Below are 144,179 nucleotides of genomic sequence, written 5' to 3'. Positions count from 1 at the left end.
ATGATCCTTGGTATGACCTTCTTTAAACAATTCTGTATAGTTTAGTACAATTTCAAACAGCAAAATGATCCTTGGTATGACCTTCTTTAAACAATTCTGTATAGTTTAGTACAATTTCAAACAGCAAAATGATCCTTGGTATGACCTTCTTTATACAATTCTGTATAGTTTAGTACAATTTCAAACAGAAAAATGATCCTTGGTATGACCTTCTTTATACAATTCTGTATAGTTTAGTACAATTTCAAACAGCAAAATGATCCTTGGTATGACCTTCTTTAAACAATTCTGTAGAGTTTAGTACAATTGCAAACAGCAAAATGATCCTTGGTATGACCTTCTTTATACAATTCTGTATAGTTTAGTACAATTTCAAACAGCAAAATGATCCTTGGTATGACCTTCTTTAAACAATTCTGTATAGTTTAGTACAATTTCAAACAGCAAAATGATCCTTGGTATGACCTTCTTTAAACAATTCTGTATAGTTTAGTACAATTTCAAACAGCAAAATGATCCTTGGTATGACCTTCTTTATACAATGCTGTATAGTTTAGTACAATTTCAAACAGCAAAATGATCCTTGGTATGACCTTCTTTATACAATTATGTATAGTTTAGTACAATTTCAAACAGCAAAATGATCCTTGGTATGACCTTCTTTAAACAATTATGTATAGTTTAGTACAATTTCAAACAGCAAAATGATCCTTGGTATGACCTTCTTTAAACAATTCTGTATAGTTTAGTACAATTTCAAACAGCAAAATGATCCTTGGTATGACCTTCTTTAAACAATTCTGTATAGCTTAGTACAATTTCAAACAGCAAAATGATCCTTGGTATGACCTTCTTTATACAATTATGTATAGTTTAGTACAATTTCAAACAGCAAAATGATCCTTGGTGTGACCTTCTTTATACAATTCTGTATAGTTTAGTACAATATCAAACAGCAAAATGATCCTTGGTATGACCTTCTTTAAACAATTCTGTATAGTTTAGTACAATTTCAAACAGCAAAATGATCCTTGGTATGACCTTCTTTATACAATTCTGTATAGTTTAGTACAATTTCAAACAGCAAAATGATCCTTGGTATGACCTTCTTTAAACAATTCTGTATTGTTTAGCATAATTTCAAACAGCAAAATGATCCTTGGTATGACCTTCTTTATACAATTCTGTATAGTTTAGTACCATTTCAAACAGCAAAATGATCCTTGGTATGACCTTCTTTATACAATTCTGTATAGTTTAGTACAATTTCAAACAGCAAAATTATCCTTGGTATGACCTTCTTTATACAATTCTGTATAGTTTAGTACAATTTCAAACAGCAAAATGATCATTGGTATGACCTTCTTTATACAATTCTGTATAGTTTAGCACAATTTCAAACAGCAAAATGATCCTTGGTATGACCTTCTTTATACAATTCTGCATAGTTTAGTACAATTTCAAACAGCAAAATGATCCTTGGTATGACCTTCTTTAAACAATTCTGTATAGTTTAGTACAATTTCAAACATCAAAATGATCCTTGGTATGACCTTCTTTAAACAATTCTGTATAGTTTAGTACAATTTCAAACAGCAAAATGATCCTTGGTATGACCTTCTTTATACAATGCTGTATAGTTTAGTACAATTTCAAACATTAAAATGATCCTTGGTATGACCTTCTTTATACAATTATGTATAGTTTAGTACAATTTCAAACATTAAAATGATCCTTGGTATGACCTTCTTTATACAATTATGTATAGTTTAGTACAATTTCAAACAGCAAAATGATCCTTGGTATGACCTTCTTTATACAATTCTGTATAGTTTAGTACAATTTCAAACAGCAAAATGATCCTTGGTATGACCTTCTTTAAACAATTCTGTATAGTTTAGTACAATTTCAAACAGCAAAATGATCCTTGGTATGACCTTCTTTAAACAATTCTGTATAGTTTAGTACAATTTCAAACAGCAAAATGATCCTTGGTATGACCTTCTTTATACAATTATGTATAGTTTAGTACAATTTCAAACAGCAAAATGATCCTTGGTATGACCTTCTTTATACAATTCTGTATAGTTTAGTACCATTTCAAACAGCAAAATGATCCTTGGTATGACCTTCTTTATACAATTCTGTATAGTTTAGTACAATTTCAAACAGCAAAATTATCCTTGGTATGACCTTCTTTATACAATTCTGTATAGTTTAGTACAATTTCAAACAGCAAAATGATCATTGGTATGACCTTCTTTATACAATTCTGTATAGTTTAGCACAATTTCAAACAGCAAAATGATCCTTGGTATGACCTTCTTTATACAATTCTGCATAGTTTAGTACAATTTCAAACAGCAAAATGATCCTTGGTATGACCTTCTTTAAACAATTCTGTATAGTTTAGTACAATTTCAAACATCAAAATGATCCTTGGTATGACCTTCTTTAAACAATTCTGTATAGTTTAGTACAATTTCAAACAGCAAAATGATCCTTGGTATGACCTTCTTTATACAATGCTGTATAGTTTAGTACAATTTCAAACATTAAAATGATCCTTGGTATGACCTTCTTTATACAATTATGTATAGTTTAGTACAATTTCAAACAGCAAAATGATCCTTGGTATGACCTTCTTTATACAATTCTGTATAGTTTAGTACAATTTCAAACAGCAAAATGATCCTTGGTATGACCTTCTTTAAACAATTCTGTATAGTTTAGTACAATTTCAAACAGCAAAATGATCCTTGGTATGACCTTCTTTAAACAATTCTGTATAGCTTAGTACAATTTCAAACAGCAAAATGATCCTTGGTATGACCTTCTTTATACAATTATGTATAGTTTAGTACAATTTCAAACAGCAAAATGATCCTTGGTATGACCTTCTTTATACAATTCTGTATAGTTTAGTACAATTTCAAACAGCAAAATGATCCTTGGTATGACCTTCTTTAAACAATTCTGTGTAGTTTAGTACAATTTCAAACAGCAAAATTATCCTTGGTATGACCTTCTTTATACAATTCTGTATAGTTTAGTACAATTTCAAACAGCAAAATGATCCTTGGTATGACCTTCTTTAAACATTTCTGTATAGTTTAGTACAATTTCAAACTGCAAAATGATCCTTGGTATGACCTTCTTTATACAATTCTGTATAGTTTAGTACAATTTCAAACAGCAAAATGATCCTTGGTATGACCTTCTTTATACAATTCTGTATAGTTTAGTACAATTTCAAACAGCAAAATGATCCTTGGTATGACCTTCTTTAAACAATTCTGTATTGTTTAGTATAATTTCAAACAGCAAAATGATCCTTGGTATGACCTTCTTTAAACAATTCTGTGTAGTTTAGTACAATTTCAAACAGCAAAATGATCCTTGGTATGACCTTCTTTATACAATTCTGCATAGTTTAGTACAATTTCAAACAGCAAAATGATCCTTGGTATGACCTTCTTTAAACAATTCTGTATAGTTTAGTACAATTTCAAACATCAAAATGATCCTTGGTATGACCTTCTTTAAACAATTCTGTATAGTTTAGTACAATTTCAAACAGCAAAATGATCCTTGGTATGACCTTCTTTATACAATGCTGTATAGTTTAGTACAATTTCAAACATTAAAATGATCCTTGGTATGACCTTCTTTATACAATTATGTATAGTTTAGTACAATTTCAAACATTAAAATGATCCTTGGTATGACCTTCTTTATACAATTATGTATAGTTTAGTACAATTTCAAACAGCAAAATGATCCTTGGTATGACCTTCTTTATACAATTCTGTATAGTTTAGTACAATTTCAAACAGCAAAATGATCCTTGGTATGACCTTCTTTAAACAATTCTGTATAGTTTAGTACAATTTCAAACAGCAAAATGATCCTTGGTATGACCTTCTTTAAACAATTCTGTATAGTTTAGTACAATTTCAAACAGCAAAATGATCCTTGGTATGACCTTCTTTATACAATTATGTATAGTTTAGTACAATTTCAAACAGCAAAATGATCCTTGGTATGACCTTCTTTATACAATTCTGTATAGTTTAGTACCATTTCAAACAGCAAAATGATCCTTGGTATGACCTTCTTTATACAATTCTGTATAGTTTAGTACAATTTCAAACAGCAAAATTATCCTTGGTATGACCTTCTTTATACAATTCTGTATAGTTTAGTACAATTTCAAACAGCAAAATGATCATTGGTATGACCTTCTTTATACAATTCTGTATAGTTTAGCACAATTTCAAACAGCAAAATGATCCTTGGTATGACCTTCTTTATACAATTCTGCATAGTTTAGTACAATTTCAAACAGCAAAATGATCCTTGGTATGACCTTCTTTAAACAATTCTGTATAGTTTAGTACAATTTCAAACATCAAAATGATCCTTGGTATGACCTTCTTTAAACAATTCTGTATAGTTTAGTACAATTTCAAACAGCAAAATGATCCTTGGTATGACCTTCTTTATACAATGCTGTATAGTTTAGTACAATTTCAAACATTAAAATGATCCTTGGTATGACCTTCTTTATACAATTATGTATAGTTTAGTACAATTTCAAACAGCAAAATGATCCTTGGTATGACCTTCTTTATACAATTCTGTATAGTTTAGTACAATTTCAAACAGCAAAATGATCCTTGGTATGACCTTCTTTAAACAATTCTGTATAGTTTAGTACAATTTCAAACAGCAAAATGATCCTTGGTATGACCTTCTTTAAACAATTCTGTATAGCTTAGTACAATTTCAAACAGCAAAATGATCCTTGGTATGACCTTCTTTATACAATTATGTATAGTTTAGTACAATTTCAAACAGCAAAATGATCCTTGGTATGACCTTCTTTATACAATTCTGTATAGTTTAGTACAATTTCAAACAGCAAAATGATCCTTGGTATGACCTTCTTTAAACAATTCTGTGTAGTTTAGTACAATTTCAAACAGCAAAATTATCCTTGGTATGACCTTCTTTATACAATTCTGTATAGTTTAGTACAATTTCAAACAGCAAAATGATCCTTGGTATGACCTTCTTTAAACATTTCTGTATAGTTTAGTACAATTTCAAACTGCAAAATGATCCTTGGTATGACCTTCTTTATACAATTCTGTATAGTTTAGTACAATTTCAAACAGCAAAATGATCCTTGGTATGACCTTCTTTATACAATTCTGTATAGTTTAGTACAATTTCAAACAGCAAAATGATCCTTGGTATGACCTTCTTTAAACAATTCTGTATTGTTTAGTATAATTTCAAACAGCAAAATGATCCTTGGTATGACCTTCTTTAAACAATTCTGTGTAGTTTAGTACAATTTCAAACAGCAAAATTATCCTTGGTATGACCTTCTTTATACAATTCTGTATAGTTTAGTACAATTTCAAACAGCAAAATGATCCTTGGTATGACCTTCTTTATACAATTCTGTATAGTTTAGTACAATTTCAAACAGCAAAATGATCCTTGGTATGACCTTCTTTAAACAATTCTGTATAGTTTAGTACAATTTCAAACAGCAAAATGATCCTTGGTATGACCTTCTTTAAACAATTCTGTATAGTTTAGTACAATTTCAAACAGCAAAATGATCCTTGGTATGACCTTCTTTATACAATTATGTATAGTTTAGTACAATTTCAAACAGCAAAATGATCCTTGGTATGACCTTCTTTATACAATTCTGTATAGTTTAGTACAATTTCAAACAGCAAAATGATCCTTGGTATGACCTTCTTTAAACAATTCTGTATAGTTTAGTACAATTTCAAACAGCAAAATGATCCTTGGTATGACCTTCTTTATACAATTCTGTATAGTTTAGTACAATTTCAAACAGCAAAATGATCCTTGGTATGACCTTCTTTAAACAATTCTGTATTGTTTAGCATAATTTCAAACAGCAAAATGATCCTTGGTATGACCTTCTTTATACAATTCTGTATAGTTTAGTACCATTTCAAACAGCAAAATGATCCTTGGTATGACCTTCTTTATACAATTCTGTATAGTTTAGTACAATTTCAAACAGCAAAATTATCCTTGGTATGACCTTCTTTATACAATTCTGTATAGTTTAGTACAATTTCAAACAGCAAAATGATCATTGGTATGACCTTCTTTATACAATTCTGTATAGTTTAGCACAATTTCAAACAGCAAAATGATCCTTGGTATGACCTTCTTTATACAATTCTGCATAGTTTAGTACAATTTCAAACAGCAAAATGATCCTTGGTATGACCTTCTTTAAACAATTCTGTATAGTTTAGTACAATTTCAAACATCAAAATGATCCTTGGTATGACCTTCTTTAAACAATTCTGTATAGTTTAGTACAATTTCAAACAGCAAAATGATCCTTGGTATGACCTTCTTTATACAATGCTGTATAGTTTAGTACAATTTCAAACATTAAAATGATCCTTGGTATGACCTTCTTTATACAATTATGTATAGTTTAGTACAATTTCAAACATTAAAATGATCCTTGGTATGACCTTCTTTATACAATTATGTATAGTTTAGTACAATTTCAAACAGCAAAATGATCCTTGGTATGACCTTCTTTATACAATTCTGTATAGTTTAGTACAATTTCAAACAGCAAAATATCCTTGGTATGACCTTCTTTAAACAATTCTGTATAGTTTAGTACAATTTCAAACAGCAAAATGATCCTTGGTATGACCTTCTTTAAACAATTCTGTATAGTTTAGTACAATTTCAAACAGCAAAATGATCCTTGGTATGACCTTCTTTATACAATTATGTATAGTTTAGTACAATTTCAAACAGCAAAATGATCCTTGGTATGACCTTCTTTATACAATTCTGTATAGTTTAGTACCATTTCAAACAGCAAAATGATCCTTGGTATGACCTTCTTTATACAATTCTGTATAGTTTAGTACAATTTCAAACAGCAAAATTATCCTTGGTATGACCTTCTTTATACAATTCTGTATAGTTTAGTACAATTTCAAACAGCAAAATGATCATTGGTATGACCTTCTTTATACAATTCTGTATAGTTTAGCACAATTTCAAACAGCAAAATGATCCTTGGTATGACCTTCTTTATACAATTCTGCATAGTTTAGTACAATTTCAAACAGCAAAATGATCCTTGGTATGACCTTCTTTAAACAATTCTGTATAGTTTAGTACAATTTCAAACATCAAAATGATCCTTGGTATGACCTTCTTTAAACAATTCTGTATAGTTTAGTACAATTTCAAACAGCAAAATGATCCTTGGTATGACCTTCTTTATACAATTATGTATAGTTTAGTACAATTTCAAACAGCAAAATGATCCTTGGTATGACCTTCTTTATACAATTCTGTATAGTTTAGTACAATTTCAAACAGCAAAATGATCCTTGGTATGACCTTCTTTAAACAATTCTGTGTAGTTTAGTACAATTTCAAACAGCAAAATTATCCTTGGTATGACCTTCTTTATACAATTCTGTATAGTTTAGTACAATTTCAAACAGCAAAATGATCCTTGGTATGACCTTCTTTAAACATTTCTGTATAGTTTAGTACAATTTCAAACTGCAAAATGATCCTTGGTATGACCTTCTTTATACAATTCTGTATAGTTTAGTACAATTTCAAACAGCAAAATGATCCTTGGTATGACCTTCTTTATACAATTCTGTATAGTTTAGTACAATTTCAAACAGCAAAATGATCCTTGGTATGACCTTCTTTAAACAATTCTGTATTGTTTAGTATAATTTCAAACAGCAAAATGATCCTTGGTATGACCTTCTTTAAACAATTCTGTATAGTTTAGTACAATTTCAAACAGCAAAATGATCCTTGGTATGACCTTCTTTAAACAATTCTGTATAGTTTAGTACAATTTCAAACAGCAAAATGATCCTTGGTATGACCTTTCTTTATACAATTATGTATAGTTTAGTACAATTTCAAACAGCAAAATGATCCTTGGTATGACCTTCTTTATACAATTCTGTATAGTTTAGTACAATTTCAAACAGCAAAATGATCCTTGGTATGACCTTCTTTAAACAATTCTGTGTAGTTTAGTACAATTTCAAACAGCAAAATTATCCTTGGTATGACCTTCTTTATACAATTCTGTATAGTTTAGTACAATTTCAAACAGCAAAATGATCCTTGGTATGACCTTCTTTAAACATTTCTGTATAGTTTAGTACAATTTCAAACTGCAAAATGATCCTTGGTATGACCTTCTTTATACAATTCTGTATAGTTTAGTACAATTTCAAACAGCAAAATGATCCTTGGTATGACCTTCTTTATACAATTCTGTATAGTTTAGTACAATTTCAAACAGCAAAATGATCCTTGGTATGACCTTCTTTAAACAATTCTGTATTGTTTAGTATAATTTCAAACAGCAAAATGATCCTTGGTATGACCTTCTTTAAACAATTCTGTGTAGTTTAGTACAATTTCAAACAGCAAAATTATCCTTGGTATGACCTTCTTTATACAATTCTGTATAGTTTAGTACAATTTCAAACAGCAAAATGATCCTTGGTATGACCTTCTTTAAACATTTCTGTATAGTTTAGTACAATTTCAAACTGCAAAATGATCCTTGGTATGACCTTCTTTATACAATTCTGTATAGTTTAGTACAATTTCAAACAGCAAAATGATCCTTGGTATGACCTTCTTTATACAATTCTGTATAGTTTAGTACAATTTCAAACAGCAAAATGATCCTTGGTATGACCTTCTTTAAACAATTCTGTATTGTTTAGTATAATTTCAAACAGCAAAATGATCCTTGGTATGACCTTCTTTATACAATCCTGTATAGTTTAGTACCATTTCAAACAGCAAAATGATCCTTGGTATGACCTTCTTTATACAATTCTGTATAGTTTAGTACAATTTCAAACAGCAAAATGATCCTTGGTATGACCTTCTTTATACAATTCTGTATAGTTTAGTACAATTTCAAACAGCAAAATGATCATTGGTATGACCTTCTTCATACAATTCTGTATAGTTTAGTACAATTTCAAACAGCAAAATGATCCTTGGTATGACCTTCTTTATACAATTCTGCATAGTTTAGTACAATTTCAAACAGCAAAATGATCCTTGGTATGACCTTCTTTATACAATTCTGTATAGTTTAGTACAATTTCAAACATTAAAATGATCCTTGGTATGACCTTCTTTATACAATTATGTATAGTTTAGTACAATTTCAAACAGCAAAATGATCCTTGGTATGACCTTCTTTATACAATTATGTATAGTTTAGTACAATTTCAAACAGCAAAATGATCCTTGGTATGACCTTCTTTATACAATTCTGTATAGTTTAGTACAATTTCAAACAGCAAAATGATCCTTGGTATGACCTTCTTTAAACAATTCTGTGTAGTTTAGTACAATTTCAAACAGCAAAATTATCCTTGGTATGACCTTCTTTATACAATTCTGTATAGTTTAGTACAATTTCAAACAGCAAAATGATCCTTGGTATGACCTTCTTTAAACATTTCTGTATAGTTTAGTACAATTTCAAACTGCAAAATGATCCTTGGTATGACCTTCTTTATACAATTCTGTATAGTTTAGTACAATTTCAAACAGCAAAATGATCCTTGGTATGACCTTCTTTATACAATTCTGTATAGTTTAGTACAATTTCAAACAGCAAAATGATCCTTGGTATGACCTTCTTTAAACAATTCTGTATTGTTTAGTATAATTTCAAACAGCAAAATGATCCTTGGTATGACCTTCTTTAAACAATTCTGTGTAGTTTAGTACAATTTCAAACAGCAAAATTATCCTTGGTATGACCTTCTTTATACAATTCTGTATAGTTTAGTACAATTTCAAACAGCAAAATGATCCTTGGTATGACCTTCTTTAAACATTTCTGTATAGTTTAGTACAATTTCAAACTGCAAAATGATCCTTGGTATGACCTTCTTTATACAATTCTGTATAGTTTAGTACAATTTCAAACAGCAAAATGATCCTTGGTATGACCTTCTTTATACAATTCTGTATAGTTTAGTACAATTTCAAACAGCAAAATGATCCTTGGTATGACCTTCTTTAAACAATTCTGTATTGTTTAGTATAATTTCAAACAGCAAAATGATCCTTGGTATGACCTTCTTTATACAATCCTGTATAGTTTAGTACCATTTCAAACAGCAAAATGATCCTTGGTATGACCTTCTTTATACAATTCTGTATAGTTTAGTACAATTTCAAACAGCAAAATGATCCTTGGTATGACCTTCTTTATACAATTCTGTATAGTTTAGTACAATTTCAAACAGCAAAATGATCATTGGTATGACCTTCTTCATACAATTCTGTATAGTTTAGTACAATTTCAAACAGCAAAATGATCCTTGGTATGACCTTCTTTATACAATTCTGCATAGTTTAGTACAATTTCAAACAGCAAAATGATCCTTGGTATGACCTTCTTTATACAATTCTGTATAGTTTAGTACAATTTCAAACATTAAAATGATCCTTGGTATGACCTTCTTTATACAATTATGTATAGTTTAGTACAATTTCAAACAGCAAAATGATCCTTGGTATGACCTTCTTTATACAATTCTGTATAGTTTAGTACAATTCCAAACAGCAAAGTGATCCTTGGTATGACCTTCTTTAAACAATTCTGTATAGTTTAGTACAATTTCAAACAGCAAAATGATCCTTGGTATGACCTTCTTTATACAATTCTGTATAGTTTAGTACAATTTCAAACAGCAAAATTATCCTTGGTATGACCTTCTTTAAACAATTCTGTATTGTTTAGTATAATTTCAAACAGCAAAATGATCCTTGGTATGACCTTCTTTATACAATTCTGTATAGTTTAGTACCATTTCAAACAGCAAAATGATCCTTGGTATGACCTTCTTTATACAATTCTGTATAGTTTAGTACAATTTCAAACAGCAAAATTATCCTTGGTATGACCTTCTTTATACAATTCTGTATAGTTTAGTACAATTTCAAACAGCAAAATGATCATTGGTATGACCTTCTTTATACAATTCTGTATAGTTTAGCACAATTTCAAACAGCAAAATGATCCTTGGTATGACCTTCTTTATACAATTCTGCATAGTTTAGTACAATTTCAAACAGCAAAATGATCCTTGGTATGACCTTCTTTAAACAATTCTGTATAGTTTAGTACAATTTCAAACATCAAAATGATCCTTGGTATGACCTTCTTTAAACAATTCTGTATAGTTTAGTACAATTTCAAACAGCAAAATGATCCTTGGTATGACCTTCTTTATACAATGCTGTATAGTTTAGTACAATTTCAAACATTAAAATGATCCTTGGTATGACCTTCTTTATACAATTATGTATAGTTTAGTACAATTTCAAACAGCAAAATGATCCTTGCTATGACCTTCTTTATACAATTCTGTATAGTTTAGTACAATTTCAAACAGCAAAATGATCCTTGGTATGACCTTCTTTAAACAATTCTGTATAGTTTAGTACAATTTCAAACAGCAAAATGATCCTTGGTATGACCTTCTTTAAACAATTCTGTATAGTTTAGTACAATTTCAAACAGCAAAATGATCCTTGGTATGACCTTCTTTATACAATTATGTATAGTTTAGTACAATTTCAAACAGCAAAATGATCCTTGGTATGACCTTCTTTATACAATTATGTATAGTTTAGTACAATTTCAAACAGCAAAATGATCCTTGGGATGACCTTCTTTAAACAATTCTGTATAGTTTAGTACAATTTCAAACAGCAAAATGATCCTTGGTATGACCTTCTTTATACAATTCTGTATAGTTTAGTACAATTTCAAACAGCAAAATGATCCTTGGTATGACCTTCTTTAAACAATTCTGTATTGTTTAGTATAATTTCAAACAGCAAAATGATCCTTGGTATGACCTTCTTTATACAATTCTGTATAGTTTAGTACCATTTCAAACAGCAAAATGATCCTTGGTATGACCTTCTTTATACAATTCTGTATAGTTTAGTACAATTTCAAACAGCAAAATTATCCTTGGTATGACCTTCTTTATACAATTCTGTATAGTTTAGTACAATTTCAAACAGCAAAATGATCATTGGTATGACCTTCTTTATACAATTCTGTATAGTTTAGCACAATTTCAAACAGCAAAATGATCCTTGGTATGACCTTCTTTATACAATTCTGCATAGTTTAGTACAATTTCAAACAGCAAAATGATCCTTGGTATGACCTTCTTTAAACAATTCTGTATAGTTTAGTACAATTTCAAACATCAAAATGATCCTTGGTATGACCTTCTTTAAACAATTCTGTATAGTTTAGTACAATTTCAAACAGCAAAATGATCCTTGGTATGACCTTCTTTATACAATGCTGTATAGTTTAGTACAATTTCAAACATTAAAATGATCCTTGGTATGACCTTCTTTATACAATTATGTATAGTTTAGTACAATTTCAAACAGCAAAATGATCCTTGGTATGACCTTCTTTATACAATTCTGTATAGTTTAGTACAATTTCAAACAGCAAAATGATCCTTGGTATGACCTTCTTTAAACAATTCTGTATAGTTTAGTACAATTTCAAACAGCAAAATGATCCTTGGTATGACCTTCTTTAAACAATTCTGTATAGTTTAGTACAATTTCAAACAGCAAAATGATCCTTGGTATGACCTTCTTTATACAATTATGTATAGTTTAGTACAATTTCAAACAGCAAAATGATCCTTGGTATGACCTTCTTTATACAATTCTGTATAGTTTAGTACAATTTCAAACAGCAAAATGATCCTTGGTATGACCTTCTTTAAACAATTCTGTGTAGTTTAGTACAATTTCAAACAGCAAAATGATCCTTGGTATGACCTTCTTTATACAATTCTGTATAGTTTAGTACAATTTCAAACAGCAAAATGATCCTTGGTATGACCTTCTTTAAACATTTCTGTATAGTTTAGTACAATTTCAAACTGCAAAATGATCCTTGGTATGACCTTCTTTATACAATTCTGTATAGTTTAGTACAATTTCAAACAGCAAAATGATCCTTGGTATGACCTTCTTTATACAATTCTGTATAGTTTAGTACAATTTCAAACAGCAAAATGATCCTTGGTATGACCTTCTTTAAACAATTCCGTATAGTTTAGTACAATTTCAAACAGCAAAATGATCCTTGGTATGACCTTCTTTAAACAATTCTGTATAGTTTAGTACAATTTCAAACAGCAAAATGATCCTTGGAATGACCTTCTTTAAACAATTCTGTATAGTTTAGTACAATTTCAAACAGCAAAATGATCCTTGGTATGACCTTCTTTATACAATTCTGTATAGTTTAGTACAATTTCAAACAGCAAAATTATCCTTGGTATGACCTTCTTTAAACAATTCTGTATAGTTTAGTACAATTTCAAACAGCAAAATGATCCTTGGAATGACCTTCTTTAAACAATTCTGTATAGTTTAGTACAATTTCAAACAGCAAAATGATCCTTGGTATGACCTTCTTTATACAATTCTGTATAGTTTAGTACAATTTCAAACAGCAAAATTATCCTTGGTATGACCTTCTTTAAACAATTCTGTATAGTTTAGTACAATTTCAAACAGCAAAATGATCCTTGGTATGACCTTCTTTATACAATTCTGTATAGTTTAGTACAATTTCAAACAGCAAAATGATCCTTGGTATGACCTTCTTTATACAATTCTGTATAGTTTAGTACAATTTCAAACAGCAACATGATCCTTGGTATGACCTTCTTTATACAATTCTGTATAGTTTAGTACAATTTCAAACAGACAAAATGGTGGAAAGATAGGCTCACAATAACTAGTCCTCAGACTACAGTACTAACGCTTCTTCTTCACAGTTGATTTACCTCTGAGTGAGCATTATGAGTATGGAATTAGTAGCCTGCTGTCAGACACAGTCATGATTAATTGGGGAGCAGAAAAAATGAAATATGTTGCCAACCACAATAATGGCCCTGGTGTAGATTTTAAGCACAAATAGGCCGGTTTCCATGGCTTCCCTGGTCAGCATAACCGACTTTCATAAATAACCAAATTAGCACAGCTTCAGTGCTCAGCTTGAACCCAGGCACTGGCGATGCAGAGTAATCTGTTATTCTAACTCACCAAACAGAGAAAAACCTGTGAAGATATTCACTTCAACAAACAGAGACCATTTTAACAAGACTCAATGGTCCATGTCTGTTTCAAAGTCCCTAAGCGTTAAAACATTACCTTGCATTATCTTACACTGAGAAATACATTTAATTTGACTGAAGCAAGGGTAATTAATGAGGATGTTGGTTTACAAGGTGGTCCTTGGTATGTATGTCAGACTCCGTGTCTATTTTTGAGGGGTCAATGTTCATGGAGTTGTGAATGGATGTGTTTTTTAAGTGAACAGGAAAAGTGACAATTTCAACACCCTTATAATTACTTCCACAGTAACACGGAGGGTGACTTAGCAGCAGGGAAGTTAATTAGGCCAGTGTATTCACGCTGGGGCAGGTCCAATCCTGGTCCCTCTGGGCTGTGGGCTGGCTGTGTTTGGTTTGGCTCAGTGCTGCTGGGCTGGTGGAGGGTGCAGGTATCACACCTGATTAATGACTGGCTCCTCTGTCCTCAGGCACTTCCTGTTGTCCTTGGCTGAGCCTCCTCGATCTGCTCTCTTCTCTCACTTTATAACACACATTGACACACACGTGCACGGACGCATACACACACTAACTAACATGCAACTACACTTTAAACTTTACTAATGTGTTATTCATGTGTTGTAATACATTTCATGAACGTGTTGTACATATCATTGTGTGCATTTTTGACCTGCTGTGTGTCCTTTACATTCCTCTATGTGTGACCTCGGTGTCTAGTGTTATAGAGGTTAAATGGGTTAATGGAATCAGTGGAGCGCTCGCTTGGGAAACATTGAGGGAGGTTCTCATAACAGCCTCCAAACTCATTCCTCCATTCCCCATCTCAGCGCCTCGGTCTCATCTTTCTCCCAAAAGTCTCAGCCAGCCCTCGTGTTTTCCCTCACCAAGATTCCCACTATCAGCCTGAGAAAAAAAGAGAGAGAGAGAGAGGGTGAGAGAACAAAAGACGTGAGAGAAACTAGATAGAGAGTGAGAGAGAGAAAAATATTTTTTAAAAGAGAGAGAGAGAGAGAGAGAGAGAGCTGCCTAGTCATCTGTGTGGCCCACAAAAGGGACGGACCAGAGCACACACTAAATTCTTCTGTTTGTCGGCTTCCAGTGTCAAGAAGATAAATGGTTCATTATACCATTTATATGAGTGGGTGTGAGGACTGTATGAGAATATGTGAATTGCTGACAATGTTCAACTATATTTGTGTATGTTTTGAATCATGGCTGGGACAAGGTCTGGAGCTATGGCTGAAGTCTTGATGTGGATGGGGCTATGCCATTTGCAGAGGCAGGGTATAGCCTCTGGAGTGGGTTGAGACCAGATTATTATGAGATTTGTTTTAAAGAGGGATGGTTAACCACATAACGGCCCTGCTGACGGAGAGTTGAACGGCCTCCTGGGTTTGGGGAGGCTCAACGAGGCACTGGGTGATAAATCACAGACACTGCAGGAGGAGACCACAGGGCCAGCCTTCCTTTACCATGCATTTTAGCAGGCCTGCCTTAAAAAACACTGGGCTACACACGCACACACACACACACACACACACACACACACACACACACACACACACACACACACACACACACACACACACACACACACACACACAATAATTCAATTTCCAGCCACACTAATTCCATTTCCAGCACCTCAGCCTGTATTTGACATAACATCCATTCGATTTTAACGAGACAATCCAGGTTTACAGTAATGTGCTGAAGGACATATCAGCTAGTTTTCCAAACCAAAGGATTTTATTAATCGCTAATCTTCCTTCTATGCCTTACTGTGACACTCTGTCAGATCCATGGAACCATCCCACACTATAAACAGATATCCTTGTCTGTCTGTTGGATCAAACATCTCAGTGGTGAAGGACAAGGTGTTTTTTTAGAAGCATAATAATGACTTAGTGGACTGTAATTCAAAACTCCATGGATCACTTTCATCACAAGGATGACCTCTGTGATTACTATAATTAGAGACATTTATGTAATGTTTATGTACCATACTCATATGATTTTTCGTCTATAGAGCCAAGATCGGATCTGAAATACTGATATCAAATGTTGTGTAATTTGTTCATATCTACAGTGCATTGGGAAAGTATTCAGACCCCTTCACTTTTTCCACATTTTGTTACACTACAGCCTTATTCTAAAATGTATTAATATTTTTTTTCTGTCATCAATTTCCACACAATACCCCATACAGTGAAAACAGTTTTTTAGAAATGTTTGCTAATTTATTACAAATAAAAAACAGAAATACCTTATTTACATTGCTGCTGCTACTCTCTGTCGCTGCTGCTGCTCTCTGTTTATCATATATGCATAGTGACTTTAACTATACATTCATGTACATACTACCTCAATTGGTGCCGACCAACCAATGCCCCCAGACATTGGCTAACCGGGCTATTTGCATTGTGTCCCGCCACCCACCACCAACCACAACCCCTCTTTTACGCTACTGCTACTCTCTGTCCATCATATATGCATAGTCACGTTAACCATATCAACATGTACATACTATCTCAATCAGCCTGACTAACTGGTGTCTTAGAGCCTGTAAGTAAGCATTTCACTGTAAGGTCTACTACACCTGTTGTATTCGGGGGCACGTGACAAATAAACTAATCATTTGATTTGATTATTCAGACCCTTTGCTATGAGACTCGAAATTGAGCTCAGGTGCATCCTGTTTCCATTGACCGTCCTTGAGATGTTTATACAAATGTTTTGGAGTCCACCTGTGGTAAATTCAATTCATTGGACATGATTTGGAAAGGCACACACCTGTCTACATAAGGTCATACAATTGACAGTGCATGTCAGAGCAAAAACCAAGCAATGAGGTTGAAGGAATTGTCTGTAGAGCTCCAAGACAGGATTTTGTCGAAGCACAGATCTGGGGAAGGGTACCAAACACATCCAGCAGCATTGAAGGTCCCCAAGAACACGGTTACCTCCATCATTCTTCAATGGAAGAAGTTTGGAACCACCAAGACTCTTCCTAGAGCTAGCCACCTGGCCAAACTGAGCAATCGGGGGAGAAGGGCATTGGTCAGGGAGGTGACCAAGAACCCGATGGTCACTCTGACAGAGCTCCAGAATTCCTCTGTGGTGATCGGAAAACCTTGCAGAAGGACAACCAATCTATGCAGCACTCCACCAATCAGGCCTTTATAGTTGAGTGGCCATATGGAAATTCATCCTCAGTAAAATTCACATGACAGTCCGCTTGGAGTTTGCATAACAGGAACCTAAAGGACTCTCAGACCATGATAAACAAGATTCTCTGGTCTGATGAAACCAAGATTGAACTTTTTGGCCTGAATACCAAGTGTGACGTCTGGAAGAAATCCCACAGCATGATGCTGAGGGGATGTTTTTCAGTGGCAGGGACTGGGAGACTAATCAGGATTGAGGGAAAGATGAACGGAGCAAAGTACAGAGAGATCCTTGATAAAAAAACCTGCTCAAGAGCGCTCAGGACCTCAGACTGTGTCACGCCCTGGTCTTAGTATTTTGTGTTTTCTTTATTATTTTAGTCAGGCCAGGGTGTGACATGGGTTAATTATGTGGTGTGTTTTGTCTTGGTTTTTTTTGTAGGTATTGGGATTGTGGTATAGTGGGGTTATCTAGAAAAGTCTATGGTTGCCTGAAGTGGTTCTCAATCAGAGGCAGGTGTTTATCGTTGTCTCTGATTGGGAACCATATTTAGGCAGCCATATTCTTTGAGTGTTTTGTGGGTGATTGTTCCTGTCTCTGTGTTTGTTTGCACCAGATAAGTTTAGGTTTTCACGGTATGTTTATTGTTTTTGTATTGTTCGTGTTTATCTTTGATTAAAGATGTATCGAAATAACCACGCTGCATTTTGGTCCTCCTCTCCTTCATCGGAAGAAAACCTTAACAGACTGGGGCGAAGGTTCACCTTCCAACAGGACAATGACCCTAATCACACAGCCAAGACAAAACAGAAGTGGCTTCGGGACAAGTATCTAAATGTCCTTGAGTGGGCCAGCCAGAGCCCGGACTTGAACTCGATTGAACATTTCCAGAGAGACCTGAAAATAGCTGTGCAGCGACGCTCCCCATCCAACCTGACAGAGTTTGAGAGGATCTGCAGAGAAGAATGGCAGAAACTTCCTAAATACAGTTGTGCCAAGCTTGTAGCCTCATACCCAAGAAGGCTCGAGACTGCAATCGCTGCCAAAGGTGCTTCAACAATGTACTGAGTAAAGAGTGTGAATACCTATGTTAATGTGGTAATTTTTTTGCAAAAATTCCTAAAAATCTTTTTTTGCTTCGTCACTATGGGGTATTGTAAGTCGATTCATGAGGGGGGAAAACTATTTAATCAATTTTAGAATTAGGTCTGAATACTTTCCGAATGTATACTGAACAAAAATATGAACGCAACAAGCAACAATTTCAAAGATTTTACTGAGTTACAGTTCATATAAGGAAATCTGTCAATTGAAATAAATTAATCTATGGATTTGACATGACTCTAAAAAGACATTGGAGGCGGCTTATGGTAGAGAAATAACATTTAATTCTCTGGTAACATCTCTGCTGGACGTTCCTGAAGTCAGCATACCAATTGCACGCTCCCTCAAAACTTGAGACATTTGTGGCATTCTGTTGTGTGACATAACTGCACATTTTAAAGTGGCCTTTTATTGTCCCCAGCACAAGGTGCACCTGTGCAATGATCATGCTGTTTAATCAGCTTCTTGATTTGCCACACCTGTCAGGTGGATGGATTATCTTGGCAAAGGATAAATGCTCACTAACAGGGATGTAAACAAATTTGTGCTCAACATTTTTGAGAAATAAGCTTTTTGTGCGTATGAAACATTTCTGGGATTTTCATTTCAGCTCATGATAGATGGGACCAACCCTTTACATGTTATGTATATATTTATATAAAACAGCTATTTCAAAGCTTTCATATCGAAATCAGATACTTTCATATCTACTTGTCCTTCCTCAAAAAGCTCAATGCCGTCAGACAGTCAAAGACAGAAGCAGTCCTATTGTGCTCCACAACCTTAAGTTCAACTTCACACACAGTTTGCCTGACACCAGATCCAGTTCTCCTTCCTCAAACACCATCCTCTTTCTTTCAGACAGACACATAGCAATAGAGCAAGCCAAGACAAACAGGAACTCTGGAATTGTTGGCATTTTTTTTCTCTCCATCTTTTCCCCCTCTCTCTGGATGGTAACTGGTGGTTGGGCTCTGAAATGTTTCAACCAAACAGAGAATTCTCTGTCAGGGCTTAAAGGGGATTACATCTCACATTACAGACTGCGATTCATATAGACTTAGAATCCAGAGTCTTCTAAACAAAATGTGGACCTGTGGTGTGGACACAGGCTCCAGGCATAAGCGACAGTTTTGGGAACTCAGTCGGGTCTTATTTTACTGTTCAGAGTTAGAATAGTAGAATACACAATGTGCAATTTTGAAATTTGGTTGTGCATCACCAGTTTTTCTATTCTTATGTCAGACACTGACAGTCACTCAATTAGCCATGTCAGATAAACATGTTTAGATTGTTAAATTAGTCTTGCCAGCTTTCTAAACTTATCGACCGGGCACACAGGGCATGTGCCCAGGGGCCCTGACCCTCAGGGGGCCCCCACTGATTTTGATAGTCACTTTCACTCCGATATCATAAACAGTGCATACGAAACATTTTCTCTCTAACTCATGGCAAAATTAGTAGAACTGCATGACATTTTTTCTAAAATTGCTAAACTTCTCTCAGTCCCATGGCAAAATGTGTAGAATTGTAGAAAACTTTAAAACTGCAACATTTTCTCTACTACCCTAAATGTGAATTGCAGGAAATGTACTTTAAAACTATAAAAAGAGGTTTCCCACTAAAATATTTTGCCTGTGAGGTAAAGGGGGTACCCCCAACTAAATCTCGCTTAGGGCCCCCAAAAGGCTAGGGACAACCCTGTGTGGACATGAAATAACTGGAAATAACTGGAAATAAGAACCACATTTGTAAAGAATATCTCCTCCAATAATGCAGACGTCTTGAATTTATGTCTGTCTGTATGGAACATTGTGACATTTTCAAACATAAAGAGACTTGCATACTTCTGACAAAATGCATGACTGTCTCTGTCTTCAACCTTCGACTTCTCTTACTAATTTATGTTTTGGTGCTTTTACACATGACTTTGGTACTTGGAGGGCCTTGATGCAAACAAAGTGTGCCATTATTATCATTTAGATAAGCCATCTACCATTAATGTTGCATGTCCCGTCAACTAAATGATAATGTTCTTTAACCACTAATTGAGCAGGAATCATGTTTTCAAACATGGTGGTGTTATGATATGGTCTGTGTACACTGTGAGTGGGTATTGAATCACAGCCTGTGTCGCAGTGTTATCTGCCCCCACTGTCTATATATCTATGATCACATGCCTGTCAACCAGCCATGCCTCATTTAGACCCTGGAGATACATGATGAACTGAAAACTAACTGCTGACACCGGTCCTGACATGCCCAGTTGCCCACAATGGATTTAACACAAACACAATTCTCAGAGGTTTATAATGTGAGCTGGGTGGACTGAGAGAGAGAACAGTGACAGTTAGAACAGCAGGCCTTGTGATGGACCTTTATGGACTCCACACACCACTCACTGATGGACCTTTATGGACTCCACACACCACTCACTGATGGACCTTTATGGACTCCACACACCACTCACTGATGGACCTTTATGGACTCCACACACCACTCACTGATGGACCTTTATGGACTCCACACACCACTCACTGATGGACCTTTATGGACTCCACACACCACTCACTGATGGACCTTTATGGACTCCACACACCACTCACTGATGGACCTTTATGGACTCCACACACCACTCACTGACGGACCTTTATGGACTCCACACACCACTCACTGATGGACCTTTATGGACTCCACACACCACTCACTGATGGACCTTTATGGACTCCACACACCACTCACTGATGGACCTTTATGGACTCCACACACCACTCACTGATGGAGCAGAAATCCAATTCAGCTGGACAGCGGGCTGTGTATCACGGCGTGTGCCAGAAATTACTCATGAAATAATATTTGGACAGCTTCAATATGAAGACTGCAATATCAAAAAGTGACAGTCATCACTGAGCGTTTCCAGTGAGTGAGTGGCCGTAATATTGGAACCGATGTGATTTGGTCCCGTTCCTCGCCTCAGTAGGTTGTTCTGTGCTCAGCCCTCACTCATAAATCAAGTGGGCAACCTGTTGTGCGTGCTGCTGGGTTTTTAACCTCCCGGCGTGCAATATGTGTTTTAACACTCTGTGGTCCTTCCCTCACACCCACACCACTAAAACAAACCCTGTGTATACCTCAACATGTGGTCCAGCCTCCAACACACTCCACTCACAGCCCTCTCTACCTCTCCACAGCACTGCATTGAGCTGATGTGTGTCCATCGGGTGTCAGGGTAATGGATGAAGCTGGGCTCTGCTACCCACTGGAGCACATTCCTACTAATGGGATTCCCTGGTGGGGGTATTAACCTTCACACCATGCCTGCTGCCTGCTTGCTACCTGGGTCTGGGACTGACTATGCTTGGGGCGAGGAACATACCTGTGAAATCAGCAACAATTAATCTTCTATGAGGAGGGCAAGAGGCCTGGTGTGGACTAGAGGCTGTCAACATTAGTGTTGTTGATGTGCAGGCTGGAGGCACAAGGAACTGAGCTATAGAGCTGAACTCAGCTCTCTACCAGGTTGAGGAAGGATATAGTGTCCTTACCCAACACACTGTATTGCAGTACACAGTCTCAGCTTATAGCGCATATAGTGCAGGTAGATGAGAGGCATATTGTATACAGTATAAATACACACACACACACACACACACACATGAACACTCACACAGACACACACACACACACACACACACACACACACACACACACACACACACACACACACACACACACACACACACACACACGCACATGAACACACACACACACACACACACACACACACACACACACACACACACGCACATGAACACTCACACACACGCACAGATACACACACACACACGGCCAAAGAGACACAGTCACAACATCCTCCCAGAAGTACAAAAATGGATCCTGGCAGGACAATAAATAAATCAAAAATGAAAGGAGAGCGAGATGCATTTTATTTTCTTAGGCATAGAGAATATTACAGTATAAACCTTGACACATGTTTGAGATCAGCTGAAGAAGCAGAAGATTACTTCTACTCTTTTCCTGGAAGGCCTTTCTGTTTTGTACATGTGTGTATGTTGCAGTTCACTCACACAGGCCTGTTTCATGTGTTTCTGCTTTGTTTGGGAGAGGGGAGCTGAGGCGGCTTCCGGGCGGGCTCTGCTGACAGCACTTCTGCTCTAAGTCTAGCAGGAGAACAAGTCAAGTGTGAGTGAGGAGAGGCTGTAGAGACGCCCAGAGAGGCGTGCAGTCTGGACGAGGAAGCAGGCTGACTACACACATGAGGAGGGGTGGGGGAGAGCTTCACTGAGCTGACCTTTCTCCTTTCCGTCACCTTTCATCCCCATAGCAGAACCTTTTTTGGTTCCAGGTAGAACACTTTTGATACCTTTCCACAGAGGGTTCTACATGGAACCCAAAAGGTTTCTACCTGGAACGAAAAAGGGTTCTCCTATGGGGACTGCCAAATAACCCTTTTTTCTAAGAGTGTACAGTCCATCAGACCATCAGTGGTTTTAGTTCTGTCACTCAGTGGATTTACTACCATAACAAATGGAACAGGGTCTTCTGGGTTATGGGAGACCAATACAGAGTCTGTGCCACTCTGAGTGCCTCGCTTTGATCAAGGAATGGAAACCAAGACAACCAAGCAATGACCAGACCGAGATGACAGAGAGAGGGAACTGGAAAAATAAGGGGGAAGACCATAAAAATAAAAACTGAAAGGAAACAGAGAAGTAGCTCTGCATTACATTACATTCATAGTCAACATGCCCTTGAAAAGTGCCTTTCAAATGAAATTCCCTAGAAACCACTCAGTCCCTCTCTCTCCCACGGCCTCACGCTTCGTCCTGGCATTTCTCTAGACCTTATTAATCACTGAGATCTGAGGAGTGTTATCTCTGAAGCCTCCATGCTGCGCTATCAGTCAAGGCGTCAGGGTTAAAAAGTTCTCTCTCTCGCGCCAATATCTGTGTGGGTTGTGAGAGTTGGGGATCGTGTTACAGGCTGGAGGCATGTTGCTCCCTGCGCTGCAGCCCAGGAAGACCCAACAGAGCACAGTGTCGGCCATGTTGTACAGGCAGCACGACAGGATAGATGTCTTGATAGGATCTGAGGAATACCAGACCTCCTCCAGCATCTTATCATGTAATGACTGACTGACTGGGAACTACTGAAAGCCTTAACTAGGAGGTGTTCAGCAGCTGACAAAGAGGAGTTAGTTCTGGTCAAGTTAGATCATAAAGGCATGATTGATGTAAAATAGATGGGTAAGTATTCAGACTTGGGAGCGAACTCAATATCCTGAAGATTGAGCATTCCCAACATGCACAGACACACAACCATCCACTTATGAAGTCATATCCTGCATGATGTTATAAGGCACAGCGGCAGAACACAGTACCACCCCAGAGTTGGTGAGTTAGTCTGATGCTCATGACAAATACTAAATAAACTGTGGTTGAACGCAGCATAAACAAGGTTGAGGTTTCGGCCCTGATGAAAACGCTGGCATCCACACACACAGCTTGCTGCGGCTCCAACAGAGGACAGGCTTTATTTCTCTGGGCAGAGCACGGGCTCCTGTCCCTGGTCTGCTCACGCTACAGACAGAAGGAAGAAGTAGAGCACAAGAACTACACCCTATAACATGGGACGGACAGCTATATCTGAGTATCGTCTGTGAGCCCACAGAATCCATTTCTTTGGTTGCGATAATATCCTTGGCTGATATGCTTTCTGAATTCAATGCTGATCCCATTGTTGCAACACCTAGAAATGAAAGCTGCTTGCAATTTAATCTTTTTCAAAATAACTAAATGAAATGTTAATCTTCAAAGGAGGCTCACGTCTAGATCTCCATTCAATACAGTCTAAAGCAAACCGAGTCTAAAGAAAGACGGATCCTAAAAACAGTGGTGTCTGTGGACCAGTAGGACCTGGAATGACATCATGCTGCAAGGTGTTTATGTGTTTCTCTATGAGCCGTGGAGCCGTGGAGCCGGGGTTTGGGGCATTGGTATCACAATCACTCCAACCAGGATAAGCTGTCCGACCGACCAGAATAGCAAATGTGAAAGGATTGTTGACTGACAACAATCTCATACAACAGTGTCATATTATTTCCATAATATTATGATATCCACAGCATCCTTTGTATGGCTCTGAGCTCTACAGTCCTGTCACAATGGCTGCTGTAATCCTACATGATGACTGGAGACAGAGTTTTATTCTTCTTCTCTGATTCTTTTACAATGCAGATAGATTTACTTATCAGCAGGAAAAACTCCAGTCATTCCCCTCTTCTCCTGTATAGGGAGGGAAAAGGCTAACAGGGGCCCCTGAAAATACATCATACAATGAGTCCCATGGGCTGTGATCAATGGGAAGATGCAATGCATCATGGGATCAGAGGACGAGTGAGTGTGCCAGCCAGTCCTTTGATGTGAGTGCTCAATGTGCTTCAAAAGACAAACACAGGGGTCCATTTGTGTGTGTGTGTGTGTGTGTGTGTGTGTGTGTGTGTGTGTGTGTGTGTGTGTGTGTGTGTGTGTGTGTGTGTGCGTGCGTGCGTGCGAGAGAGAGAGAGAGAGAGAAAGAGAGAGAGAAAGTAAACATTACTCATTTTCAGTGGTGTAAAGTACTTAAGTAAAGATACTTTAAAGTACTACTCAAGTTGTTTTTTGGGGTATCTGTACTTTACTATTTATATTTTTGACAACTTTTCCTTTTACTTCACTACATTCCTAAAGAAAATAATGTACTTTATACTCCATACATTTTCACTGACACTCAAAAGTACTCGTGACATTTTGACAGGAAAATGGTCCAATTCACCTGCCTATCAAAAGGACATCCCTGGTCATCCATCCCTACTGCCTCTGATCTGGCGGACTCAATAAATACAAATGCTACGTTTGTAAATGAATGTCTGAGTGAGAAAATGTGCTGTCTGGTTTGCATAATATAAGGAATTTTTAAATTATTAATACTTTTACTTTTGATACTTAAGTGTATTTTAGCAATTCCATTTCCTTTTGATACACAAGTGTATTTAAAACCGAATACTTTAAGACTTTTACTCAAGTAGTATTTTAATGAGTGACTTTCACTTTTACTTTTTTGTTAAGGTATCTGTACTTTTGCTACAGTATGACATTTTCCACCACTGTTCCACAATGGAAACTTAGATTATTCTAATTGTTCACACTATCACATATAATCCAAAGAAAGGAGAGAACAAATTCCAAGCAGCAAAAAATCCCCTGACTGTCACACTATCCATCTCTCTCTCTCCAGTCTCTCCTGTCACACTATCCATCTCTCTCTCCAGTCTCTCCTGTCACCCTATCCATCTCTCTCTCCAGTCTCTCCTGTCACCCTATCCATCTCTCTCTCTCTCTCTCCAGTCTCTCCTGTCACACTATCCATCTCTCTCTCTCTCTCTCTCCAGTCTCTCCTGTCACACTATCCATCTCTCTCTCTCTCTCTCCAGTCTCTCCTGTCACACTATCCATCTCTCTCTCTCCAGTCTCTCCTGTCACCCTATCCATCTCTCTCTCTCCAGTCTCTCCTGTCACCCTATCCATCTCTCTCTCTCTCTCTCTCTCTCCAGTCTCTCCTGTCACCCTATCCATATCTCTCTCTCTCTCCAGTCTCTCCTGTCACCCTATCCATCTCTCTCTCTCTCTCTCTCTCTCTCTCTCTCTCTCCAGTCTCTCCTGTCACCCTATCCATTTATCTCTCTCCAGTCTCTCCTGTTACACTATCCATTCATCTCTCTCCAGTCTCTCCTGTCACACTATCATCTCTCTCTCTCCAGTCTCTCCTGTCACCCTATCCATTTATCTCTCTCCAGTCTCTCCTGTCACCCTATCCATCTCTCTCTCTCTAGTCTCCCTATCCATCTCTCTCTCTCTCTCCAGTCTCTCCTGTCACCCTATCTATTTATCTCTCTCCAGTCTCTCCTGTCACCCTATCCATCTCTCTCTCTCCAGTCTCCCTATCAATCTCTCTCTCTCTCTCTCCAGTCTCTCCTGTCACCCTATCCATCTCTCTCTCTCTCTCTCCAGTCTCTCCTGTCACCCTATCCATCTCTCTCTCCAGTCTCTCCTGTCACCCTATCCATCTCTCTCTCTCCAGTCTCTCCTGTCACCCTATCCATCTCTCTCTCTCTCTCTCCACTCTCCTGTCACCCTATCCATCTCTCTCTCTCTCTCTCTCTCCAGTCTCTCCTGTCACCCTATCCATCTCTCTCTCCAGTCTCTCCTGTCACCCTATCGATCTCTCTCTCTCCAGTCTCTCCTGTCACCCTATCCATCTCTTTCTCTCTCTCTCAAGTCTCTCCTGTCACCCTATCCATCTCTCTCTCTCCAGTCTCTCCTGTCACCCTATCCATATCTCTCTCTCTCTCTCTCTCTCTCTCTCTCTCTCTCTCTCTCTCTCTCTCTCTCTCTCTCCAGTCTCTCCTATCACCTTATCCATCTCTGTCTCTCTCTCTCTCCAGTGTCTCCTGTCACTCTATCCATCTCTCTCTCTCTCTCCAGTCTCTCCCTCCTCCTGATTGCTGAGAGATAGCCATCCACTGAATGTTATTACACGCAAGTGGGGTGATCTTACAGCAGAAACAGTGGAAAACACACACAACCCCAGAGCATCCTAACGTACAGTAGTCAACCTCCTAGTTTCGACTATGTTGTCCAAAACATTGTTTCAGCCTCTGTGTGCTCCACAAACACAGAATCAGTCATAGGAAAAACACGGAAGTTGAACACAGATCTAGCGGTAGATAGGATAACAGTCGGTTTCAACATACACTACTGTATCCCTCCTCCCCACCATCCATCCATCACTGCCTGGAGACCATGTTATATATGACGGAAAGTTCCTCTGGATCAACTGACCCCCTTATGACAGCCTTCCCCTCCCCCACTTCTCTCCCCCCTCCCCACTACTGCACAGACTCTTACCCCTCGCTACCTCCAGGACATCCGGAAAGTGAAACCACAATAAGAAAGAGTCAATATTATTCAAAGTACACAAAGCAGGAAGATCTTTCAGCAGGCTGAACATGGAGAGAGGAGAGGGGGAGACGGTGTCTAGTGTAGCTCAAGACAGTGTGTGGATGAAGGGGAAGGACGGACTGAAGCCCGAGCTCCACAGTCAATCACATTGTCAGCCTCTCCTGTGAAGTAAAGAAGCCTGAAGCAGTGTTGGGCCATTCTCTAGATACGTCAGCATCATCCATACTCACATTCTCTAGATACGTCATCATCATCCATACTCACATTCTCTGTGATGTTCTTTTTTTATCTACCAATCACTACATGTCAAAATCTGTCTCTGACTATTGTCAGACTACGTCTCTCTCACCCCTTGTCCTCTGCAAGCTACCGTAGAAAGTGTAGGTATCAACACACTTCTGTATTCCACCACTAGGGGTCCCTCTTCACATGATGAACACCATCATACATTGTGACACCATAAAACAGTTACAATGGACATGAATGTGTCCTCTTTTATACCAAATAGATGTGTAGACACAGAGAGAGACTGAGAGCTAATACCTCAGCTTTGGTCTTCTACAGAGCATCAGGCCGGCTGTCATGAAGCCACGTGGACATGTATACACAAGACCCATAGAGCTGTGGGCCTGCAGGTATTACCAGAGGACATTATCAGAGGACATTACCAGCATGCATTACCAGAGGACATTACCAGAGGACATTATCAGAGGACATTACCAGCAGGCATTACCAGAGGACATTATCAGAGTACATTACCAGCAGGCATTACCAGAGGACATTACCAGCAGGCATTACCAGAGGACATTATCAGAGGACATTACCAGCAGGCATTACCAGAAGACATTACCAGCAGGCATTACCAGAGGACATTACCAGAGGGCATTACCAGAAGACATTACCAGCAGGCATTACCAGAGGACATTACCAGAGGGCATTACCAGAGGGCATTATCAGAGGACATTACCAGCAGGGATTTCCAGCTGGCATTACCAGAGGACATTAACAGGGGGCATTACCAGCAGGCATTACCAGAGGACATTACCAGCAGGAATTATCAGAGGACATTACCAGCAGGCATTACCAGCAGGCATTACCAGGGGACATTACCAGAGGATATTACCAGGGCATTTGTTAGTGTTCTCTTTCCCTTTGTCCATGTGTATGTGTGCACTCACGCACATACATTTCTTATAAGCATATTATACCGTAGTGATCAATGTCCGAAAATTGACATTGAAAATGCGTGTCAATGACAGGTCCAATCATGGATGTATTGTACAAGTTTCCCCACTACCAAGATAACTGAACTGAAACAATGAGCACATGCACAGAATAAGAGCTCTGTCTAACTTACTGTCCCCCTCGTGCTATCTCTTTCTCCCTCTCTCTGTGCCTGTGTCTTGCTAACACGTCCCCAGACATCCATTTTCAGGATTGAGGGTTTTCTGTGGTTTGCAAACAGAACATTAACTTTAAAGTATTTTCTTATGCCGTCTGTCTCTGGTATATATATATGCTGTAAATCCTGGCCGTTGTCCAGGAATCTCCTGCATGCAGCAGCTCATAAGCCTCGTCTAACCAGCCAAGAATGTGAACCAGCCTCCTTCAAAGAGAAGCCTTTCACAAGGTGTGGTTAAAGCAGGTAACTGTGTCTGCAGGTGGTCACATTACAACAGAGGAGGCTGCAACTGAAATCACCTGTCTTGCACAAGAACTAACTGCAAGGGGAGTTGCAAGGGCAAATAGGTACATTCGGATTAGATTAGATATGAGTAGGCCAAGTCTAGGAGGTAGGTATTCTTATCCTGATGCATGAAAAAAGCTACTTTGAAAATGTTTTCATAACCAATACTGTGGGGTAGACATAAATCAAACCCTTAGTAGACTGATTTGGGATCAGTTCTTAGATGAAACGATCACAAGTCAGCTCATCAATGTGAATGTAGAGGGAGATAAAAGACACATAAAAGACAGCAACAACCCCAGAACAAACAGATCATTTGTTACATGTGTATCCAGAATCCAGTTGGAGAACCGTGAGGACAGTCAGAGTCAAACACAGACCAGGCGTCCAGAGATGATAGGAGAGGAGTGAGGAGAGAGAGTTAAAACAAGACAGAGGACAAAGAATGGCTTGTCCAGGGCCTTTCTGCCATCGCCCCAGAGGGGAGGCCCGGGTGGCACTTGTTTGAGGGCCTCCCATGATAAATGGCCCACTACTTGATTCTGTCACACTGTCTGCCATGTGGACAATAACATGGGTCATGGCATAGTTTTGACACTGTGGACTGAAGAGAGGGAAAACTTTGTCTCTCAACATGGCCATTCATCGGAACCATTCAGAATTACACAAGATGACCATATCTAAGAGGGCTATTATAAGATAAATAAATAAAAAAACTCTTCACATTTGTCTTTACTGAGATGTTTAATTGTAGGCATTAATCACTCATGACTTGGACACTGGGTCTAAGGGCCCATATTAAACTCTTGTGCAAAAACTGTCAAACAAGCAATGACAGTGATACATGTGAACCAAATGAAAATGAAACATATGACATGTTTAACATAACTTCAGATTTGTTGAAGGACTCCTGGCTTGAAAGGCACCAGACTGGCATTGCAACATTGTCTCACCTGCCCTTTCAGTGGTTGGCAACATGGCATTGCATTATTTTGATACGTGCAGGGTTTTAAGCACTGGAATTACAGATGACAGTTTGAATAACTCCATCTCCCATATCATCTCTCACTCACGCGCAAAGCTGTGCTCTCCCTTTCCCCTCAAAACCTACCTTCCCCTCCTCTTAAAATAAGCATTTGGGGAAAATATTCTAAGCGTACCACCTCCTCCACTCAACCAGCCAGGCTTCAAACTTCTAGAGCGCACTGCGAAAACTTTCCTCTGCAACTGCTGAAAAACCGACTGACACAGGACAGCGCCGAGTGAGAAGAGATAGGGAAAGTAGAACGCGTAGCCCGTTAATAGTTGCCTGGGGTTTGGGAATGGCGGAGAGTCGGAATGATCTATGTCCTCCTTCCGAATGGCACATGTGAGCCGAACCCTGTCTCCTACGGGTCTATTTTGTTACATGTTAGGAGGCGAAAGCCAGTAAACAGCGAGAAAGAGACAGGGGGAAGGTTGAAGTATCTACAACAGCCTGTCGACACCACTATCCTCTCATCTCGAGATGGTCTGTCCGCAAGGACTTCGATGGTTCCTGCTTACCGCTCTCTTGCACGCTGTCGCACCCCGGGACACCCGCGAGAGACCGAGGCAATGTGACCCACCGAAGTCGGTAAGTTGTGCGGAGTAATTACAGTTACTTACCTGTTTCAGTAATGTCATGAGGCAATGTCACACATGAAGATGCCCTTGAATGGATAGACTCAAGCCTTTTAGCTAAATATTTTGGGTTAATTGCAAATGTATGTGTCTAGTCTACAACTGCTGTAGGCTGTAGGCTACAACCAATTCTACAATTTAAATAAACGCAATTTGCTTACACAGTGTTCCTGAATAAGTTGTCTTATGTGCAGCGGATAGGCCAATATAAAAATAGTGAGATATTGTGTAGTTATTGAGTTTTGTGTAACAACCAAATTAACAATAACAACAACAAGTTTTGAGTTGTATTGTCATGGAAATATTGACATGCTATAATAACTACCTACACGTTAAATACAAGAGCAATAATTATGTTTATAGCAACTTTATTAGGCCACCGTATTATTATAGTATAATTATCACATGTGTTATTATTAATATTATTATTATGCCATCATATATTGTTAGGCTAATCCATTATTTCAAGGCTTCGTTAATAGGCCTGTAGCCTACAAGTTGAAGAGGGAAAGCCCATGGCCTATAATTGAAACAATTTCCAATCAGCATAATTGCTTCCAATGGCACCTCAAAAATACGTTATTTTACTTGACATAGCCTATTCTTGAGTTTCCTCACATAAGTCTGGGCCTGAAAAATGGAAGCAGTTGCCAAGCGAAATATGGTTCATGCGCGCCTACCATATGCCTGTTTATATGACAAAAGATAGTGGGGAACACAAACGGGTGACTTGACTTTACATACATTTATTTGGAAAAGTTTCAATTACCTTTAAATCCAAACGGATCAAGTTTCAATGAAACACGACCTATTAAAACAGTTATCGGGCATATTTGCAAAATTATGGAATGGGCTTGTTTTCACAAAGGGAGTCAGCCCATTCGAATTCATTTAATTGGAGTGTTATTTTATCTGGCCATGACCATGTTGCACATGCTCCCGTCTGTATGTCTCTCAGTGTGCATTTCTCATGGTTCTAATTCATTTTCTTCTGATTCTTCTCTTGTGCTGATGATAGAGACAATGCGTGTCGTACGCGTAGATTACATGACTGGTCTGGTCTACATGACTGGCAGAAATTCCCAGATAGAAACGCAATAGGCCTACATCATAACAGGAATTACATGACTGCAGTAATAACGTTCATTACAGTTCATTTTAACGGGGCATGATGTGATCTATTAATATAATACACATGTGTTATAATACATTATTGAAAATATTTCTCAGGGTTGACTTGATAGTATTGCTACAACATAGTCCACAAAATAATGAAATTGTTAGTATTTTTAACCTGCATTTTATAATGGCATTGTTGTCAGGGTCCAGGGATGAACTGTATATGTTGTTCCCCCTTCATGTGATTTGTAATACGTCAGTACAGAGGTATCTGTTTTGTGTTAAAAGTAATTACCCAATAAAATTGAGTTGTTCACATCAGTGCTCCGGAGCGAGCTACAACCAGCGGGCGATGAGCTCTCCTCAGGTCTGGGCTCGGCCAAGTCAAGTAAAACGGACTTCAACTATCCTTATTCGATCGTAAAGAAGTCTTCCTGTCTCGGTGAAGACGGACAGACGTTTGACGATTTAATGATTAACAAATGATATGTATAAAGTTACCAAAATATATAGCCAAAATATAGCTTAGTCAAAATATAATAGTCAGAGCTGTAGGCGTCACCCATGCATTTATTTTGTTGTACTTAGGCTATGCTAATGTGAAAATCCTTTCCAAAGAAACGTTTTGAAACGTCTTAATCACAAATTGCAAGTTTGAGAGGATGTGCAAGCATTTTAGTATAAAACATAGTTCAATGCAATAATTAGGCCTAAAATTATACAAATTACATTTATGCCAATAACAATCCCTTGCAAAAACAATAATATTTCCAAATATTTAATACCTTTTGACAGGGTTTTGAAATCCTTTAAAAAATGTAATTGAAAATGACAAATGTTAGCATGGCATTGGCATTACAATTGTTATTACAACTGGGGAAGTTTTCATTGAATTAGGGTATAAATAAACATTTAAAGGGGCTTGGCCTCCCAGATAGCATATGAACATATCATGAAAGTCATGAAATAAATGTTTAGAATTACAGGAACTGTGCTTTAAAACAGCAACATTTTCTCTCAGACTCATGGCAAAATGTGTAGAATGTCAGGAAATGAGTTCTAAAACAGCAACATTTTCTCTCAGCCTCATGGCAAAATGTGTAGAATGTCACGAAATGAGTTCTAAGACAGCAACATTTTTGGACCATGTTGGTGGACCCAGCGAAACTGCTAAGCTACTGATACAAATTTAAAAAATCCTCAATCCCAGCATCATACCAGCATCTCTATGGTTTGACTTATGTTTTGCAGAGCTATGATCTATGGATGTTTTTGTAAAGAAGGCATAAGGACCCTCATCAAATCCCTGGAATGTTAATGAACTGTAAGAAATAGACACATAAACAAAGCTTTTTCCATTTGATCAGACTTTTATAGTGTTCAGTAAACCAGATACAGTAGCCACGTTTGTCAAAATGTTCAGCAAAGGCCTATTTGTGTGCATTTTGTTGTTTGTGTAGGCTATCCAATGGCTTTTGCAAAAAAGTACTTCCTCAAGTAAAGGATATCCCAGTTAGGTGGGTTGCAGCAGTTTTATATGGTTCAGTATGTTTATACTGCCGTAGCAACCCTTGAAAAGCTTCCCAGCTTCACAGAGGCATTGGCAGCACAGCTATGCACCTCAACAATACACTGGGGTCTGTTTACAAGGAGAAAGCTTCACTATAAACTCATTGCCTCAGAACAGCAGACAGACAGAGAGCAGCACAGTGGAAGTTAGCTGACAAGGTTTCATTGAGTCCCTTGCCTTTATCTCCAGCTGACATTTCAACAGATTCTATTGCATTGACCTGTATCTCAACCAACTAAAAAGCCTGTTTTGAATCACTAAATCACAAAAAGTACTTTTGACTTAACTACTGTCAATGGCCTTTACTCAGAAGGTTAATTTACTCTATTCAAATACTGATTGTCATAAACTCTCTCTCCCATCTCCTCATCCCCATCCTACCCCTCAACCCCCCTGTGCCCCCATAGCAAACCGACATGAACTCTTTCCTCTGGACGGTGGAGCGCCCAGCTCCCTATCCCCCCTCCTATCTCTTTGGGACCATCCATGTGCCCTATACCCGTGTGTGGGACTTCATCCCAGATGTCTCCAAACGGGCCTTTCAGACCAGCGCCAACGTGTTCTTCGAGCTAGACCTGACTGACCCCCTGACCATCTCCAAGTTGACCAACTGCCAGTTGCTGCCCCACGGGGAAAACCTGCAGACCCTGCTGCCCCGGGACCTGTACCGCCGCCTCAAACGCCACCTGGACTATGTCAAGCACATGATGCCCTACTGGATGACGGCAGACCAGCGGGGCCGGGGGCTGTACGCTGACTACCTCTTCAATGCCATTGCAGGGAACTGGGAGAGGAAGAGGCCTGTGTGGGTGATGCTGATGGTTAACTCTCTGACGGAGTCAGACGTGAGGTCGCGGGGGACCCCCGTACTGGACCTGTTCCTGGCCCAGGAGGCCGACCGCATGGGGAAGAGGACAGGAGCGGTGGAGCGGGTGGAGGAGCAGTGTCACCCCCTCAACGGACTTAACTTCTCCCAGGTAAGAGAGGGGGCTGTGGAGGGGGTGGGTTTTGGACATGATCATTGGAGTTGGAGGATATGTGATTGTTGGATGCATTTGGTTGGCGGCTGGGGGCAGGGAGTTGGGAGATTTAATAGAAGGGAAGTCTTGGGAGGAGTTAGTGGAGAATGTAGAAGATGACAATGGGAGGAGAAAAATATGATTAGAAACAGTATTTTTCAAAGCTGTGTATGTGGTTTTAAAGTTATTATTGTGCCTGAGCCTTACAAAACAGACACGAGAGCTGAATCAGCTGACGAGGTGTGACGTTGACAGCTGTAAGTGTAACATAAGTTAGTGAAGGTGTGAGGTAAAAGACTGTGTGGGACGGGTAGTCCTCTTTTCACTGGGCTGACTGCCTGTCTTGGTGCTATGATACAACCACTGTTAGTATCTTGCTCTGTAACTTAACACTGAAAGATGGACAGAATAACCAAATGACTTGATGACAGAAACATGGGGAATATCCGTGTTTTATATCTCCTTGGAAGGGCTGTAGTGGAAGGGTAACATGGAGGTCTAAATAAAGGATGGCCCAGGAATGGTTAGGGGGAGGTCAACTCAAGTCAATTTTTTCAAACTCTGGGAGGTCCAAGCATGTCTTTGATGTGCTAGGACTGGGAGGCTATTCCCCTGCACACACACACACACACACACACACACACACACACACACACACACACACACACACACACACACACACACACACACACACACATACACACACACACACACACACACACACACACACACACACACACACACACACACACACACACACACACACACACACACACACACAAGCCCGGCATGCCTGGGCCTCCCGAGTGACAGGGTGCGGGGCTCCTGCGCTAATTTGAGAGGCACTGGGCCCACACAGCCTCTCCTCTTTCATCAGCACCTCCTAACTACGCTGTCAAAGAGCACACACACACACACACACACACACACAAACACACACACACTCACACACACACACACACACACACACACATACATACAGCTGCCCTGCACATGCATGGGAACCTGGAACACAACTGCCCTACAACGGAGCAATGTTGCAAGGCCAAGTCATGAACTTCTCAGTGTAGTAGTATACAGGATGCAGGGATAATATAAGTCTAATTTCTAATGACCACAGCCTGGAGCTAACACTCTATCATTAACTCTTGGTGTAATGCCTGTTATTTCCAATGAGAACATGAGTAAATCACCAATACAAAGTATTGGACGACTGCCTGCCTTTCTATTGTTCCAGGGAAGGGACATTTTTATAAGGCAGGTGTCACGTCCTGACCTTAGTTCCTTTGTTATGTTTCTTGTTTATGTTCGTCAGGGTGTGAGTTGGGGTGGGCATTCTACAGTGGGGCAAAAAATGTATTTAGTCAGCCACCAATTGTGCAAGTTCTCCCACTTAAAAAGATGAGAGAGCCCTGTAATTTTCATCACAGGTACACTTCAACTATGACAGACAAAATTAGAAAAAAAATCCAGAAAATCACATTGTAGGATTTTTAATTTATTTATTTGCAAATTATGGTGGAAAATAAATAACAAAAGTTTATCTCAATACTTTGTTATATACCCTTTGTTGGCAATGACAGAGGTCAAACATTTTCTGTAAGTCTTCACAATGTTTTCACACACTGTTGCTGGTATTTTGACCCATTCCTCCATGCAGCTCTCCTCTAGAGCAGTGATGTTTTGGGGCTGTTGCTGGGCAACACGGACTTTCAACTCCCTCCAAAGATTATCTATGGGGTTGAGATCTGGAGACTGGCTAGGCCACTCCAGGACCTTGAAATGCTTCTTACGAAGCCACTCCTTCGTTGCCCGGGCGGTGTATTTTGGATCATTGTCATGCTGAAAGACCCAGCCACGTTTCATCTTCAATGCCCTTGCTGATGGAAGGATCTCACTCAAAATCTCACAATACATGGCCCCATTCATTCTTTCCTTTACACGGATCAGTCGTCCTGGTCTCTTTGCAGAAAAACAGCCCCAAAGCATGATGTTTCCACCCCCGTACTTCACAGTAGGTATGGTGTTCTTTGGATGCAACTCAGCATTCTTTGTCCTCCAAACACAACGAGTTTTGTTTTTACCAAAAAGTTATATTTTGGTTTCATCTGACCATATGACATTCTCCCAAACTTCTTCTGGATCATCCAAATGCTCTCTAGCAAACTTCAGACGAGCCTGGACATGTACTGGCTTAAGCAGGGGGACACGTCTGGCACTGCAGGATTTGAGTCCCTGGCGGCGTAGTGTGTTACTGATGGTAGGCTTTGTTACTTTGGTCCCAGCTCTCTGCAGGTCATTCACTGTGTGGTTCTGGGATTTTTGCTCACCGTTCTTGTGATCATTTTGACCCCACGGGGTGAGATCTTGCGTGGAGCCCCAGATCGAGGGAGATTATCAGTGGTCTTGTATGTCTTCCATTTCCTAATAATTGCTCCCACAGTTGATTTCTTCAAACCAATCTGCTTACCTGTTGCAGGTCTACAATTTTGTTTCTGGTGTCCTTTGACAGCTCTTTGGTCTTGGCCATAGTGGAGTTTGTAGTGTGACTGTTTGAGGTTGTGGACAGGTGTCTTTTATACTGATAACAAGTGGAGCGAGTGGAGGACAGAGGAGCCTCTTAAAGAAGAAGTTGCAGGTCTGTGAGAGCCAGAAATCTTGCTTGTTTGTAGGTGACCAAATACTTATTTTCCACCATAATTTGCAAATAAATTCATAAAAAATCCTACAATGTGATTTTCTGGATTTATCTTCTCATTTTGTCTGTCATAGTTGAAGTGTACCTATGATGAAAATTACAGGCCTCTCTCATCTTTTTAAGTGGGAGAACTTGCACAATTGGTGGCTGACTAAATACATTTTTTGCCTCACTGTATGTGTTGTTCTAGTTTTGGTTTTCTATGTGTTTGGCCTGGTATGGTTCTCAATCAGAGGCAGCTGTCAATCATTGTCTCTGATTGAGAATCATACTTAGGTAGCCTGTTTTTCCCACTTGATTTGTGGGTAGTTGTTTTCTGTTTTGTGTTGTTGCACCTTAAAGGACTGTTTCGTTCACTCTCTTTGTTGTTTTGTTATTCAGTGTTTGGTTGATTTATTAAATATTAACATGGACAGATACCACGCTGCATTTTGGTCCGATCTTGACTACTCTTCCTCCGATGAGGAGGAGAACCGTTACAGCAGGTGTATTGTTGGATAACATTTGTGTTGTTGGAGGTTATTTTTCTAAAATCATAATGAATAACTTGAATAAACTCAGTAGCATAATGGACTTTTGGACTTTCGTGCAAGCAAATTATCAACCATCTCAAGTTGTATGAAAAGAGTTCAAAACCTGAAATGAAAGAGACGTGGAAACAATTATAGTCAATTATAATTTGCGATGTAATTTGAACACTATGGTTGATTGGATCTCTCTCTATGGTGATTGGATCTCTCTCTTTGGTGATTGGATCTCTCTCTATGGTGATTGGATCTCTCTCTATGGTTGATTGGAACAAAGATGAGGTCAGGCTGACAGACTGAAAAAAACGAGAGAGGAAAAGCGAGAGAGAAAGAGAGAGGGAGGGAGGGAGGGAGGGAGAGGGGGTAGAGAAAGATGAGAGAGGGAGGGAGGGAGGGAGGGAGGGAGGGAGGGAGGGAGGGAGGGAGGGAGGGAGGGAGGGAGGGAGGGAGGGAGGGAGGGAGGGGGAAAGAGAGCGTTCTCTCTAAACTTTAGAGGAGAAATCTGGGTAAACATTCTGATGCTTGTTGCTGTTGTTCTGGCAGAAAAGACCTATGTGCTGCCTTTACAACAAACATTGTGTGTGTGTGTTGTGTTTTTGGGTATGTGTGTGTTTTATGTACGCAGTTGTGTTGTGTCTTTATGTTATGTTAACTCACGTGGTTGTGGTCATGTCAGTGCGAACCCTAATCTGAAACATGAGCTCTACTTCTTCTGTGTTGGCTAGATCTGACAGCTCCAAACCCTACTATCCACATATCATTTGTTCCCAATAAACGTAGCTGATTACAATATCCTGTAACTTGCCGCTCCCGCGTCATCAAGAGGGTCTCCGATGGTGATTCTTCATCTGCCATAATTATTTTCATACTGTAGGCACCTGGCCCATGCACAGCCAGTGACCTGGAACTGTGCAGCTGGCCCTGGGGCATGGGCTAGCCCAGCTTCGCATCCCGTCCCCTCCCCTCAGCATGGGGACAGTGTGGTGGTGTCACTGAGGTCTCCTGACCTCACAGGAAGTGATCTGTCCAGATGAGAGGTATAACTGATAAACAGTTTCCCCCATGGTGAGAAGTGTACCCTGGCCTCCCGGGTGGCGCAGTGGTTAAGGGCGCTGTACTGCAGTGCCAGCTGTGCCACCAGACTCTGGGTTCGCGCCCAGGCTCTGTCGTAACCGGCCACGACCGGGAGGTCAGTGGGGCAACGCACAATTGGCCTAGCGTCGTCCGTGTTAGGGAGGGTTTGGCCGGTAGGGATATCCTTGTCTCATCGTGCACCAGCGACTCCTGTGGTGGGCCGGGCGAAGTGCACGCCAACCAGTGTTTTCGCTGACACATTGGTATGGCTGGCTTCCGGGTTGGATGCGCGCTGTGTTAAGAAGCAGTGTGGCTTGGTTGGGTTGTGTATCGGAGGACTTTCAACCTTCGTCTCTCCCGAGCCCATACGGGAGTTGCAGCGATGAGACAAGATAGTAGCTACTAAACAATTGGATACCACAACATTGGGGAGAAAAAGGGGTAAAATCTAAAGAAAAAGAGAAGTGGCCAAAAAGTTGGACCCGTTCTGAAATGGACATGGTGCTTTCCCATCCGGAACTGATGCATAAATAAAATGCATAATGCATAATGCATAAATACATTTTTTAAATATAGAGTTCCAAATGGACCCATTCCGTATAGACCTCGTCTGATCCAGAGGGAAGCAGCAGAAAAGTCCATTTTGAAGCTACTTTATTAATCGGATCTGATAAAGTGCGAGATAGAGGAGGTAGAGGTAGAGGTAGATGACACTCTAGCAGGGGCAGTGCTGTGTGTGTGTAGGCTACTGTGAGTGTGAGCGAGTGACACGTGGAATGGGGAGGAGGGAGAGATGAGAGACTGCAACCAACAAGCCGACTCGCGCAATAGTAGACTAATAACTGCCATAGCTAGGTTATTTATCTTCCAATATGATTACGTAGTACCTGTGTTGACAGCATCAAACCGGGAGAGGCTAGTTAAGCTAGGCTAATTGAGGCTGCATGCGCTTTCTCGTCCTACACAGTTACAAACAACAACTAATCTCCTAACTTTTGCCCCTCGTGGAGGCTCTATGACTGCAGACTATTGCCACTTTGATGACTTATGATTGGCCAACAAGCTACAGTATGTGTGCCACTCTCGTGAAAAGCAAAGAGCAGCAGCATAAATTAGGAAAAAAAATCCTCTCTATCTCTGTCTACTGCAGCGGTCAAGTTCTGCTCTATACTGAACAAAAATATAAACGCAACATGTAAAGATCCCAGAAATGTTCCATACACACAAAAAGCTTATTTCTCTAAAATGTTGTGCACAAATTTGTTTACATCTCTGTTAGATAATCCAGCCACCTGAGAGATGTGGCATATTAAGAAGCTGATTAAACAGCATGATAATTACACATGTACACCATGTGCTGGGGACAATAAAAGGCCACTCTAATGTGCATTTTGTCACACAACACAGTGCCACAGATGTCTCAAATGTTGAGGGAGCATGCAATTGGCATGTTCAATGAAGGAATGTCCACCAGAGCTGTTGCCAGATGATTTGTTAATTTCTCTACCATAAGCCGGCTCCAACGTTGTTTTAGAGAATTTGGCAGTACAATCGCAGACCATGTGTAACCACGCCAGCCCAGGACCTCCATATCCGGCTTCTTCACCTTCGGGATTGTCTGAGACCAGCCTCCCGGACAGCTGTTGAAACTGAGTTTGCACAAAATATTTCTGCACAAACTGTCAGAAACAGTCTTAGGAAAGCTCATCTCTGTGCTTGTCGTCCTCACCAGGGTCTTTCTTGACCTGACTGCCATTCGGCGTCATAACCGACTTCCGTGGGCAAATGCTCACCTTCGATGACCCCTGGCAGCTGGAGAAGTATGCTCTCAGACAGCGTGTATGGCATTGTGTGGGTGAGGGGTTTGCTGATGTCAGCATTGTGAACAGAGTACCCGATGGTGTTGGTGGGGTTATGGTATGGGAAGGCATAATCTACAGGCAACAAACACAATTGCATTTTATTGATGCCGATTTTGTCACGTTCTGACCTTTATTTCCTTTGTTTTGTCTTTATTTAGTATGGTCAGGGTGTGAGTTGGGGTGGGCAGTCTATGTTTTGTGTTTCTATGTTTGGTTTCTGTTTCGGCCTAGTTTGGTTCTCAATCAGAGGCAGGTGTCGTTAGTTGTCTCTGATTGAGAATCCTACTTTGGTAGCCTGGGTTTCACTGTTGGTTTGTGGGTGTTTGTCTGTGTTTGTCACCACACGGGACTGTTTCGGTTTTCGTTCATGTTCACATTAATTGTTTTGTAGTTCTTAGTGTTCAGTTTATGTTTTATAATAAACGATATGGACACTTACCACGCTGCGTTTTGGTCCGATCCCTGCTACACCTCCTCTTCAGACGAAGAGGAGGAAATCTGCCGTTACAGATTTGAATGCACAGGGATACCGTGACAAGATCCTGAGGACCATTGTGGTGCCATTCATCCGCCGCCATCACCTCATGTTTCAGCATGATAATGCACTGCCCCATGTCTCAAGGATCTGTACACAATTCCTGAAAGCTGAAAAAGTCCCAGTCTTCCATGGCCTGCATACTCACCAGAAAATGTTACCTGTTGAGCATGTTTGGGATGCTCTGGATTGATGGGTACGACAGGGTGTTCTAGTTCCTGCAAATATCTAGAAACTTTACACAGCCTTTGAAGAGGAGTGGGACAACATTCCACTGGCCACAATCAACAGCCTGATCAACTCTATGTGAAGGAGATGTGTCGTGCTGCATGAGGCAAATGGTGGTCACGCCTGATAGTGACTGGTTTTCTAATCCACGCCACATTTAAAAAAAAAATTATCCCTACAGATGGAGCTCTGGCGCACTTACAGACCTGATATAACTTTGGTTTCTGTTTGCAGTAGCAGTGAGGCAGCAGTGAGGCTGTGGAAACAAAGGCTTGGGGAGAGCATGTTTCTCCAGAGCTGTGGAGGGCGATACAGGCCGACAGATGGGTGGGCCAGCCAGCACCAACCACTCTCCAAAGGCACGCTATCCACAGCGAGGGGGAACCTGCAGGAAGCTAGGACTTCTAGAGGGGTGCAAGCTGGTCACCGTCCAGCAGACGCTTTCTGAAAAAGTCAACAACAACCACAGGCACCTCTCTCCCACTCCCCCGTCTCAGTGCACTACATCTATATCTACATGTAGACCTGAGCCTCTGCTGCCTGCGTCTCTCCGTCTCTGGCCTGGTGTATAAATACCCCTATTTATTTACTCTGGTTCACTTTGCAGCCGAAGCACAGCCCTTGTCAGCGGGAGATGACATCACAGCTGTGCCCCCCTTCTCTGTGTTGAGGCCAGAGGTGGCGACTGGGCTGGCAGAGCAGTGAGGAGACTCTTGAGTTCTGAGTTAGGAGCTGAACGTTCAGGGGCCCCAGAAGAGAAAAGGCTAAGTTACTGGGCTGTTTTCCAGGCAGGTCACCGTGATATAAGTCAGTATTGGACGTCCATCCATGTCTGAGGACATCAGGAGATGACGTGGAAACCGGCCACTAGGGGCAACAGTGAGTGCTGTCGGTTTTGCTAGGGCGTTCTGGATGGGGATGGCGGATGGGTGTAAGCATCTACCTGTGGTTCGAAAGGTTGCATGTTCGAATCCAGCGATAGAAAGTTGTTTTTGATATTTTTGTTTTAAGCCTATCCCAAACCTTAACCCTTACTTTAATTATTCAGAGTTAATGCCTAAGTTTAAGAATTTGGACTTAATGCCTAACTCAACCTGAAACACTTTGAAATGTAACATTTGAGAAACATGGATGAACGCCTAATTCTGACGTGAGACAGTGAGGGCTTGTTGCGATTTACACTGTGACCTGGAGAGGGAGTCTCCTCAGCATGGACAGATCTGGTTTCTCCTCAGCAGGAGCTTGGGGTGCCCTGTGGTGCACTGTGACAGAGACGTCTATTTCAATCAGCCCTGCCCCCGACACAGCTCAGTAGTCCTTCTCTGCTCTAGCAAAGACTTTAGGTTGAGACTTTCTGCTGTGCTGACATAGCATACAATATCGGCCTCTCACATATTGTGGTTAGGTTGGTAAAAATACCCCGTGGGCATTGCCTTCCTATGCATGCACAGAATTTTGTTTCTCTAATTTAATACGTGTTAAACTGAAGAACATACACGAGTCTGAGATGATACGCTGAGCCTGAGATGATACGCTGAGCCTGAGATGATACGCTGAGACTGAGATGGTACGCCGAGCCTGAGATGATACGCTGAGCCTGAGATGATACGCTGAGCCTGAGATGATACGCTGAGTCTGAGATGATACGCTGAGTCTGAGATGATACGTCGAGTCTGAGATGATACGCCGAGTCTGAGATGATACGCCGAGCCTGAGATGATACGCCGAGCCTGAGATGATACGCTGAGTCTGAGATGATACGCTGAGTCTGAGATGATACTCTGAGTGACCAGAGAAATAAAGATCTCCCTTGTCTCGACAGGGTCACGGAGAGCACTGATGAAGACAAGCTGTGTTCAAAACACACATCTCCCGGGTATCATATCAAATCATGACAGAACACTTTTCAGTGTATTCATTGGATGGCTCTCGTATAAATAATGCATATTTAAAGGGAGGAATTAGGTAACATATAACCTGGTCTTTAGTCAAATATTTACATTCCATGGCTGATGTGTTAGTATGGGTCTGAAGCGCTCCTCTGGCCACAGGGCCTGGAGACAAGTGATGGAAAAAACAGTTGTCTCCTCTGCTCCCTAACCTGGCTCCTTCTGGCTCCATGCTCCCTCCCTCCCTCTCTCTCACTCCATGTCTTGGGGCTCTCGCTGTCCCACTGCTCAACTGTACACACCTGGATCTGAACACACAGAACAGAAGAGTAGGAGAGTATAGTTCAAACACCGGGCCTCTCCTACTATGTGTCTACCATGGTTAGTACTACGACTCTGCTACTACATTGATTGTTACAATGTTGGAAAGAAACCCCAAAGGAAACACGGGTAGATATTCACTCTTTACGAGTGACGTTAGAGGATGATGTCAAGCCTCGTATGACTCCTAGTACAAATATGTGGAAAACTGCCGGGCAACACGTATCAGACAGGATATTTCCTGGCTCCGTTGGCAGGCGGAGGGCCAACCACCGCTCTAATGACTTAATTGGCTTCTTAATGACTAAATTGCCCTTCTGCTACCCAGAACCACTTAGGCTATTATACACTGGCCAGAACAGTGGCTTACGGTGGAACCCAGTGAGGAAGAGAGGCCAGATGTGGATGTAGAGTGAGTGGTGGGAGTGATGACTGTAGCTACAGGACATCAAAGAGATGGGGTGAATACAGGTCATATACTATTGGTTCAGTTAGACACAAGTTGGACAGTTTCTTGCCGGTCAAGGATAATACTTGGTATCTCTATTCTATTCCATTCTATGGTTACTCCATACAGCCATATCTCTGTGGTCTTGAGAAACACCATGTCCCTCTCCCACCTCTGAATACCTGGCCAGAGGAGAGGACCTACTGTAGATAAGTAATGGATTCACCACATTGTCACTGAGGTAGCCACTATAGTGAGACAGTGGGCTAGAGAGAGCTCTATCCCATACCGTTGGGTTCCCAGTGCTGAAACCATCCCTTTCCTGTTTCAAACGGAACATGGGTACCTATCTTTGTTTTAATGGCCGCACGTCACTCAATGGATCATTATCCTCCTATGCCTGCTCTTTCTCTCATGATACTGTCTCTCTTTCTCACATACACTCACCACAGTGACCCATGCAGTGAAATACACACACGCACACACACAGACAATGAGAACATGGGTAACAAACGCCAAGCAGATCAGTCTAGGGGCAACAAAACAATGGAAACAAAACAGTGGATTTGGAGGTGGTCTCACTGTGCCTCTGGGCAGGGGCATGTTTTTTCCTGGCAGGGTAGGTTGGATTGGGTTGTCTGAGGTAGCGGCTGATTGATCGCAGACAGGAATGTGACTCAGTGATTTCCTGAGCAACCACAGTTTCCCTGCCTGGAACCCTGTTGTCTGTCAGAGCGTGATAACCATCTCAGATCTGAATCACATACATTACAACCACCTTAACATTGCCGCTCCATGACTTGGTGTTGGTGTGTTGTTGTCTGTGCACAAATGCTAACAGTCACAGATCACTAGCCTTGAGAAATTAAGTGTTTGTGTGTGTGTGTGTGTGTGTGTGTGTGTGTGTGTGTGTGTGTGTGTGTGTGTGTGTGTGTGCAGGCTCATGTTTGTGCGTGTGTCACCCTCATAGGCAGGCTTGTCAAGGGCTCTTGGGTGTGCATTAGTGTAGGCCTCTGACTGAACCCTGCTTTAATGTGACCCATGCGTTTCCTCTGCCCTCTGTTCCCTGTCCCCAGTTATACACACCCCAGTGAAGCACTTCACTTCACTTCTGCTCAGCCCCACCTCACCCCAGTCTCACCCCTGCCCCACCTCAGCCCCACCTCAGCTCCGCTCAGCCCCACCTCACCCCAGTCTCAACCCTGCCCCACCTCAGCCCCACCTCAGCCCCACCTCAGCTCCACTCAGCCCCACCTCACCCCACCTCACCCCTTTAACGCTCTCAATGCTCTCAAAGCGTGCTCGACTCCGCACCTCTGTACCAATCATGTGTATTATTAAAGAGGAAGTGAAACTCAGTTCTGAGTCTTTAAGGAAGGAGTCCATAACTGTTTGAGGCTGATTGGTTAAGCAGGGATGCTCTTAGACTGTCTATTTTCTTTGTTGAATCAGTCCTGATTGAGGTCACACCCCAGACTATTCCTCTACTGCCACTGACAGAGTCAGAGTGGTGATGACTCAGGTCGTCCATCCACCCCAGCCCACAGACTGATGTGAAACCCGCCAGTTGGAGCTCTTGAAATGGAGCTCCTCTCATAAACTTTTACTGGGGTGCACATAAATCCACTGATTCCCGCTGTTCCCCCGCGCAACCGTGTGGATCGACGCCCGCCCCCCCCCCCAGTCCCCTTGTCCCTCCCCAGGCCAGCAAGGAGGGAGGGCAGGACGCAGGCTCCACTGACATTAACAAGGCCTCAAACACACAGGCACTGGTACCAACTCAATGAGCTCTGTGGGGAGAAATGACAGCAGAGCAGTTAGTCCAAATCCCATTCATCCATGTTTAAAAGCACTCGGCTCAGTCAAAGTTATTTTTGTTGATGGATAGTTTCATGAGAACACGTTGATCCCTGGGTCCAGCTTGGCTCTGGGCTGACCCAGTGATGGAGTAGTAAGGTCAGGGCTGGAAGGGATAGCTGCAGTGCCCACCAGTGTTAACACATTGTTATCAGCAAGGAAGAGATCCTTCACAGTGTTCTGATAGGAAGGTCATGTTTCACTCCACGTCCCCGTCTCTGATGGATCGGCAAGGGTGTAACTGGAATACATGACTTCATAGTGTGTCTGGAGGTGGGAGTGTGTGTTGGTTTGCATGTACGTCAGTGGAGGCTGGTGAAAAATTGAGGAGGATGGGAGACCCACAGCATAAGCACAGACTGCACGGAGACGACAAAGAGTGTTAAAAAATCTAATTATTTTAACCTAAAGCATTTCATAGAGACATTTATAGTACAATATTATGGGGAATGGGAATGAGAGGGCTACTTACACAGTGTTGGGAAGGGATCACAGCAGTGGTTGAATGAGGGTATGAGTCATGAGTTGAGGTTTTCAAAGGTTTGACTTCAGTGCAGGACAGGGGTTGAGGTGTTCAGAGGCTTCAGTGTAGGACAGGGGTTGAGGTGTTCAGAGGCTTCAGTGCAGGACAGGGGTTGAGGTGTTCAGAGGCTTCAGTGCAGGACAGGGGTTGAGGTGTTCAGAGGCTTCAGTGCAGGACAGGGGTTGAGGTGTTCAGAGGCTTCAGTGCAGGACAGGGGTTGAGGTGTTCAGAGGCTTCAGTGCAGGACAGGGGTTGAGGTGTTCAGAGGCTTCAGTGTAGGACAGGGGTTGAGGTGTTCAGAGGCTTCAGTGCAGGACAGGGGTTGAGGTGTTCAGAGGCTTCAGTGTAGGACAGTGGTTGAGGTGTTCAGAGGCTTCAGTGTAGGACAGGCTCACCATGAATGGAACGTGTTGGAGAAGAGCTCAATTCTTCCACTGAGGGCAGGACAGGATTTGACTGTGAAGACAAAAAACACAAAAAAACACACTACTCTACATAGAAAATTGGCAGGTCTACTCACATTGCTTGGAGAGGAGAGGACACATGAGACGTGGCTTCAGTCAGGAGAGTTGACAACGGTAGTGGTCATCACCTCTTAATCAGGGAACAGGAGGGGACTTAACTGTAAATACAAATAGTATATACATTCCATTACAGCAGCACCACCATAGGTTTGGTCAACAATTTTCTCCATGAAGTTAAGCTCAGACATCTCAGAGTTCACAAAGTCAAACACAGACTGTGCATCTCTCCCACTTGACACATCAAAATAGCTCAAGAAATGTTCCTGCATAAAGCCCTTATCATCCACATACCTGACAACTGATGACCGCGAGCAGACTGGTGGCACAATAGGACCCAGAGTGATGGGGCAATTCTATCCCACTTGGGCCCAGAGTTTTTCCGTATCTGGTAACCTAACCAGGAAAACTCCGGACCCTACCCTATGACAGTGAATAATCAGTTTTAAAAAGGTTTTATACTGGCTATGATGGGATCCGTTTTTCTAACCAGGTCCGTTTTTCATCTCCTGGAAAAAACTCCTGGCCATGGGGAGGATGACAACCCTGTCAAACTGCAGCAAATTAATTATATTTAGACTAGACTAACAGGGGGGTTTCCTCTACCCAGACACAGAGACAACAACTGATGGACAACAGAACTCACAGGGCTGAGCTTCCTTTATGCATGTTTGTATAGCGCAGGCCTATGCAACTGTAGGCCTAATAAAACATTTACACACATGTCTGTCTATGACATCACTATTATGTTGACTGATTCATTCCAGGTAATAATTTGGGATTTAAAAAGGTCTAGGCAACCAGGCCTGCCCAAATTTGCATATAACCCAAATTTGATCACATTCACATTTTCTCCTGACAAACAAATGGACTATAAATACGTAACGCTACCAATTTGTTTACCCTGACCAGATGGACAGGATGGATAGGCTGCATGCAGATGTTATTATTAGTAGCCTACAGTTGATCATACTGAATAATCGTCTCGTTTTCATTCCATACAGCATGTCAGATCTCTAATGTTTAGGTGTGCCTATAATGAAACATTTATGTAAAGAGTTATTTATTGTGTCTGTCCAGAGTGATGATGTGTTATCACCTTTGCTAAATAAATACCAGAGGAAAGTGGAAAGCCTACTCTTTATAATCTTTCATTTAATGGATGATGCTTTGGAAGCAATCAAATCATTCTGAATTGATTTCGACGTCCCAGAGAAGGCAGTACAAACTTACATATGCTCAGCAAGTAAAGCGTCTTAACGTTCAATTACATCTGCAAGCTCCTTGTAGTTGACCTTGTTAGCAGAACTTTCCCACTCGTCCACTCCATTGTTGCGAGCATTAACTAGCCATTCTGGTGGAGAAAACTGCACTCTGGTAGCTAGCTACTTGCTACTAAAGTTAGCAAGGCAAATTTAAATAAATTGAAATAACTAAACACAAAAAATAAAGTTCTAAAACCAAGAAAACAATATATAATCTACCTCCTCCGTCTCCTGTAGTTTGAAGAAACATATTTGAATGTAATAATATCATAAAAAGGCTCAACTATCACCATTCACTCTTATCTTTATCCAATATGCCTCCAACTCACACCCTCAAACATGTAGATCCCCTGAACGCAGCTCACTTTCCAGCTCCCACCCTCAAACATGTAGATCCCCTGAACGCAGCTCACTTTCCAGCTCCCACTCTCAAACACGTAGATCCCCTGAACGCAGCTCACTTTCCAGCTCCCACCCTCAAACACGTAGATCCCCTGAACGCAGCTCACTTTCCAGCTCCCACCCTCAAACACGTAGATCCCCTGAACGCAGCTCACTTTCCAGCTCCCACCCTCAAACACGTAGATCCCCTGAACGCAGCTCACTTTCCAGCTCCCACTCTCAAACACGTAGATCCCCTGAACGCAGCTCACTTTCCAGCTCCCACTCTCAAACACGTAGATCCCCTGAACGCAGCTCACTTTCCAGCTCCCACCCTCAAACACGTAGATCCCCTGAACGCAGCTCACTTTCCAGCTCCCACTCTCAAACACGTAGATCCCCTGAACGCAGCTCACTTTCCAGCTCCCACTCTCTAACACGTAGATCCCCTGAACGCAGCTCACTTTCCAGCTCCCACTCTCAAACACGTAGATCCCCTGAACGCAGCTCACTTTCCAGCTCCCACCCTCAAACACCTAGATCCCCTGAACGCAGCTCACTCTCCAGATCCCAATCACCTGAATTCTAATCACCTGTTCACACACTATGTCACTATCACACACTATTTAGTTCAGGTCTCTGCACCCCATCACTGTGAGGTATTGTTTGTTTTGAGACACACGTCTTTCTGAGCTCTGGATTTCCCGTGAGTTACTCCTCCTGTGTATGATAGTTTTTGCCTGCCTCGCTAACGATGCCTTTTGCCTATTCCCTGCCTGTACTTTAGTCGGATTTCCTGTTATCAACCTATTGCCTGATCTCCCAGACTACATTACTAGCCTTTTCCCTGCCTGTACTGTTGCTCTTTTGGACCCCCTGTGTATGACCTTCTGCCTGCCCCTGGACCTCCCTCCTCCTGTACTCCTTTGCAATAAACACCAGCGCTTGAAACCAGCTCTCTGTCTCCCCTCGTGTTCATTACAGGAATAGCTGTCCGGCTACACCATGGTGCTAGCCTAGAGTGTGTTGTTGAAACTACTGTAGACCTTCATTGCAAAATAGTGAGTTTTAATCAGGTATTTGGTGACGTGAATATATTTAGTTTTATCTAAAAAGGATAACTTTTTAAATGTTTAATTTAAATAAAATAATGTTTAATTCACTGAGTAGGATGGTCCTCCCCTTCTTCCTCTGAGGAGCCTCCACTGGTGTGCGTGTTTGCATGTGTATGTCTGTACCTAATGATGTGTGTGCGTGCATGCATGTTTGGTGCATTTGAAATATGATTAAACACAGTTGAGCGTGGGGTTAGCGTTCTGAAATCCCATGCAAAAACAACAGCTCAGGCCCTCAATGGGGAGGCTTAATAACAAAGAAAGAATGCTGCGACCATGAAAATGTTTCACTTTGTTAAAACCCCAACTGCTAATCTCTGGGCGACAAACACATTCTACGTCCATGTTCCCTCCACTGCCGGAAGAGTTCAGGAATTTGCTGAATTCAGGCCTCGGGTTCACCTTTCAAAGTTTTATTCCCAGGCACTTCTTAGAGCCAGAGGGAGTAGGATGCTCTCTCCTTAGCTTACTAAACTCAACTCCAAGTTTCTGATAATCTCCACCATTGGAGTTGAGCAGAGACCAGGCTTTGTGAAATGAATTTCTGACTACATCGATTTGCCTAAGGTCAACATATATAAAAAAAAATATTATTACATAACTTACATTGCACCTATGTTTGTCCTCTGTAGTTACTTGACTTTCTTTGTTTGCTGAAATCCATACTTTTTCGATAAATGTTAATCAGATGTGCCAATTAAATCTCAACAAGGGAACTGTCTGTGGTTGTTGTATTGGATGAAGTGTTTATTAAAACATTTGGATTTTAGCAAACAAAGGCACGCATCTACAGAGGACAAACATACTGTAGGTTCAAGGTAAGCGACACGTTTTATAATTGACATTTTTTGAAGTATTGACCTTGGGCGAATCGATGTAGTCGGAGCTGAAATCCACAAAGCCTGGTCTCTGCTCTACTTCGTTGGTGGAATTCATCAGAAACATCCTTCTCCATGGAGTTGAGTTTAGTCAGCTACCCTCTTCTCTGCCCCTCAAATGACCCTCATCCCCCAATCCCTCCACCCTCCCTCCCTACCTTCTCTGCTGTCGTACATGATTCCCTGTGACTGGCTCAATGGTGGAGCGCAGGTTAGTGGTTGTGCTCTATTGTTCAGGTCAGTTGTAGAGCTGGGATTTGGGATTATGGAATGTTGGCTCCCCTTCTGCTGACGTGTGACCTCTATAGGCCTTACCTTGAGAGCAAGGAAACAGGGAGAGGAGAGAGAGAATGGAGGGAGGGAGGGAGGGAGCGCAAAGGAGAATAGGGGTGAGGGAGAGAGAAAAGTAGATATAGAGAAATAGGAGATAGAAACATAATAGGGGAGGGGCATGAGAAAAGAGGTAGATTCAGCAGACCCACGCCACTCAGAGTCAGAGCAAGAGGAAAAAGAAACGAAAATAAATGACTCAATTTGGATGTGGAAAAGAGAGGTAGAGAAAGGGCAAAAAACACAGGAAACCTTTTACCTTCTTCACTGGGCAGGTTTTACCAAAACAAAATAGATGTGAGATTTCTCTCTCTTTTCTCCTCTCTCTCTCCTCTGTCTCTCCACTCAATTTCACCTGTCATTCACCAGTGGAGTTTTTCCCCCCTCTCCCAAAGGCAAATGTTCTCTACCTCTCTTTTGTGCTCGCTGGAACAGTTTAAATACAGTACCAGTCAAAAGTTTGGACACACCTACTCATTCCAGGGTTTTTCTTTATTTTTACTATTTTCTACATTGTAGAATAATAATAAAGACATCAGAACTATGAAATAACAAATATGGAATCATGTAGTAACCAACAAAGTGTGAAACAAATCTAAATATATTTTGTATTTGAGATTCTTCAAAGTAGCCACCCTTTGCCTTGATGACAGCTTTGCGCACTCTTGGCATTCTCTCCACCAGCTACACCTGGAATGTTTTTCCAACAGTCTTGAAGGAGTTGGCTGCTTTTCCTTCACTCTGTGGTCCAACTCATCCCAAACCAACTCAATTGGGTTGAGGGCGGGTGATTGTGGAGGCCAGGTCACCTGATGCAGCACTCCTTCACTCTCCTTCTTGGTCACATAGCCCTTACACAGCCTGGAGGTGTGTTGGGCCATTGTCCTGTTGAAAAACAAATGATAGTCCAATTAAACGCAAACCAAATGGGATGGCGTATCATTACAGAATGCTGTGGTAGCCATGCTGGTTAAGTGTGCCTTGAATTCTAAATAAATCACTGACAGTGTCACCAGCAAAGCACCCCCACACCATCTCATCTCCTCCTCTATGCTTCACGGTGGGAACTACACATGCGGAGATCATCCGTTCACCTACTCTGCTCTCACAAAGACATGGCGGTTGGAACCAAAAGTCTCAAATTTGGACTCATCAGAGCAAAGGACAGATTTCCATCGGTCTAATGTCCATTGCTCGTGTTTCTTGGCCCAAGCAAGTCTCTTCTTCTTATTGGTGTCTTTTAGTAGAGTTTTTTTTGCAGCAATCAACCATGAAGGTCTGATTCACACAGTCTCCTCTGAAGAGTTGATGTTGAGATGTGTCTGGTATTTGAACTCTGTGAAGCATTTATTTGGGCTGCAATTTCTGAGGCTGGCATCTCTAATGAACGTATCCTCTGCAGCAGAGGTAACTCTGGGTCTTCCTTTCCTGTGTCGGTCCTCATGAGAGACAGTTTCACCATACCACTTGATGGTTTTTGCGACTGCACTCAAAGTTCTTGAAATTTTCCAAATTGACTGACCTTAATTTCTTAAAGTAATGATGGACTGTCGTTTCTCTTTGCTTATTTAAACTGTTCTTGCCATAATATGGACTTGGTCTTTTACAAAATAGGGCTATCTTCTGTATACCACCCCTACCTTGTCACAACACAACTGACTGGCTCAAACGCATTTAGAAGGAAAGAAATTGCGCAAATTAACTTTTAACAAGGCACACCTGTTAATTGAAATGCATTCCAGGTGACTACCTCATGAAGCTGGTTGAGAGAATGCCAAGGGTGTGCAAACTCTCATCAAGGCAAAGAGTGGCTACTTTGAAGAATCTCAAATATAAAATATATTTTGATTTAGTTAACACTTTTTTGGTTGCTACATGATTCAGGTGAAATAAAAAATTCCATATGTGTTATTTCATAGTTTTGTTTTCTTCACTATTATTCTACAATGTTGAAAACAGTAAAAATAAAGAAAAACCCTGGAATGAGTAGGTGTGTCCAAACTTTTGACTAATACAGTGTTTATAGAAGGCAAATGAGTTGAGACATCACATTTACCAAATAAATGCTGCAGCCGTAGTCCCTGAGGACAGTGGTTGCTCAGGGATTATATATGTCCTGATCTCCCCAAACAGGGAGAGGACAGCAGACAGGAGGAGATAGTGTGGGAGAGATTGAGAGAAAAGGAGAGAGCAGGGGGAGGAGCCAGAGATAGGAGGGTAGAGAAGGAGAGAGCAGGAGAGTGCTGGCCCGAAAAGGAGAGACCAGAAAAGAGAGTAGAAAAGAGAGAGCAGGGCAGAGAAGAGAAGGAGAGTGTGCAAGACAGAGAAGGGAGAAAACATGAAGGAGAGAGAGAAGAGATCAGTAGAGCGAGGGGTTTTATGTATCCCTACTAAGATACTGTAAACTGGGTCCATGGCTCTCTCACCTCTCTCTGACAGGCCTGCCTCTCTGAAGCTGCCTCTGTGGTGTGCATCATGTGATGGGTAATTGGCCTGTGGTTCCACCACAGTTGTGCAAACAGATTAGCAGTGAAACGTGTCGGCTTGCAGGGATCTCGCAGGGCTCGGAGGTGAATGTGTGTTCTGTGCTGTCTGAATCACAGATGTGGGTCTGTGTGGGAAAGAGTTTGATGGACTAATGGATTAATGGTGATCGGGTGGAGCAATTGGCTTATACAGTACATGCATTCCCAAGAACACACACACACACACACACACACACACACACACACACACACACACACACACACACACACACACACACACACACACACACACACACACACAGTACATGCAAATAGCAGAGACGCTGTATAGATACCCTAGTATAGTGTTAATTGTCCAGTCGTCCTTGTACCATAGCCTAAATGATTATCCTGTGAACAAAGACACTTTTCGAGAGAAAGGAGCTCAGTTTTGTGAGTAGACTCTACACACCATCAGCATTCCGGCAGCAAAGCTAAGGCGACAGAGACAGAGAGTGAGGGAGAGAGAGAGGGAGAGTAATTAAGAAAGCGTCTGAACACGCAGGGCCATTCAGATATGTGAGTTTAGCTTGGCTCAGAAAAGTCAGTGTGTAAGCAGCCGGGGTAATTGGTTTCTGATGCCCCATGTCAGCCATGTGCCAGACCACCTGCCTGGGGTGGGAGGAGGAGGGAGAGGGGAGGAGAGGAGGGGGAGGAAGAGGGTGAGTAACAGCATCTCTCCATTTGCCACCCAAGGTGAATGCCCAACTCAGCTCACCCGATCCCAAGCTATCCATAACCAACCCTCTCACCTCAGCTCTGGCTGTGCCCCCATGGCTCAGGGCTGTAGCAGGCTTTACAGTATGTGGCCTATGTCCCTGATTGGCTCAGGCTTTATTATGATGGTCAGTCAGCCAATTGGGGGGGGGGGGGGGGGGGGGGGGGGGGGGGGTGGAGACCTGTCCTCGTTGTTGGATGCCAGCGGATGTGGCCACAGGCTCTTATGTCACAAAGCAACTTTACAGATCTCTTAATATGAAAAATATGGGGCCTAGACCGAGAATGCCAGAACCGTTTAAAGAGCTCAAGCCCTGTTATTTTACAGAGAAGCATTAGCAAATCCCCTCTTTTGATATATGTACGTACTGTTGATTCTCGCAGGTAATACCCTCAAACACAGCTCACTGAATCCTAAAGACAATACATGTGTATATGTCATTGTCAGGCAAAACTCTCTGAGCAGAGTTCATGGATGGGGAGTGAGAGTTGGAATGGAAACACGCCTTTTTTTATTGCCTTGAAAAAAGCCCAGGAAGAAAGAGAGAGAGGAATGGAAAGCGAGAAAGAGAACTTGAGTGGAGCAGACCCCCACAAAGCCTATGCTCAGCTGTGGTGGCAGCCAACTCAAGCACTTGCGCCGGTGGTGTGAATGGCCTTTTAATGCCTGCTAACAGCCTGGGTGTTTAGCAGGATGGAGATAGGATGGGGGTGACGACAGACAGCGTGTGGACTCCCTGCTCTGCTGACTTCCTGCTTTGTCCCAGGGGCCCGGGACCCTCTTCACCTGCAGCTTCCCCTCTTACACACTGACACATAACTACTACATTCTGCCACCTTTATTACACCCACTGTGTACACTCTCTGTACCTTGATTACACACTATTAACACACTGTGTACAGTCATAGGGTTAGTTACACCATACAAAAAGCTCCTCAAGTACATAAATCATCACATTGATACTGTATGCTCTTGTTCTCACAAGACTGTCTCTGTTTCAAAGTTCCAATTAATGTTCAGACAGTCATTAATGACTTTTTAACTGCAGTTAGTGTATGTGGTGCTTGTGAATGTCCTGTAACCGATTCTACTGTACCATAGGGGAGTCAGGGGAGTTAGGGGAGTCAGGGGAGTTAGGGGAGTCAGGGGAGTCAGGGGAGTTAGGGGAGTCAGGGGAGTCAGGGGAGTTAGGGGAGTCAGGGGAGTTAGGGGAGTCAGGGGAGTCAGGGGAGTCAGCTGAGTTAGGGGAGTCAGGGGAGTCAGGGGAGTTAGGGGAGTCAGGGGAGTTAGGGGAGTCAGGGGAGTCAGGGGAGTCAGTGGAGTTAGGGTGCAGAAATGGGGAGGCTCTGACACCTCTGACATTATCATCCAGGTGTGTGTGTGTGCGTGCGTGCATGCATGTGTCTACTTTTCCTAATGTCTTACCGGGCCAATCCCAACCAGATCCTTACCCTCACAGGCAATCTTACATGAAAGAAGAAGAGTAGCCCCACTAAGAACCATTCATTCACTGCCCCAACAACCTGGTAGGCCAACCTTCACACAGCTGACACATGTTAGCTAAAGACCATGACGTCTCTGCGCTTTCCAAACAAACTGTTTAAAGAGGTGTAGAGAACCAAAGGGAAATGGACAGAAAGAGAGAGGTGGGAGGATGAAGTGTAAGAGAATAAACAGCTGAGTGTGTTTTTATTGAGGCTCTCCGCTGTAGGACACGTTGTAGGCTGGTGCCAACATGGAGGAGCTGAGCTGCTGAGCGCCACTCTGTTCAAGGGGCTGTTTAAGCTTTAACACTTCTCCTCCTCCTCCCTCGACGTTCCAACCACACTCATCTGGGACACCCTGATTATGTGTTAAAACCTCAGCAGTTTGAAAGGAGGGGAAAAGAGTTAGAAGTCTGTTAGATATTCAAAGAATTCCATCAGTCCTCACTGTGGTGGTGAGCTTGGGGTTGCTGAGGAAGGGGGTTCTAAAGTAGGGGCACACGGTTTGGGAGATGTTTTTGTCACAGGTTGAACCTTATTCATTGAATGGATACTAGCGTACCTATCGCTCTCTCATCTCTTTTATGGTGTGCGTTCTTGCAAGTGAGGCTTGCTTCTTCTGTATGTTGTCTTGGGTGGGTCAAAACCATTGCTCTTGGATCACTTTCAGTCATTAGTTCTCCCTCATCTGGGTTGAAACCCAGTGAATGGCGACAGACCCCGGATCAGTGTTTGAGGGCCAGTGCCTACTGTTTTGGCAGTTGAAATGCAGTCTGATGCTTAGTCTCAGAACTCAATTTTCTCCTCGAAAGGGAAACACAAATAAATTCCTTTCAATCAGCCAAGGGTTACTTTGAGGCTCATTTGGAAGGAATGTTATTGAAACTTAAAGTAACATTATTCAAAAGGCGAAATGTGCTTTCCTAAGCTTGATTTTCTCTCCGCTTTCCTTTGATATACTCTGGGGTAATCCAGGCGGAGTTTTGATGAAGACACATTTTCCAACATTCTACTTTAGAAGTACAGAATAGATTCTCTGTTCAAGTATACTAATGATTTTCTTTTTGACTACGTAAGATACTGAGGTAGGCTACTGGATGTGTCAGCCATGATTTCTAGGCTTGAGTTAGCTTGTCTCAGACAAGTTGTCTGTGTTGGATGAGAGTACAGAGAGAGTCTGAACCTAGGCAGTAGAGTTCTGGTGAGAGGCTGATGATACTTAGAGGAGTATCGCCCAATTGTTAAGATGCCTTTCTCTCTCCATCTCTTCTGGCTCCCTCTCTCTCCCTCTCTTCTATCTTTCTCTGGAAGTGCTCTGGGGAAAAGGTCCTGAGTTCAGCTCCTCTGAAAGGGGATCCAAACCGTCTGCTAATGAGAACGCCAAGCCTAACAGGGACTGACAGCTCTTGTGACTGACGACTGTATGTGCATGTTTATGAGTGTGTGTGTGTGTGTGTGTGTGTGTGTGTGTGTGTGTGTGTGTGTGTGTGTGTGTGTGTGTGTGTGTGTGTGTGTGTGTGTTGTGTGTGTGTATGTGTTTGGGGAGGGTTGGGATGGGTGGGGGTGCTGGGGTTGGGGGGATGGCGTCCAGCCGTGGCAAGTATCTGTGTGCATTTCTTTGGGGAGGCAAAGAGCCGTTGTTCACTTATTTTGACACGCAGTACAGTACACACATGTGTATACACACGGACTGCTAACATCTTCAACTCAGACAGGAATGAATGAGATATAGCAGCTTAATAAGAAGGGTTTGAATAATTCTGGCCAATAGTTTTGTAAGTGGTGCTCCCGAGTCAAAATGGCTGCCCATTTTTTGTGTACTACATCATCCAATTTGTGTGATATGATACAAATACAATTTGTGCAATATGTTATGAATTTGTTATGCTTAAGATCCCGGAGTGCACCTTTTATAGCCAACCTCCACCCAATCCTAGTTCCAACATTGCTCCAACCACTGTCATCCCACTCCACCCTGTCTATCTACCCAGAGATCAAAAGCAGATGGGTGAGAGTGGAACGGGGGAGAGAGAAAGTGAGGGAGGGAGGGTAGGGAGTGAGGGAGGGTAGGGAGGGAGGGAGGGTAGGGAGGGAGGGAGGGAGATAAAGGCAGAAAGGTCAGGCAGGGAGTGAGGGAACAGTCAGTCTCAGATGAAAGGAATCCCCCCAATCCTCTCAATGATAAACATGTGTCTCTGTCACCGTCCGTCCTCCAGTCTGATGATGCACGCCTCACAGGCGCTGTGTGTCCGACACACTGATGCTCCACACCAACACCTCTCCCTATCCACTTGGCCCCAGGAGTCACCACAGCACTAACCAAGGCATCTAACAACTCAACTCATCCCTCGATTTCCCTTCACCGCTAGACACCATGCCTCCTCTCCTCCTCTCCTCCACTATTTACTGCTCTCAGGCATGGTGTCATACTGAGTACCAGAGGTTTAGGGATCTCTCTCTGCAGCCCTGTGTGTGTAACAGCAAATTAGGATCTCTGGTTGAAGGGGAGCAAGGGCTTTAAATACAAGGCTGGTGGTTTAGAGTGGGGCTCTATGGTAGTCTGTTGACTCATGGCCGTTCCTGGCCTCTCTCCATCGGCAACTGGCGGGCCTAAAATGAAGCAGGAGAAGTGGAGGGGGGAGAGGGGGTAGAGAAAGATGAGAGAGGGAGGGAGGGAGGGAGGGAGGGAGGGAGGGAGGGAGGGGGGGTAGAGAAAGATGAGAGAGGGAGGGAGGGAGGGAGGGAGGGAGGGAGGGGGGAAAGAGAGCGTTCTCTCTAAACTTTAGAGGAGAAATCTGGGTAAACATTCTGATGCTTGTTGCTGTTGTTCTGGCAGAAAATACCTCTGTGCTGCCTTTACAACAAACATTGTGTGTGTGTGTTGTGTTTTTGGGTATGTGTGTGTTTTATGTACGCAGTTGTGTTGTGTCTTTATGTTATGTTAACTCACGTGGTTGTGGTGATGAGGATACTTATTTGTGGGAGGATACAGCAGTGTTGGAGCGCAGATTCCCCCCTCTGCCCCCCTCCCCTCCTGGCCCGGCGTTGTAAAAGGACCCAGCATTTTATGTGAGCTCCAGCAAACATGGTTGTTTAACAGCTGTGGTCAACACGGCTGTGTGTACGCGACACGGCTGTGTGTACGGGGCATGGCTGTGTGTACGGGGCATGGCTGTGTGTACGGGGCATGGCTGTGTGTACGGGGCATGGCTGTGTGTACGGGACACGGCTGTGTGTACGGGACACGGCTGTGTGTACGGCTGTGTGTATGTGGCATGGCTGTGTGTACGGGACACGGCTGTGTGTACGGGGCATGGCTGTGTGTACGGGGCACGGCTGTGTGCATGGCTGTGTCAGTAATGCTCTGCAGACCGCCGACGTGGAGCCACGACAACCACCGCCACTCACCCACACTGAGCCTGGCACACACACACACAAAGAAACACACACACACACATGCACACACAGACACATGCACAGTAAAGACAGTCACACACATTCATAGTCTCACAGACTCTGGGTTATGGTTAAGGTTAGGGTTAGGAGTTAGGCTAAAGGGTTAAGGTTAGGGTTAGGAGTTAGGTTAAAGGGTTAAGGTTAGGGTTAGGAGTTAGGTTAAAGGGTTAAGGTTAGGGTTAGGAGTTAGGTTAAATGGTTGAGGTTAGGGTTAGGAGTTAGGTTAAAGAGTTAAGGTTAGGGTTATGAGTTAGGTTAAAGGGTCAAGGTTAGGGTTAGGGGAAGGGTTAGGTAGCATGCAAATAGTTGCAAAGTAGTTCAAAAGTAGTAAGTAGTTGCTAATTAGCTCAAATGCTAAAGTTCTCTGTAATGAGATTCTCACACACTCAACGTTTGGGTTGCTAGACTTTCGTGTTATTTATGTTTCTACCTGTTAAATGTAACTAAATGTAATCTAAATAATCCCCAAAAGTAATTATTGATCATGAGAGTGCAACAAACAGTAACTAGTAATGCTGCATACTCCAAGAAAGGATAACATCTCACCTTTCTGGTAAAAATAGTTATGAATTACAAAGGTGTAGTGACATTTGAGGACACAAGCTCAAGTACACAGTACAATTATGAAAAATAATATGAAATATTTTATATAATGTATTTCCTATTCAACAAAACTGTATAAATAAGACTTGAAATAACTTATATATTTTTCTAAATATAGCATAATACATTTATAAAACTTCTAACTATAAGATTTCAACTTCCTTATTACTGTAAAATACATACTTGTATATTTAGTGTTAGAGAAAATGTACATATTTTCTAAAGTTCTCGCTTGATCAAAACTTCTGCCCCCACCGCTGTGAACATCTCACAGAGCTCATGCTTGGCTTCCTCAACTTGTTAGTAACTAGCCTTTCATCTATATTAATATTGTCCATATTTGACAAACAAAAAGGGTTTTTTGTTTAAAATCGCTGAATTATTTTATAATATATATATATATCTCTGAATGCGCTACAGCGACGAAACCACACTCTCCTGCTGCGTTACGATGTAAGTATTCCAGCAGTGGCGTGTATACCATGGATGCCAAGGGAAGCCAGACTTCCCCAGAAAATTTACCAAGAAAATAACTATACAAAATAATTTATCTTTCGTCTCTGTGTTTCACACATTTCCTTCAATTCGTAAGAGGCTGAATATATCTCCCTGGAGAAAGTATCAGAGCGAATGAAACAGCGCCCCTCTGTCTCAGTATGTGTATCTATCTGGTGCTGTCTGGTCAGAAAGAGTATGACATTGTTGCCGCCCGTAGCCTTGAATACAAGGGAAGCCAGCGAGCATTTGGACTCCCTTGATTTAAAAAATGATAATAATAGCCAATCAGCGTTGAGCTAAACTGAGTGAGCTCAGCTGCGAATGGTCCTGGCGCACCATAAAGTGTCAAGGGAAGACAGTTTAGATTTGGCTTCAGGCCAATCACATCACAAGCCAAACATCATTATTGACAGAAGAAAACTTGAATTGTTGCATCTTGTTGTGTTGATGTCATCTAGTGGTTAGCTAGCTAGCTAAAATCGTCCCTTTCCTAAATTTGCCACGGATGGAGATTGAGATTTGGACTTGTGGTTTAACTTATTAATTCTCCATACTGGCCAATGATTATAATGGCGATTCTGATTCAACCATAAATTCATTCATAGTTGTGCCCCTGGCCTGAGATGAAGGAAGTTCAATATGAAGCTAGATGTAATATGCTAACGTTAACTAGCTGGCCTGGTGCATCATTGTTCATAAAAGCAAGTTAGGCTAGCAAGCAAGTATTTTATCCAGGTAGCCTAGGACAACAAAAACTAAAAGCATGTACTGTATGACAGAGTCATTGACCGTTTAGGCAACATGAAAGAGGAGGATGGCATTAGTGTTTCTCTACAAGTAGGGTGAGTCAACATGTTTTTCTACTTGCACGAATGCGCATAGAAATCAGTACCATGGACAGCCACATCATATTTAGCTTACATTGATTGGACTAAATCCTTTTTGGTATATTTGAGTTGTTACTGTATTAGACTAAGAAGGTGATTAGATGATGTTGAAATGGTGCTGGAATAGTGGAGGCAGCTCCAGTTTTCTTTGCTACTTGCGGTAACTCTCTTTGGTTCAAAATCAATAGTTGTTTAGTCCGAAAATGTCGGGAACATTACCTTGCTTGACCATGCTGTTGGTCGTGTAATTGTTTGTAATATACCATATGTTTGGTCGACTTCACCAGACTGTTGATGCTCTCCGGTTTTGTAATGAAACAAATGGGTGGTTGAATTTGTTCTGCCACTGTGTCTTCTTATTGTCTCAGGGTGAGGCCTATATATCACGGTGTCAAGGCATACAGTCTGAACTAACAGGTTATAAAGCAAACAACACAATTATCACAACACAGGTTGTAATATGGATGTTTTTCTGCATTGGCTTCCCATGTCATTTTACCCACGCTACTGGATTCCAGGCAGTGGCTGTGATGTAGGGATCAGCCAGGAGTTGATGGACAGTCGGAAGAGCGAATAAAATGGTTGATGGGACATCCCAGCTTCAAGTGCTGTTAGATGTCACATCCGGCTTCACACAGGCAGAAGAGACATACTCCTGTGTCTGTGAGAATCAGGGCTACCACTCAATGCAAGCCATATGTTGGTCGGAATCATGCATGTCCCCAAAACAGGGGAATTTACATCTTTAAAGGAATACTTTGGGATTTTGGCAATGAGCAGGGGTGTAGTGACATTATTTAAGGCGAAGGAGCGTTTTGTTTTTACATAACATAATAATGTCCTCAATCAATGTTTGTACCGACAGATGTGGCCAGTTGAATAGCCTGTAATGATAGAATATGCATAAAATGCATCTTCCAATTGCAACATCAGCCTATGCCCACACATACAGTGAGTGGCTTGCGAATGTATTCACCCCCCTTGGCATTTTTCCTATTTTGTTGCCTTACAACCTGGAATTAAACTAGATGTTTTGGGGGTTTGTATCATTTGATTTACACAACATGTCTACTACCACTTTGAAGATGCGAAATATGTTTTATTGTGAAACAAACAAGAAATAACACAAAAAAACTGAAAACTTGCATAGCATGCATAACTATTCACCCCCCCGAAGTCAATACTTTGTAGAGCCACCTTCTGCAGCAATTACAGCTGCAAGTCTCTTGGGGTATGTTTCTATAAGCTTGGCACATCTAGCCACTGGGATTTATGCCCATTCTTCAAGGCAAAACTGCTCCAGCTCCTTTAAGTCGGATGGGTTCCACTGGTGTACAAATCATACCACAGATTCTCAATAGGATTGAGGTCTGGGCTTTGATTAGGCCATTCCAAGACATTTAAATGTTTCCCCTTAAACCACTCGAGTATTGATTTAGCAGTATGCTTAGGGTCATTGTCCTGCTGGAAGGGGAACCTCCGTCCCAGTCTCAAATCTCTGGAAGACAGAAACAGGTTTCCCTCAAGAATTTCCCTCTATTTAGCTCCATCCATCATTCCTTCAATTCTGATCAGTTTCCCAGTCCCTGCCGATGAAAAACATTCCCACAGCATGATGCTGCCACCACCATGCTTCACTGTGGGGATGGTGTTCTCGGGATGATGAGAGGTGTTGTGTTTGTGCCAGACATAACGTTTTCCTTGATGGCCAAAAAGCTCAATTTTAGTCTCATCTGACCAGAATGCCTTCTTCCATATGTTTGGGGAGGGGAGTCCCCCACATGCCTTTTGGCGAACACTCTTTCGTAAAGCCCGGCTCTGTGGAGTGTACGGCTTGAAGTGGTCCTATGGACAGATACTCCAATCTCCGCTGAGGAGCTTTGCAGCTCCTTCAGGGTTATCTTTGGTCTTTTTGTTGCCTCTCTGATTAATGCCCTCCTTGACTGGTCTGTGAGTCTTGTTGGGCTGCCCTCTCTTGGCATGTTTGTTGTGGTGCCAAATTCTTTCAATTTTTTAATATTGGATATAATGGTGCTCAGTGGGATGTTCAAAGTCTCAGATATTTTTTTATAACCCAACCCTGATCTGTACTTCTCCACAACTTTGTACCTGTTTGGAGAGGTCATTGGTTTTCATGGTGCCACTTGCTTGGTGGTGTTGCAGACTCTGGGGCCTTTCAGAACAGGTGTATATATACTGAGATCATGTGACACTTATATTGCACACAGGTGGACTTTATTTAACTAATAATGTGACTTCTGAAGGTAATTGGTTGCACCAGATCATATTTAGGGGCTTCATATCAAAGAGGGTGAATACATATGTACACACCCCTTTTCTGTTTTTTATTTTTTAGACATTTTTGAAGCAAGTTATTTTTTTCCTTGAGTGGCCCAACCAGAGCCCAGACTAGAACCCAATCGAACATCTCAGGAGAGACCTGAAAATAGCTGTGCATCGACGCTCCCCATCCAACCTGACAGAGCTTGAGAGGATCTGCAGAGAAGAATGGGAGAAACTCTCCAAATACAGGTGTAGCTTCATACCCAAGAACACTCAAGGTTGTAATTGCTGCCAATGGGGCTTCAACAAACTACTTAGTAAAGGGTCTGAATACTTATGTAAATGTGATATTTACATTTTTTATTTTTAACAAATTTGCAAACATTTCTAAAAACATGTTTTTGCTATGTCATTATGGGGTATTGTGTGTAGATGTATGAGGGGGAAAACTATTGAATCCATTTCAGAATAAGGCTGTACTTTCCAAATGCACTGTACATCCTGCCTAGTGATGCGCTCTGTTGAGTTTTGCCTAATTATAATTTTTGGGGGACTATTCAGCTTTAGCTAACCATCCTAACGTCTCATTAGAAATGAGGAGGTGTTTTTTGTGTAACAGTAACTTTATAGGCCTACTATGCTATGGTATTATATTTGCTTCTGTTATGTGAAATGCAGAAGAATCATTATGTAATGTTGCGAGACACTGATTCAGCTTTGATCTTTACTAAAAAAGCACCATTGTGAGAAGTGATCATCTTCTATTTGTAATAATAATGATGTGATGGTTATGACCATTAGGCAACAGATCCTAATGAGATTTTAAGCGATTGGAGGGCCCTTTGTGGTGCTGAAAGGACAGCGCCACTGTGCCAGGATTTCACAGTGATATTAAAGAACTTGTGGTGTTGAAGAATAGCTGAAAGATGGCTCTGCCATTCACAAATGAACAACAGTCATTTGCAGTAGGCCTATAGCCTAATAAGCCCTATGACTACGTGTTATACCGTACCTTGAGAAAGTACTCACACCCCTTGACTTTTTCCACATTGTGTTGTGTTACGGTCGCCTGAATTGAAAATGGATTACATTGAGATATTGTATCACTGGCCTTCACACAATACCCCATAATGTCAAAGTGGAATTATGTTTTTAAGACATTTTTATAAATGATTTAAAACTGAAAAGCTGAAATGTCTTGAGTCATTAAGTATTCAACATCTTTGTTATGGCAAGCCTAAATAAGTTTGGGGTATAAATAAACAAGTCATACACTACACAACCAAAAGTATGTGCTCGTCGCACATCTCTTTCCAAAATCATGGGCTTTAATATGGAGTTGGTCCCCCCTTTGCTGCTATAACAGCCTCCACTTTTCTGGGAAGGCTTTACACTAGATGTTGGAACATTGCTGCGGGGACTTGCTTCCATTCAGCCACAAGAGCATTAGTGAGGTCTGGCACTGATGTTGGGCGATCAGGCTTGGCTCGCAGTCGGCGTTCCTATTCATCCCAAAGGTGTTCAATGGGGTTGAGGTCAGGGCTCTGTGCAGGCCAGTCAAACTCTTCCACACTGATCTCAACAAACCATTTTTGTCTGGACCTCAGTTTGTGCACTGGGCATTGTCATGCTGAAACAGGAAAGGGCCTTCCCCAAATCTGTTGCCACAAAGTTAGAAGCACAGCATTGTCTAGAATGTCATTGTATGCTGTAGCTTTAAGATTTCCCTTTACTGGAACTAAAGGGCCTAGTCTGAACCATGAAAAACAGCCCCATACCATTATTCCTCCTCCACCAAACTTTACAGTTGGCACTATGCATTCAGGCAGGTAGCTTGATTCATCACTCCAGAGAATGTGTTTCCACTACTCCAGAGTCCAATGGCGGCAAGCTTTACACCACCAGCCAATGCTTGGACTTACGCATGGTGATCTTAGGCTTGTGTGCAGCTGTTCGGCCATGGAAACCCATTTCATGAAGCTCCCTTACGAACAGTTCTTGTGCTGACTTTGCTTCCAGAGGCAGTTTGGAACTCGGTAGTGAGTGTTGCAACCGAGGACAGAACATTTTTGCGCACTACGCGCTTCAGCACTTGGAGGTCCCGTACTGTGAGCTTTGTTGCTCCTAGACGTTTCCACTTCACAATACCAACACTTAGAGTTGACCGGGGCAGCTCTAGCAGGAAAGAAATTTGATGAACTGACTTGTGGGAAAGGTGGAATCCCGTGACGGTGCCACAATGAACGTCACTGAACAAAATGAAGATTTTGCCTTCATTGATTGTGACAGATATTGTTTTCCGTGACCATGTGTGCTGGACACTGTATATGGTACAGACAGCTGATTTCTGATTCCACTGTGACACCTCACTCTCTCTTGTGTAATACAGGAGCCTAGCCTAGAGTTTGTTAAGTGCTTTGAAAGAAAATGGGTTCCCGGTATTAAAACAACAACTACCAAATAATAGTAAATATTAATTAAGAGGGGCTTGGGCCCAGCAGGGAATGTGGTGAGATAGAGACGAAGAGGAAGATTGGTAAAATGACAAGGCCACCGTCAACTCCACAACAACAGTACATTACACACATCACACACAGCCATGTATTCTATACCCTAGATCAGAGGAGGGATCTCTTCCTTTACAACAACACTGAAATAAACAGCTTTAGAAACTGAGCGCGGCCGATGGGAAATTGCTTCCTCTGTGGTGAGACCCTGGCCATGGGGCAAGAGCTCAGGCCCCATGGTCAGCCCAGGCAGAGAGTAGGGCTGCAGTCTCAGCTCTCAGGCGCAGATCTGAGGAGAGATAGCATCACGGTCAGGACAGGGTCAGAGTGGAGTGAGGTGAGGGTGAGAGGAGGGGGTGTAGGAGGAGGGTATGTGTGTAGGGAGTGTATGGAGGGTGTTTGTGCCTTAATAGCTCCCTTTCCTCACCAGCTCCCCCCACAGACCCAGAGGTGACACAGCAGCCAGATGCACCATGGGGACCAGACTGAGTCCCTTCTCAGGACCCACAATGCAATAGTAAAGAACAGTAAAGAATAGGATATACTGTGGTAGTACACGCTGATTCACATGATCCTAGCAGCAAGGGGTCATTGCTTCTCTATAGCTAACTGTTTGTTAAACAAGAACAAGAGGTCCACTGTAGCTTCAGTATGGTGAAATAGGAAACCACACTACATATGTGCATCATCAAACCTACTCATGTAGGCACACTTGAAAGCTTGTGTGTCCCTACTCCATGGGTACAACCCTGTGTGGTGCAGAAACACAATACCAATTTTCCACTGACCGTTGAGTCTCATGACTCAATCCCTAAAGGACACCTCCCTCCCTACCGTGAGTAATTGCCTCGTTTGTTAAAGTATCGGTTTCCTTACACTCCCTCCAGCCAATCTATAGCTCCCACATTTAGAGGCATCCTGCCTGGAAATGTGTGGACCACCTATCAGAAAAAAACCTATATGCTGTGATGCTGCCCAGTGCAGGGTCTGTGTCTGGGTGACTGACTCTGCCTGCCCCGGCCTATGGAGGCTTCTCTGTTTTAGGGACAGAAGGAGGAACAGGACTCCCCGTTCGAAGCAGGAAGGGAACGACTCATTGGATGCAATCAGCAGAAACCAGACAGCCCAACTTTACTCATAGGTTTACTATTGTACACACAGAAGGTCTGGGTCCAGAACAGGTAACCCTACCCCAGAATCCCCAGAACACTACCCTACAATTACCACTCTGCCATGTTTATATTGTTAAGGAGAACAGTTATGACACTTTGTTTTGTCCACTTAACCGACAACAGGAATGGATGTGGTTGAATTCTGTAGTTCGAAAATACAAGGGAGATACTAGTCCAGCCTCTACTGTTGTCTGTGCATCCATCTTCACTGTACTGTACTCTTCAATGAATGGTTTCAGAACGGAGAACTCTGCCCTACTACAGAGGAGTTCCAATCTTGCTTACATCGCCTGTCTTTCTCTGCTTTTCCCCTCATTTGTAGACTTGGGGGATGATTAGTGGGCCATTGAAAACCACAATCCTGTGATTTGTTGGTCACCATGACCACAGCTCCTCAGCTCTACACCGCGTCTGCCCTTGAGCCCAGCATGCTTTGTGTTTAAGCTGCAACTCTTACACGGGCCGTTCCCATGCACCAATTCTCCCTGTCAAGAGCTCCGCTCAGCTGTGGTCCAAACCAAATGTTTTTCCAAATAGAAGGGGAGTGCTAAAACTATTACTAATCTCAATCATAGTCATCATCATATTTCTGCATAGTGAGCAGTTTCTTCCCCGTGGCCGTGATGGCTGGCTTTCAGGCTGTGAGGTTATGGAAGCGGGGAGGGAGGGAGTGTTTGGCTGATGCAGGGGCAGCATTGATGGAGAGAGGCAGCAGGGGGAAGTAGGGGTGGTGGGGGCAGTGCTGGTGACAACATTTACCGAACTGTGCTTCTGTTGTGGGGAGCCAGACAGACAACAGAGCTGCTTTAGCTCATGTCTCAAGAAGGGAAGAAAGGGACAGAGCAGAGAGGGACAGAGCAGAGAGTATCAGAGCAGAGAGGGACAGAGCAGTGAGGGACAGAGCAGTGAGGGACAGAGCAGTGATGGACAGAGCAGAGAGGGACAGAGCAGAGAGTATCAGAGCAGAGAGGGACAGACCAGAGCAGAGAGTATCAGAGCAGAGAGGGACAGAGCAGTGAGGGACAGAGCAGTGAGGGACAGAGCAGAGAGGGACAGAGCAGAGAGGGACAGAGCAGAGAGGGACAGACCAGAGCAGAGAGGGACAGAGCAGAGAGGGACAGAGCAGAGCAGAGAGGGACAGAGCAGAGAGGGACAGACCAGAGCAGAGCAGAGAGGGACAGAGCAGAGAGGGACAGAGCAGAGCAGAGAGGGACAGAGCAGAGAGGGACAGACCAGAGCAGAGAGGGACAGAGCAGAGACGGACAGAGCAGAGAGGGACAGAGCAGAGCATAGAGGGACAGACCAGAGCAGAGCAGAGAGGGACAGAGCAGAGAGGGACAGAGCAGAGAGGGACAGACCAGAGCAGAGAGGGACAGAGCAGAGAGGGACAGAGCAGAGAGGGACAGAGCAGAGCAGAGAGGGACAGACCAGAGCAGAGCAGAGAGGGACAGAGCAGAGAGGGACAGAGCAGAGCAGTGGAGAGCAGGGTACTGTTTACGCCTCTCTGTTATCATCCCTTTTCCAAAGCCTGCATGCACCACCTCACCCAGATGCATGTACTCAGCGAGCCAGACAAAACAACAAACAAACAAAACAGAACATGAGGTTCACACACCCTCTCCCCGCGTCCACACAAAACATGAGAAGGAATAAACCTTCTCGTAAATAAATGAGAGAGATTACATAAACATTCTAAATCTTGGACAACGCTCAAATCAACACAACCCAGAGCCTAACTAAAGAGTCATGAAATAATTATAGGCTTATGAGAGTAGTAAAAGGCCCCAGCTCTGATATGACATCCAGCTCTGTTCTCACCAATGGCCAGCACTGTCTTTACCCATTTTACCCCCCAGCAGCCACCATGACCACCAGCAACATACAGTACAGTAACCCTTACTGTTAATCACTATTATTATTCATCTACTACAGTATGCCCATAGGACACTTCCTGTCCTGATAAGTGTTAATGCACCAATCAGACCCATGGAGTTATGACTGTGTTATTGTCATGAATGGGAGAGCCATCAGTGGTCGCTGCCCAATATGACTGACTCTACTCCCATTGTTTCCTTTTCAAACAGGCATTAAGGGATCTGGGATACACTTCAAGTGTCTCTCTTATAGTGGATCCTTTTGGAGAGCTTTGTGTTAAGGTTTGGTCTAAGGGGCTAGGGCTCTGTGTATTGTCAGGGTGTGAAGGTTATATATGGTGAGAACTATATCTAGGCTAGGTGTAACAGAGGGTAGAGGATTAGAAGAGCTGTTGATTCTACAGTACTGTAGGTTTAGGGTTTGGGCATGGGGGACGAGTTGTGGACTAATTAGGACCAGCAGTAAACAGGGAGCCTCTCTCATTGCCAGCCTGTTGGATATCTCATCTCTCTCTCTCTCTCAATTCTCATTCTCCCTCTCTTTCTTCCTGTCATCTCTGTCTTTCTGTCTGTTTCTCTCTCCCTCTGATCGTTCTCCATCGCTCCCTCAGTTTTTTTCACTTTTTCTGTCCATCATGCAGGTTGGGTTGGCTTGGCTCCCTGTCATGGATTGGCCAGTGGTGAAGGTGGGGTTATTGGGGGGGCGGGGGGGGGGGGGGTTGTAGAGGTGTTGGCAGAGAATGTTGGGGGGGAAAGGGGTAGTCAGGAAGTGGAAAGAGAAGGCTCAAGTGTAGCCTTGTTAATGTAGATTAAAGAATAAAAGGCTTCAGACTGGCTGTTACTTCATCTGCTTTCAATTCACACTCTCTGCTTCCAAGGTACTTTTGGACAGTCCTCTGGAGAGACCGAGAGAGAAAGGGAGAGAGGGTTGGAGAGACAGAGAGAGGGAGAGGGGATGCCAGGGGCTAACATGACGTATCATCTGACCACTGGAGGAGGGGGGGGGGGGGGGGGGGGGCTGGTACTGTGTGTGTATACTCTCTGTGTCTGTGTATACTCTGTGTGTGTTTGTGTGTGTGTTAGGTTTGTGCCTAATCATGAATTGAATTTTGAATTGATTTGGATACACCCCACAGGATGTACACTCTTAGAAAAATAGGCGCTACAGTATCTAGAACCGAAAAAGGTTATTCGGTTGTCCCCATAGGAGAACCATTTGAATAACCTATTTTGGTTCCTGGTAGAACCCTTTCCACGGAAGATTCTACATGGAACCCAAAAGAGTTTTACCAGTAACCAAAAAGGTTACTATCCTATGGGGATAGCCGCAGAACCTTTTTGGAACCCTTTTTTCTAAGAGTGTAGAATTGGAGTTTGAGTGACAGGAAGTAGAACTTCCAATTCAAAGAAATTTCACTCAGTCATAGAACATGAGAATTTCATTGAATCTGACAGGTCACACTTCCAGATACCAAAGAATATATCACATTTCTCTGGAAACAATATTTATATACTCTTTTAACCAGAGTGCTTACGCTCTCAGAAAAAAGGTCCTATCTAGAATCTAAACGAGTTCTTCGGCTGTCCCTATAGGAGTACCCTTTGAAGAACACTTTTTGGTTCCAGGTAGAACCCTTTTGGTTCCAGATAGAACCCTTTAGGGTTCCATGTCGAACCCTTTCCACAGAGGGTTCTACATGGATCCTAAAAGGGATCTATCTTGAACCAAAAAGGGTTCTCATATGGGGACAGCCGAAGAACCCTTTTGGAACCCTTTTTTCTAAGAGTGTAGAATAGCAAATTATATTTCCACCAACCATTCCATTTGTTTGGCTTCTTTTTGAAGGCTTTAGGGTCAACTTGAGGGTTAGACTAAATGTAAGTGATTCGTGAAATATAGTAACTTGGAATATTCATATATATTTGTTTTCCTTATCATTCATTTCTTTTCAGTTGGTTCATCAATATTTTATATGCATGTATATAGTGACATGTTTAATGTTTTATGTACAATATGTATATTTGTATAGACTACACCTAATATAGAATAGAAGAGGCACTGAATTCCATTATATTTCCTTTAATTCAAATTCTAATTACAATTCTGTATCAATTCAAGAATTGAACTGGAATTTATGAGACATTCTCAGTTCAACTCGGAATTGGGCACAACCCTTGTGTGTGTGAGAGTGAGAGGACATGGCTGAACAGCAGGGTTCTCTGACAGGCTGTCCAGTGAGGGGGAATCCACAAATATCCACAAATCATTTTCACCAAGAAAAAAACAGTTGTGTTTTTTTGAAGGACATATTGTCAAGTGTCAGTGTGCAGCGGTGAGGATGGAGTCAGGCGCAGGACACAGAACTGAGGTAAATAACGTACTTTACTCAAAAAGCAACAACCATAAAATTCCACGCAGGGAAACTACACAATGAGACAGCAGTCCAATAACACTCACCAAGGAACAAACACGCACAAAACATAATGAGAACCACGGGGTTAAATAGGGGAAATAATTATAACGCAATGGGAACCAGGTGTGTACAATCAAGATAAAACAAATATAAAAAGAAACGTAGGTCGGTGGCAGCTAGAAACCGCTGACCGCCGAAAGCCGCCAGAACAAGGAGAGGCACCACCAACTTCGGCTGAAGTCGTGACACATATGTAGGATCTTAATTTGAGCCAGTTTGCTACAGCAGAAAAATTATCCTGCAGCAACAGGAAATGTGAATTATTAAGTGGATTATAATTAATGGACATTTTTTTGTAGGGGTTGATACATTTTTCGTTATTGCAAATCAAGTGTGACATTTTTAAGTGGAAATTACAAACTTTAGAAGACTTTTTAAACCTCAAATACACTACAAGTTTTCATTGGAAAATTCCTGCAGAAACAGGATGATAAAATGAAGATACGGCATCTGAATTGGTGTTCTTCCCAGCGCTCAGTGCGTGCTGTCGGGCCTGCAGTGGAGAGCTGAGCGGGGTTTGTGCCTCTCTTACACACTCTTTCTCAGACAGCTTGTTCTCATTGGGGAGATGATTTCTGATCTGTCTTCAACGGATGTGCTGACAGAAGTTTTTAAAAAATATAATAAAATACATTGAAAATGACAGGGCAGCATGACCCTCAGGCACCTTGTGATTCCCCATAACTACCCCCCCCCCCCCCCCCCCCCCCCACACACACACATATTATCTCTGTGTATTTTTCACTGCCCTCAAGGTACAGCCTCTCCAGATTGACTGTGCTCCGTAAAATTTGACATTTCTCCCTCTGATTTGCCGTGAAATGGTGTGTTTGTCTGGGATTACGCTGCGTTAGTGTTTGGTGTCTGGAGGAGCCGTGACTGAGGGGAGTAAAGCCTGCCCTCTTCCCTTTGGCTGCTGCTGCTCGGTCAGACAGACACTGCACTGTACACTCAGCACGCACACTGACTGCACCATAACACACAAACACACACACACATACACACAAACACACACTGACCGCCAATAACACTCAAACATACATACACACATACACACAAACACACACTGACCGCCAATAACACTCAAACATACATACACACATACACATAAACACACACTGACCGCCAATAACACTCATAACATACATACACACATACATACAAATACACACTGAACGCACCATAACACATAAACACACACACACACACACACACACACACACACACACAAATACACACTGACCGCACGATAACATACATGCGTGGCACACACACACACACACACATAAATACACACTGACCGCACCCTAACACACAAACACACACTGAACGCACCATAACACACAAACACACACACAAATACACACTGACCGCACTATAACATAAATGCGTGGCACACACACACACACACATATACACACACATAGACACAAGTAATGTAGAAAGGAGTGGGAGCAGAATGCAGGAAGGAGGAAGAGAAGATGAAAGCAAAATAAACAGGGTTCAGACAGACGGTGGTGGGAGGGAGAAGGCAACCAATCAGAGGAAGAAGAAGGAGAGGAGAGGGGAATGAAGAGAGAGGGTGTGTGATGTTGTTGATAACTGTGTGGAGGATCGAGGTCTGTCTGGATGGAAGAGTGAGGAGAGGAGAGGTGGGCTGGTGGAGGGCAATGCTGGGCCAGCTGTGCTCCAGACCTGATCGAAGAGGGGGATGGAGGGATGGGGTGGGCAGGGGAAGAGCACAGAGGCTTTCTCTCCTGCTCTCCTGCTAACTATAAACACATGGCTTTCGCTCTCTCTATCCCCCCTCTCTCAGTTTCACTCTTACCCCCCTTCACAAATGGACACACATGCACTACACACAGACATTAACTCATACATAATAGCCTTTCAATCATGCTCCTTTTATATGGAAATGCTGTAGTTATTTAAATGCTATACCATTCCATAGTTCTGTACACTACCCAGGCAATATGGAGCAAATTGAGAGAGCCGCTTATCAATCAGTGCAGGCTCCAGTAACGTCAGTCTGAACTGACACAGGCCCAAGATCAGATGTATGAGGCATGAGGACTTCACGTCATACTTCATCTGAGCTGTGTGTGAGAGATGGGCTGTACCTGGCACTGCCTTCACACACACACAGCTCTGGTGACAGGAACCACTCAGCACAACCTCGGAGGAATTAAGTCTTGCAAAGGGACTGGTCCTACCCCCACACTGCTGCTCATATCCCCTGAATCTGCATTCGTTTTCTGGCCATGGCACAATTTATCTTCAATCACACACCAGATGATGTGCTACTCTCATGTTTCAGCAGGACCTAAGAACGGAACGTTGCAGAAATACAAATCATTCTTAGGGAATTACACTGTCTAAAGCTATTAAATGAACCAAAGCAGACTGCAAGATAAGAGAAAAGTGGCCCCTTGGTTGGAGCTGTATGTTTTATACATGCAGGAGTCTCCCTGGTCTTTCTGACTAAGGAATGAGTCCACTCATCTGGTTCTGATAGCATCACACATCATAATGGAGGCCGATGAAGCCCATGGGATTCAATAAGATCATTCCCTGGGAAAAGAGGAGCTATATGCAGAATGTGTTGGTGCTCACAGTACAGGCCTGTCTGTAGGCTGTGGGCTGCTGGCTTACACAGGTCAGGTCTTTCTGTGACCTAACAACGGTACTGCTATGTTCCTCTGCTCCTTTCTCTACACCCCCACCCCTTACCTCAACACCCAGCAGTGCTGAAAGACAGTAAGATTGAGCACTATTTCACCCCTTCTTTCTTATTTAATTCCTCCCACTCTGTCTTTCTCTTTTTCTCACACCATTCCTGGGTATTCACGGTGAAGAGGCAGCTGTTCTCCAGCTCAAACGATACTTTATTGTTTTCAAAATGTTCAGGCGGGAAGGAATGGATGAATGGTGTTGTATTTGGGCTGCGTGTAAAGAGAGCCGGGTCGATCCCCCCACATGTTCTTATTTACTGGGCTGGGGGCTAGGGAGAGGGGCTTTGGAGCCAAGGCCCGGGTTTGGACTGAGAGAGATGGGGACTGAAGGAGAGCAAAGAGTGGAGGCTAGGAGACGGAGAGATTGACCAAGGGAGAAGGTCAGAAAGGACGGATAAGAGAAAAGGATGAGGAGATTTGTCCCCCCGCCAGGCTGAGATGGTCCTGCAGAGTCCATCACCGGAGCCCCTGGGTTGGGAGAGAGAGGGGAGGGAAGAGAGAAGAGAGGGAGGAGGAAGTGGGCGGGAGAGGGGAGGAAAGAGAGAAGAGGGAGGCTTTCTGCAGAAGCTGGGAGCACCAGGCTACTGCCACTGGGATTGTCCCCAGGTAATCCCTGGGTTTCCTGGGCTGAGAGAGACAGAAGGGTGAGAGAGAGAGAGAGCAGGAGGGATAGAGTGGGAAGAAGAAAGATAGAGAGATAGGGAAAGTCAAAACCAGAAAGGATGTCTTCAAGGGACAATAGTTTTATCTGGCTGTGTGTGTGTGTGTGTGTGTGTGTGTGTGTGTGTGTGTGTGTGTGTGTGTGTGCGTGCGTGCGTGCGTGCGGCGTGCGTGCGTGTGTGTGTGCGCGCGTGCACGTGCATGTGTGCGTGCGTGTGTGTGCTTGCATGTCTAGAGTGGGTATTAACCAGGGTAAAGACTGTGTAAGGGACCCGGCTGTTGCTATTGCCAGATGTGATCAGCTGAAGGCATTGCTTACCTTCGAATAAGCGAAAGTTACACAAAAGAGGCGCCAAGGGGTTGTAAAAATATTTAGGCAATTCTTGGAAGTTGGAAATCACATTTGAAAGCATTGTTATGCTTTATAGCACTGACAGGTTACCGGGTTACCTAGAAAAAATATCATGTATGAGGGATAGCTGATAAAACTGTTGGAGACTATGGTGAAGCTACTACCAGCAGAGATTGTACAGACAACTTTGAAGTGTTCTTGTGCGTCACGATCTCCATTTCCTACAGTAATGTATTCAAGGTGTGTTTTAGACTGGATGTAAAAGATCAGACGACGTTGCTTTTGAAAGAGCAATAATGACATGGTCAGTATGACATTCAAACAGGCATCAAGCAGACACTATAAAGATATTAGGTGAAAAGAGGAAATGTATACTTTTCAGACTTCTGTGATCAGACAGTAGACGGTGGGAGTTTAAGGGAGTTTAGAGGATTGTGACTTGGTGTCTTTTCATAGGCAGCGATGCACAGGTTCTCTCAGGCACGCACAAGCATGAACGCACACACATAGCCGCAGGAAGTAGGGGCGCTGAGGGTGCTGTAGCACCCCCTGACAAATCAGAATGAAAGAAAAATATGAATACATAAGTTATTTCACAAAAGCAGTGGCCTGGGCATTTAATAGTCCTGTATTAGCTGACTGATATAGCCGTCTGTACCGCGGGCCAAAAACAACATCTGCACCCTCACCCCCAAACATTTTCCCGCGGCTATGTGCACACACACACAGACACGCACACACGCTTGCACGCTTCAACGAGATCACACAGTCACAAAACCTATAGTATCCCCCGTAGCGGAGCCACTCAGCAGAGTGTGTGTATGATGATTATCCCAACCCTAGTTAACTCTGGATGTTATTACAGCCACGTTCACCCCCGTGTTCCAAGGCCACTATGAATCCCATTCCCTTTGGGCTAAGCCCCGTGCCTTCCCTGCGGAGCCCAGCCGAGCGTGTCCCTGGGTTAGGGGTCCGGGGTCTGCTGATGAAACACAACCACCGCTAGGAGCTCCCAGGGGGAGGCAGGCAGTGGAGAGGAACAATACCTTAAGCTGTTTTCTATGTATCTTGATCAGTGGTGATTAAATATCTGTGAGTAGACTTCTTCAAATACTTCTCAGATCTCTTGCCTGATGCTGGCAGACCTCTCCATGCTTCTCATGCCGCTCATGCACCTGTGCCTATCCAACATTAGACCCAGTGCCCACCTCCAATAATGATGCCTCCCTACCCTGACCACTCCTACAGAGAAAATACCCCCCCCCCCCCCCATCTGCATAACACATGTTTCATTAGAACCTGCCCTTATTTGTTTAACATTCTCTACCTCTCTCTTTCTCTCTTTATTTCACTCTTCATTTATTTTGTTCTGTCAATGTACTTTGAGAGGGTAGAAGGGTGCCCCATTCCTCAGTCTCAGTGGAGAAAAAGAGAGAGAAAGAGAGTGTGTGAGAGAGAGAGAGAGAGAGAGAGAGAGAGAGAGAGAGAGAGAGAGAGAGAGAGAGAGAGCGTAGGAAAAAGAGTTTGAATTTTAACACCTATTTTCAAAGAGTGAATGCGAGACAAAGAGAGAGAAAGAAAGAAAGAGAGTGAGAGGAGTGAGGTAGTTGACATGAGCGAGCTGTCCAACACCTTGTCAACAGCACCTACTCGTTACATGTTATAACAGCATAAAAGTCTCAGAGGGAAAACCAGGAACACTAATGCTAACAAACAGCCAGAGTCTAATACACTTCAAGGTCAATTGCTTCTATGCACACACGTGTTGATAAATGTGGGGGTTTTCTGCTCCTTCTCCTTTTTGGAAAAGAATGTTAACGTTCTCTCGTTTTTTTCTAGCTCTCTTTCTTTCCACAGACCACTAATGAAATTTTGGAATGCTGACGTTCCAAGACTGTCAGCGTGGAGCACTTTCCAGCTTGGATCTTTATGCAATCTTTCCTAAATGATAATTTGAGGTTCTCACGAAGGCGTTGTGATGAGTAACCTGTGTGAAGTGACGTGTGTTGATAAATCACATGCAATAATCACCACCCATTTCTGCAAGGTACTGTGATGTCAGGGGTCTAACCTGTGACAACCTGTCCCTTAGGCAGAGAGAGAAATCAAATCTAATTAAATCAGATTGTATTTGTCACATACACATGGTTAGCAGATGTTAATGCGAGTGTAGGGAAATGCTTGTGCTTCTAGTTCCGACAGTGCAGTAATATCTAACAAGTAATCGAACAAATTCACAACAACTACCTTATACACACAAAAGTAAAGGGATGAATATGAATATATACATATAAATATATGGATGAGCCATGGCCGTGCGGCATAGGCAAGATGCAGTAGATGGTATAGAATACAGTATATACATATGAGATGAGTAATGTAGGATATGTAGGAATTATTAAAGTGACGTTTTTTAAGTGACGAGTGACACCTTTATTGAATCCATTTATTACATTTATTAAAGTGGCCAGAGATTTGAGTCTGTATGTTGGCAGCAGCCACTCTATGTTAGTGATGTCTGTTTAACAGTCTGATGGCCTTGAGATAGAAGCTGTTTTTCAGTCTCTCTGTCCCAGCTTTGATGCACCTGCACTGACCTCACCTTCTGGATGATAGCGGGGTGAACAGGCAGTGGCTCGGGTGGTTGTTGTCCTTGATGATCTTTCTGGCCTTTCTGTGACATAGAGTGGTGTAGGTGTCCTGGAGGGCAGGTAGTTTGCCCCCGGTGATGCATTGTGCAGACCGCACTACCCTCTGGAAAGCCTTGCGGTTGTGGACGGATCATTTTCCATACCAGGATGCTCTCAATTGTGCATCTGTAAAAGTTAGTGAGTGTTTCAGGTGGCAAATTTCATCAGCCTCCTGAGGTTAAAGAGGCACTGTTGCGCCTTCTTCACCACGCTGTCTGTGTTGGTGGACTATTTCAGTTTGTCCGTGATGTGTACGCCGAGGAACTTAAAACTTTCCACCTTCTCCACTACTGTCCCGTTGATGTGGATGGGGGGGTACTCCCTCTGCTGTTTCCTGAAGTTCACAATCATCTCCTTTGTTTTGTTGATGTTGAGTGAGAGGTTATTTGTCCTGACACCACATTCTGAGAGCCCTCACCTCCTCCCTGTAGGCTGTCTCGTCATTGTTGTTTATCAAGCTTACCACTGTAGTGTCATCTGCAAACTTGATGATGGAGTTGGAAGCGTGCATGGCCACACAGTTATGGGTGAACAGGGAGTACAGGACAGGGCTGAGAACGCACCCTTGTGGGGCCTCAGTGTTGAGGATCAGCTTGGTGGAGATGTTGTTTCCTACCCTCACCCCCTGGGGGCGGCCCGTCAGAAAGTCCAGGACCCAGTTGCACAGGGTGGGGTCGAGACCCAGGGTCTCAAGCTTAATGACTAGTTTAGAGGGCACTATGGTGTTAAATGCTGAGCTGTAGTCAATGAACAGCATTCTTACACAGGTATTCCTCTTGTCCTCTTGGGACAGGGCAGTGTGCAGTCTGACGGCGATTGTATCGTCTGTGGACCTATTGGGGCGGTAAGCAATTTGGAGTGGGTCTAGGGTATCAGGTAGGGTGAAGGTGATATGATTCTTGATTAGTCTCTCAAAGCACTTCTTGATGACAAAAGTGAGTGCTACAGGGCGATAATCATTTAGTTCAGTTACCTTTACTTTCTTGGGAATAGGAACAACGGTGGCCACCTTGAAGCATGTGAGCACAGCAGACTGGGATAGGGATTGATTGAATATGTCCGTAAACACACCAGCCAGCTGGTCTGCACATGCTCTGAGGACGCAGCTAGGGATGCAGTCTGGGCCGGCAACCTTGTGAGGGTTAACACGTTTAAATGTTTTACTCACGTTGGCCACGGAGAAGGAGAGCCCACAGGCTTTTTTCATCTGAAGGACAGCCACTCTGTCTGTCAACACTCACACACACACTACACACACACACACACACACACACACACACACACACACACACACACACACACACACACACACCAGTGGGGATCGATTCCGTTTAAGACTAGGGAGGACAATTCTTTTTTTTTATGAGCACGGCCTTAATTCTTTTGGAACATATTGGATGACTGTCATTCCTATTCCATTCACCCAGCACAATGTATCATTGATAGGTTTAGGCTCTACATGATACTCAAATTTTTCCTATACCCATCATGAGGTTGCTACAACCTAGCCTGTGAAATAGATTTGACGACATACACTACACGACAAAAGTATGTGGATACCCATTCAAATCAGTGGATTCGGCTATTTCAGCCACACCGTTGCTGACAGGTGTATAAAATTGAGCACAAGGCCATGCAATCTCCGTAGATAACCTTTGGCAGGAGAATGGCCCATACTAAAGAGCTCAGTGACGTTCAACGTGGCACCGTCATAGGATGCCACCTTTCCAACAAGTCAGTTCGTCAAATGTATGCCCTGCTAGAGCTGGTCAACTGTGCTGTTATTGTGAAGTGGAAACGTCTAGTAGCATTACAGCCTCATTTTAAAATGGATTAAATTGTTTTTTTCTTCTTCTCATCAATCTACACACAATACCCCATAATGACAAAGCAAAAACAGGTTTTTAGAAATGTTTGCTAATTTATAAAAAAATATTACATTTACATAAGTATTCAGACCCTTTACTCAGTACTTTGTGGAAGCACCTTTGGCAGCGATTACAGCATAGTGTCTGCTTGGGTATAATGCTACAAGCTTGGCACACTTGTATTTGGGGAGTTCCTCCCATTCTTCTCTGCAGATCCTCTCAAGCTCTGTCAGGTTGGATGGGGAGCGTTGCTGCACAGCTATTTTCAGGTCTATCCAGAGATGTTCGATCGGGTTCAAGTCAGGGCTCTGTCTGGGCCACTCAAGGACATTCAGAGACTTGTCCCGAAGCCACTTCTGCATTGGCTTGGCTGTGTGCTTAGGGTCGTTGTCCTGTTGGAAGGTGAACCTTCACCCCAGTCTGAGGTCCTGAGCGCTCTGGAGCAGGTTTTCATGAAAGATCTCTCTGTACTTTGCTCCTTTCATCTTTGCCTCGATCCTGACTAGTCTCTGAGTCCCTGCCCCTGAAAAACTTCCCCACAGCAATGCTTCACCGTAGGGATGGTGACAGTTTTCCTCCAGGCGTGTCGCTTGGCATTCAGGCCAAACAGTTAATTATTGGTTTTATCAGACCAGAGAATCTTGATTCTCATGGTCTGAGAGTCTTTCGGTGCTTTTGGCAAACTCCAAGTAGGCTGTCATGTGTCGTTTACTGAGGAGTGGCTTCTGTCTGGCCACTACCATAAAGGCCTGATTGGTGGAGTGTGGCAGAGATGGTTGTCCTTCTGGAAGGTTCTCCCATCTCCACAGAGGAGCTCTGTCAGAGTGACCATCAGGTTCTTGTTCACCTCCCTGACCAAGGCCCTTCTCCCCTGACTGCTCAGTTTGGCTGGGCGGCCAGCTCTAGGAAGAGTCTTGGTGGTTCCAAACTTCTTCCATTTAAGTATGATGGAGGCCACTGTGTTCTTGGGGACCTTCAATGCTGCAGAAATGTTTTGGTAAACTTCCCCAGATCTGTGCTTCGACACAATCCTGTCTCAGAACTCTACGGACAATTCCTTTGACCTCATGGCTTGGTGTTTGCTCTGACATGCACTGTCAACTGTGGGACCTTATAAAGACAGGTGTGTGCCTTTCCAAGTCATGTCCAATCGGTTGAATTTGCCACAGGTGGACTCCAATCAAGTTGTATAAACATCTCAAGGATGATCAATGGTAAATGTATTTCTGTTTTTTATTTTTAATACATTTGCTGAAATGTAAAAATAATAATAATAATTCACCTTGTCAATATGGGGTATTGCGTGTAGATTGCTGAAGTTTTTATTTTTTTATTTCATCAATTTTAGAATAAGGCTGTAATGTAACAAAATGTGGAAAAAGTCAAGGGGTCTAAATAATTTATGAAGCTCTCTCTTGCTCTCTCTCTTGCTTCTCCTTCATTTAAAAATAAATCATTTGTTAAAAACTGTTCAACTATTGTCTTTCTCTCTCTTTGAGTCAACTACTCACCACATTTTATGCACTGCAGTGCTAGCTAGCTGTAGCTTATGCTTTCAGTACTAGATTATTTCTCTGATCCTGTCACGTTCTGACCTTTATTTCCTTTGTTTTGTCATTATTTAGTATGGTCAGGGCGTGAGTTGGGGTGGGCAGTCTATGTTTGTTTTTCTATGATTTTGGTATTTCTATGTTTCGGCCTAGTATGGTTCTCAATCAGAGGCAGGTGTCATTAGTTGTCTCTGATTGAGAATCATACTTAGGTAGCCTGGGGTTCACTGTGTTTTTGTGGGTGATTGTTCCTGTCTCTGTGTTTGCACCAGATAGGACTGTTTTGAGTTTTCACATTTCTTGTTTTTGTTAGTTTGTTCATGTGAAGTGATTGATTAAAACATGAATCAAAACAACCACGCTGCACTTTGGTCCGCCTCTCGTTCAGATGAAGAAAACCATTACAGATCCTTTGATTGGGTGGACAACATGTCAGATCATGCTGCAAGAGCTCTGATAGGTTGGAGGTCATCCACTGGATGTTGTCATAATTACTGTGTAAGTCCATGAAAGGGGATGAGAACCATGAGCCTCCTAGGTTTTGTATTGAAGTCAATGTACCCAGAGGAGGACGGAAGCTAGCTGTCCTCTGCCTACACTACACTATGGTTATCACGCCCTGACCTTGGAGAGCCTTTTTATTTCTCTATTTGGTTTGGTCAGGGTGTGATTTGGGTGGGCATTCTAGTTTGTCTGTTTCTTTGTTGGCCGGGTATGGTTCCCAATCAGAGGCTATCGTTGTCTATGATTGGGAATCATACTTAGGCAGCCTTTTGTGGGTAACTATTTATTTTCTGTGCGCCACGGTTGCGTCACGTTTGGTTTCTGTTTACCTGTTTTTTGTGAAGGTTTCACTCCGATTAAAGATGTGGAATTACATGCACGCTGTGTCTTGGCTCATTTATGACAGGGAGTTTGAAGACAGTGAACGTGACAATGGTACAACCCTATAGAGTGCTGTTGAGGCTACTGTAGACAATCATTGCAAAACAGTGTTAAAATAAATTATTTGGTGACATTAATATATTTAGTATTGTTTTATCTAAAAAAAAAAGTTTTATGTTTAACATTTACATTTTTTTTTAAATTCATTGAGGACAATGGAGCCTCCACACACAATGGAGCCTCCACACACACACACACACACGCATGCACGCACGCACACACACACACACACACACACACTCATTCAACACATCACAGCGAAGGCGCTATGGCAACAGCACAGAGATGTGCAGTCTCCGCAGTGTGAGAACAATATTGACTTACCACACCTCACCACTCACAGCCCCCTTTCCAAAACTCCCTCCACCCCCTTCCTCACTCCCTCACTCCTTCCCTCTTCCTCCACCAGGTCCAGAGTGTCTGGTGCAGTTTTCTGTATTTAAGGAAAGTCCCAGCACTGGCAGCAGTACAGAGGGGCTGGTGCTCCCTACCTCAGCCCGAACCTCAGCGCTCTTTCTACCCAGGGCCTGCTCTGGCATTGCTCTTGGCAGCAGTACAAAGCCCTGGGCAGGCATAGAACCGTGTAGGTCAAGGGCTTGGGCAACGCCAACGCACATATGTGCCTGAGCTCGCCAGGCATCACCCTCCAATGTGACCTGGCGTGGGGGGAAGGAAATTAAGACAATAAAGCAAGCAGACGTGAGATAGGAATAAATATATGAGGTATTGTCATTATGGAGCCGGCAGGGGGTCCTGGAGTGGGAATGAAAGCATATTTGCCGTTATGGCCACAGGTTTGATCAAGGCCCATTTTGGGATTACCGCTTTGGCAGGAGGACAGCACGCCGCTGCGCTCTCAGCTGAAAATAGATTCTGTGAAATACGTCTAATAAAATAAATAAGATTACTCACCTCTCTCCTTACAGTGTGAGAGGCTGAGTGAGGTCCTGGGGTAGGTTGCGTGCGATTGGGAAAGATGAGAAGAAGTTAGAGAGTGGACTGAGGGAGGGAGGAAGGGAGGAACGAAGAGGGAATGGGAGAGAGAGGCATCCCTGCTGTCAGCTCTCCAGTGTTTTCTCCCCTCGTTAGAACAGAGGCACCCTATTAAGGCACTGCCTGGAAGACTGGTTAGCAAATACAATGACCTCAGACTACACCAACTAGAGAAAGAGAGAGAGAGAGAGAGAGAGAGAGAGAGAGAGAGAGAGAGAGAGAGAGAGAGGGGATTAGGGTGTACTGAGCTCATTGTTAAGGTTACTAACAGTTTAAGCAACATTCAATAAGGCAATACAATAAGGCATTTATCAGTTCAAGAAGTGATTGCAAAAACATGACATAATTGTGTGAATTATTACATATAACTCAGAGTGCGTTGAATTCGGGATAGATCAGTTGCACAGCTGTATGCCTTAAGCCTACACACAAATCATGCGGATGGGCTGTCGACCATCAGTATTTACCATAGCCATCACTTTTCTTTACTGACCCGGCTGGAGGCAATTAGGAATAAAGGGCTGGATGGAGAAGTAAATAGCGGTGATATACAGTATACATGCATACTGTACATACGTACGTCATCAAGGGTGCAAATCAACTGACCGCACCATCATAGGATATGAATGTGTCAGTGGGCGGAATCTGAGATAGCCTGAAACTCAACCCTCTGTACTCTGAGTAAACCACTCTCTCCCTCGTACCCTCCACCTAGCGCTCCTGTCAGAACACTTATCCCTGATTGACAGCTGGCTGGGGGCTGCCAGGCCAGTCAGAGGTGGGTGTGGGAGTGAGGGGGCGGGAGCTGGGAGGGTTAACCCCTGGTGTCTGGTACAGCTGCAGTGTCGCTGGGCCCGCTGGCTGCTGCACGCCATAAATTATCTCTGAAGAGGGTTTACTTTTTATTTTAATGGGGGCTGTAAATTTACGTTGTTGAGGCCCTGAGAGAGCTATTTTTAAAGGGGCACTCTCTGTCTTTTCAGCTCTCCCTTCTATTTCCCTGAGAGGGCTGGAGACACTGGAGCTCTGCCATCCGTCTTGTGGTCTTTTTTACCTGCAGCCAGTTTGCACTTGATGGGCAACATTAGGAAACTAATAGAAATAAGCTTCTGTAAACTATACATCATACAGTACAGTACAGTGCAGTATGTGTATGCTTGTATGCTTGTGTTAGTGTGAGTCATAATACAGGAAGACTTCCAAGTAGTGCTGTTATGCTCTCATTGTTCCACACGGTAAAGTCCCTAACAGGTACTCCCTCCACCCTCTGCAGGTGGTGTTTGCTCTGAACCAGACCCTGCTGCAGCATGAGAGTGTGAGAGCAGGCAGTCTGCAGGGCTCCTTCACCACAGAGGACCTCATCACACACTATAACTGTGGAGACCTCAGCTCCATCATCTTCAACCATGACACTTCACAGGTACGTCCACCAGGGCTAGAAGACCCAGTGGGGCTAAAGCCGTGTTATTCCATCGTGGTCCTGAAGATACAGGCTTTTGGTCACACCTTACCATCAAGTTCTGACCTACTGTGACCACACACTATGGTTTTGGGGCGGCAGGTAGCCTAGTGGTTAGAGCGTTGGGCCAGTAACCAAAAGGTTGCTAGATTGAATCCCAAAGCTGACAAGGTAAAAATCTGTCGTTCTGCCCCTGAACAAGGCAGTTAATATGAATTTGTTCTTAACTGACCTAGTTAAATAAAAAAATACAAAAATGGTTGTCACACACCATGTATAAATCCTCTATGGTCATACCAGCTACAGTATGATCATATTTCAACAGTCAAAAATACTGTATGTATATATATATATATATATATTTTTTTTTTAACCTTTATTTAACCAGGCAAGTCAGTTAAGAACAAATTCTTATTTTCAATGACGGCCTGGGAACAGTGGGTTGGTTAACTGCCTGTTCAGGGGCAGAACGACAGATTTGTACCTTGTCAGCTCGGGGGTTTGAACTCGCAACCTTCCAGTTACTAGTCCAACACTCTAACCACTAGGCTACCCTGGTATATGTTGTCACATGACTACACACATGATTATCACTGGCTGGGGGATAATATAAGCACTGTTTAGGAGTCTGAACTAGGGTCAATTCAGCATATTACAATCACTTTACCTTCACGGGTGTATTATTTGGTCCAGACAAATGATGCAATAAGACATTATCTTCTATATCCCTGGCCCCTAAAGACCATGCCTCCTACAGTTGTCTGCATCGTCCCTCCACTAAATCAGTCCAGTTAGCCTTGGTTCTTTATATAATAATAACACAGAATTAACATTCCATACCACATGCTATAACCATCTAATGGTTGATGGCGGTGCCTGGCCGAGCTGATCTATGGCAGGCCTTATGAACTCTTCCGGAGTAGCAGGTGTTCCCTGATAAATGGATGGTAATCCCCTGCTCGTATGCTCTCCCAGCTCCATCTTCATCTACTTGGGGCCTGATGGGCCGCAGGGGGGAGAGGTTAATGCAGACGGCCTCCTCAGTCCTAGCCTCAGCCTATCCACCAGAGAGTGTAGCGCAACTAGGAGGTTCAAAGGGAGCAGGCTTGAGGAGGCCTCGGCCAGGGCCGCGACCAGAAGTGAGGAAGGGAGGAAATATTTCCCTGTCATTTCTCATTTCCTGAGCAGCCAGTATAGAGTGCAGCTAATAGGCCTTCCTGTGATAGGTTATCTGCATGTGGTTACCCCCCCCCCTCTTAACCCCCTCCCTTTGACCATTATTAAACGCTCAAGCGGTCCTCATTCATCAGAGAACCGCTGAGGCCTCCCCCTCACTCTCTTTACTTTACTTTTCTCTGATTCTCCTTCTCTAGCCCAGTCACTCCCATAGGCCTCACTAGTGCTAACCAGAGCAGAGAGAGAGAGAGAGAGAGAGAGAGAGAGAGAGAGAGAGAGAGAGAGAGAGAGAGAGAGAGAGAGAGAGAGAGAGAGAGAGAGAGAGAGACAGGGCAAGAAAGAGACAGGGCAAGAAAGAGGCAGGAGAAAATAAGAGAGAGGGAGGATTTGAGGGAAAGGGTATTTAGAAAGAGGAAGGAGAAAAGTTTTGTATTTTTTTCATTGGGGGGTGGTTACAGGCACAATATTTACACTTAAATAATTTCATAATCCATATATCTTCAATTCATTATTTACCTGTGGACTGCCACTCAGAAGAAGAAAAATGTAATAAAAAATAGAACATTACAGTAAGTGCATAACTGCAAAGTCTTTACTTACTTCAGTATAAACAGGAAGATAAAGCTAAATAAAAGTTGAGCCTCCACCCCCGACACCCCATCCCATTCCACCAACCTGTCTCCACCCCCAACCCCCCATCCCATTCCCCCAACCTGTCTCCACCCCCAACCCTGATCCCATTCCCCCAACCTGTCTCCACCCCCGACCCCCATCCCATTCCCCCAACCTGTCTCCACCCCCAACCCTCATCCCATTCCCCCAACCTGTCTCTACCCCCAACCCCCCATCCCATTTCCCCAACCTGTCTCCACCCCCAACCCTCATCCCATTCCCCTAACCTGTCTCCACCCCCAACCCCCAATCCCGTTCCCCTAACCTGTCTCCACCCCCAACCCCCATCCCATTCCCCCAACCTGTCTCCACCCCCAACCCCCCCATCCCATTCCCCCAACCTGTCTCCACCCCCAACCCTCATCCCATTCCCCTAACCTGTCTCCACCCCCAACCCCCAATCCCGTTCCCCTAACCTGTCTCCACCCCCAACCCCCTATTCAATTCCCCCAACCTGTCTCCACCCCCAACCCCCAATCCCATTCCCCTAACCTGTCTCCACCCACAACCCCCATCAGAATCCCCAAACTTGTCTCAACCACCAAGCCCCAATCCCATGCCCCTGCCCTGTCTCCACCCCCAACCCCCCATCCCATTCCCCAAACCTGTCTCCCCTGCCAACCCCTCATCCTATTCCCCTAACCTGTCTCCACCCTCAACCCCCATCCCATTCCCATAACCTGTCTCCAACCCCCATCCCATTCCCCCAACCTGTCTCCATCCAACCCCCATCCCATTCCCCTAACTTTCTTTACCCCCAAACCCCCTATTCCATTCCCCCAACCTGTCTACACCCCAAACCCCTCATCCCGTTCCCCTTACCTGTCTCCACCCTCAAAATCAAATCAAATCAAATGTATTTATATAGCCCTTCGTACATTAGCTGATATCTCAAAGTGCTGTACAGAAACCCAGCCTAAAACCCCAAACAGCAAGCAATGCAGGTGTAGAAACACGGTGGCTAGGAAAAACTCCCTAGAAAAGCCAAAACCTAGGAAGAAACCTAGAGAGAAACCAGGCTATGAGGGGTGGCCAGTCCTCTTCTGGCTGTGCCGGGTGGAGATTATAATAGAACATGGCCAAGATGTTCAAATGTTCATAAATGACCAGCATGGTCAAATAATAATAATCACAGTTGTTGTCGAGGGTGCAGCAAGTCAGCACCTCAGGAGTAAATGTCAGTTGGCTTTTCATAGCCGATCATTAAGAGTATCTCTACCACTCCTGCTGTCTCTAGAGAGTTGAAAACAGCATGTCTGGGTCAGGTAGCACGTCCGGTGAACAGGTCAGGATTCCATAGCCGCAGGCAGAACAGTTGAAACTGGAGCAGCAGCACGGCCAGGTGGACTGGGGACAGCAAGGAGTGCTTATGCCAGGTAGTCCTGAGGCATGGTCCTAGGGCTCAGGTCCTCTGAGAGAGAGAAAGAAAGAGAGAAATAGAGAATTAGAGAGAGCGTACTTAGATTCACACAGGACACCGGATAAGACAGGTGAAGTACTCCAGATATAACAAACTGACCCTAGCCCCCCGACACATAAACTACTGCAGCATAAATACTGGAGACTGAGACAGGAGGGGTCAGGAGACACATTGGCCCCATCCGAAGATACCCCGGGACAGGGCCAAACAGGAAGGATATAACCCCACCCACTGTGCCAAAGCACAGCCCCCACACCACTTGAGGGATATCTTCAACCACCAACTTACCATCCTGAGACAAGGCCGAGTATAGCCCACAAAGTCTAGGCGCCAACCCAGACAGGAAGATCACATCAGTGACTCAACCCACTCAAGTGACGCACCCCTCCTAGGGAAGGCAAGAAAGAGCACCAGTAAGCCAGTGACTCAGCCCCTGTAATAGGGTTAGAGGCAGAGAATCCCTGTCATCCCATTCCCCTAACCTGTCTCAACCCCCGACCCCCCATTACATCCCCTTAACCTGTCTCCACCCCCAACCCCCATCCCATTCCCCCAACCTGTCTCCATCCAATCCCCCATCCCATTCCCCCAACCTGTTTATATCCAACCTCCCATCCATTACCCCAATCTTTCTCTACACCCAACCCCCCCATCACATTCCCCTAACCTGTCTCCACCACCAACCCCATCCCATTTCCCTAACCTGTCTCCACCCTCAACCCCCATCCCATTCCACTAACCTGTCTCAACCCCCGACCCCCCATCCCATTCCCCCAACCTGTCTCCACCCCAAACCCCTCATCCCATTCCCCTAACCTGTCTCCACCCCAAACCCCTCCTCCCATTCCCCTAACTTGTCTCCATACAACCCCTCATCCCATTCCCCTAACCTTTCTCTACCCCCAACCCCCTATTCCATTCCCCCAACATCCTCAAGAGGTAAAATATATAGTGAAAACAATAGTGGTCCTAAAGCGGAACCTTGAGGAACACCAACATTTACAGTTGATTTGTCAGAGTACAAACCATTCACAGAGACAAACTGATATCTTTCCGACAGATAAGATCACCCCCCATCCCATTCCCCTTACCTGTCTCCACCCTCAACCCCATCCCATTTCCCCAACCTGTCTCCACCCCCAACCTTCCAACCCATTCCCCCAACCTGTCTCCACCCCAAACCCCTCATCCCATTCCCCTAACCTGTCTCCACCCCAAACCCCTCATCCCATTCCCCTAACCTGTCTCCACCCCAAACCCTTCATCCCATTCCCCTAACCTGTCTCCACCCCAACCTCCCAACCCATTCACCTTACCTGTCTTCACCCCCAACCCCCATCTCATTCCCCCAACCTGTCTCCATCCCCAACCCCTATCCCATTCCCCAAACTTGTCTCCACCGCCACCGCCAACCCCATCCCATTCCCCTAACCTGTTTCCACCCTCAACTCCCCATCCCGTTCCCCTAACCTGTCTCAACCCCCGACCCCCATCCCTTTCCCCTAACCTGTCTCCACCCATCAACCCCCCATCCCATTGCCCCAACCTGTCTCCGTCCCAAACCCCCATCCCATTCCCCAAACCTGTCTCCACCCCCAACCCCTCATCCAATTCCCCATAACCTGTCTTCACCCCCAACCCATTCCCCTAACCTGTCTCCACCGCCAACCCCATCCCATTCCCCTAACCTGTCTCTACCCTCAACACCCCATCCGTTTCCCCTAACCTGTCTCAACCCCCGACCCCACATCCCATTCCCCTAACCTGTCTCCACCCCCAACCCCCATCCCATTCCCCCAAACTGTCTCCATCCAACCCCCATCCCATTCTTCCAACCTGTCTCCACCCCCAACTCCCCATCCCCGTTCCCCCTCATCCCATTCCCCTAACCTGTCTTTACCCCAACCTCCCAACCCATTCCCCTAACCTGTCTCCACCCCAACCCCCCATCCCATTCTTCCAACCTGTCTCCACCCCCAACTCCCCATCCCATTCCCCCTCATCCCATTCCCCTAACCTGTCTTTACCCCAACCTCCCAACCCATTCCCCTAACCTGTCTCCACCCCAACTCCCCATCCCATTCCCCTTACCTGTCTCCACCCCCAACCACACCCCCATGCCATTCCCCTAACCTGTCTCAACCCCCCATCCCATTCTTATATCAAGTGTATTAAATACTGATTGGCTGACAGCCGTGGTATATCAGACAGTATACCACGGGTATGACAAAACACTTATTTTTACTGCTCTAATTACGTTGGTAACCTGTTTATATTAGCAATAAGGCACCTCAGGGGTTTGTGATATATGGACTTATAACAGTTCCACCCAAAATAAGCTGCCATGTATGGTATAAAAAAATTCTCTGCAAAAAAGACTGAGGCCACCATGGCATTAGCTATCGCTGAACATTGTTCCATGCTGACATGTGATCACATTGGAGAAGCATGTAGAGCTGCTTTCTCAGACTCCACTGCTGCTACCCACTTCAAAATGCACAGGACAAAGTGCACAGAAATGATTAATGGTTTTATAGCACCATAATACTTTATGAAAAGGTTGGTCGCAGATGTGGGTGACCAGCGTTTCAGCCTCCTCTTCAATGAGTCCACGGATGTAAGTATTTCTAAGTACCTAGGGGTTGTGATAAAGTACTTTAGTGACACCAAGCAGACAATTGTATCAACATTTCTGAGGCTTGTTGAGTTGGATGGTGGAGATGCCAAATCTATAGCCCGTGCTGTTGTGGCTTTCCTCGAGAAGTGTTGTCTTAAAAAAGAGAAACTCCTGGGGATAGGGACTGACAATGCCTCTTATGACGGGGATTAACAATAGGGTCCATAAAGTACTGAAGGAGGAGTATGGCCTCAAATATCTGGTTCTTATTCGCTGTGTGTGCCACTCTCTGCAGCTTGCTCATTTGTAGTTCTAAACATATTTAGGGTGTTTTTTACTCACTTTTTGTCACTCCCACGACATTATTCCTTTCTCCTACAGCATCCATCACAATTACATGCACATGGCCAATTATGCAAATTAGGTGACATCATCATAGCGACTTTTATGACAGCCAATAGCTACTTTCCTTACTGAGGAGTTGGTAACACTGACAGGACACTAGCGCCCCACCTCGACAACATCTGGTGAAATTGCAGAGCGCGAAATTCAAAATACAAAAATCGTAATATTAAACATTCACGGACATAGAAGTGTCTTACATCCTTTAAAAGCATAACTTCTTGTTAATCCAATCGCATTGTCAGATTTCAAAAAGACTTTAGGTCAAAAGCATACCATGCGATTATCTGAGGACAGCGCCCCACACACAAAAGCATGAAACATTTTCCAAACCAGCAGAGGCATCACAAAAGTCAGAAATAGCGATCAAATAAATCACTTACCTTTAAAGACCTTCCTCTGTTTGCAATCCCAAGGGTCCCAGCTACACAACAAATGGTAATTTTGTTCGATAAAGTCCTTCTTTATATCCCTACAACGTCTGTTTAGTTGGCACGTTTGATTCAGTAATCCACCCATTCCACTCGTGCAACGTGCATACAAAGGAATCCCAAAAGTTACCAATAAACTTCGTCCAAACAAGTCAAACAACGTTTCTAATCAATCCTCAGGTACCCTAATATGTAAATAAATGATACAATTTAAGACAGAATGTAGTATGTTCAATACCGGAGATAAATAACGAGGTGCGCGCCACAAGATTACGTTCAAAATGAGAGCCACCTTGAAAAACTACAATTACTAAGTCATTTTTCAAAAAATAAGCCTGAAACCCTTTCTGAAGACTGTTGATATCTAGTGGAAGCCATAGGAACTGCAATCTGGGAGGTATTCCTTTGAATCTCCCATAAACAAGCATTTAAATTAATAATTCAGGATGGATTCTCCTCTGGTTTTTGGCTGCCATATCAGTTCTGTTATACTCACAGCCATTATTTTAACAGTTTTAGAAACTTCAGAGTGTTTTCTAATCTATCTAATTATATGCATATCCTTGCTTCTGGGCCTGAGGAACAGGCAGTTTACTTTGGGCACGTCATTCATCCGAATTTCCGAATACTGCCCCCTATCCCTAAAAAGTTAAAGAGTAACTGTATCCACTGGTGAATTGGGGGAGAGTGAGGTGATTGCCATCTAAGATAACATATTTTTTTGCATCAGTGCTGCCTGCCAAAAAATTTAATGAAAAATCGAAATCAAATCAAATTTTATTTGTCACATTCGCTGAATACAACAACCTTACAGTGAAATGCTTACTTACAAGCCCTTAACCAAAAAAGTAATTTTAAGAAAAAATATGTTTTAAGAAAGTATTTACTAAATAAACTGAAGTAAACAATAAATAAATACAAATAAAAATGAAAAAAATAAGAAAAAACTAAAATAACAAAGAATTAAAGAGCAACATAAAATAACAGTAGCAAGGTTATATATATATAGAGGGTACTGGTCAGAGTCAATGTGCGGGTTGTCGAGGTAATTGAGGTAATATGTACATGTAGGTAGAGGTTAAGTGACTATGCATAGATAATAAACAGAGAGTACCAGCAGTGTAAAAATGGGGGCGGGGGTCAATGCAAATAGTCCGGTGGCCATTTGATTAGCTGTTCAGGAGTATTATGGCTTGGGAGTAGAAGCTGTTAAGAAGCCTTTTGGACCTAGACTTGGTGTTCCGGTACTGCTTGCCGTGTGGTAGCAAGGGGAACAGTCTATGACTAGGGTGGCTGGAGTCAATTTTTAGAGCCTTCCTCTGACACCGCCTGATATAGAGGTCCTGGATGGCACGAAGCTTGGCCCCAGTGTTGTACTGGGCCGTATGCACTACCCTCTGTAGTGCCTTGTGGTCAGAGGCTGAGCAGTTGCCATACCAGGTGGTGATGCAACCAGTCAGGATGCTCTCGATGGTACAGAGGTAAAACTTTTTGAGTATCTGAGGACCCATGCCAAGTCTTTTTAGTCTCCTGAGGGGGAATAGGTGTTGTCGTGCCCTCTTCATTAATGTTTTGGTGTGTTTGGAATAGTCGTTGTCGTGCCCTCTTCATGACTGTCTTGGTGTGTTTGGACCATGACAGTTCGTTGGTGATGTGGATACCAAGGAACTTGAAGCTCTCAACCTGCTCCACTACAGCCCCGTCGACGAGAATGGGGGCGTGCTCGGCCCTACTTTTCCTGTGGTCCACGATCATCTTTGTCTTGATCACATTGAGGAAGAGGTTGTTATCCTGTCATCACACGGCCAGGTCTCTGACCTCCTCCCTATAGACTGTCTCATTGTTGTCGGTGATCAGGCCTACCACTGTTGTGTCGTCGGCAAACTTGATGATGGTGTTGGAATCGTGCTTGGCCATGCAGTCATGGGTGAACAGGGAGAACAGAAGGGGACTGAGCACGCACCCCTGAGTGGCCCCAGTGTTGAGGATCAGCATGGCAGATGTTTTGTTACCTACCCTTACCACCTGTGGGCGGCCCGTCAGGAAGTCAAGGATCCAGTTGCAGAGGAAGGTGTTGAGTCCCAGGATCCTTAGCTTAGTGATGAGCTGCGTGGACACTATGGTGTGGAACGTTGAGCTGTAGTCAATGAACAGCATTCACACGTACAGTAGGTGTTCTTTTTGTCCAGGTGGGAAAGGGCAGTGTGGAGTGCAATAGACATTGTGTCATCTGTGAATCTATTGGGGCGGTATGCGAATAAGGACGGGTCTAGGGTTTCTGGGATAATAGTGTTGATGTGTGCCATTCAAAGCACTTCATGACTACAGATGTGAGTGCTACAGGTCAGTAGTCATTTAGACAGGTTATGTTGGTGTTCTTGGCCACATGAACTATGGTGGTTTCCTTGAAACATGTTGGTATTACAGACTCGGTCAGGGACAGGTTGATGATGTCAGTGAAGACACTTGCCAGTTGGTCAGCGCATGCTCGGAGTACACGTCCTGGTAATCTGTCTGTGAATGTTAAAGGTCTTACTCACATCAGCTACGGAGAGCGATTGATTGATGGAGAGATTCAAGGAGCTATCATCTTTCAGTAACATAATAGATGCAAAGCATTGAATATTTATATTCAACCACTTCAAAATGGTTGATGTAACTTTGCCCCAGACGCATTTCCATTCAGGGCACTCCTCCCACATCATATACAGTGGGGCAAAAAAAGTATTTAGTAAGCCACTAATTGTGCAAGTTCTCCCACTTAAAAAGATGAGAGAGGCCTGTAATTTTCATCATAGGTACACTTCAACTATGACAGATAAAATGAGAAAAAAAATCCAGAAAATCACATTGTAGGATTTTTTATGAATTTATTAGCAAATTATGGTGGAAAATAAGTATTTGGTCAATAACAAACAAGCAAGATTTCTGGCTCTCACAGACCTGAAACTTCTTCTTTAAGAGGCTCCTCTGTCCTCCACTTGTTACCTGTATTAATGGCACCTGTTTGAACTTGTTACCAGTATAAAAGACACCTATCCACAACCTCAAACAGTCACACTCCAAACTCCACTATGGCCAAGAGCAAAGATGTCACAAATATTACCGAAGGTGACTCCCCTTCTTGTTCGGGTGGAGCTCGGTGGTCGTCGTCGCCGGTCTACAAGCTGCCACCGATCCTTTGTTCTGTGTTCGTTTGGTTTTGTCTAATTGGTTTCACCTGTTTCTTGTTTGGTTATTAGGGTGGTATATAAGTTCGTTCAGCCCGCTTCTGTTTGTGCGGGCTTGTTCGTATGTATGTGTTAGAGTGGTTTGTGTTTGCATTTCGGGTTTCTCGCTGTCCTTTATTTTTTCACATTATTGTTTTCAATTTTTGTTCCTGTGATTTATTCTGGGCATTAAAGCGTGTTTTTCCCGCATCCTTTTGCTCTCTGCGCCTGACTCCACACCTTTACACTCAGAAGCACGCACCAAGATATGGAGTCAGCAGGAGCAGCAACCACCCCTCTTCCCACGATGGAGGAGAGAGTCCTTCATCACACGTCCATCCTCCATCGCATCGGATCAGCGATGGATCAAATGATGGAGAGGATGGATTGTTGGGAGAGGAGTGGTCTCCCTACTACCCCACCTACCCTCCCACCAGCAACTCTACCATCTCCCCCAGCGGGATCTGGTTCCAGCGCTCTGCGCATTACGCCTCCAAGGGAGTACGATGGAGCAGCGGCGGGGTGCCAGGGATTCCTGCTTCAACTAGACCTCTACCTGGCCACCGTTCGGCCGGCTCCCTCGGACGAGGAGAGCGTGAGTGTCCTCGTCACTTGCCTTACGGGTAGAGCCCTGGAGTGGGCCAATGCTGTCTGGAACGGGCCCGACTAAGCGAGGGGCAACTACCCGGAGTTCACCCGCCGTTTCCGGGCCATGTTCGATCACCCTCCGGAGGGCTGAGCGGCGGGTGAGAGGTTGTTCCATCTTAGGCAGGGGACGAGGAGCGCGCAGGACTTCGCGCTAGATTTCCGGACCTTGGCCGCTGGAGCAGGGTGGAACGACAGGGCCCTGATAGACCATTACAGGTGTAGCCTGAGAGAGGACGTCCGCAGGGAGCTGGCTTGTCGGGACACTACGCTTAGCCTGGATGAACTGATAGACCTGTCGATCCGGTTAGACCATCTGCTAGCTGCTCGCGGACGTTCTGAAAGGGTCCTGTTAGTTCCACCTCCTGACCCTCCCGCTCCTATCCCAATGGAGCTAGGAGGGGCCGCGTCCTCCTGTACCAGTTGTGGCCGGAGAGGGCACACTTCAGGTCGGTGCTGGAGGAGTTCATCTGGGAATCGAGAAGGCAGGCAGAACACTCCTCGGTCACCCCAGGTGAGTAAGCACCACACTCTCCCAGAGTTTCCTGTTGGTCACATGTTTTTATTAATTTGTTTCCTTAAATTTTTTCCCTCTCTCCAGCATAAGGCGCTAGTAGATTCAGGCGCAGCTGGGAACTTTATAGATCGCGGACTCGCTCAGAGGTTGAGGATTCCGTTAGTAAAAGTAGACCCCCCTTTTCCCGTGCACTCTTTAGATAGTCGACCATTAGGGTCAAGGCTGGTCAGGGAGGCCACAATTCCTTTGGAGATGATTACGCAGGGGAATCATAGGGAGCGAATTAGTCTGTTCCTTATCGATTCACCTGCGTTTCCGGTGGTGCTGGGGATTCCCTGGCAAGCTATTCACAATCCAACGATTTCGTGGAAACAGGGAACTCTCCAGGGGTGGTCTGATGAGTGTTCAGGCAGGTGTGTAGAGGTTTCCATCGGTGCGACAATGGTGGAGAGTCCAGACCAGGTTTCCACCGTGCGCATTCCCGCTGAGTATGCCGATTTGGCTATCGCTTTCAGTAAAAAGAAGGCGACCCAATTACCACCCCATCGACAGGGGGATTGCATGATAAACCTCCAGGTAAACGCTGCACTCCCCAGGAGTGGAACCATTTCCTTGTTTGACAGCTAGGTTTTATGGGAATTATGACTCATACTGTGGTACTCTATTTCTCTCATGCAGCCTGATCCAATCAGACTGAAATGATTACTGTCCAGCCAATCATAATAAAGGTGACTGTGGTGTGTAAACCAAGATCCATTTGTATCCTTTATCACAGGAGGAGACGTTGGCTATGGAGACATATGTCACCGAGGCTCTGGGACAGGGGTACATTCGGCCCTCCATGTCACCCGTCTCCTCGAGTTTCTTTTTTGTGAAGAAAAAGGATGGTGGTTTGCGTCCGTGTATTGATTATCGAGGTCTAAATTCCATCACAGTGGGTTTTAGTCACGGTGGGTTTTAGTTATTCTCAGAGACCTGCACGGACAGGGTGTGGTAGTGTACATTGACAATATTTTGATCTACTCCGCTACACATACTGCGCATGTGTCTCTGGTGCGCAAGGTTCTTGGACGACTGCTGGAGCATGACCTGTACGTGAAGGCGGAGAAATGTGAGTTTTCCAAACGAGCCGTTTCCTTCCTGGGTTATCGCATTTCCAGCTCGGGGGTGGTAATGGAGGGTGACCGCGCCAAGGCCGTGCGTAATTGGCCGACTCCGACCACGGTAAAGGAGGTGCAGCAGTTCTTAGGGTTTGCCAATTACTACCGGAGGTTTATCCGGGGTTTTGGTCAAGTAGCAGCTCCTATTACCTCACTGCTGAAGGGGGGGCCGGTGCGTTTGCAGTGGTCAGCAGAGGCGGACGGAGCTTTCCGTAGGTTGAAGGCGCAGTTCACTGAGGCGCCAGTGTTGGCGCATCCGGACCCTTCTTTGGTGTTCATAGTAGAGGTGGACGCATCCGAGGCTGGGGTTGGAGCGGTGCTATCACAGCGCAAGGGTGCGCCACCGAAGCTCCGCCCCTGTGCCTTTTTTTAGAAGAAGCTCAGGCCGGCGGAGCGGAATTATGATGTGGGGGACAGGGAATTGTTGGCTATGGTTAAGGCCCTGAAGGTGTGGAGACACTGGCTTGAGGGGGCTAAGCACCCTTTCCTTATCTGGACTGACCACCGTAACCTGGAGTATATCCGATCAGCTAGGAGACTGAATCCTCGTCAGGCAAGGTGGGCCATGTATTTCACTAGATTTAGTTTTACTATATCGTATCGACCAGGTTCCCTCAACACTAAGGCCGACGCGCTGTCCCGACTCTATGACACCGAGGACCGGTCCATTGATCCTACTCCCATCATTCCGGCGGCTAAGCTGGTAGCGCCAGTAGTATGGGAGGTGGACGCGGACATCGAGCGGGCGCTAAGGGAGGAACCTGCGCTAAGGGAGGAACCTGCGCCTCCACAGTGTCCGGATCGCTGTTCGTGATCAATTGATTCGATGGGCTCATAGTCTACCCTCGTCGGGGCACCCAGGTATTTCTAGGACAGTGCGAGGTCTTAGGAGGAAGTACTGGTGGCCCACCTTGGTGAGGGATGTGCGATTCTATGTCTCCTCTTGTTCGGTGTGCGCCCAGAGTAAGGCTCCTAGGCACCTGCCACGAGGGAAATTACAACCCCTCCCCGTTCCACAACGGCCGTGGACCCATCTATCGGTGGATTTTCTTACTGACCTTCCCCCCTCTCAGGGGAACACAACGATCAATGTCCATCCTCATTGTGGATCGGTTCTCTAAGTCCTGCCCTCTTATCCCATTGCCCGGTCTCCCTACGGCCCTGCAGACTGCGGAAGCCCTTTTCACCCATGTCTTCCGGCACTACGGGGTGCCCGAGGATATAGTTTCTGATCGGGGTCCCCAGTTTACCTCCCGGGTGTGGAGGGCATTCATGGAACGTCTGGGGGTCTCGGTCAGTCTGACCTCAGGTTATCACCCGGAGAGTAATAGGCAGGTGGAGAGAGTGAACCAGGAGGTGGGTAGGTTTCTGCGGTCGTATTGCCAGGACCGGCCAGGGGAGTGGGCGAGATACATCCCCTGGGCAGAAATGGCCCAGAACTCACTAAGCCACTCCTCTGCCAACATGTCACCATTTGAGTGTGCGTTGGGGTACCAGCCGGTCCTGGCACCATGGCATCAGAGCCAGACTGAGGCTCCTGCGGTGGAGGAGTGGGTGCAGCGCTCTAAGGAGACCTGAAGGGCCGTCCAGGAGTCATTACGCCAAGCGAGTGGACGGCAGAAGAGGAGTGCTGACCGTCACCGCAGTGAGGCCCCCGTGTTTGCACCAGGGGACAGAGTCTGGCTCTCGACCCGAAACCTGCCCCTCCGCTTGCCCTGCCGGAAGCTGGGTCCACAGTGTGTAGGGCCATTTAAAGTCCCGAGGAGAATAAACAAGGTTTGTTATCGATTATTACTTCCTTCGTATTATCGCATTAACCCCTCGTTTCATGTGTCTCATCTCAGGCCGGTGGTAGCTGGTCCCATGCAGGAAGGTGAGGTTCCGGAGGTCCCTCCGCCCCCTCTGGACATCGAAGGGTCCCCAGCGTACACGATATGAGCTATTCTGGACTCGAGACGCCGGGTGAGGGGCTTGCAGTACCTCGTTGACTGGGAGGGGTACTGCCCGGAGGAGAGGTGCTGGGTCCCGGTGGGGGATATTCTGGATCCATCTATGTTGAGAGAGTTCCATCGCCTCCATCCGGATTGCCCGGCGCCTCGGCCCCCGGGTCGGCCCCGAGGCCGGCGTCGTCGCGCTGCTGTCACGAATATTACCGGAGGTGACTCCCCTTCTTGTTTCTGGTGGCGCTCGGTGGTCGTCGTCGCCGGTCTACTAGCTGCCACCGATCCTGTTCTGTGTTCGTTTGGTTTTGTCTAATTGGTTTCACCTGTTTCTTGTTTGGTAATTAGGGTGGGGTTATATAAGTTTGTTCAGCCCGCTTGTGCGGGCTTGTTCGTATGTATGTGTTAGAGTGGTTTGTGTTTGCATTTCGGGTTTCTCGCTGTCCTTTATTTTTTCACATTATTGTTTTCTATTTTTGTTCCTGTGATTTATTCTGGACATTAAAGCGTGTTTTCCCCGCATCCTTTTGCTCTCTGCGCCTGACTCCACACCTTTACACTCATTGAGCGTTACAGAAGAGCTGTCAAAGGACACCAGAAACAAAATTGTAGACCTGCACCAGGCTGGGAAGACTGAATCTGCAATAGGTAAGCAGCTTGGTTTGAAGAAATCAACTGTGGGAGCAAATATTAGGAAATGAAAGACATACAAGACCACTGATAATCTCCCTCGATCTGGGGCTCCACGCAAGATCTCACCCCGTGGGGTCAAAATGATCACAAGAACGGTGAGCAAAAATCCCAGAACCACACGGGGGGACCTAGTGAATGACCTGCAGAGAGCTGGGACCAAAGTAACAAAGCCTACCATCAGTAACACACTATGCCGCCAGGGACACAAATCCTGCAGTGCCAGACGTGTCCCCCTGCTTAACCTTTCTGATCTCCCCATCCCGGATCCGGGATCGTGAATACAGACTCAAGCTCATTACCATAACGCAACGTTAACTATTCATGAAAATCGCAAATGAAATGAAATAAATATGCTAGCTCTCAAGCTTAGCCTTTTGTTAACAACACTGTCATCTCAGATTTTCAAAATATGCTTCTCAACCATTGCAAAACAAGCATTTGTGTAACAGTATTGATGGCTAACGTAGCATTTAGCATTAGCATTCAGCTGGCAACATTTACACAAAAAAACAGAAAAGCATTCAAATAAAATCATTTACCTTTGAAGAACTTCAGATGTTTTCAATGAGGAGACTCTCAGATAGCAAATGTTCAGTTTTTCCTGAAAGATTATTTGTTTAGGACAAATCGCTCCGTTTTCTGCGTCACGTTTAGCTATGAAAAAACCCCTGTATCCAGGATTGTGTAAATCTATCAGCAAGCTCATTAGCATAACACAACGTTAACTATTTATGAAAATCGCAAATGAAATGAAATAAATATGCCATCTCTCAAGCTTAGCCTTTTGTAAACAACACTGTCATCTCAGATTTTCAAAATATGCTTCTCAACCATAGGAAAACAATCATTTGTGTAAAAGTAGCTAGCTAGCGTTAGCATTTAGCGTTAGCCATTAGCGTTAGCATCCAGCACGCAACATTAACAAAAACATAAAAGCCTTCAAATAAAATCATTTACCTTTGAAGAACTTCTGATGTTTTCAATGAGGATACTCTCAGTTAGATAGCAGATGCTCAGTTTTTCCAAAAAGATTCCTTGTGTATTAGAAATAGCTCCGTTTTACACATCACATTTGGCTACCAAAAAAAATCCGAAAATTCAGTCCTCAAAACGCGAACTTTTTTCCAAATTAACTCCATAATATCGACTGAAAACATGGCAAACGTTGTTTAGAATCAATCATCAAGGTGTTTTTCACATATCTCTTCATTGATACATTGTTCTTGGACACATGCTTTCTCCCCTGAATCAAATGGTAAAGTAGAAGCAGCTGGCAATTGCGCACCGAATTCGACGCAGGACACCAGGCGGACACTTGGAAAATGTAGTCTCTTATGGTCAATCTTCCAATGATATGCCTACAAATACGTCACAATGCTGCTAAGACCTTGGGCGAACGACAGAAAATGTAGGCTCATTCGTTGCGCAATCACAGCCATATAAGGAGACAATGGAAAACAGAGCTTCAGAAATTCTGCTAATTCCTGGTTGATGCATCATCTTGGTTTCGCCTGTAGAATGAGTTCTGGGGCACTTACAGACAAAATCTTTGCAGATTCTGAAACTTCAGAGTGTTTTCTTTCCAAAACTGTCAAGAATATGCATAGTCGAGCATCTTTTCGTGACAAAATATCGCGCTTAAAACGGGAACGTTTTTTATCCAAAAATGAAATAGCGCCCCTAGAGCTCTAACAGGTTAAGCCAGTACATGTCCAGGTCCGTCTGAAGTTTGCTAGAGAGCATTTGGATGATCCAGAAGAAGATTGGGAGAATGTCATATGGTCAGATGAAACCAAAATATAACTTTTTGGTAAAAACTCAACTCGTCGTGTTTGGAGGACAAAGAATGCTGAGTTGCATCCAAAGAACACCATACCTACTGTGAAGTATGGGGGTGGAAACATCATGCTTTGGGGCTGTTTTTCTGCAAAGGGACCAGGACGACTGATCCGTGTAAAGGAAAGAATGAATGGGGCCATGTATCATGAGATTTTGAGTGAAAACCTCCTTCCATCAGCAAGGGCATTGAAGATGAAACGTGTCTGGGTCTTTCAGCATGACAATGATCCCAAACACACCTCCCGGGCAACGAAGGAGTGGCTTCGTAAGAAGCATTTCAAGGTCCTGGAGTGGCCTAGCCAGTCTCCAGATCTCAACCCCATAGAACATCTTTGGAGGGAGTTGAAAGTCCGTGTTGCCCAGCAACAGCCCCAAAACATCACTGCTCTAGAGGAGATCTGCATGGAGGAATGGTCCAAAATACCAGCAACAGTGTGTGAAAACCTTGTGAAGACTTACAAAAAACGTTTGACCTCTGTCATTGCCAACAAAGGGTATATAACAAAGTATTGAGATAAACTTTTGTTATTGACCAAATACTTATTTTCCACAATAATTTGCCAATAAATTCATTAAAAATCCTACAATGTGATTTTCTGGATTTGTTTTCTCATTTTGTCTGTCATATTTGAAGTGTACCTATGATGAAAATTACAGGCATCTCTCATCTTTTTAAGTGGGAGAACTTGCACAATTGGTGGCTGACTAAATACTTTTTTGCTCCACTGTAAAGGAATGTGCCTACCTGATTTAGGGGACACAGTGAACACTTAGGAGTTGAGGCCAATTTCATCGTAAAATGTTTCCTTTGTGTTAAATACAGTCTGTGAACAAACCTAAAGTGTATAAATTGATGGTTCAGATTATGGGATGCCAAGGTCATATTTTTCCATATTCTATTACAGTTAAAGGGTTGTTCAGATTCAATTAGATTTGTGGACCATCAGTTTTTAATGGCTAGAGACTATTGACGCTAACAGCGCAGCTCATCACTCACACATACCTATGTAATTAGATGCTTTTCATGCAGCTGTCCAGTCCTTTTCATCATATTTAGTGCTGCAGCTCAATCAGCAGCCAAGTCACCCGTGATACAAGTCAGTATTCAACATCCATCTTATTTTACAATGAAGGCTTACCCCTCCCCTAACCCGAACAACGCTGGGCCAATTGTGCACCGCCCTATGGAACTCCCGATCACAGCTGGTTGTGATACAGCCCAGTATCAAACCAGGGTCTATGTGATGCCTCTATCACTGAGATGCAGTGCCTTAGACCGCTGCGCCACTTGGGAGCCTTAAAATGTTTGAGGACGTTGGAAGATGATGTAGAAAATTGGCCACTAGGGGCAGCAGTGAGCGCTGTGAACCTTCAAGTAGGTTTGGGTTTTGCTAGGGTGTTGTTGACGGGGATGCAGATGGGAGTAAGCATCTGCCTCTGAAGGTTCCAAAGGTTGCAATTTTGAATCCAGCTTTTTAAGCCTATCCCAAACCTTAACCCTTACCTTAACTATTCAGAGTTAATGCATGAACTTAACCCTAAACTTAAAAATACAGAGTTAATGCAGTTTGAAATGTGACGTTTGCAACAACTTCGAAATTTGACAAACATGGATGAATGTCTAATTCTGACTTGAGACTGAGAGAGCTAGTTGCAATCAGACTCAGGCTGTGATCAGCAGCTACAGGTGTCCACATCATACAGTACAGTTCAGGGCCCTCCAAGAGACAAAGCCCCAAGAGACAATACAACCACACACACACACACACACACACACACACACACGCACACACACACACACACACACACACACACACACACACACACACACACACACACACACCCCTGTACCCTCTGAACTCTTTTCCTGATAACCCCTTCCTGTCTTTCTCCATCTCTCTCTTCTTTTCCCCTCTCCCTTCGCTCCCTCCATCTCCACTGGGGAGAGTAGCCCTGGTCAGGAAGTGGAGAGGAACTTGTTCCTAACAAACACTTTGACCCCAGAGCTGTAGGAAACTGAACAGGATACTCCCTGAGAGCAGTATAGTGGGGCTCAGGTGCAGTCTGCAGCCTGGCCCTGGTGTGTATGTGTGTGTGCAGCTGTATAATAGAGCAGAGCAGGATCCTCAGACTACCCCTGTAAAGGTGGCCCTTGAGGCCCCCCTCTAAACGCCAGACTCCCTCCCACTCCACTCCGATTCCCCCAGGACCTCTAATCATCCCTGCAGATTAACGGCCTGCCTAGCCCTCTGAGCCGGCCAAGCGCTGACTACAGCCAGGACGCTGTCGGCTGTAAATCAATCAAACCGCAATTAAACACACATTCTCACACATTCTCACACACACACACACACACACACACACACACAACCTTGTGGGGACACACAATTCAGTCCCATTCAAAATCCTATTTTCCCTAACCCTAACCCTCAACCTATACATATACACACATCAGTAGAATCAGTCCTCTCTCTCTCTCTCTCTCTCTCTCTCTCTCTCTCTGTAGCAGGTAGTCATTTTCCATCAGGCTGTCATGCTACACACACTGGCAGAAATGTCAGGAACACTTTCTCCTGCCAGGTTGCACACTCACACGGGCACACGTGTGCCAGGACATCACTAACACCCTCCTTCTCTCACTCTGTCCTTCTCTCTTTCCCTGTTCTCTCACTCTGTCCCTCTCGCTTTCCTTTTCTATCCCCTTCCCCTCCCTCTCCCGCTCTCTCTTCCCCCTTCCTTCCCTCTTTCTTTCTTTCTTTCTTTCTTTCTTTCTTCTTTCTTTCTTTCTTTCTTTCTTTCTTTCTTTCTGTCTTTCTATCTCTCTCTCTCTCTCTCTCTCTCTCTCTCTCTCTCTCTCTTTCTCTCACTCTCTATCGCGCTCTCTCAGCTCCCTCACTTCATCAACAGTTCCCTACCGGCCCATGAGAGGACCACGGCGCTGCAGATTGACAGCTACTTCCGTCAGGAGCTCATCTACAAACGCAATGAGCGAATGGCACGCCGCATCTCCGCCCTCATCCAGCGAAACCCCTCCCAGACCTTCTTCTTTGCTTTTGGTGCAGGTGAGTGGGGAGGTTTGGGAGGTCATGAGTCCAGGAAACCCTGATCTATGGTCACCTCTACAGATTAAGGGGAGGATTTAGGGATGGTAATCTGAACCTCGATCTGTGCCTATGGGCACTTCAATGGGACCCCATCTCTGGTGCTTACAGAAACTCTGTGTGTCTGTTTTTCAGCAGCACTGAAGCTTAGTGATGTGACAGAGGGAGCTGGAAGTGGCGGCAGGGTGGATGGGGGGACAGTAGTAAATGGTAGATGATCTTTCTTTATGGCCCAGTCAGAGGTGGGTTTTGTCAGCCAGAGCAGAGGAGACAGATGAAGTCAGGAGGCCATGTTCACAGTGCTCCCCTGCACCTCAGCCCTCCTTCAGCTGCCTCCAGCCACCAGTAAAGACTAATGGAGCGTAGAGCTGAGGAGAGGAACTTACAGTGATACACACCCCACATCTCAGTGGATGCAAGGAATGCTCACGGTTACAGTTGCGAGCGTGCATGTTTGTGTGTGTGTGTGTGTGTGCGCGTGTGCGTGTGTGTGTGTGTGTGTGTGTGATAGCACGTGAGAAAGAGATATCAGTTTTGTGTCTAGTGAGTGTTTGTAAGAATGTTAATGTGTGTTTATGGTGAACAATTGGTGAACAATTTTATCTAATTCACATGTTTGAAAGCAAAACTGGAGAAAGAGCAGGACAATAATAGTCTTCAATGGTTCCCAGATCTCTGGCATGAAGAAACATATGTAAAATACACTCACACACGCACACACACCCACACAAACGCAAAAGTACGTGCATGCACACACACACACACAGCTATAGTGCCAATTACCAGCAGTTCCTCCCAAATCCAGAAATAAAGGAACCATGAGCTGTTTGTTTCAATTAGAATTCCATGCTGATGCTGCTAATGTTTCCTGAATGGTGCATTGTGTCCTGTAGGAGAGGGGAGTGTGTGTGTGTGTGTGTGTGTGTGTGTGTGTGTGTGTGTGTGTGTGTGTGTGTGTGTGTGTGTGTTTGCATGCGAGCCTGTGTGTGTGTGCGTGCGTGTGTGTGTGTGCGTGCATGTGTGCGTGTTTGTGTGTGTGTGGTTGTGTGTGCATGGGCATACTCTGTATGTGTATTAGGAGTAACTAGTTAATTTTCATCTAATTAATCCATGACCAGCATTCCAGTGAACCGGCAGAGGAAATAAGGCTTGATGAATCTGAAGATACATTCTTCCTTTATTAAAAAGTGTTTTCATTGGGAACACAGAAACCCATGTGAACCACAGATAACAAGTGAACCAAAACCAGTCATCCCAGCCAGAGCTAAGGAATGAGAGAGAGAGAGAGAGAGAGAGAGAGAGAGCAGTTTGGAGGAGTAGGGGGTTTAGTGGGGGAGTAGGGGGTTTAGTGGAGGAGTAGGGGTTCAGTGGGGGAGTAGGGGGTTTAGTGGAGGAGTAGGGGGTTTAGTGGAGGAGTAGGGGGTTTAGTGGGGGAGTAGGGGGTTTAGTGGAGGAGTAGGGGTTCAGTGGGGGAGTAGGGGGTTTAGTGGAGGAGTAGGGGGTTTAGTGGAGGAGTAGGGGGTTTAGTGGAGGAGTAGGGGTTCAGTGGGGGAGTAGGGGGTTTCGTGGAGGAGTAGGGGGTTCAGTGGGGGAGTAGGGGGTTTAGAGGGGGAGTAGGGGGTTTAGTGGGGGAGTAGGGGGTTTAGTGGGGGAGTAGGGGGTTCAGTGGGGGAGTAGGGGGTTTAGAGGGGGAGTAGGGGTTTAGTGGGGGAGTATGGAGTTTAGTGGGGGAATAAGGCGTTTAGTGGAGGAGTAGGGGGTTCAGTGGGGGAGTAGGGGGTTTAGAGGTGGAGTAGGGGTTAGTGGGAGAGTAGAGATTTAGTGGGGGAGTAGGGAGTTTAGTGGGGAAGTAGGGAGTTTAGTGGAGGAGTAGGGGGTTCAGTGGGGGAGTAGGGGGTTTAGAGGGGGAGTAGGGGTTTAGTGGGGGAGTAGGGAGTTTAGTGGGGGAGTAGGGGGGTTAGTGGGGAGTAGGGGGTTCAGTGGGGGAGTAGGGGGTTTAGAGGGGGAGTAGGGGCTGTAGTGGGGGAGTATGGGGTTTATTTGGGGAGTAGGGGGTTTAGTGGAGGAGTAGGGGGTTTAGTGGAGGTGTAGGGGGTTTAGTGGGGGAGTAGGGGGTTTAGAGGGGGAGTAGGGGGTTTATTTGGGGAGTAGGGGGTTTAGTGGGGGAGTAGGGCGTTTAGTGGAGGAGTAGGGGGTTTAGTGGAGGAGTAGGGGGTTTAGTGGGGGAGTAGGGGGTTTAGAGGGGGAGTAGGGGGTTTAGTGGGGGAGTAGGGGGTTTAGTGGGGGAGTAGGGGGTTCAGTGGGGGAGTAGGGGGTTTAGAGGGGGAGTAGGGGTTTAGTGGGGGAGTATGGAGTTTAGTGGGGGAATAGGGTGTTTAGTGGAGGAGTAGGGGGTTCAGTGGGGGAGTAGGGGGTTTAGAGGTGGAGTAGGGGTTAGTGGGAGAGTAGAGATTTAGTGGGGGAGTAGGGAGTTTAGTGGGGAAGTAGGGAGTTTAGTGGAGGAGTAGGGGGTTCAGTGGGGGAGTAGGGGGTTTAGAGGGGGAGTAGGGGTTTAGTGGGGGAGTAGGGAGTTTAGTGGGGGAGTAGGGGGGTTAGTGGGGGAGTAGGGGGTTCAGTGGGGGAGTAGGGGGTTTAGAGGGGGAGTAGGGGGTTCAGTGGAGGAGTAGGGGGTTCAGTGGAGGAGTAGGGGGTTTAGTGGAGGAGTAGGGGATTAGAGGGGGAGTAGGGGGTTTAGTGGAGGAGTAGGGGGTTCAGTGGAGGAGTAGGGGGTTTAGTGGGGGAGTAGGGGGTTTAATGGAGGAGTAGGGGGTTCAGTGGAGGAGTAGGGGGTTTAGTGGAGGAGTAGGGGATTAGAGGGGGAGTAGGGGGTTTAGTTGGGGAGTAGGGGTGCTTTTGGGTTTGTAGGCACGGGACCATATAGAACATTTACTGCTTCAATATGTCCGATAAGAACACTCATTTTCATTTTCCCATTTTGGGAATACTCTACACGACCCTGATGAAGAGCTGGTATGGGGTGGACTGGGAGGTATAGACTCTGATGTAGGGCTAGTATAGGGTGGACTAGGAGGTATAGACTCTGATGTAGGACTGGTGTAGGGTGGACAAGGAGGTATAGACTCTGATGTAGGGCTGGTATAGGGTGGACTAGGAGGTATAGACTCTGATGTATTGCTTGAATAGGGTGGACTAGGAGGTATAGACTCTGATGTAGGACTGGTGTTGGGTGAACAAGGAGGTATAGACTCTGATGTAGGGCTGGTATAGGGTGGACAAGGAAGTATAGACTCGGAGGTATAGACTCTGATGTATTGCTGGTGTAGGGTGGACTAGGAGGTATAGACTCTGATGTAGGGCTGGTATAGGGTGGACTAGGAGGTATAGACTCTGATGTATTGCTGGTATAGGGTGGACTAGCAGGTATAGACTCTGATGTATTGCTGGTGTAGGGTGGACTGGGAGGTATAGACTCTGATGTAGTACTGGTGTAGGGTGGACTGGGAGGTATAGATTCTGATGTAGGGCTGGTATAGGGTGGACTAGGAGGTATAGACTCTGATGTATTGCTGGTGTAGGGTGGACTGGGAGGTATAGATTCTGATGTAGGGCTGGTATAGGGTGGACTAGGAGGTATAGACTCTGATGTATTGCTGGTGTAGGGTGGACTAGGAGGTAAAGACTCTGATGTAGGACTGGTGTAGGGTGGACAAGGAGGTATAGACTCTGATGTAGGGCTGGTATAGGGTGGACTAGGAGGTATAGACTCTGATGTATTGCTTGAATAGGGTGGACTAGGAGGTATAGACTCTGATGTAGGACTGGTGTTGGGTGAACAAGGAGGTATAGACTCTGATGTAGGGCTGGTATAGGGTGGACAAGGAGGTATAGACTCGGAGGTATAGACTCTGATGTATTGCTGGTGTAGGGTGGACTAGGAGGTATAGACTCTGATGTAGGGCTGGTATAGGGTGGACTAGGAGGTATAGACTCTGATGTATTGCTGATATAGGGTGGACTAGCAGGTATAGACTCTGATGTATTGCTGGTGTAGGGTGGACTGGGAGGTATAGACTCTGATGTAGTACTGGTGTAGGGTGGACTGGGAGGTATAGATTCTGATGTAGGGCTGGTATAGGGTGGACTAGGAGGTATAGACTCTGATGTAGTACTGGTGTAGGGTGGACTGGGAGGTATAGATTCTGATGTAGGGCTGGTATAGGGTGGACTAGGAGGTATAGACTCTGATGTATTGCTGGTGTAGGGTGGACTAGGAGGTAAAGACTCTGATGTAGGACTGGTGTAGGGTGGACAAGGAGGTATAGACTCTGATGTAGGGCTGGTATAGGGTGGACTAGGAGGTATAGACTCTGATGTATTGCTGGTATAGGGTGGACTAGCAGGTATAGACTCTGATGTATTGCTGGTGTAGGGTGGACTGGGAGGTATAGACTCTGATGTAGTACTGGTGTAGGGTGGACTGGGAGGTATAGATTCTGATGTAGGGCTGGTATAGGGTGGACTAGGAGGTATAGACTCTGATGTATTGCTGGTGTAGGGTGGACTAGGAGGTAAAGACTCTGATGTAGGACTGGTGTAGGGTGGACAAGGAGGTATAGACTCTGATGTAGGGCTGGTATAGGGTGGACTAGGAGGTATAGACTCTGATGTATTGCTTGAATAGGGTGGACTAGGAGGTATAGACTCTGATGTAGGACTGGTGTTGGGTGAACAAGGAGGTATAGACTCTGATGTAGGGCTGGTATAGGGTGGACAAGGAGGTATAGACTCGGAGGTATAGACTCTGATGTATTGCTGGTGTAGGGTGGACTAGGAGGTATAGACTCTGATGTAGGGCTGGTATAGGGTGGACTAGGAGGTATAGACTCTGATGTATTGCTGGTATAGGGTGGACTAGCAGGTATAGACTCTGATGTATTGCTGGTGTAGGGTGGACTGGGAGGTATAGACTCTGATGTAGTACTGGTGTAGGGTGGACTGGGAGGTATAGATTCTGATGTAGGGCTGGTATAGGGTGGACTAGGAGGTATAGACTCTGATGTATTGCTGGTGTAGGGTGGACTAGGAGGTAAAGACTCTGATGTAGGGCTAGTATAGGGTGGACTGGGAGGTATAGACTCTGATGTAGTACTGATGTAGGGTGGACTAGGAGGTATAGACTCTGATGTAGGGCTGGTATAGGGTAGACTAGGAGGTATAGACTCTGATGTAGTAATGGTGTAGGGTAGACTGGGAGGTATAGGGTTGGTGTAGACGGTTTGGTGTATGGTGAATGGCCTGTGATGACCTCTCCTGGGTGCCTGAGAGGTGAACAGGAGAGTGCCAAGTCACCTGTGAGTGGGCCATCTGTCTGTCTGTTCATCTGCGTTCCTTCAGCTGAAAGGCCGGTATGTATGTATGTATGTATGTATGTATGTATGTATGTATGTATGTATGTATGTGTGTGTGTGTGTGTGTGCGTGCGTGCGTGTGTGTGTGTGTGTGTGTGTGTGTGTGTGTGTGTGTGTGTGTGTGTGTGTGTGTGTGTGTGTGTGTGTGTGTGTGTGTGTGTGTGTGTGTGTGTGTGTGTGTGTGTGTGTGTGTGTGTGTGTGAGGGCTGACAGGTAGTGTGAGCTGATGGGAAACGGCTGCAGCGCGGCCATAACCGGGTGATAACCCAGGGAGTACATACACGTGAGCACCAGGCCGTGGAGACCTACGTTTCCTCTAGGTTTCTGCCTGAAGCAGCCCTCAGAAAAGCTGATATCAAAACATCCCACAGTCACCTTCTGACATCAACTTCTGCTACCACTTTACTTATGAAGTGTTCTAATGCCTGATAAACATGCGTAGCACATTATAGATGCATTCATAGAGCATAGTACTGGGGAGGCCTATGGGAACACAGACCGGGACTCTTTCTCTCTACCACCATCTGTCTGTCTATGTTTCATCTCTGTCTGTTTGTCTTCCTCTGTCGCTGTCTGTCTGTCTTGGCCATCCATCCAGGGTCTTCTCTGGCACCCTCTCCATCTTCCCAGCTGCAGTCTCCTCAGAGTAGAGAAGAGCTGGAGGAGAACTAGTGTTTATAAGAGCTCCTTCCTTCCATATGGCCGATAACTATTAACGGCCCCCGCAGCATTTACCTTGGATGCCGTTCTCCAGGAACCATGTCCAAACTACAGAAAGAAAACAAGAACAGGAGGAAAAGAGCGGACGCTCAGGTTAAGGCCTTCTAGAGTTACCTGTGTTGTTCCATGCTTTTTCCGGGGGTAATTAAACTATACAATGTGTGTATAATGTGGTTTGGGCAGGCCATTCATCTTGCCACAGCATCCGCCCCCCACACCCTCTCCCTCATGCCAAAATCTCCCCACAGTCCCAACGCTCTAGCAGCCCCATGGTACACGGTGTGTGTCTGACTCTGGGTAATGACATATAGCGTCTCAAGGGCATTATTCATTTTCATACACAGCTTATTTATGAAAAGAGTGGGGATCATTGAGTCATAACATAACAAGCAGAAAATAAATACTCTCTGACTCTCTCTGGTGCCCCCTGTTGGGGGGAACGTTTCTGGCATGAGAGTGGTGTTATAGTGAAGTGGGCATTGCTGCTCCACTTTATGCAATTCACTGTACATGCTGCTCTGCTAGGTACCAAGTAATCACACTATTAGTCAAAGGAAAGAATCACTGAGGCTATGGTACATCAACAGTATGTTAGGACAGACTGTCTTTTCGTACTGTCTGAACCTCCCCCTCTCTCTATATATCCAGTGCTTTGTTCTGTACTGTATGATCCAGGGTGTTACTGTTACTGCTATGTATTGTTACTGTTACTGTTTCTGTTACTGTAGAGTTACTGTTACTGTTAATATAGTGTTACTGTTACTATCACTGTTACTGTAGTGGTACTGTAGTGTTACTGTTACGGTTACTGTTACTATTACTGTTACTGTAGTATTACTGTAGTGTTACTGTTACTGTAGTGGTACTGTAGTGTTACTGTTACGGTTACTGTTACTATTACTGTTACTATTACTGTTACTGTAGTGTTACTGTTACTGTACTGTTACTGTTAATATTACTGTTACTGTCACTGTACTGTTACTCTTACTGTCACAGGAGTATTACTGTAGTGTTACTGTTACTATTACTGTTACTGTAGTATTACTGTAGTGTTACTGTTACTGTAGTGGTACTGTAGTGTTACTGTTACGGTTACTGTTACTATTACTGTTACTGTAGTGTTACTGTACTGTTACTGTTAATATTACTGTTACTGTCACTGTACTGTTACTATTACTGTTACTGTGGTATTACTGTAGTGTTACTGTTACTGTAGTGGTACTGTAGTGTTACTGTTACGGTTACTGTTACTATTACTGTTACTATTACTGTTACTGTAGTGTTACTGTTACTGTACTGTTACTGTTAATATTACTGTTACTGTCACTGTACTGTTACTATTACTGTTACAGTAGTGGTACTGTGGTGTTACTGTTACTGTTACTGTAGTATTACTGTTATGGTTACTGTAGTGTTACTGTTACTGTTACGGTTACCGTGGTATTAGTGAAACTGTTACTGTTACTGTTACTGTAGTGTTACTGTTACTGTTAATGTAATGTTACTGTTACTGTTAATGTAGTGTTACTGTTACTGTTACTGTAGTGTTACTGTTACTGTTACTTTCACTGTAATGTTACTGTTAATGTAGTGTTACTGTCACTGTTACTGCCACTGTAGTGTTACTGTTACTTTCACTGTTACTGTTACTGTTACTTTCACTATTACTGTTACTGTTGCTGTTTTTGTTACTGTCACTGTTACTGTTTCTGTAGTGTTACTGTAGTGTTACTGTTACTGTTTCTGTAGTGTTACTGTAGTGTTACTGTTACTGTTACTTTCACTGTTACTGTTACTGTTGCTGTTTTTGTTACTGTCACTGTTACTGTTTCTGTAGTGTTACTGTAGTGTTACTGTTACTGTTTCTGTAGTGTTACTGTAGTGTTACTGTTACTGTTTCTGTAGTGTTACTGTAGTGTTACTGTTGCTGTTTTTGTTACTGTCACTGTTACTGTTTCTGTAGTGTTACTGTAGTGTTACTGTTGCTGGTACTTTAGTGTTACTGTTACTGTTACTGGTACTGGTACTATTACTGTGGTGTTACTGTAGTGTTACTGTTATTGTTGCTGTAGTATTACTGGTACTGGTACTGTTACTGTGGTGTTACTGTAGTGTTACTGTCGCTGTCACTGTTACTGTAGTATTACTGTTATTGTTGCTGCAGTATTACTGTAGTGTTACTGTGGTGTTACTGTAGTATTACTGTTATTGTTGCTGTAGTATTACTGTAGTGTTACTGTTTCTGTAGTGTTTCTGTAGTGTTACTGTTATTGGTACTATTACTGTAGTGTTACTGATACTGTTACTGTACTATTACTGTTACTGTTACTATAGTGTTATTGTTACTGTTAATGTAGTGTTACTGTAGTGTTACTGTACTGTTACTGTTATTGTTGCTGTAGTGTTACTGGTACTGTTACTGTGGTGTTACTGTAGTGTTACTGTTATTGTTGCTGTAGTATTACTGTAGTGTTACTGTTTCTGTAGTGTTTCTGTAGTGTTACTGTTATTGGTACTATTACTGTAGTGTTACTGATACTGTTACTGTACTATTACTGTTACTGTTACTATAGTGTTATTGTTACTGTTAATGTAGTGTTACTGTAGTGTTACTGTTACTGTTACTGTTACTGTAGTGTTATTGTAGTGTTACTGTAGTGTTACTTTCTCTGTAGTGTTACTGTTACTGTAGTATTACTGTAGTGTTACTGTATTGTTGCTGTTACTGTTACTGGTACTGTTACTGTGGTGTTACTGTAGTGTTACTGTTATTGTTGCTGTAGTATTACTGTAGTGTTACTGTTTCTGTAGTGTTTCTGTAGTGTTACTGTTATTGGTACTATTACTGTAGTGTTACTGATACTGTTACTGTACTATTACTGTTACTGTTACTATAGTGTTATTGTTACTGTTAATGTAGTGTTACTGTAGTGTTACTGTACTGTTACTGTTATTGTTGCTGTAGTGTTACTGTTACTGTTACTGTTACTGTAGTGTTATTGTACTGTTACTGTTACTGTAGTGTTACTGTACTGTTACTGTTACTGTTGCTGTAGTGTTACTGTACTGTTACTGTTACTGTAGTGTTACTGTTACTGTTACTATAGTGTTAGTGTTACTGTTAATGTAGTGTTACTGTAGTGTTACTGTACTGTTACTGTTGCTGTAGTGTTACTTTTTCTGTAGTGTTATTGTAGTGTTACTGTAGTGTTACTTTCTCTGTAGTGTTACTGTTACTGTAGTATTACTGTAGTGTTACTGTATTGTTGCTGTTACTGTTACTGGTACTGTTACTGTGGTGTTACTGTAGTGTTACTGTTATTGTTGCTGTAGTATTACTGTAGTGTTACTGTTTCTGTAGTGTTTCTGTAGTGTTACTGTTATTGGTACAATTACTGTAGTGTTACTGATACTGTTACTGTACTATTACTGTACTATTACTGTAGTTTTACTGATACTGTTACTGTACTATTACTGTAGTGTTACTGATACTGTTACTGTACTATTACTGTAGTGTTACTTATACTGTTACTGTACTATTACTGTTGTGTTACTGTTACTGTTACTATAGTGTTATTGTTACTGTTAATGTAGTGTTGCTGTTACTGTTACTATAGTGTTATTGTTACTGTTAATGTAGTGTTGCTGTTACTGTAGTGTTACTGTTGCTGTAGTGTTACTTTTTCTGTAGTGTTACTGTAGTGTTACTGTACTGTTACTGTTAATATTACAGTAGTGTTACTTTCTCTGTAGTTTTACTGTTACTGTAGTATTACTGTAACAGTTAGTTAAACACACACACACACACACACACACACACACACACACACACACACACACACACACACACACCTTCTCTATATAACACAGCAATATGCATGTACATGTAGGAGGAGGAACTGGTGTGACAGTGTTTTGGAGTCAGAGAGCAGTGTTTCAGCAGGTTTGCATTTGCTAGTTCCTTGATGCTGCCTTCATTCCCTTATTGAAAACATCCCCTGGAATGTCCTGCAGCAGCCATAGCCCAGCCACCACTTCACTGACACACACAGTGAAGGAGAGAAAGTAGTGTGTGTGTGTGTGTGTGTGTGTGTGAGAGAGAGGGGGCGGAGGCGAGTGAGTTTTATGGCCTAGAGAGTTGTTAATTAATGTATACAGTAATACAATATATACTAATATTTGTATTTTTAGACAAGTTGCTTTTGTCTGTTATACAAGTTTGTGACTTTGTGTGTGCACTGTGCATGTGTGTGTGTCTATGTACGTGTGTGTAATAGGTTATTGTTCAGTTTTGGACAGATGTGTTTTGCAGTTGCATGTGGAGTGGTGGGTTAAAGCCATAGTTGTATTCTTGCACTCTAGATGTTGCCTGCTTTGTCACAATGCCTCCCCCTCTCTCTTTCTTCTCCCCTCTCTCTCTTCTTCCATCTGTCTCTGTCTGCTTTCCTGTCTGCCTCCATCCCCTTTATCACACTGACTATCTCTCTCCTCCATAACTCCATCTGCTCTGTCTCACTCTGTCTTTCCTTGTCTTCCCTCCTCCCAGTAGGAACGTTTTATGGAGCGAGAGAGGAGGAGACACCAGGGAAAGACGACTAGTGGTCTCCCCCGGATAGTTCAGTATTGTATTTGTACAGGTGTGTCATGGTGTGTGTTACTGTATCGGTGTGGGTGTGCATCATTTAACAGTGGTGCCTCTGTCTTAGTGCCCACCCTGTTGGGCTGACGTGTCCCTCTCTGCCTCCCCCTGCGTGAGACTGACGATGCACAGGCCCCGTCTCCCGTCGCTGAGCTGGGACTGTGGCGGGGAGACAGCCTTTTTTGGCTCTCATACATCTTTAACTCACACGTACACACACACACACACACACACACACACACACACACACACACACACACACACACACACACACACACACACACACACACACAAACACACATATACACACAGACACACACACACACACACTCATACACACAGACACACAGAGACAGACACACATACACACACGCACACACAGTAGACAGGCAGATACACACACACAGGTGCTCGTATAAGATCTGTCTGATATTAGATTCACTACAAGTCAGAGCTGAAGAGGTGCAATATTAAAACATAATGTTTTCATCAGTCATCTCCCCATTAGCAGAAGACCCAGTGTGGAGCCCCATCACTTTTCTGTCTCCTCTCCTTACAGTCTCTATACAGTGCAAGGCAGATTCATGACAACCTGTCACAAACGTAGTATTGACATTCTTACATATTTTTTCAGTCCCGAGTCCTGACCCATAGCTTTCTACATACAGTATGTATGACACAATCCCCTGTTATCATTATAACTACTAATAATGAATCTGGTATAAGGTTAGAGGTTGGGCCAATAGTGCCAGTCCCTCTTTCTGTCAGGCCTGTATCCTCTCTCAGTCCCTCTCTCTGTCAAGCCTGTATCCTCTCTCAGTCCCTCTCTCTGTCAGGCCTGTATCCTCTCTCAATCCCTCTCTCTGTCAGGCCTGTACTTTCTCTCAATCCCTCTCTCTGTCAGGCCTGTATCCTCTCTCAGTCCCTCTTTCTGGCAGGCCTGTATCCTCTCTCAGTCCCTCTCTCTGTCAGGCCTGTATCCTCTCTCAATCCCTCTCTCTGTCAGGCCTGTACCCTCTCTCAATCCCTCTCTATGTCAGGCCTCTATCCTCTCTCAGTCCCTCTCTCTGTCAGGCCTGTATCCTCTCTCAATCCCTCTCTCTGTCAGGCCTGTAGCCTCTCTCAGTTCCTCTCTGTCAGGCTTGTATCCTCTCTCAGTCCCTCTCTCTGTCAGGCCTGTATCCTCTCTCAGTCCCTCTCTCTGTCAGGCCTGTATCCTCTCTCAGTCCCTCTCTCTGTCAGGCCTGTATCCTCTCTCAGTCCCTCTCTCTGTCAGGCCTGTAGCCTCTCTCAATCCCGCTCTCTGTCAGGCCTGTAGCCTCTCTCAGTCCCTCTCTCTGTCAGGCCTGTATCCTCTCTCAGTCCCTCTCTCTGTCCCTCTCAGGCCCTGACGTGTTAGCTTAGCATTAGCCTGTGTGCTGGTGTGGATCCCAGGCAGCTCTAATTAGATCTGTAGGGCTCATTAGTCTGCTTGTAGATTACATGCTTCATTAGCCTCTGGAACAACATATCACAGCTCATTCAGCACTAATGGCTGCTACGCCACATTGCACTCACACTTGTACACTCACTCCATCTCCATAACTCTCCTCTAGCTAATACAAACACACACATTCTCTTTGTCACACACACCGGCACACATTGCAAGTATTGCACGGACATACAAATGCACGCAGACACACAATGTCGATTACACTTGCAATTTTTTACACAATTTGTCTAAAGTCTGTCATTAATTGCTATGTATCAGCTGATCTGAGACCTACAAATTTATCTAACATGTAGCAGAGGGACTTGTTGTAATAAAGAGGGGATGAGGGGGTGAAGGGTGGAGGAGAGGAAATGACATGATGAAAGTTGGAGCAGGAATGAGATGAGAGCGATAAAGAGAGCTTTGAGTCGGGGTCTATGAGGGTGCCATGGCTTCCATCACATTCATGCACTGCATAGCTACCGTCAGCATGTGTGTGTGTATGTCTGTCTGTGTGTCTGTGTGTAAGAAAGGAGCCTTTCTCCAGACGCCTGCCAGCTGCCCTCCCCCTCCCGTCCTGTCCTAGCAGAGAAGGAGTTAAGACCTCAGCTGTCAGCAACAAAAACAAACTGAAGGGGCAATTTTCACTAAATGTTTTAACCCCACCACAGGCCCAGCCCAGCAAATCCCTGTCTCCCCCTCCTCCCGATCTTTTCTCTTGCCTTACCTCCCTCTTTCATCTCTCTTCTTCCGCAGTCTCTCTCGCTCCTTCCCTCCTCCCTCCCTCTCTGTGTCTCTGTCTGCCAGGGGAGGTTCACACACAGCAGTGTGGCAGCAGTGGCTGGAGCCTGTGGGGTCTGGCAGACAGAATGAGAGCATACAGACAGTCTAAATATGGAATGCCAGCAGGAATCACTTTAAATGTTCCTACAGAAAGTCACTGGCCCCTACAGTGGTCCTGACATAGTCCATGTGGTGCAGAACCAAGGATGCCATGGTCAGGCTGTGTGTCTCTGATTATGCAGTGTAAAAGGGGTTGACCTACAGGGGGTAAATAAGTATAAATGCTTTTTCTGACTTGATGCATTAGGGGACCTGGATCGAGACACGTCCGTTCGCAATCATTGGTCATCACACCCCACCGGTAATGGCATTCAGAGGGTCTCACCCACTCCACGGGGGGTAGTCAAGGTGTGATGTGTGTTGTCTTAAATAAACAGTTGTAGAAGGGTGCTATTAGCCAAGGAATCATTCCATGTTATACATATATATACATAAATGGCCAATGGTGTCTTGATGCATTAGGGGACCAGAACTGGGACACGACCGTTCCCGGTCATCGGTCATCACACCCCACCGGTGGAAGCACTTATTGGGCTGCATGCATAGGAAATGAAATCATTATGAAAGGGAGGAGGGGAGGAGAAAAGGATGAGGAGGGGAGGAGAAAGGGATGAGGAGGGGTAAGGAGGGGAAACACTCCTGATTCCCATTAATCCCTCTACTAAAACAGAGCCTGAGAGCTTCAGGGTGGAATTTCCTGATTCCTGCCTTTAGATTTACACGTCAAGCGAGAGCTGCTCTGTTCAACACCATGGTTCAGCTGGTTCAGATGCAATGCGGCTAGGATTTCTTTCCCCCGGTTTGTTGACTGGAAGGCTGGGAGGTGATTTATAGATGAGCTGGTACTGTAGAAGTATACATGTACACCCAGGGTTACAGTGCAGGGATGCTGGAGTTATTAAAGCTTTGTTACATTAATCATTCTCACATTGTGGAGGGGGCTGATAGTGCTCAGGCAGTGAGTCAGACAGGGACTTCCCCGAGCATTTATACAGAGGCAGGTACATACTCACACGCATGCACGTGCCCACACACAAGATTACATGCATACACACGCATACCCACCGATACACACACACACTGGCACGTTGTGAACACATACAGCAGATAGCACTCATATTTCCAATTAGGGTAGAGGAATGCATCCTTATTTTCCTTGGCCAACTTTTTTTCTTGGAGTCCAGATTTGTGTGGTTTGTTTCCATTCCATCACCACCCCTTTGTCTCTCTCCTCATCCCTCTCTTCTCTTGTCCTCTCCCTTTTTCCCCCGGTCTGTTGTTCCACAGCCCGTGAAGCAACAGCTTGTGTTTGTTTGCACCATAGTAACAGTGAACAGCATGCGTTCTGTGTGTTCTGTGTGTGGAGGTCTACGCCGTCGTCCCCCTCCTCCACCTCAGGTGTCCACCAGCCAGCCTGCCTGCCTGCCCATGCTCTGAGAGCATGGATCCCTCTCTCCTTCTTACGCTGGCACAGCCTCCCTCTCCCACTGGCCTGTCCCTATCCACATCAATCTCTACAGTAGAGGGATTATCCCTATGTCCACTCACCATTCAGCATCGCTTGACTATATTGACAGGGTGCAGGGATGGGTATAGGGAGGAGTGGAGCAAGGCGAGGACAGGCTGAGGGAGGAATGGGGTGCTGACACGGCTGGAGTCAGGCCCACAAAGCTCTCAGCCTGGGTGGCAACCAGACACACGCTACTATAGAGGAGAGAGGGATGGGGAGAGAAAGAGGCGGAATATGTGGCTATTGAATGTGTGTGTTTGTGTGTGTTGCAGGTGTGCTTGAATGTTTGTTTGTGTGTGTGGGTTTTTACATATGAAATCTGGAACCCTGGTTCGGTTTCCTGGAGCTTTTTTTACATTTGATTCCACAAAATACGTTTTTCTTTTACAAGACCTGTAAATAACTGTTTCAGGTTATGATTTGAGAGATGCACATTCTACATAACGTTAACAAGCTAGCTAGTTTACAACGCAATTCACGCTGCCGCGTCACAATACCTGGTACTCTTGTCCTGGATTCTGGAACCGTTACTCACACAGGTCCAGGATTCGTTTCAGCCTGGGATCGTTTGCGTTTCACACATGCTTTATAGCGTGGATCAGGGTACCTACAGCTCCAGGATCATACAGGGGATACGTGAAAGCACCCTGACAAATCAAGAAAGAGAGAAGAATGCAAGATATCAGAAATGTATTTTCTAGCTCCTCTAATGGTCTCTAGAGTCAGAAACATTCCCTCTGAGAGATACAGACCAGACAGGGAGGAGGGTACACTTGGCCCCCTGTAGCAGGTGTGTGTTGCTGGCTACAGTCCTTAACTCTGTGGCTGTCTGGTGGCCAGGAAGAGAGATGACCACACACACACACACACACACACACACACACACACACACTTCTAATTCATCCCACACATACCCCGGACCAGACTAAATGACTTCCTCTGCCTGTGGTAACCGTACGCCTCAGTAAGAACTCTGTTCAGACTGTTTATGTATGACATCAAACAGAGACTAAATAAACAAGACACATCAGACAGATTGACCTCACAGGAGGAATACACAGGGCTTTTTTTCACTGAGCACTAAAGGGCTTCATAGCTGAAATGAATCAAATATCTGCTTTACACAGACACGGGGGTCATTGAAGCTGTCTGCGTCCATTCTGGGAGCAGCCTTCAGCTGTGGAGGGGACAGGAGAGGACAGGAGAGAGGAGGAGAGGAGTAGAAAGGCAGAGTGGAGGGGGGTAGGAGTAGTGGTGGCTATTCAGCAGCCCAATGATCTGGATGTTGGCCAGTCTGTTAGTTTTTGCCATGATGCTCCTGTACTGCCCGCGTCTGACTGATGCAAGTGGGGAGAACAACAGGCTGTGGTGGCTGAGGTCCCTGATGATCTTGTTGGTCTTCCTGCGACCCCCCCCCCCCCCAACCCACCTCCCACCTCTCTCCTCTCTCTCCTCTGGAGGGGCCTGTTGTGGGGGAGGGAGAGTGCTGTAATCTGGCCGTCTGATCTGGCCGACACTCTGCGGTAGCCTCTCCTCTCTCATCATGCCAATCCCAACACAGCCTTTGAACTCCGCCGCCAAGAAAGTCTAGTACCGCTTTTTTCTCCCCCAGGAATGATCAGAAAAATCATAATAATAAAATAGAGGGTCTGAAAAAAGCTGGCGAGCTTGGGAGCTTGAAGATTGTCAGCGTGCTGTTAATAAGCTGGAGGAGCGTGCGGAGGGGGTGATGTCAGAGAGCATTAGGCCTTATTGCTGGGTTGAGTGACACCTGGGATTATCATCTGTAGAGAGGAATAAAACAGCTTTCATCAGAGTGGGGCTGGGGCATGTCTGTTTGATGTCAGAGTGAAGGAATCACACACACACACACACACACACACAGGGGTTTGGGGAAGGAGGCCAGGAGCAGAGTGCACTACAATATGGGGTCATTAGGAACAAGTGTAGTGAATGATCAAGGGCCAGTATGTGTTAGGAACTAAGGATGGTCTCACTGCCACCATAACAGGCTCACTGCCACCCTGTCTCTTCAGACCTCTGATTCAGACTGACTAGAGACTACCATGTCTCTTCAGACCTCTGATTCAGACTAGAGACTATCATGTCTCTTCAGACCTCTGATTCAGACTAGAGACTATCATGTCTCTTCAGACCTCTGATTCAGACTAGAGACTATCATGTCTCTTCAGACCTCTGATTCAGACTAGAGACTATCATGTCTCTTCAGACCTCTGATTCAGACTAGAGACTATCATGTCTCTTCAGACCTCTGATTCAGACTAGAGGCTATCATGTAACCATCTGTCATCATTACTAAAGAGAAGAGATTTTATGGACCACATTGCCTGATCAGGAAAAACTCTGGGCCCTATCTGAGATGTGAACTGATCTGTTGTGTTTCCTGTTAGGTCACTTCCTGGGGAACCACAGTGTGTTGGACATCCTGAGACAGGAGGGCTACGAGGTGGTGCACACACCATCACACTACCAGGAACCAATCCCAGAGTGAGTACAGAGACACACCCCACCCACGCAGCAGGGCTACAACCCAAGACACACACACAGACTACAGTATTGTTTACGCACTAACACAAACACACACATTGATACATGTGTGTATGGCCATTGAGCACTAATTCATATGAGCCCTCTCACAAACACAGTCACAAGTTACCCCATAACTTTACAATCCCACATCAACTAGAGCAGAAACACATGACATGTACTAATTGACCCCCACAGATGTGCTAAATGTAGAAACATGTTTTAGTACATGTAGTACACCATTACAACCAGAGCTCAGCTAAGTAGGAATCCTTTGATTCCCCCAACCCTCACTCCCTCACCCTGCCAGCTGTGAGAGGTGTGCCAGCCCGCTCCTTGCTACCCCTTGGCATGGCTACCTCATAGAAAGGCCTCAACCATTTGCCTCCTGGAGAGGGGTGCTGCATCTCCTCACGCAAACCAGCCCCCAGTCTCCTGTGAACTCTCCCACCCCGAACAGGCAGGCAGCAGCAGGAGGACTTGGGGGGGGGGGGGTTGATCCAAGCAGGTTGGGCCCATTAAAATAGCAGCGCTAATGGTTACAAGACTCACATGAACTAGGGTGAAAATGGAAAAATTAGGAACAATAAGGGAAATCGCATAAAACAGAGCTACATTAAAACCTCCCATCCAGCCACTGCTTTTACAAACTCACTTCCCCACTGCAAAGTCCAGCTGTAACCAACCCGTTCCTTCCTGGCTCATACACAGAGCAGGCCCCAGCCGAGCTGAAGGCCACAGCAGTTCTGTTTCAAAAACTGACAAGTGGACTGACTGTGGTCGAAACACAAAAACACAAAACCCCTCAAAGCATGTTGTGCTCTCTGATATGAGGTGACACAACAACACAATACATCAGGAAGCTTCTCGAGTGTTTATCAAGTGTAAACCTCTAAACTGAGCCTCTGAACCCAGAGGCACCACGTGTTCTCTGCTCAATAGAGATATTATGACAGAAGGAAAACGTGACTCAGTGTAGAGTAGCTATAGCAGCCAGCCACTGTAGTCAGTGTAACACTGGCAAACACAGAACTCAGCACTGTGTTGTCTGGACTTGGCGCCTCATTATGATGTCAAACCTCCAGGGTGTTAACTGATGGGAAAGCAATATGACCCTTCATATACATAGTAGGAAGAAGTTTCCCCTAGATGTTGAGGTATATGGGGTTTGGGGTTTTCTGATCCTATATCTGTGCCTACAGGCAACTACCGGTAACCAGATAGGGAAAGACAGATAAGGAATGAACTCCCTGTGGATTAGTGTAGGGCCGTGTTTCAATACTGTTGAAATCTATTCTAACTTCCTCCTTTCCTGCTCGCACATGATTGTGTTGATCAAAGCAATGTAATAGAACCCTTACTTTCACCTATCCGACCGTTACATTAGGGACTACTTCAATGAAATGAATATGGTAAGGAGGAATTTCTAAGGTATTGAGTTGTCAGGGTGGCTGGGGCAGATGTCACTCAGACAAGCCTCCACATGGGTTACAGCTTCCTCCCTTGTGGCTCGTTTAGACACTTAGTCAACTTTTTACAAGCACAGAGGGCATTGTGTCCCTGTTTGAAGTTCAAAGCCCTTTGGACCATATAGATAGACTAGAGAGCACCGTGATCACCTTAAACCACACACCATTACACATTCACACACAGCATACAAGGAGAACCTCCCTAAAGTATCTGACATAATATGCTTAAACTGCTCACCAACCTTGTTCTGTTATCTTTAATCTATTCTAGTGATAAGGGAGCATACAGCCAGGTCTATACCATAGAGCTATGATATTTAATAAGCATATAGTGTTCTGTTCCACAGAGAACCAACAGAGAACCCCAGCGATGGGGGCTCCGATGCGGGTAAAACCTCTCCCTATGACTGGGTGACCAGCCCCTCAGACCTGGATGGTAGCCTGGATGGTTTGGAGGAGCTGGAGGATGAGGAGCTACCCCACATGCTGCTGCCAGACAGCCTGAGCCAGCTAGAGGAGTTTGGGAGACATAAGCGCCCTCGGAAGGCCCACCGCAGCCATGGCCGCCCACGCCTCTTCAGTGACCTGTGGGTCCGCATCGGTGACGGGTGAGAGAAGAAGAGAACAAATACACACACTGTCTCTAGGTCTTTATTGAACCCATTCAATGACAACCGAAAATAGCATAAAATGAAGGGTAGCAGACAGTGCAACTGGACACTCACACAGCAAGAGACCCTAACAAGCTCTACCACAGTGTTCCTGTTAACCTGACTGATCTTGTTCTCCTACCCTCCAGCACCACAACTCCTCAGCCTAATGTGAGGATAACCAATGGCTATGTGACAGTGGAGCCTCTACTCACCCACCAGGAGCAGAGGAGGAGGACAGGCCTCTACCCTCCAGTGGAACCCCCCAGCCAGTCCTCACCCTCAGCGCTGCCCACCCCCAGCTCAGCCCAGTACACCATCGGCACCACCCACGCCCTCACCTGCCTACTAACGTTACTCACCTCACACCTGCTGTTCACCTCCTGACCACATGGTGGAGCTGTCTCCACAGACAAAAACTCATACTGTCTCTATACCTGAGCACCGTTATGTGCCAAGAACCCTAGAACATACAAATATCTACATATAAAGATTCTGCAAATGGGAACTGGAGGTGGAAATGAACTGCTATGGGCATGGAACTTACACAGAACATAGAACATGTAGACATGGATATGAGGGTAGAGGACAACAGACAGACACACCAAGGACTTCTGAGACAGAGCTGTCCGTCTTCAGGCTTCTGTGAAGGGAACAGGATCAGTCTGTGAAAAGTTATTTAAACTCTCAATGTGTGGAATAACTTTCACCCATGACAAATAGATAAACGGTCTCTATCAGAGAACTAATGGAAGATACTATATATACAACATCCATATTATGAAATTGTCAGTAGAGGCCAAGTCTTAAAATCACAAGAAAGCAATATGATAAATAATCATAATAAATGTTATTATTATGAATAATATTTGATATTAATGATGAGAATAGACATACTAATCACTATAATAACAGCTATAACTCTGTAATAAGGTCTGATATCTTAAAGACAGGATGTGGAGCACACATTGGACGTTTTTGTAAATTGTGCATTTTGTTCATAAAGAAATATTGTATATTTATTATTTCTCGAAGAGTATATTTTCATGCATTTGATGATTCCTGGAACAATAAACTTTTGGAAATTCCCTCAGGTTTCTTGGAGTTCCTATTTCTCTAGGCCTGCATGTCAATACTAATGCCAGTTAGTATTCCATTCCAAGCACGGTGGGCTAATGTAAAGGTGAGCTTAGACCTACAGAAAACTTAGAGGGGAATTCTCCAAGAATTGAATTCACTGCCCTCTACAGGATCCAATTGGAATGCAGGGATTGTCATCAAGTTACACGGCATGGTTCCACTTTCACCACCAGGTGGCAACAGCGGCTTTAACAAAAAACAACTATCATAAAACGCTCAAACTCCAATGTGAAGCCAATTAAGACTCCATGGTCATGGACACTTCTGCTACTCCCACCACTTTCAGCAACGCTCTTGTTAGCTTTTATGTAGTCACAGTATATATATTATGTAGAATTTATGTAGTCACAGTATATATATATATTATGTAGAATTTATGTAGTCACAGTATATATACATATATTATGTAGAATTTCCAACAGTGTCGGCTTTAGCACAATATGTTATTTTTCTGCAGCAGGCTAGTCTACAACAGGTGGCAATGGTGACAGTGAGTTGACTATTCAAAGAACTCAAACAAAGCTAAGTGCTTTGTTTATATATATATATATATATATATATATATAAACTAGGATTGAAACTAGGATTGTCGTATTTTCACTGGTGTCATATTATTTTATCTAATCAAATTCAGTGTACATCTCACCATAGGGCTAAATCATTTGATTTAAAAAATCGAAACACAATTTCAGTGGTTAAATTAATTTGGTTATTGTTGGCAGCCTGGTTAAACAACTATTATACTTTTTTTCAGTTGAGAAAACGACTCATTGACTTGTAACCAGTTGACTATATTTTTTTAGTTTGATCCAAAGAGTATTAAAACATGTTTTACAGTGTAGTCCTATTCCACACTGCATCTACCAGAGTAGGCTACCGCTCTTTAGATGTATTTTTACCTTTGGTATTTGATTTGTTAAAGTCTGTTTTTTTTTGTGCAGAATAAAACAAAAGATCGTTATTTCTTTGTTTCTTTGTTCAAACTGTCAATTCAATGTGACAGGTTTCTGACTAATATTGCCTAATGTGAGCAATCATCATACAGTATAGGCCTATGCAAGGAAAAGAGAGGTTAGTTCATTTTCTGAATTGTGGGAGCACCGTTTCACCTACAAAACACACAGCGGTGATTAAAACGTTCTTTTTTCAATGGGACAGTATAATATTATGCATGGCCTCAACCCTTATCTAGGCAAACGCCTATCTATTTATATGAAACATGTTATTTATTTATTCATTCATTCATTGGAATTTTCATTTAGTTATTGTCACACATTCAGTCATTCCCGAAGTCCACGTTGACCCACATGACTCATGCATTTTGTTGCTGGATGTTCCTCTAGTCCTGCTGTTTTTAATTAACCTAACAGAGCCTTGCACTGGAGCCATCTGTTATAGGACGGAAACCAAAAAATACTAGACCTCTGTCGTCCTGTATATACTGGAAATATGGGTATGCTAATACATGGGAAAAGTCAGAGTAATAACAGACATGAATGTTGAATATGTTAATCATGATGAAATATTGAGGCACATAGCTAAATATTGGAGCACAGATAGGCTTCATATCTATTCCAAAATATGCATTCTTAATCGATATCATAATAGTTTAAAAAAAATCGAACGCATTGGTTGACTGCAACGTGTTCCATCATATAGTAAACACAAACCAGATTTAATGAGCTCAATAATTATGACTCTTATGATCCATCTATTCTATTCTGTATGAGACTATGATAATATGTAACATTCCATTTAAGTTTGAAAATATTTGTATTGACAGACACCTGTTCAAATTGGCAGCAAACATACACTTTTGTCAAATGAAAGATAAGGAAGTAGCACAATCAGCTGCTATGAATTGATGCAACATGAAAGATACAAAACGCAATCACAACACACTCAATAAAGTACAATTCCCAATACCTTACAATATAAATCAAGTATAACAGTGTCTCAGCTTCTCGTGAAAGCCACTCCTTCACAAGTAGTATCCTAACTGCCACAGCCATTATACCAAGTTGTTCTGATGGTGGTTGCTTGCTAACTAAATCCCCTTCACCTAATTGAGATGCTCCAATGACACTCTAACCCCATTAATATTCATTGTATAATAAATTATGATAACTGTCTAAACTTTGTTCCAATTTCAACTTCCTCTATTCCTTCCTTCAGACAAAGTTTCTGGCATGATGGAGAGAGGGGAACAAGTTTTTAAAAATAAACAGCTATTTCGCCCCTTAAGCCAAGACAGGACAATGTTTGCCTTTGCTAAAATACCATTTTCCCTGTGCTTTGGGGTGTTGTTTGACAGAGTGGGGGTCCTGACAGAGTTCACACAGGACTGACCCTCACTCTGCCCAGGAGGGAGATCAGTCTGCATATAAATAAAAGATTACAGCTGAAAATCCATTTCTGGGCAAACTCATTACAAATTCTTCTTCACCTTAAATGGTTCCCCTTCTTTTTGAATTCTCCCCCTCTATCTCCCGGCGCTCCCCCCTCTCTCCTCCCCTGTTGCTCTCCCCCAGCGGTAATTACCAGCACAAGTCCCTTTTTGCCCTTTGATTTGCACCGTTTCACAAATGAAGGTTAAGTTTGTTTAACCGCGGTGGATTTGCCAGTCATGTTAAAGCATATAATGTGGCAGATCCTTGCTTTCTCCACACACCTCCACCCCTGGCCCCACTCCCCCTCTCCACACACCTCCACCCCTGGCCCCACTCCCCCTCTCCACACACCTCCCCCCCTGGCCCCACTCCCCCTCTCCACACACCTCCACCCCTGGCCACACTCCCCCTCTCCACACACCTCCCCCCTGGCCCCACTCCCCCTCTCCACACACCTCCACCCCTGGCCCCACTCCCCCTCTCCACACACCTCCACCCCTAGCCACACTCCCCCTCTCCACACACCTCCACCCCTGGCCCCACTCCCCCTCTCCACACACCTCCACCCCTGGCCCCACTCCCCCTCTCCACACACCTCCCCCCCTGGCCCCACTCCCCCTCTCCACACCTCCACCCCTGGCCCCACTCCCCCTCTCCACACACCTCCACCCCTGGCCCCACTCCCCCTGTCCACACACCTCCACCCCTGGCCCCACTCCCCCTCTCCACACCCCTCCACCCCTGGTCCCACTCCCCCTCTCCACACACCTCCACCCCTGGCCCCACTCCCCCTCTCCACACACCTCCACCCCTGGCCCCACTCCCCCTCTCCACACACCTCCACCCCTGGCCCCACTCCCCCTCTCCACACACCTCCACCCCTGGCCCCACTCCCCCTCTCTACACACCTCCACCCCTGGCCCCACTCCCCCTCTCCACACACCTCCACCCCTGGCCCCACTCTCCCTCTCTACACACCTCCACCCCTGGCCCCACTCCCCCTCTCCACACACCTCCACCCCTGGCCCCACTCCCCCTCTCCACGCGCTTCCTGGAAGGTTGGGGGTGGAGGGGGTGGGGGTTCCAAGGTTAAGGCTCGCCGGGGCCCAGGGCCGAGGTGGGCTGCAATGGATCATGCACCAGACTGAGTTGACTTGACTGGAGGGGGATGAGGAAGTTGTTAAAAATCACCTCTGGTAAAAGGATTACAAATCAAACAAAAAAGCTTAGTGGTGTGTTTGCCTTGTGAGGGCCTTTAGGTGCTTGGTGGTGTGTTTGCCTTGTGAGGGCCTTTAGGTGCTTGCAGGAACCAATTGAAAGCAGCATGATGGAGGAGAGAGATAAGAAAGCAATTGTTATCCAGTCCAAGGTCTTCCATCAAGGACCTTAGAGATCAACACCATGTTGCTTCTATTAAGGTTATAGTTGGTGAGTTGTGGTAATAAATTGAAAGGAAGGAAAATACACAAAAGACAGACACCCCAATTATTGTATGTTGACATTACAAATGGTTTCCTTTGTATGAACCTATACATAATAGAAATCACAGAAGCCAAGGCATCAGGAGCTGCGAAGAGCATATCAAATGTATGGGTTTTGATTCTAGAACTATTGCACAATCAAAACACAACACATACAATTGATACATATTGCCATTAACAATAACCTTTTACACCAAGGTGTTAAACCCATAGTGACAGATACATATATACTTTTACACCAAGGTGTTAAACCCATAGTAACTGATACATATATACTTTTACACCAAGGTGTTAAACCCATAGTAACTGATACATATATACTTTTACACCAAGGTGTTAAACCCATAGTAACTGATACATATATACTTTTACACCAAGGTGTTAAACCCATAGTAACTGATACATATATACTTTTACACCAAGGTGTTAAACCCATAGTAACTGATACATATACGGAATACTTCATCCATTTAGTATGATGAATTGTATAGAGTAAGGTATTGTAAGAAAATATACCATTTAGTATGATGAATTGTATAGAGTAAGGTATTGTAAGAAAATGTACCATTTAGTATGATGAATTGTATAGAGCAAGGTATTGTAAGAAAATATACCATTTCTATCAACTTAACTAACCACTGGATAGTGTATGTTCCACCAAACCAAATGGCTGGCCTTCTCTGTCAAGACATCAGCAATAAAGCTTTGGAAAACAAAGTGGACATGCCCTCGGATAGATAGCTGCCCTCTAAAAGATATTCCCTCTGATAAAGGATGCTGAGGCACACTGCAGATGGGGAAACAGGACTCCTAGTATACTATAGGGCATGACCTGAAACTACTAATCTTGTCTCTGCAAGGCTTAATCCATACTGTAGCATTACAACTGAGTTCAATGGGTTTATAGTCAGGTGCAAGCAAGGCCCTAAGACCAACCCAAAGAGAAAAGGGACAAATGAAATGCAGTATATTATATACTACATTGTTCCTATTGGTTTGACTGTTTCCATACCTTTATGTTATGGATACACATGGCAACTCAAAGCACTATCGAAGTGGCTGTTTGCCCTACAACATGGCCGTGTTTCCATTGAGATTACTGTTTTGCGACATGTGAGTGTGTGTTTGAGGAGGTGAGAGCGAGAGAGAGAAGGACAGTGTGTGTACAAGGTAGAGGGAGAGGAGGAGGTGAGAGCGAGGGAGAGAAGGACAGTGTGTGTACAAGGTAGAGGGAGAGGAGGAGGTGAGAGCGAGGGAGAGAAGGACAGTGTGTGTACAAGGTAGAGGGAGAGGAGGAGGTGAGAGCGAGGGAGAGAAGGACAGTGTGTGTACAAGGTAGAGGGAGAGGAGGAGGTGAGAGCGAGGGAGAGAAGGACAGTGTGTGTACAAGGTAGAGGGAGAGGAGGAAGTGAGAGCGAGGGAGAGAAGGACAGTGTGTGTACAAGGTAGAGGGAGAGGAGGAGGTGAGAGCGAGGGAGAGAAGGACAGTGTGTGTACAAGGTAGAGGGAGAGGAGAAGGTGAGAGTGTTGTGTTTCACAGGTTTTTGCGATGATGCACTGCTTTATTATTCAGCACAAGGGGCACTTCACCAGCCGAATGGCTTCTCTTTGATATCGACAGCAGCTTGAAGGGGAGAGTGCACTCACAAACAGGCGCAGGCAAATTTATTCTTAAAAAAAAAAAAATAGTTGTGTACTTCTCTGGCAGCAGTGGCCGCACATGCGGGGAGCCAATCGCTTTGATGCTCCAACAGTGACACCCAACACGGTAATGAAATATGGTAATTACACACACATGAAAGCCATGCTACACAGACCAGGGGGAAAAGGGATACAAACAAATATGACTTTATCCAAAGATACCCTTTGTGATGAATTCTCATTTTCATAAACATATGTTTTATTCTATTGGGGAAGCACAATGCAGCATGAGCCATCATTTGACCCCGCGAAGGCTCAGGGTAAGAGGTCCACTGATTAAGAACCTCATTGTTCACCCTCAACAATAACAACACAGATAAACAGAACAGGGGGGTTGTCCACTGTGCTCTTCACTGTGATGCTGCTGTTTCCTTTCTGTGTCCCAATCAGTAGTAAACTGTCCATAGGAGAAATGATTGGCAGGTCCTGTTGTGTTGGCCAAGGCACTCAAGGCAGTCAGTCTCCCAGCAGGGATGCACATGATACTGGACATTGGGATCTTCATGTTATACCTTTTTGTGCCCAATTCTGTCTGCTCCATTGATTGACAGATGCATCTTCCACTTGTACATTCCACACATGGCTCTCAATAGAACTACATGATGCACTTAGCTTATATTGAGCTAGGTGGCCAAAGAGCATGGGAGGTAGGGGTGGAGAGGTGAAGGGTGGATAGAGAGTGAAAGAGCATGCAAGAAAATGGGTGGAGGGGGCTGTCTGTTTGACCATCAGTGTTTGCTCTTGAGTCAGACACCAGAGCCAACCCTTTCTCTCTTTCTCACATGCACAAACACACACACACACGCGCGCACACGCACACGCACACGCACACACACACACACACACACACACACACACACACACACACACACACACACACACACACACACACACACACACACACACACACATACACCTTAGCCTCCCTAGCTTGGTCCCTCCAGGGACAGAACTGGAGGTCAGGGAGAAGGTGGAGGTCAAATGAGCCTGGATCAGTCCTGCTTAAACACTGCTAATATGACACAGTGTGTGTGTGGGGGGGGGGGGCTATGACAATCTAACTGGGACTAAATGCTCCATGAACAAACACACACAGATGCACTGTGCCGATGCGCAAAATCACACACACACATTCACACGTACGCATGCAAATACACACCTTAAGGTCAGAGCACGGGGTGAGAATGTTAAACGCTCATCCTAAGGACATCAAATATTTTCCTATCTGTCACTGGTATTGGCAAAGAGCCTCTCTGAAATATATAAGGGAAAAGGAGAACTGAACCATATAGTTATTAGAATCTGAGAAAAGTTAGAGAAAGCTTTTATATCTTGCTTAATTGTGTTGAGATGAGGATAAACTCTGGGCACCAGTGACCATGGTACAGACATGGCATACAGATGGGGCCAGCTAGCAGTGTCCTCTCTCTCAGAGTGCAGTGATAGGAGTTTTATTCCAGTCCTGCGCCTCTTTCATCACCTCTCTCCAGGTGTATCCAGGTAACTCCAAGGCCACCAGGCTCTTAAAACAGGACAGTCAAGGTAACAGGTAATTGCAAAGGCGTCTCGTAAAATGGTCTGTTTGCCCAGAGCTGAAGGAACACAACCTCCTCTTTCATATGTATATCCCGGCTCTCTCTCTCTTTATCAATCAACTTGCTTCTTTGTCTTCACCTACATGTTTCTCCCCCTTTCACCCTCTCTCTTTTTTTCTCTGTCTGTCCTTTCATCTTGATCTCAGTTGTTCTGCCCTCTCATTCTACTCAGCCTGTCTCACTCTCTCTCTATCTCTCTCTCTGTCACTCCACCATTACCTCATTTTCATTTGTCTTTATGATTAACCTGGTTCTCTGTCCTCCTCCCACCTCCCAAACATCAGTCTTTTAATGTTTGATTCCAGGTGATAAGAGCAGTATGAGAGATGAGCCTATAAGAGAGCAGGAGTTCAAATGAGTTCATGTGGTCAAAGGCCAGAGGCTGGGGAGGGACCGCAGACACACATACACGCTGCACAACAAACTGCCTTCTGGGAGGTCTGGCTGTCCTTGCCTGGCCTGGCCTGGAGTCTCTGGACCAGGCCCAGCTCGGCACTCAAGGTGACAGAGGACTGAGAGGAAACTAGCCAAGAGCCAAAGCACTCCACCAGAACCGCTGCATGGCTGGCCACACATCCACATACAGTAGGCCTGCACGGGGAGAGAACACACAGGACTCTCTACATCTATCTACACTGTCTATCTACACAGCAGTAACTATAGTATTTACCAACAGTATCCATGTACAGTATCTATAGATCTACCCCACATGCACTTACACCCTGTAATACACACACACACTAGGCTGCACAGCTCACTGTTTACTGCTGGACACTGTCACACTCCATTTCCTCACCTTCAACAATCACTTGTTTGTTTCCATCTGTAAACAAACATCACAAGAAAAATAGACACCGATAGATAACTTAACTCTCTCTCGCCCCCTTTCCCCTTCCCTTTCCCATTCCCTCTCACTCTCCTTTCCCTTTCCCATTCCCTCTCACTCTCCTTTCCCTTTCCCTTTCCCTTTCCCTTTCCCTTTCCCTTTCCCTCTCCCTCTCCTTTCCCTCTCCTTTCCCTTTCCCTCTCCCTCTCCTTTCCCTTTCCCTTTCCCTTTCCCTTTCCCTTTCCCTTTCCCTCTCCCTCTCCCTCTCCCTCTCCCTCTCCCTTTCCCTCTCCCTCTCCTTTCCCTTTCCCTTTCCCTCTCCCTCTCCTTTCCCTCTCCTTTCCCTTTCCCTTTCCCTTTCCCTTTCCCTTTCCCTTTCCCTTTCCCTTTCCCTTTCCCTCTCCCTCTCCTTTCCCTTTCCCTTTCCCTTTCCCTCTCCCTCTCCTTTCCCTTTCCCTTTCCCTTTCCCTTTCCCTCTCCCTCTCCTTTCCCTTTGCCTTTCCCTTTCCTTTCCCTTTCCCTCTCCCTCTCCTTTCCCTTTCCCTTTCCCTTTCCCTTTCCCTTTCCCTTTCCCTTTCCCTTTCCCTTTCCCTTTCCCTCTCCCTCCCTTTCCCTTTCCCTTTCCCTTTCCCTTTCCCTTTCCCTCTCCCTCTCCTTTCCCTCTCCTTTCCCTTTCCCTTTCCCTCTCCCTCTCCTTTCCCTCTCCTTTCCCTCTCCTTTCCCTATCCCTTTCCCTCTCCCTCTCCCTCTCCTTTCCCTCTCCTTTCCCTTTCCCTCTCCCTCTCCTTTCCCTTTCCCTCTCCTTTCCCTTGCCCTTTCCCTCTCCTTTCCCTTTCCCTTTCCCTCTCCCTCTCCCTCTCCTTTCCCTCTCCTTTCCCTTTCCCTCTCCCTCTCCTTTCCCTCTCCCTCTCCTTTCCCTCTCCTTTCCCTCTCCTTTCCCTTTCCCTTTCTCTCTCCCTCTCCCTCTCCTTTCCCTCTCCTTTCCCTTTCCCTCTCCCTCTCCTTTCCCTTTCCCTCTCCTTTCCCTTGCCCTTTCCCTCTCCTTTCCCTTTCCCTTTCCCTTTCCCTTTCCCACTCCCTCTCCTTTCCCTCTCCTTTCCCTTTCCCTTTCCCTCTCCTTTCCCTTTCCCTCTCCCTCTCCCTCTCCTTTCCCTTTCCCTTTCCCTTTTCCCACTCCCTCTCCTTTCCCTCTCCTTTCCCTTTCCCTTTCCCTCTCCTTTCCCTTTCCCTCTCCCTCTCCTTTCCCTTTCCCTTTCCCTTTTCCCTCTCCCTCTCCTTTCCCCTTTCCCTTTCCCTCTCCCTCTCCTTTCCCTCTCCTTTCCCTTGCCCTTTCCCTCTCCTTTCCCTTTCCCTCTCCCTCTCCTTTCCCTTTCCCTTTCCCTCTCCTTTCCCTCTCCTTTCCCTTTTCCTTTCCCTTTCCCTTTCCCTCTCCCTTTCCCTCTCCCTTTCCCTTTCCCTTTCCCTTTCCCTTTCCCTTTCCCTTTCCATTTCCCTTTCCCTCTCCCTCTCCTTTCCCTTGCCCTTTCCCTCTCCCTCTCCCTCTCCTTTCCCTTTCCCTTTCCCTTTTCCCACTCCCTCTCCTTTCCCTCTCCTTTCCCTTTCCCTTTCCCTCTCCTTTCCCTTTCCCTCTCCCTCTCCTTTCCCTTTCCCTTTCCCTTTTCCCTCTCCCTCTCCTTTCCCTTTCCCTTTCCCTTTCCCTTTCCCTTTCCCTTTCCCTTTCCCTTTCCCACTCCCTCTCCTTTCCCTCTCCTTTCCCTTTCCCTTTCCCTCTCCTTTCCCTTTCCCTCTCCCTCTCCCTCTCCTTTCCCTTTCCCTCACCCTTTCCCTTTCCCTCTCCTTTCCCTCTCCTTTCCCTTGCCCTTTCCCTCTCCTTTCCCTTTCCCTCTCCCTCTCCTTTCCCTTGCCCTTTCCCTTTCCCTCTCCCTCTCCTTTCCCTCTCCCTCTTCTTTCCCTTTCCCTCTCCTTTCCCTTTCCCTCACCCTTTCCCTTTCCCTCTCCTTTCCCTCTCCTTTCCCTTGCCCTTTCCCTCTCCTTTCCCTTTCCCTCTCCCTCTCCTTTCCCTTTCCCTTTCCCTTTCCCTTTCCCTTTCCCTTTCCCTTTCCCTTCCCTTTCCCTTTCCTTCTCCCTCTCCTTTCCCTCTCCCTCTCATTTCCCTCTCCCTCACCCTCTCCCTCTCCCTCTCCCTCTCCTCTCCTCTCCCCTCCTCTCCTCTCCTCTCCTCTCCTCTCCTCTCCTCTCCTCTCCTCTCCTCTCCTCTCCTCTCCTCTCCTCTCCTCTCCCTCTCTTGATTTCCCTCTCTTATAGGGTTTCATCTGATTTGATCCCTCTGTGCTCGACATTATCAATTCATTGTGTGCTGCTTGTGGCTGGCTTGTCTGATTGAAGTGATGGGCTGATTCCTCCTGCTTCCTCCCAGATGGAGGGTGCTATAGCAAATAGCCCAATGGGTCTGTTTAGATAACACTGACCTCTCCCAGCCGGGCCGCCTGCACGGTAAGTGAGCGGTTTTATGGGATTCTGCCGTTCCTAAGTGGAAGGGAAAAAAAGAAAAAGAGCCAAATTGATCAATTCAGAGATGGACAGAAAGAAAAAAAGATGTGGCCAATGGTTGTGAGCGTATTGTAGGCTGTCTCCCACCTGCCTCTCCATGTACAGGAGTGTTAGTCATCACCAGGCTGAATTGCAGGAGGACACAAGGGGCTGTCTGCCTGCCTCGGCTGATCTGCATCCCATTGGGTTACCCGGGAAACATACTGTAGGCTGAGGGGGGCCACTTGCGCCCTTGCGCCCTTTGTTCCATATCGTGATAGTATTTCTAAAATGATTCCTGTTTAATTGTGTGCTCCTCTCAGCAGCCAAGGCTCCTGCGATTTCATCAGCCAACCATCGCGCAGGTCAGGATTTAAAGACTAACGTTGATAAAAGAAAAGGAAGAGATGACTAAATCTCTGCATAAAAGATGCACTGATGAATTGACATGGAGAGAGACAGAACAAATATGAGATGTTATATATCCTGTTACTTCCTACTAGCCTGTTTAAACTGCCCCCCCCCCCCCCCCTCTCTCCAGCTGTAACACTGTGATGCTTTCAGAGGGCCCCTGTGTGTTCCAAGCTAAATGGCCTGATCTCTGAGTCCCACATATTAAGGCATCATCAGTCTGTGTGTGTTTCCCCATCTCTGTGGCCTTGTGCTTAAGTGCCCACTTTATGGGCCACATCAGAACACACACCCTGTTATAATGTGCATTTAAAAAGAATGGTCTTTGGCGTTATGCAACTCTTTGCAAACAGAGAGGCCTGTTTAAAAGTTATAGGGGACGATATTATGGCTCATCTTTGAAAACTGGGGGGTTGTAAAACATCATTGTAACTCCCTCATGTGACAAGATGTTTTACAATCGCACCATTAAAAGCCATCGAGTGTGAGGGCCAGGTTGGGCTGGGTGAGCCACTACAGGCCCTCTCTCCCTGGTTGTGGGGCTGGAGAGAGGAAGCACGCCTTATAGTGAGGAGTGGAGCTAAAGATAAAGATATTGTTGTTCTTTAATTAAAACAGCACATCTATCCCCATTGATCCCAACGAGGGGAGGAGGGGAAACAGTCATACAGACAGCATGTAATAAACTGCTTAGTAGTGCCAAATACTGTACACAAGGCAGTGTACAAGTGAGTGAGTGAGTGAGTGAGTGAGTGAGTGAGTGAGTGAGTGAGTGAGTGAGTGAGTGAGTGAGTGAGAGTGAGTGAGTGAGTGAAAAAGAGAGAGAGAAAGAGGGAGAGAGAGAGAGAGAGAGCGAGAGCGAGAGAGAGCGAGAGAGAGAGAGAGAGCGAGAGAGAGAGAGCGAGAGAGAGAGAGCGAGAGAGAGAGAGAGAGAGAGAGAGAGAGAGAGAGAGAGAGAGAGCGAGAGAGAGAGAGAGCAAGAGAGAGAGAGAGAGAGAGAGAGCGAGAGAGAGAGAGAGCGAGAGAGAGAGAGAGAGAGAGAGAGAGAAAACAGTGTAATGAGTATTCAGAGCATTGCCAACCAAAGAGACTTTTCAATAGTTAAAACTTGAGCTCTGTTGCACTGCAGTTTTCTTTGTAGTCATATTAGTCATATTATGTCTAAATGAACCATCATAGACAGATTATTAAAAAGGATTCATGTTTAGCAGACTGAACACAGCATGCAATATAGATGATGAGGGGTTTGGTACTAATGCATGACAGTGTGACTTTAGTTTAGCATATTCAATAAGTTGAATTGCCTAATTTTCAACTAGTTGGAGTAGATGTGGATCAGACCAGCTACTGCTTCATTTTAATTGTTGAACTGTGTGTTGAGCTGTATGCTGTGGTTTCATCAGCCTGCCCTCAAGCATCTGTATTTTGACAGATACTTGGCGGGACGTCCCCGGTTAGGTTAAAGAACCCAAAGCAAACATGCAGTCTTGGCGTTGCATGTTCTAGACTAAAAAACTTCATCAAAAACATAACTAAAATCGATAGGAAATCAGTCCTGACTCTTGCACAACAACACAACGTCTGATAATAGTGTTACGGGACTCTATTTTTGAAGACAATTACTCCTGCACTACGTTCGGCAGTCACTAGGAGGAGTTATGAAGATTGATTTCCTTGGTTGAGCCCATGCGTGGTCCACAATTACAACCACCCAGCTTTGCAACCACCTAGGCCTACCTACCACGGTAAAAATATCATTAACGACGTCTCAGAAATTATAAGGATAAATCACACCACGATCTGACAAGGGGGTTTGATGAAAATAATTAAGGTGAGTAAATTAATTTGTAAATTAATCATGCAAAATGATGTCAATTAATCATGCAAAATGTACCAACCAACTGCACTGATAATATTATTATAATGTTACTATTATTGTCATTTTCCATTATATTTCACCACCTCTCAAACCCACCTAACCTCTCAAACTGACGCCAGATGCTTTACAGCAACACATTGTGCCACATATGTACGTGATTTTTTTTTATTTTTTTAAATAGCAGAAAACAAGGCTTGTTTGAGTTTGACCTTTAGACCAAAGGCCAACAAACAAAGTGATAAAATCCATGACAAAATAAATCTCATAATATACTGTATCAGAGATGTTTTGGAATGGGGAGGTTTTGGATGGAGACGGAATGATATTTAACATTCCCGATTTCCACTTGGCCCTCTGAAAAGACTGAACACCAATTATCCTGCTGGTCACCTCTCAGGCTCTACATTTTGATAGAATGCAAATGTTGGAAGTCTATGGCTCGGTGTGGGTAATCCATTGATTTGAGATGAATACAGTGGCTACTCTCAGACCCTTCACAGTTATTAGGACTAATAGAAAAACAGAAAATAAAGAATCTGCTCTAACGCTCCGAATAGCCAGCTCCTCCAAAGTCCTCTCTGACAGTTTGGCTAGTAATTTGCATTCCTTTGTGTGAAAACTTGTAATCCCCTCCTCAGCATGCCAAGAAACACACAACAGATTTATTGTCCCAGTCAACAAATCGTTTAGGTCTTCTCAAACCTATTACTGGCTAATGCACCAGTGGCTTCCAAACACCGGGCTGAGCTCTACAGAGCCCAGCAACCCCACAGCTTTGTTGGACCCCTGATCTATTCACGCCAAATACACTTCTGTAGCGCCAACACCTTCCCAGTGTGGCCTGGGAGCCTGTTGCAAAACTCAGAGAACACTGTTCTTTCCAGGACAACAAAGCGACATGGACTCTCCACTGTGGTCGATAAAGACACACATGCCACCCACGTATGTAGGCCTATAGAAAATAACAAAGTAGCCTATGCTCTCTTATTTCTATTCTAACACAGAAATAAATGTCCTTGCAGAAATTACATGGGAGCATAAAGACAGCATCAATGTTCATTGAATTCAATCTAAAATCGAATCCCACTTGAAGGACGTCTTTTTCTAAAGTGCACTTTCCAAACACACTGGGGTTACAAAACATTAAGAACCCCTTCCATGTGTTGAACCTTCCATATATTCAGTTGAACCCCCCCTTCCCTTTTGCCATTAGAACAGACTGGATTTTTGGGGCATGGACTCTACACTACCAGCTCTCACAGTCTCATGACAGAATTAGACTTCCATCCATGTTACTCGAAAGTCATATTTTGAAGTGGTTCCAAATATCACATTTCTAATGTTTAAGGTTAAGTTCAGGAATTAACTCCAAATGCTTCAAGTTAGGCAGTAACTGAGAATGGTTCAAGTTAGGCAGTAACTGAGAATGGTTAATGTTAGGCAGTAACTGAGAATTGTTAAAGTTAGGCAGTAACTGAGAATGGTTCAAGTTAGGCAGTAACTGAGAATTGTTAATGTTAGGCAGTAACTGAGAATGGTTAAAGTTAGGCAGTAACTGAGAATGGTTAAATTTAGGCAGTAACTGAGAATGGTGCAAGTTAGGCAGTAACTGAGAATTGTTAATGTTAGGCAGTAACTGAGAATGGTTCAAGTTAGGCAGTAACTGAGAATGGTTAAAGTTAGGCAGTAACTGAGAATGGTTAAAGTTAGGCAGTAACTGAGAATGGTTCAAGTTAGGCAGTAACTGAGAATTGTTAATGTTAGGCAGTAACTGAGAATGGTTAAAGTTAGGCAGTAACTGAGAATGGTTCATGTTAGGCAGTAACTGAGAATGGTTAAAGTTAGGCAGTAACTGAGAATGGTTAAAGTTAGGCAGTAACTGAGAATGGTTCATGTTAGGCAGTAACTGAGAATGGTTAATGTTAGGCAGTAACTGAGAATGGTTAATGTTAGGCAGTAACTGAGAATGCTTAAAGTTAGGCAGTAACTGAGAATGGTTAAAGTAGGGGTTAAGTTTTGGGATAGGCTTAAAACAAAAATATCAAAACCAACTTTCTATCAGAGGCAGATGCTTACTTCCATCTGCCTCCCCCCATCCTCACCCACAACAACCTAGCAAAACTGAAAAATACCTGAAGGTAACAGCAGAACTCACTGATGCCCCTAGTGGCCGGTTTCCACGTCATCTCCTGAGGTTCTCAGACATGGATGGACGTTAAATATTGACTTGTATCATGGGTGTCCTGACTGCTCTACAAGGTGTTGAAAGAATTCCACACAGGGATGCTGGCACATGTCGACTCCCATGCTTCCCACAGTTGTGTCAAGTTGGCTGGATGTCCTTTTAGTGGTGGACCATTCATGATACACACTTGAAACTGTTGATCGTGAAAAACCCAGCAGTGTCACAAACAGGTGGGCCTGGCAGGTGCCATACCCCATTCAAAGGCACTTAAATACACCACATGACCAAAAGTATGTGGTCATCTGCTCGTCCTTTTGCTGCTATAACAGCCTCCACTCTTCTGGGAAAGCTTTCCACTAGATGTTGGAACATTGCTGCAGGGACTTGCTTCCATTCAGCCATAAGAGCATTGGTGAGATTGGGCACTGATGATGGGTAATTAGGCCTGGCTCGCAGTTGGCGAGCCAAAGGTGTTCGATGGGGTTGAGGTCAGGGCTCTGTGCAGGCCAGTCAAATTCTTCCACACCAATCTCAACAAACCATTTCTGTACGGACCTCACTTTGTGCACACAGAGGCATAGTCATGCTGAAACAGGAAAGGGCCTTCCCCAAACTGTTGACACAAAGTTGGAAGCAAAGAATTGTCTAGAATGTCATTGTATGCTGCGACATTAAGATTTCCCTTGACTAGAACTAAGGGGCCTGCCTGATCCATGTAAAACAGCCCCAGACCATTATTCCTCCTCCACCAAACTTTTGGGTAGGTAAGGTTGGGTAGGTAGGGTTCTCCTGGCATCCGCCAAACCCAGATTTGTCCTTTGGACTGTCAGATGGTGATGCGTGAGTCATCACTCCAGAGAACGCGTTTCCACTGCTCCAGAGTTCAATAGCAGCAAGCTTTTTACCACTTCAGCCGACGCTTGGCATTGTGCATGGTGATCTTAGGCTTGTGTGCGGCTGCTCTGCCATGGAAACCGATTTCATGAAGCTCCTGACTAACAGTTATAGTGCTGATGTTGCTTCCAGAGGCAGTTTGGAACCTGGCAGTGAGTGTCACAACCGAGGACAGACGAGCTCTACGCGCTAGTCCCGTTCTGTGAGCTTGTATGGCCTACCAATTCACGGCTGAGTCGTTGTTGCCTCTAGACGTTTCCACTTCATAATAACAGCACTTACAGTTGCCCGGGGCTGTTGTGTGCCACGTTGAACGTCACAGAGCTCTTCAGTAAGGCCATTCTACTTCCAATGTTTGTCTATAGAGATTTCATGGCTGTGCTCAACTTTATACACCGGTCAGCAACAGGTGTGGATTAAATAGCCGAATCCTCTCATTTGAAGGGGTGTCCACATACTTCTGTATATATAGTGTATTTTGTCATGCAGATGTGTGACATTCACCCTCTGAATGGTACACATACACAATCCATGTCTCAATTGTCTCGAGGCTTAAAAATCTTTCTTTAACCTGTCTCCCCCCTTCATCTACACTGATTGAAGAGGATTTGACAAGTGACATAAATAATGGATCATGAAGCTTTCACCTGAATTCACCTGTTCGGTCTATGTCGTGGAAAGAGCAGGTGTTCATAATGTTTTTTACACTCAGCAACCACAGTGATCCATCATTTCAAACCCTGAGCACATAACCACAACCGAACATCATGAATATTTGTCTGGTTTACTTTAGCTCGTTTTCCAATCATGTCTGCCTAATAGCCTAATGATGAAGCATTAGGCTATTTTATTTAATATTAAATATAATGTATTCAATAGCAATAGGTATATATTGTTATATTATTTACCGTTGAAGTCGGAAGTTTACAATAGTACGCAAGTATAAACACCATGGGACCACGCAGCCGTCATACCGCTCAGGAAGGAGACGCATTCTGTCTCCTAGAGATGAACGTACTTTGGTGCGAAAAGTGCAAATCAATCCCAGAACAACAGCAAAGGACTTTGTGAAGATGCTGGAGGAAACAGATACAAAAGTATCTATATCCACAATCAAACGAGTCCTATATCGACATAACCTGAAAGGCCACTCAGCAAGGAAGAAGCCACTGCTCCAAAACCGCCATAAAAAAAGCCAGATTACAGTTTGCAACTGCAGATGGGGACAAAGATCGTACTTTTTGGAGAAATGTCCTCTGGTCTGATGAAACAAAAATATAACTGTTTGGCCATAATGACCATCGTTATGTTTGGAGGTCAAAGGGGGATGCTTGCAAGCCGAAGAACACCATCCCAAACGTGAAGCGCGGGGGTGGCAGCATCATGTTCTGGGGGTGCTTTGCTGCGGGAGGGACTTGTGCACTTCACAAAATAGATGGCATCATGAGGCAGGAAAATTATGTGGATATATTGAAGCAACATCTCAAGACATCAGTCAGGAAGTTAAAGCTTGGTCGCAAATGGGTCTTCCAAATGGACAATGACCCCAAGCATACTTCCAAAGTTGTGGAAAAATGGCAAAAAGACAACAAAGTCAAGGTTTTGGAGTGGCCATCACAAAGCCCTGACCTCAATTCTATAGAAAATGTGTTGGCAGAACTGAAAAAGCGTGTGCGAGCGAGGAGGCCTACAAACCTGACTCAGTTACACCAGCTCTGTCAGGAGGAATGGGCCAAAATTCACCCAACTTATTGTGGGAGGGTTGTGGAAGGCTACCCGAAACGTTTGACCCAAGTTAAACAATTTAAGGGCAATGCTACCAAATACTAATTGAGTGTAGGTAAACTTCTGACCCACTGGGAATGCAATGAAATAAATAAAAGCTTAAATAAATCATTCTCTCTACCTTTATTCTGACATTTCACATTCTTAAAATAAATTGGTGATCCTAACTGACCTAAGACAGGGGATTTTTACTAGGATGAAATGTCAGGAATTGTGAAAAACGGAGTTTAAATGTATTTGGCTAAGGTGTATGTAAACTTCCGACTTCAACTGTATATTCTATGTGAGTTGAAGACGTTATAATCGAGCTCAAAGCACGTCCTCAGGAAAACTGCCATTAAATCGTGTTAGTTTTGTCTCTGTTTTGTGATTTCACTGCGCTGTAGGTCTGTCAGTGGAGGGAGAGGTGAAAGGAGAGGACCATCCATCTGCTCGCCTTTGTGCCTCACACTCCGGGAATCAAATGGAGGTCACCACCGAGAGAGAGGGTCAGAGGGAGAAATATCCAACATAGACCCTACGCGACAAACACAACGGATCCTTTGATTCTCTTGTTTGCACACATACATTTATCTCGAATTGTTGTTTTGCTTTTCAGTTTGGTCCCATATTGAGATGGTGCACTGCATGAACGAGAGCCATATAATGTTCAAACGTTGGCGCACATTAAACTATATATCCAAGTTATCCAACATCAACACCAAATCCAGCAGACACATCTTGACAGCCTCGTAACTTTTATAAGCAATCAGTTCGAACGTTTATAGCTATTCTGGAAATATTTGGGTGTTGGGGATCCCGAGAGAAGATGACACACTCCAAGTGAATGTCGAGAACACAAGCCAGGGGCACTTGCTTGGAACGTTTGGTGGTGAGGATGGGCGCGTGATTACTCGCACATGGAGCAGGAACTGAGCGCATGCAGATTAAGGCCAACATTTTCCAACTGTGCAAAAGTAGAAAAAAAGCTAAAACCCTCCTCACTATCTTTTTACATAAAACATTGAATAGAGGAAAATAGCCTATATAGGTCTAACTATAACCATTTGGTGAGGAATCCATTAACTGTAGGCCTATTGGATAATACAATTAGCATTCATAGACCATCATTCTATTTGCCATTATTCAATAGCTTACAATCGCATCCGTCTTGCCTCGTGTACTGGCTCTGTATGACTTGGCAGGCAGACTGATGCAATGGGCCGATTACACTGATACAGTAGTATAATGAAGTCTGAGCACTGTAAAAGAAATTGCAGGTATCAGATTGCGTCTAAGTGAGTGGCTGCGGCCAAGCCTTCATTGACGATGGGCCCCTAACAACACTGTTGTTTAATGCATGGACTTCATTTGTTATATCTTTATTAATTCATCATTGCTTGGGTCAAATATTGCCAGGAATCTATTGCCTGTAAATGTAATTGTATTTAAAGAGGACCATTTACACTATACAATCAGAGCCAGGATTTATTTCATTCTACCAAATTGCATCTTAATTGTA

At 44.2% G+C, this 144,179-nt stretch overlaps 1 protein-coding gene across 2 annotated transcripts; it reads left to right on the top strand.

Annotated features, from left to right (window-relative positions):
- The first annotated feature begins 30,320 nt into the window (after positions 1-30,320).
- trabd2b (TraB domain containing 2B) lies at positions 30,321-124,963 on the top strand. 2 transcript variants are annotated; one of them, XM_036978104.1, is made up of 7 exons: positions 30,321-30,846; positions 33,990-34,559; positions 84,598-84,744; positions 104,392-104,566; positions 121,608-121,704; positions 123,545-123,820; positions 124,012-124,963. In XM_036978104.1, exons 1-7 carry the CDS (start codon positions 30,739-30,741, stop codon positions 124,247-124,249), a joined length of 1,611 nt encoding a protein of 536 aa, XP_036833999.1. In that variant the 5' UTR covers positions 30,321-30,738; the 3' UTR covers positions 124,250-124,963. The 2 variants fall into 2 exon arrangements, with proteins under 2 accessions (XP_036833999.1, XP_021459616.1); XM_021603941.2 differs by having other exon boundaries at positions 30,322-30,846; positions 123,560-123,820; positions 124,012-124,962.
- Positions 124,964-144,179: the final 19,216 nt, after the last annotated feature.

This window comes from Oncorhynchus mykiss, chromosome 5, assembly GCF_013265735.2.
Source record: "Oncorhynchus mykiss isolate Arlee chromosome 5, USDA_OmykA_1.1, whole genome shotgun sequence".
NCBI classification, from domain to species: Eukaryota; Metazoa; Chordata; class Actinopteri; order Salmoniformes; family Salmonidae; genus Oncorhynchus; species Oncorhynchus mykiss.
Note: the sequence above shows the minus strand (reverse complement) of the source record. Positions and strands in the feature narration are given on the sequence as shown.

Coding starts and splice junctions, on each gene's coding strand:
- trabd2b (XM_036978104.1), top strand. CDS start 30,739: ATGGTCTGTCCGCAAGGACTTCGATGGTTCCTGCTTACCGCTCTCTTG. Junction 84,745..104,391: donor TCAACCATGACACTTCACAG/GTACGTCCACCA, acceptor GCGCTCTCTCAG/CTCCCTCACTTCATCAACAG. Junction 123,821..124,011: donor TGGGTCCGCATCGGTGACGG/GTGAGAGAAGAA, acceptor CCTACCCTCCAG/CACCACAACTCCTCAGCCTA.